Source organism: Spea bombifrons, chromosome 8 (assembly GCF_027358695.1).
Source record: "Spea bombifrons isolate aSpeBom1 chromosome 8, aSpeBom1.2.pri, whole genome shotgun sequence".
In the NCBI taxonomy this organism is placed as follows: Eukaryota; Metazoa; Chordata; class Amphibia; order Anura; family Pelobatidae; genus Spea; species Spea bombifrons.
Window position 1 is genome coordinate 7723843 of NC_071094.1, and position 144179 is coordinate 7868021.

The 144179-nt window shown below is 40.5% G+C and overlaps 1 protein-coding gene across 2 annotated transcripts; it reads right to left on the bottom strand.

The window, feature by feature from the left end:
* Nucleotides 1-5441: 5441 nt before the first annotated feature.
* Nucleotides 5442-78178, bottom strand: L1CAM (L1 cell adhesion molecule). 2 transcript variants are annotated; one of them, XM_053474230.1, is made up of 28 exons: nucleotides 77974-78178; nucleotides 34665-34809; nucleotides 25598-25703; nucleotides 24968-25161; nucleotides 23178-23300; nucleotides 22710-22880; nucleotides 22407-22518; nucleotides 21403-21587; nucleotides 20984-21115; nucleotides 20146-20289; nucleotides 19751-19862; nucleotides 19054-19220; nucleotides 18714-18873; nucleotides 18178-18305; nucleotides 17289-17390; nucleotides 16936-17133; nucleotides 16250-16320; nucleotides 15766-15988; nucleotides 15423-15538; nucleotides 14787-14970; nucleotides 14117-14233; nucleotides 13541-13720; nucleotides 12926-13045; nucleotides 11938-12096; nucleotides 11542-11673; nucleotides 10916-10988; nucleotides 8988-8999; nucleotides 5442-6327 (listed from the first exon to the last, which is right to left on the bottom strand). In XM_053474230.1, the coding sequence occupies exons 2-28, from the start codon at nucleotides 34753-34755 to the stop codon at nucleotides 6096-6098; spliced, it is 3744 nt and encodes a 1247-aa protein (XP_053330205.1). In that variant the 5' UTR covers nucleotides 34756-34809; nucleotides 77974-78178; the 3' UTR covers nucleotides 5442-6095. The 2 variants fall into 2 exon arrangements, with proteins under 2 accessions (XP_053330205.1, XP_053330207.1); XM_053474232.1 differs by lacking the exon at nucleotides 8988-8999 and having other exon boundaries at nucleotides 77974-78177.
* Nucleotides 78179-144179: the final 66001 nt, after the last annotated feature.

Consider the following 144179-nt stretch of genomic DNA (forward strand, 5'->3'; position numbering starts at 1 on the left):
GCATAAAATGTAAATACACTAAAATGTCAGTATTTTAACCATTTTTTTTTTTTACCATGTGCACAGATCACACAGATTTATTTTCCGCACAAGGTCTCACGCACGTCTCCGCGGGCATGTGATCTCAATTTGACCGCAGGCAGATTATTCATAGATCTGCAGTCCACCTAATTGTTATTGGAAAGTCATTTGTGTTTGCTGGTGCACAGCCTGACCCCGCACACATCCGGTTATTGGCAATCCCCGCACGGTCTTGGCTTGCGGACCATTGATACTTGTCTCATAATAAATGCCTAAAGGGTTAAACGGATTTGGCGTATTTCACATGCAGATAATCTCCGGGGTTAGTTTACATTAGTTACATCGATTAAGGCAACCCGTGATTATGAAAATTACATTCTGCAGTGCTGTGCAGCTTTCGATTTTTAACCCCTTAAGGACAATGGGCAGGCCCTAAACCCATTGAAAACAATGCATTTTGAGCCCGTACATGTACGGGCTTTGTCATGAAGCGGTTAATGTAAGGTGTACTTGCAGTTACCCAAGTGGCCACATAAAGTGTATTGCAACAAGATCAGGCATTATTTACGCACAGACTGGATTCTTTCTGGGTTCCTTGTTTGCAGTACCTTTTGGTACCTGTGTATTGGACTGTTTCCAGAATAGTTGATAGTCTTAGGTATGATGGCGGAGGTATGCAAGCGAGTTGGTTTGGGTTGGTTGCTGTCAAAGGACAGGAGTCACATTGAATCTTTGTAGTTAGGTGAACAAAGGGTTATTAAGAATTTTCGGAAACGTTTCGGTGCAGGAGAGAAATATGGATATTGTATGTTCTATCTCATTTACAAGCATGTCCTATCAGACTCGCTTGTTGACAGCGTTAGAGTGAAGATAGGGATGGCTGGAAAAAAGGTGTTAAATAAATACATTTCTAATGAGGCTGGATTGGTTTTCAGAGGTTCTGTCTTCTACATGCGAGTTACGCAGTCAATTCTTCAATACCCGCTGTGGCCATCTACTGGCCAGTCTGCAACATTACACCGACACGAGATTTGGTTTTAAAATCCCAGTTACACAAAGTAACCCCAAGAAAGATACCCCACCCAAGCCCCCACTCTAAAGAAAATGCTGTGGTAAAAAGTATTGGGTAAACTAGACATAGGCTGGTTTTGGAAAAAGGATACAATGAGACTAATGGGCAGACCAGATGGGCCAAATGGTTCTTATCTGCCATCATATTCTGTGTTTCCGTGTTAAGAATTTATATGGATGAATGCGTGCAGACGGTTTTCTTATTTGAGTAATAAACGCGCATGTTCTTTCTGCCTGGAGATGGCGCTGGCTACCAGGGTCACAGTTCTGGTGTCCATATTGTTTTGCATTCATCGGCTGGTGCATTGATGCGCCGTTGGCTGACTTACCTTCATGTAGGATTATCTTAGTCTTCACAGCTTGGCGGAGTTCATGTTTCGAACAAGGAAAAGGTAGATATCACAGGTCATGGGCCTCTCCTTGACATTTAATATGGCTAGATGTGTATTGACTGTAAATTTCCTTAGTTTAGATTATCACTATCATCAAATCAGAGCATTATTTGTGATAAACTATTAAAGAGTTATTTAAAAACAATCAGTTTCCCAGGTATTACCAGATGATTCTCATATGGGATAACCAAAGAGCATGCAACAGGTAGCTACTTATGGCCCCTGCTCCATATAGGAGTCTGGCATGGGTGGAGCCAGTTCAGAGGAGGTAGAGCTAGCAGTGACAAGGGGTGTGGTTAGCCACAAATGGGCGGGTCATGTTTGGGAATTGGAATATAATTCCCATGCACATCAAAGTTGAGGAGCTGTGCTCTTGCCGTCGTGTACTGGGAGCCTCGTTCACTAATCGTTCACTTGCTGTCAAGTATCTCAATCATTTCTTGAACTTAAGGCTGGAGGAGACTTCCCCCACTCAGCTGCCCGGGTATTTGGATAATCATTGGAAGGACCCAAGGATTACTTTCAGCTGGCCCTAAGTGAACTTTAGTAAATGCTTGAAGTATTTCTTAATTTATTTGACAATGAAAACAATTTTCAAGCTCAAGCTAATTACTAAAAATACTTAATGTACACATGTACGATGGTTAGGGCAAGCACAACTAAATGTATTCATACCTCCCCATATGTTCCCTCAACCAGAGCTCAGTTCCTGGGTCTTGGCTTTCTGCTGTTGGGAATCTGCATAATCTATACCTTCTTCTGCCTCATCTAACAGACCCTGCTGCCTGCCCTGACCACGACGCCCAACTCAACGCCGCTCTCTATTGCTCCAGTCTGCATGCACACTTTGTCACGCACTCTCATTCACACTTGAGATGACTCAACATTAGCACTCACTCCACCTGCTCCCATAACACCACAGTACACAGGCTGTGTTTATCATGATATATTTTGTATTTTTCTTTAACAATACCAAGCTATAGACAGGGACTTACAGAGGCCTATACACTACTGGCAGATACAAACTTCAGAAACACTATTTACATTCAAAAGTTTCATGGCGCACCATCCAGATGCTCTTTGAGTTCCCTTAAACCCTTTGCTATCAGAGGACCCTGCATCCCTAACCCCTGGCAGCAGAAAATGAACCTCTTCGTGGACGGGGGCATATACACCCATCTCTGCGCTTGCATACACCTTCTTGGTGTTGAACGTTGGCCGGTTAACAAGCCTCAGCTCCATATGGCCACAATATGACCCAAGACAGGCCAGCGTGCCCGGGCACTCTTAGGATCTTGCCTTGGGTCTATGAATTTTAAGTCTCGCGGTGGTGAATATGGGCACGTTCTCAGGGTCACATTTTACTTAAACCTCCTTGTAGGTGCGTTACGTTCCAAGTATATTACAGTTAAAACCCTGCTTGACCAAAGGTGACCAAAATAATCGCGTCTAAGCCTTGACATGGTATGTGACTACTTTAAGTATTCATGATGTGCTGATATAGGTTAACACACTGTATGAGTCCACTTAAGTTAAGAAAAAATCTGATGTGTTCTATACCATGCTAGAACTCTTAATACGGAATGCTGATCAGTTTAATACATTTCGTATACGATGTATAGACTATAGAGTATAGTCTATTTCACCTGACGTGCTTAAGAATTCAAGGCGGATTTATCAAATACTAAGTTCTTTTTAGACATTAATGAATCAACTACTCAGAAACATAAAAAAGGGGAGAAAAAACTAGATATGATGTCACCTGTTATATCAGCAGTAGCACCGATAACAGATAAGAGATTATAATGTATCCTATGCGATATGATGTAATAATGCGATTGCATAATGGATCTGCAAATGAGTATTAACCTTAAACTTCTCATTAGCGATCCTCATTTCCCCCCTGCAGTCTGTAGTACTCAAGGGGTTAAAAAAAAAGTTGCCTATGGTTATGTTGTTAATTTCCCTGGCATGGGGTATAACCTATTAATGAATTCTTAAAAAGTATGCCTTTTTTGCAATCTCTTTGCAACATTTCCAAAGAGTTTCCTCTTTCTTGTAAGTTTTAACCCCTTAATGACAAAGCCGGTACATGCACGGGCTCAAAATGCATTGTTTTCAATGGGTTTAGGGAGCGCCCATTGTCCTTAAGGGGTTAATGGTGTTTTGCGAAGAAAAAAGAATTTTCCTGATTCTTCCTCCTACTATCTCTGTGGTGTGTTGTGCACATTAAGGTTCTGAGCAGGACGTATTAACCTCTTCGCAGGTTGCAGGTCGTTGATGTCCTTCAACTGCACAACCTTGTCTTAGAAGAACCTGGGTAGTCAACTTGGGTTAATTGATAAGAGTTCGGTCCTCCAAGAAATGAGATATAGCAGATATTAAAGGACTGCACGGATCAGGAAGCAGCCGTTTCTCCCACCCTGCATGTTCAGTGAACCCGAGAATGCCAGAAAATTGTTCTGAGCAAATTGTGATAAATTCACCGAGGAATTATTTGTCTCCGTTACACAAGGATTATCGATCCTTCAAAAGTTAAATAGAAAGTTGAGTTTCCAAATGTTGATTTTATGATTGTGACACACAGATATATACATATTATGTGAAGAAACCATCTTACATTTATCTTAAAATAGCTAGATTAATACAGCTTTCCGTATCAACAACTTATGGTCAACCATATGATTATGAATAAATAAGCATGGATGAGAAACATGGACCTCGTACTTTGCTGTATGAGGCGTACTTACACTGACCTCGCACTTTGTTGTACGAGTCTCACTTTAGTTAGAAAACCAGATGGGTTTTAATGGGGGGGGGCATTTTTGAGGACCTAGGCCTTTGAAGCTCATCTTTTTTTTTTCCTGCCACCCCCACATATTTTTCCTTTCCCCTTCTGTGTACCCCCACCCCAAAAGAAAAAAAAAACGACAGCAATGGTGGATACCCAGTGGAAACATTTTGATATTCATCATACTGTAGCCTGCCAAGACCACAGAGCCGCCATGTTTGAGCTGGAAACCACCAGTGTCTCTTTGTGCCAGTCTGTCCCGCCGCAGTGAGCACTGGGGCATTGGGTAAGCACATTGGGTAAGCACAGGGAAATTGCTGACATACGGGTGATAAATCACCCAAAGTGGAGCTGACCAAACTTGGTTATTCCATGTAGGCACCTTAACCGCTAAACCACACTTGCCCCTGAGTTTAGACAACGGGAATAAATGAAGTTAGTCCTCCTTCGGTCCTTCTTATGGTATGAAACGATGCAGTACTTTAATATGTGAGGCCGTACAAAGCTAAGCCTCATTCCCTTACTAATTTCCGTACCTTTCCTTTACTAATCCCTGCAATTAACTCTCTCTGTGACAAGGAGAAACTGCAAAAAAATCAATCTTGCAGCATGGCATTGAGGATTTCACTTTCAATAATGGAATTAAATCAGCTTCTCCCCTGCGCAGGTCCTGAGAACAATACCTTCAGTTATATAGAACAGTAAGCAGCATAACTGCACGACAAAAACCCACCATGATGTGCCGCCAAAGGTCTTAAATTGTTATCGATTGTAAAGCCCATCTGTTGTTGATGGGAGCTAATGGTTTGCTCTAACGCAACAATGTGGATACTACAGATTTCAACTGATTCGATTAAAGTCATTGATGCCAGGGAGAGGGGGGCACGTTGCCAGTCTGGCAGCTGAAAAAGGGGTTAATGCCCAATGCCCCCCCATCCTGGTCAGATGAGAGGGCCCAAAGTATAGTGCATTCCTGCTAGTGTGACTTGGAACATATTGCAACCCTCCCCGATATGCAAGAACCCACACTGCGTAACCATGGACTATTTCAAGTCCTCCAAGAATCCACCCCATTGATTGACGGCTGGATGAGATGCAAAGTTAACGCTAGAAATGTCAGAGACTGCAGACGGTTTCTCTGTGTTCGCGAAGCACACATACACACATTGCTCATTTCCGTTGTATTTGGCAAGCTGCACTTGTATAATAAAACCCACAGAGCTGGTGGGTCCCTCGTTAAGGACCCTAACCAAATGGTAAGAACAGTACAAATAAAAGACACCATAGAAAATGAACACATGTCCTGTGTTGAGGGTGAATGCAAAACTTGGCGTGAAAGACATGATACTTTTTTTTTTTTGTCGTTTTTTTTCTCTTCCTTTGGTTTTTTTCTTTTTTTTTCTGTGTATTTTTTTTTCTAATTTCTTCAATGTTTGTTTCTTATTTTGTTCTTAAGATTCTTACCTTTTTTTTTTTTGTACATTAAAGTGAGAACACTGGAACAAATCTTCTGCAGAAGGTGTTTAAAACCCTCTGCCCATTACTTATCTTAGTCCTTTCATTTATTTATCTTAAGTTTTGCATGAAAGGCATGGAGTCGCAGTCCAAGAGAAGATACAGCTAGTCAACCCCTTTGGTTCAAGAGGCTTGCAATGTATTCGGCTACATTGCCCTCTGGCACCAAATAGGTTAGTTTTTTTTTTTTTTTTTTGCAAGCCAAAAAATAAATTCTCCATGTCCACCAAATTTTCCCCACCACCCCTTTGATGACGTTCAATCTAAATTTTCCCCTAGGACCCTCCTGCTCCTCAAATCAATCTTTATTCAATTACGATGTTGGTGTTGACTGGTGAGGTTGCTCCAGAGCTGTCATTGCCACCGGCTGCCTCTTTTTCCTTTTTACCGCTGTATTGGCCGATGAAGGAGCCATCCTCGTTGAACTGAACATCCACACTGCCGCCATAGTCAGCCAGGCTGTCATCGCTTCCCAAAGGCTTAATGTCCCCATTCAGAGAAGGTTGGCTGCTCGTAAAGGGCTTCTCATCATTGTCACTGGATGATAAAGATAAGAAAAATAAATGATGGGTGTTTGTGGGGTAGAAGTACTATCTGGTAGGCTTGTACCGTAGATCAATTAAGAGTACCCTATTAATAACAGTCAAACCAAAAAAGGGTCTCAAGATGGGAGAGGTGAGCTGGAAAAAAAACAGTATGCATTCTGAATTCGATTTTTGGTCTGGCCATCCAAAGTAATACCGGGCAACTGCTAATTCTTATCAGATTATCATCTGTTATTTTCTTAACACCTCAACATTTTTTTTTAGTTCCAGTCCGACCCTGGAGACTTTAAAATAAATGCAAAAAAAAAAAAGATAAAAAATATACTCAACCTGGGAAGAAAAATAATAATAATAATAATACAGCAAAATCAAAATAAATCAAAATAAATCAAAATAATAATAATAATAATAAAATAATATCAGAAATTCTCTTATGGATGCTGAAGCACCTGTCAAGTGAAAAGCATACCGTTCATGGTGCTGATCCTGCAATAAATATCCTACGTTTATGTCCAAAATGGTAAATGCAACATTTTTAATCATGCGGTATCCAGCATCTGGCCACTTTTAAGGATTAACCATTTGTTGGGGAGAGGAATGCATTGCAAAGCAATCTAGTTCCATGATATAAAAGGTATTGCTCTTAAGAGATGCAGGAGGGAGAAAGCCATGGAATCCAAAACATTAGCCTTGGCTAATTCAACTGGAAATGCAATCATAACGGCAGTGTGAGTGGCGAAGCATGCAGAAAGAGAGGGCATGCAGAATGAGAACGTCCATTGCTGACGGTGGGATCGGTATAATAAATCTAATCAGACAGATGTTGAAAATGTCATCTGGAGGCTAGGGAGAGGCAATAAAACTTAACATTTTTTGCACAAGAGGGCAACAGCCGTTGATGTTTTGTGTGTCATCTATTCCTTTTGACGTTAACTGAGCTAAATAAGATGTAACAAATAGAAATTAAGTCCATAGATTCTGAAACCACCCAGGTTCCCAGAGCCACATCATGTTGGTTCCATATGTTGTAGGCACGTTACCTCATATCCCACTAATATCACTGGGGATTTTCTTTCCTTGCCTAAGATTAAATTCTGGTTTTAAATGAATTCAGTATGGAAGAATATTAAATAACGCTATACAGTATTGTTGAGGGAAAGTGTTTATAAAGTGGCCATTTTTATCAATAAGCCTCTTGGTGAAGATTTCCTCGATAGAGATACGTCCCGTGGAAGAAAAGCTTTACGTGATGCCATGCATAACCATTATCTGCACGGGAAACTCAGCTGTGTCCTGTTTGGGAATCGGTCACAGATGGTAATGCACGTTGCCACATTGCTTTAATCCCTTCGGGAAATATCCCTGTTCTAAATCACATTTTGCCACTGAGCTGTACTTGAAGTGGGGCATGCCTTCTGATACATCATAAGCGCATGCAGAAGGGAGCAAGAAGGCCAGGGTTTGCATTTTCCCCCCTTTTTTTAAAGTTTACCTATTTCTAAGGAATGAGCTGCTGTTAAAAAGGAGACAAGAAGAGGATGACAATCACATGGACATTCACGAGCATGGACAACAAGAACACTTTACATATAGACAAGCGGCTTACAATGATGCAAGCAACCACACTACTAATAAAAGGTAAAACACATACACACACAGCTACACCAATCAAACAACAAAGGGCATATGAATGGTAAAAAAGAGATAAAATAACCTGGGAACCATAAAAAGTATACAAAGTATCTGTAAAGCTCTCTGATTTACGTATCTTGCTCAAATTCCATGTTGGCCGTGAGACTCCCAAACTGTGTGCGTGGTTGGCACTCTCTTGTTAATGTTTTACAACCAAGGTTCTTACCCAACATCATTGCAAGAACATAGGTTTACAGGCTTGTGTCGTGGGGTAGTTGGTTTCTGTATGATTAAAACTGTATAGTGTCTAGAGGGGTAGTTGGAGCCGAAACTGTGCAGAGTGCAGTCAAAATGTGTAGAGCTAGCATTAAACCATCCATAGTTTCTTATTCTGTTGTCTTAAAGAAAGTCTTGGGATGGTGTGTTTGTGGTCAGGGGTATGTACCAACATTGCTCATGGTGGACATGTACTTGGATCTGTGATGGACAACGTAATAAAGTTTTATGGACCTTCACAAACCTTGCCACGGACCTATGGTGTCCTTAATACCAGGAATCCGTTATCCACGAGCAGAAATAACATTGCATGGACTGAAATGGAACAATGTTCAATGAAATGCCACGTTGACATATGGCACGCTGCTCTTCACAGGTTTATTATAATACCAGAGAACATAGCAGCTCCCCGGCTTAGAATGAGGGGGGATTTTAAGATTCGCAAGGTTAACGATTGTGCCCCTATGTAAGGATTTCAGCAATCTGAGTCCCTTAAGTTGTAGTTTTACTGAAAACTTTAGCTTTTCAGTTAGCCTTTACTTTTGCAGTCCAACATCATCTTCAGGGTCTCAGAGTGCCTGTCCTTGCTTTTAACAATTGCCGAGGCATTTTAAATTTGATAAGGTTCCAGAAATGATTTGAGCCAAGGCTCCAAATAAGACTTTTTTTTTTAAATTAAAGCGGAGCACATTTCCCCCATAGTGCCACTGCCCCGAGGGACAGCGTAATGTGAGAGCAGCTTACCTTTCCAGAGACCTGATGGGCAGCATGGATAAAAGAGTGAAGAACAAATGCGTAAGGACTAGCACAGCAATGCAACCTGGACCGGTTCAGCATATTTCATGACCCCAGCCAACATTTTGTCGAACACAGAGGTGGTTTAATACATAACAAGTATTAGGTTTAGGTCGTGCAAAGTTTGCTAAGTGGTTTTATAACCATGGCAGCAAATGGGAAGGTCCTGCTTAGGCTTGAACTGGCCCAAGGGGAATGCTTGGCGCCCAACAGCACCTGCCCCCCATTGGCAAGTCCATTAGGATGGCCACTGTGCGGCTGTATTCTGGTGTATTCAAGCCCAGACCAACTAGGCCTAGGGTGGCAGGTGTGTGGGGGGGGCAACTTCTCTGCCGCATAACAGGGAACCAGATTACCCTTTTGGATGATCGGACTCCCTACCGCTACTACCCAATGGGCCGCTTAAAAGGGAGATCATTTATCTCTCCAACTGGGCTATTAACACTAAGGAGTAGGCACAACCTTCATAGTTCAGTTGCACCCCCCCCCAGCAGTTATAATCTCAGGTTATGACATCATATACCGTAAGGACAGTAGTGTGGAGCACCAAAGGTAAATATGGCCGTGGTCCTGCTAGCTGAAGAATTGATCTGTTTGCTATGGTGATAAAACCACTTTTTAACTTTGCACAAGATTATTTTTATACATAATTCGAAAGGGAAACATTTTCTGGATGCATCATCACAATCTACATCGGACATTACAGATCTGTCAGCCGTGTGTTATTTAACTAAATGTATGAGAACTCGCATTGACTTTATCTGTATAATCTTTAGCATGTCACATAAATCTACAATATTTAAAATATATAAAGTTCCTATGTATAGTGTTTCATCAGTCCCTCCAAAAGAAAGCTCTGGATAATCTAAATTGGATCTGACAGTATTCTGCGTTATGCAGGACAAAGTACGGTACCCCTTCGTTCCTTATTGCTCACTGTTTAGTGAATAAATCCCAAAGCAACCAAGTTTGACTCTAAACCCTAGTGTTCGTTTTTTGGCTATTAACGGATACATTTGTCATCTGTGCAATAATGGATTATTTTCAGCTCTTCATTCATCATTTCTTCATTCTGCCCTTTTTTTTTTTTTACTATTTGTATGCAAGCTTTGCCAGATTTGAAGCCGCAATTAATATTTGCATAATAATCTGCACCAGATGGAGTAACAGACTTCTTGCAAGGCCATAAAACAGAAAGCAAAGGCTTTACCGAAACACTTATTTCGCCCGATATTTTTACTAAGTCAGTAATGGTTTAATAAAAAAGATTATATCCTAAAAAATTGACTAGAACGAATCTTGCTCGAGGTAAGGAAGGACAAAAAGACTATTTTATTATGAAGACTGATATTACTGATATTGTTACTGCTCACGGCAGATGTTAATTACTTTTGCAGTTAATAAGCTTGCCCGGTTTGATCAGTCCAAAGACCATCGGGGTAAAATTACTATTATGCCTATAGGCTTCACAGAGAGAGCTGGTAAGATCAGGTCCCAAGCCCCGAGGGGACCCTGTGTGGCCCCTATCTGTGCATACAAGAGGTAGAACAGGAGATTTACCTCATTGGCCTTTAATGGATGATGATGATGATGACATGGAAGTATGGCATCATACGACTAGCAGAGGGGTCCAAGAGTGAGTAAGGAAGAAAGCTGCTTCACAAATGCACAGGGCTTTCTCCACTCGTATATTCTAACACATTTTAGTTAATTTTTTTAAATTTTATAAAGGATTTGTCATTCCGGTAGTTGTACACCTCTCTGTTTTATTGCCACAGTTTGTTGGCAGCCGATGTATACACTTTCAATATTGGCCCCCTTAGACATGGATAAGGTTTTATTTATTGGGGAGTACGATTTCCCGGGGTTCTACCTACCTGTATTCTCCAAAGGTTTCATCCTTCATTGGCCGAGCCTCAGAATCCACTTGAGTGTCTTCTTTATCTTTTACTGTATGGGCAGGTAAGATGCAGACATCATGTACACAATACACATTGGGCTCACATACTGCATTAGTGCTTATAGATGGATGCAAAGTAAGGGGAATGTAACTAAAAAGTTCTATCTATTGTAAGCTTCTGGGGAAAAAAATCTGAAGAAGTTTGGAGTTCATCAGCGTCCAGAGAAGCAAAAAAGTCCTACATGACCAAGCTTCTAGATTGTAAGCTCATTTGAGCAGAGCCTTCCTAACCTTTTGTTTCTGAACATCCAAATTGTTTTACACCTAGAACTTGCTCATTGTGCCACACTGCAGAATATAAAGGCCCAATATAAATGAAAACATTATTTTATCCACATGGTAGAAAAGAGAGGGCTTAGTAGTCCCAATGCTTCTTGCAAAGCATTTTGACCTTCTGGTGTTGTATCCTTGCGTCCCATGCCTGGTCAAATTATCTATGGGGCTTATTAAATAATGGTACCTAGGAAGTTTTGGGCATCCAGTGATGAGATGGGTGGTTTCCCTGATTAGACCTAAAGTACAGGGTGAAGGCTGTGAACTTACCAGAGTACTTGCCACCTTTGCTGCGTTTGATGAAGCATAGAATAACCAAGATTAGCAACAGCAGGACAATAGCACTTATTAGCCCGATGAACCATCCCTCGGAGGCAAATCCTCTGTGTTCCGTGATTAAAGCTAAAAGAGACAAGAATACGTAAAATAAGTACATAAGGTGTTTACTGAGTTTACTATAGAAGCATTTTTCGCCAAGGGGGAAACCCTCATTAAAAAAAATAACATTTGATGCATAGATCATGGACATCATGACGTATAATCATGTAACCTCATGAAAGAAACTTGAATAAGGCTGGACCTCATTATCATCCTAGGAATCAGAGATTTGGCTAACCCCCTCACCTGAAATGGAACCTGAAATGAGAATCTGAAGTATGCCCTCACCTGCTCCTTTTGTTAGCAATGTTGTATTCCAAATTTCCACCTCCCCAGTCGGAAGCATGGCCATCAGACGAATATCGTAAGTCGACCCAGGGTTTAATTCACTCAAGTCATAAAATAACCAGGAACTGTTGACGTTTCCATGAAGGAACCAGTGTTCACCTAAGCGAAGAAGAGAAATAAAATGTAAAGCACGTTGTGCTGTTTAGAGGGTAGGGTGGTGGGTTCCTTGGGTTTGGATCCCTTGGCTCAAGAGAACTTAGAAAATAGAAGAATTCCTTTCACACACTGAAATTACTACCCCATACGATCGTACTCCATACGCAACACCGGATGTATTCTCCCACACCCCTAACCTCCTTGACTCGAGGATTTTCCCACCAGACTAGGGCTTGACTCTCCTTATAGACACAACCTTGTGCCCCTGGAAGCCACCTTGACAAAGAATGCATGTTAAAGTACTACTTTCTAAGTACTTTAATAAGCATTTAAAAAAACATATTTGATAATCTTTTACCCAATACATTTGCAAACTCTTCCACTTCTTAGAAACAGTAGACCAATGACCCATACCTTAAGACACCTGGTATTTTTTAAAATGTAATTCTATTTTTAATTAATCCACTATTGAGCCTTATCATCTCAGCTGGAAGGACATTCACATCCTACTATGTTTTCTGTAAAGTAATTTTAAACAGTCCAGCTTGAAATTGTGATCTCGTGCTCTAACACCTAGTCAGCAGTAAGTAAATCCACCATGGAAATGGATATATCTTTCTGAGGATGTATGGTGGCCATTGAAGACTATGATAAAAAATATTACAATGGATCCATGTATAGGCCGAGGACCCACGAGGCCACCACCAATCATTCTAACCCGTAACTTCCTCTTCAGTGGCTGTAAATTATTTCTAGCTTTTGTGTAGATGCCAGTGCTGTGTGTTTCAATTTTTCGGCCCCCGTGCCACCCCATCCCACTGGTGGAACATACCACTTTTATTTCTGATTTGGACTTTGAGCTCCACGTTCTTTTTGCCATCAAGCGGTTTCCAGTTCAAAGTTACACGTCTTCCCTCAACAGTCGCCGAGATGTTCTGAATCGGAGGTATTTCTGAACACAAACAAACACACGGTGAGACGTATATGACTTTCCAGCATTGGAAACACATGTTTAGAAGAAATACACCTTAGACACCAAGTGGACCTCTTTAGAAGTTAGGATACGTAGTTAGCTACATTTTATTGTGTTTACATACAGAGTTATAATGTGTTGTCTTGAGACGTCATTTAACATCCTATTTCCCCCCTATGTGCTTGTACGATGGGTGGAATGGTGACCTTTCGGGTCATTGGTTTTGTGCATTCAGCCAGTAAGGCACAACTCTTACAAGTAAGGACTGTACTAGAAATACTGGGAAAGTTGGAATGAGTCACATTTCTCTAAATTCACATCAGGACAGTGAACGCAACGTCAAAAGGGTCCCTTAAGACTTGAGGCTTGGTTTCAGCTCCACCATATTGTATCGCCAAACTCAACAAGCATTTATAACCATTTATGGTCCGGTTAACCTAAACGCAGTTAATCTGTCCCCGACCAGAGCCTCACCAATCTCTTGTTTTGTGCTGCCTTCGATAATTTCATGATTGCTGAGCCCTGCAGAGGTGGTGGCATAGACGTAGAACTTGAAGTTGTCTTCAGGTCTGACTCTGGATAGCGTCCAGTTTTGCTGCCCAGGATCGTGAATTGTTTCCGAGGAAATCTTTTCCTCGCTGTGACTGAGGTTCACTGTAAGGGCAAACATGGGAAGTATTCTAAAAAATCTACTTTCTAAGCAGAAAGAGACGCTGTGCATTCAGATCACACGAGAGTAACGGCAACAAGGGAGCCGATACATTTATATGCATCAAATATTCATAGAACTGAAATGTCTATCATACCGGATGACCACAGGGGTTAGAGAGGGCACTTACCTCCTCCCATGGAGTACCCTTAACAAATTCAGGGGTATTACTTAATTATAAGAAGGCACTTCCATACCTGGGGCAGTTGCTTTCAACGGATTAGTTGTGACAGCAGTGCTTAGAGCTCCAAGTATTTGCTCTTTTTTGTAATGAAATTCACTGGGGCAAAATTGCCAGCAGAAATGAATCATTTTAAATAAATGTAAATAGAATCGCTTACCATAATTAATTACGTATCCTGTCAGGATTCCATTAGGAGTCTCAGGGGGTCCCCAAATTAACATCAGAGAGGTGTCAGAAAGGCGTTGCAATCGCAAGTTAGTAGGAGGGCTGGGTACTGCGGAAAAATATTGATAATCAATAACAAGAGAAATCAATAACAATAGAACTTTTCTTCTATGAAACTAATACACAACTTTACTTCATAAAGTGAGAAAAAGGAGCAAAGGAACAATACTCAAATACTCAAATACTCAGTACAAAACTACCCAAGGAAATCCTTTGAGAAACGACCTTATTACCCCAGTGAACTTCCAGGCGGCATTAAGTATCACCCTCTGTCTTGGAAAGCTATTACTGTTGCTATTACTCTATTACTGTTTCTATCTATGGGGTATTGACACTCTTATCCTCCTTGGTTGTCAGGTTGTCCCTTGAATTGCCAACTTGTGGTGACCCTGTCAAAATTACTACAATTCTTTCCCATCTTTACTTAATCTTATAAGATTGTACACTACTATTGATGAATGAACCCAAAGCGCATACACTCACTGGGAAAGATCCCTTTCATTCTGGTCTGCATTGTTCTACACCCAATCTGTCGGCTCCTCTGAGACTAAATGAACTGCCAATATCTACCAACGTAAAGTGAGCTCTCATCGGGATCTCACCTCCCTCGTCTGTGAGGAACGTCACAGACTCGCTTGCTGGCCCGTGTCCCTTCCCATTTAAGATGCTGACTGTGACCGAGTAGTTGCTGAAAGGTTTCAGTCCAGTGATGACCGCATGGGTGGTGTTGCCACGCACTTCTGTTCTCTTGGTTTGTCTGTGATGTCCATGGATGGTGTACTCCACCTGGGAAGTAGGATTGGAGTAGGTTAGGACTAACCTAGGCCTTTGATAGAGATCTGGCAATCTTTCGAATCAGAGGACCAAACAAGCTCATAATATAATGCTTTTCACACTAAAGAATGGTATTATTATTAATCTTTATGTATTAGGAACCAAGATAAAGGGACATTCTAGCCGTCATATGCACTTTAATGGTTCCCCCATGCTAAATACCCCCACATGCATTTGTGCCTCTTTCAGACCCCCAGGTTACATCTCCTGCCACCAGTGACTACCAGTCAGTTCCAGTTGCTAGCTTGAGATTATGTGAAATGTAAAATAGGTGCCACATATTTTCATGGTTTCAACATCCATGCTGTGCTATTTCTTTCACATCTTATTTCTACCAATAGGCTAAAAACGTCAGTGTTATAACAAGGTTATTGGCTATGTTATATGTTATAGCTGCTACTTACCCTGAATCCCTTCAAGTGCCCATTCAAGCCATCCTTCTGCACGGGCAGCCAGGCCACTTTGACCGTATTCTCGTTAATGGATTCTATCCCAACATCTTGAGGTACAGAGGTGGGAACTGCAAATGAGAGGAACATACTCGTCCTGACACCTTTCTTTCGGAATAAAGTCGGTGCACACAAGATTGTAGTTTGCTTAAAGTTAATGAGACTGTAAAGCGCTACAGTTCCTCTGTTATACTATAAACTATAATGCTGGAACACAAGAGATTGTGCTTGATTACGTGACGCATGTTAGGATAGTATGCCCAAGGAAAGGCTGTCTTGGGGTTGGGGCAATACTCACTGTCCTCTCCAGAATATCCGATGACAGAGTTGGGCTCAGGAGCTTTGCCGTATTCATTGACGGACTGAACTTTAATCTCGTACGGTTCAAACGTATTTGTGTCTTGCACGATAACAGGAGGGCTCTGAACCTTTCTTTCTTTCCATGTTTCATCCTGGCTATGGCGCCTCCATCGTACAATGTATTGAAAACCAGGACCGTTCCAGTCAATACCTTTCAGTGGCTATGAAGAGGACAGAATAGATGTAACAAGTATCTAAACAAACAGAAACACGGGTATAATGACGTTAAGAGTTGGCATATGTCTGTTATGCCTCTATGGTACAAAAATAAGGTGGGATCCAAACATAGTAATAAACCATACATGAAGATAGAACATATCTCCTGAATGCGGTCCTATAAGATTCACACATAAGACGGATAATTAAATATTATTGAGGACATTTTCCATCTAATATTCCAGTCCAGTTTATTGTTCACTTACCTTCCATGTGATATGCATGTTATCAGGTTCTGTCCCCTCACCTTTCACCTCGGTGGGATTCTTCGTAGGTGCTGAAAAAGTAATGATAAATCCAATGATCGACGATAGAACTACACTGTATGCTGGCTGCTATAGACAAGTGACAAGCTGTATGTCTGACACGAGAAATAGAACACGATAACCCTCTGTACATGGAGACGGGATAGACAGTGGGTTTGAATCTGTGGGAATATGCATTTGAGATGTGACAGGTCTGTTCGTACACCGAAACGGGACAGCTATGTGTGATGCATGGTGTGTGACTAGTATAGGATGTTTGTAGAAGGAACAAACAGTTTCTTTCTAGAGATGGGACGGTTCTGTTGAAGATAGTATAGATTCAAAGCCCAGATCTTTGTAAGAAACTAGAAACTCTCCTGGGTCAGGATGAGACTTTGTAGTAGTAGTCTAGAAATGGAATCTAGAAATGGAATGTTTGTTGTCTGGAACCTAGTAATGGCACTGGCTGTGGAACAAGGAGAATCGTTAACTACAGATGTATGATATAAGGTGTGTTTTTGTCTAGAACTCGGATTTTAGAGACAGGGCAAGGTGTTTCCCTCCTTTGAGTTTTAACATTTGACAGGACCACCAATCACCCGCTGTCCCTCCCGCCATCCTGTCCAATAACCTTTGCTATAGAGTACCTGCCGGAGGGGTTTCATATTGTTCTGATGGACTGCTTCCATTGCTTGGTCCAATCTCATTTACAGCTCTAACCCGGAAATGGTAGTTGACATAGGGTGAAAGCTCCAACTGGGCAGAGGTCTGATCGCTGTCAACTCGCATCAGCTCATGCCACACTCCGGACTCAAAGTTTTTGTCCTCAAACTCAATAATGAACTCTGTGGGATACAGAGAATAAAGAAAAATGACGTGTCAACCAGCTGAGTGTTTCACATGCAACAACGTGTTTAAAGTGCTAGCAGTGTAGAGTGCTTTAATTTAAACATTACAGCGGTGAACGCCACAAATATCTTCATAAAACAGAATATCGTACCCTCAGTTGGGCTGTTATTTTCATTGCCTGGGGTCCAGGAGAGAATTACAGATGTTTCTTGTTGGTCAGATAGCTCAAGGTCATAAGGAGGTTCAGGAAGGTCTAAAAATGAAGACAAGGAGGTAAATCTAGCATGATGCCATTAACATAGGTCAGCAAGTATTTCTATTTTACATGTTTGACTTTCCTGCAGGTAAGACGTACTAAGCTTGTGTGTGGCCTATGCCACTGGTGAGCCTGATGAATGGCGAATTACATGCTACAGACGGCATGTTTAATTGGAACCAAAGTCTGAAAACTCACAAAATGAAGAAGCGTACAGGTACTATTAAGTACTCAATGTAGTTAAAAAGTTAATCACATAGATCTCATTGTATTATTAGAGCAGCTGCTGTGTTGTGATTAACACATTAATGGCTATATGTAAATACCTCCAACATGAGCTGAGCCTTTTTTTAAAATTTTAACCAATGCACAACTCATCAGAAAGAGGTGACTTGGGTCAGTGGGTTCAGAACGTAATGGCGTTGACATATACAGTAATGAAATTCATCAAATTTAATATATAGATGTATTCTCAGCTTCTGACAAATCATGGTACTATGTTTGGTAAACAAGGGTCAGTGATGTTTTAAGCTCAGTGTTCGAATATAGATATCCTATCAACACTGGGCAAAAGTAACGAGTCACGTAATCTTCCTGATTAGGTCAAATTTTGATACTGAGCGTATGAAAAAGGGTACCCCAAAAATAAGAGACATTGGTTAGCCCCTTCCACACAGCTGGAGAAGCTTTTACCCCAAGTCCACCGCTTTCTAGCTTTATGGCTCTGATATTTTTACTTTCACTGAATGATTATAACGATGATGTGCTACTGCTGGGTACTCACCAATTACAACCAGCTCCGCTGATTGTTCCACCTCGTCCAAATCAGTGTAGGCAACACACGTGTAGATACCTTGATCATCCTCTTGGACATCGGCAATATACAGCGTGTTATTGGAATCAATGACATGTCTGGAGAGTCAGAAAAATAGGATTATCCTTCTGTATATATAATATACCATTCCATGGGGCAGTACTAGATCGTGCCATTAGGTAAATGTGGAAGAAAAGGGGTGTGGTTTAATTGTAGCCACACCCACTCCCATTTTTGCTTGCCCATTTATTTGCAATTTAATATGACCTGACCATTTTCACTGCTACATGCCTCAAATGATCAGCTGATTTATGAAGCGTCCCGTTTTGGGGCATAAATGTTTTAGTTAGCATTCTGCTTTCTGGAGTTGCTTTAGATGTTCTCTCCAAGCAACGTTTAACCTCAGATTATGATCAAAACCACTATTATCCTAACCATCTGGAGCAGATATAATCAGGGCACTCGTTTTCTATTTTCACAGCAAAGTTCTTCAGCTAGTCTCATACTTATCACTGTCGTCATCTTCTTCAATCTCCAAGCCGTCCTTTTTCCACTCCACCCTGCTCCTTTCCAATGTGGAGTCGAACAAAGCCTTGCAGTGGAAGGTTGCTTTCCAGCCCTTCCTTACCCGCTGCTCCTGAGGGGCAATTATAATCTGAGTCGCATCTGATAAAGAAAGACAGAGTGTGGTCAGGTCAATGCGATCAAGTAGACCACGTGTTGGTAATAGCAGGGTTTTGTCCCAAAAACTAATGAAATTATTTGCTGGTCTTAGCCACCAAAAGAAAAAAAATGGTGTTTACTATACTATCTACTATTCTTATCAGGCTGGAATTCCAGGCTCACTTTTGACATTTAGGACGGCAGAGATCCGGGCACTGCCTTTGCTGTTGGTTGCTATGCAATCGTAGATCCCTGCATCCTCCTTTTGAACTTCTTTGACTTTTAGCGTCCCGTTTGCGTACTGGGAAAACCGGTCGACTGTAAGAACATCAATCATCTGCTCATCCTGCCTGTGTGAAATAAAAAAAAAGTGAGAAAATCTGACGTTTCCATGAAATATATGATTATATACCTGCAAGCCCCTTCTTTACTGTTATGGACATAAAAAAAGCAGAATGTCTATTGATTTATTTTTGTTGTTATGCCCAAATTTCTTTTTAAATCAGCAAACATTTTTTGGGGTTTTGGTCCACTGATCCAGCAGCTGCCGGCTGATAACATTTACACAATATGTCATATTTATGGGGTTATATATTCCACTTTAATAAATTGGCATCAAATTTTAGGACCACTGCTGAAATCACATTAAAATCACCTTTTTTTGCAGAAAAAAAATGTGCACTATTAGAAAAATTAGCAGAGCACTGCCAGGAAGCACCGTCAAATACGAGCTTGTGGGTGGGCAGAGCTCCCTTAAAGCCACACCCACTTACCTCTGGTGGGGCAAAGTTCTGTAGGCATGTGCACCATCTGCCCCTTGCGGAATCGGTACTTATGTCTCTTCTTGGCTTTAAAGTTTTAATAAGTTTGAGGATCTTACCAAGTAATTGATGGTACCGGGGCGCCAAATGCTCTACAATCCATCAGAAGGTCTGTGTTTTCCACCACATTGTACTCCATGTCGTTGGGCGTTAGAATCTGCGGGGGTAACTCTGAAATAAGACACAGGCGGATAGTGAGGGAGGATCAGAAAAGTGGGTGATGATCGGAGTTAAATAGTTTTGGCCCCATTCAAATGCCCTTCTTTTACCAGTCCAACTAATTTGTCATCCTTGCGCCATCTTTTTTCTCTGTCCATTCCAGTTGGCCCTTATAGCTTTTCTAACGTCGTCAAACTGCCCTGCTAAATTCCTACAATGTCATATCCCAGCACTTCCCATTAGGTTGCCCGTAAAAGTGTATTGTTGCATCCTAGCCTTATCAGACAGGACTCACCGACAACAAAGACGTAGGCGTTTGCAAGGATGTTTCCGTGAGTGTTTTCTGCTTCACACTGAACAACAACGGTATCTCCGAGCTGTAAATTAAGAAGGATCAGGCTTCCCTCCTTCAACTTTCGGTTGTCATTCAGATCAGATTCTAAAGCACATGGAGAAAAAGAACATGAAGTAGTGGAGGAGGTGAATCTTAGGCAATAAAATAATAATTTCACCTTTCTATTGTAAAATTCAGTTACAGTAAGCAAGGAACCGGTGAAGGACAATAATGGCTCCTGGAAAGGCAAAGCACAAAGGACGATGTTTTGAGAGGACATTAAAATGGATCAGATTGGAGAAAAATTGTTGGATCAGACACAGTGCAGGCCAGGCAAGGGACCAGGGATGATGGGACTGAGGAAGGGCTGGAGGGTCATAATAGGATGAAGAGCGTTGAGGTGATTATGGATGACATTGGATGGATGGAAAGAGAATTATGGACATGGTGGGAGAGAATGATGTAAGACCATGGATTCTGAGCCAATTGGTGGAGAAAGGAAATGGTCAAAAGAATGGATGGAGAAGAGCTGTAGTTGAGCAAAGACACTAAAGGCATGGTTGAATAAGAGCCAGGATGGACACGTTTATGGAGTGGTCGATTAAACAGGTAAAGAATGATGGATTTAAGAATGTGAAGTAGGAAATGGATATAAGGAATTAAGGATTGGAAGAAGACATCAGTGCATACATACTGTATGTACATACATGTCCAATTTTATTTGCATAATATATGGGAACTCAGAGCCATAACTTTGTGGAAGGTCCTGCTAATCATACGAGAGAACATGAAGACACACCTTTCAATGGTTCTCCATTGATTTTCCATGTGACTGCTGGTTGAGGTTTCCCGGCCACATCACAGATTATCAATGCATTTTCTCCTGGTCCATAAACTGAATTTTCAGGCTTCTTAATCCAATAGGGGGCAGCTGTTACAAGGGGAAGGGAAATCTCTCTCAAAGAAGTAGAAACAGAAACATTCGCAAGAGACACAGACGCAAATAATACATAATAATAATAATAATGTAATAATAATACATTATACATAATAAATAATAGATAGAAACATTTGAACCAAACCTCAGTACAATCATGGTGAAGCCAACAACAAATGATATTCTATATATCTTTCTATATATATGTAGAAAAAATACAAAAAAATGCTTCAGACCTATATTTGTTGTTATTATTTAAATAAGGCATTTCAATGACTCACATTCTACAGTCACGGTGTAGGTGTGCTGAACTTTGCCCTCGGTATTTGTGGCGGTGCACTCATACTGGCCGTCATCCTCATACATGACGTTGTCGATACGCATGGTCTTCTTAAATTCATCAAAGTGAAAGCGATCTTTGGATATGGAACCAGTTAAGGCAGACCACTCAACATGTGGAGTAGGTCTGTGAATAAGAGAAGGAGGACCGTGATAGAGGCAAAAGAGATAGGGAAATAAAAAAAGAAAAACAGAATTAATATGAGAAAATAATAGGACCAGTAGGGCATGTGTGGGTCATTACAATGTCAAGGACACTGTGGGAGGATAGCTTTTTCATGTCTACCTATAGAACTGTAATGATGTAGTATTTTTGTGCTTAATTGCACATTGAATGTAAATGTGCTAAATGGTGCTAAATGAAGAAAAATGAAAGAGAGAACAGTAGACGTGTGATAGTAGATCAGAAGTAAGGAAAAGAGAGAGCAGGTAATGTGTGTGATAGAGGTAAGGAAATAAGATGTAGAAAGTGTGGAAACTGAATAGTGGAGACAGAAAGAAAGAGTAAATTGGGTCAGTGTGTTTGCATACCTAGAAAATACATGAAAATACTACAAAAGTGAGCAACGAAACAATTATCCTTATCACTGGCTTTTCTAAACCATCAACTTCAACCTCTAAAGGGAATCTTTTAATGCAAATTAGAGCGTAATATAAGGAGGAACTACTGCACAGACTGTGCCTATTCCCAGAATGATATTTTGGAATGGAAGACAAAGTATAATGTTGCCACAATATTCAAAAATGTTGCCCAAACTTCAACTTTATTTTTTTATGTGATTTTTACATCACCACCAGAAAGGAAACATATTGGGAATTGGCAAGCCCACTTTTAGGATTGTTGAGGTTTTTTTTATGCTTGTATGTTTGGCATACTGGCTTTTTTTTGGGAGGATTTTGTACATTATCACAGTAGCTGTATAGGAAAAGGAGTGTGTATACTTACAATCCCTGAGCAATGCAATCAAGTTGCAGGGAATCCCCTTTCAGTGCCAGGTAACTACTGCTGCTATCCTTGGGCATCATCATTTTAGGCTTTCGGAACTTCACCGAATTAGCTGCCAAGGAAAGAGACGATGAGTCAGACATGTTCCTATACCAATACAGAACCCCGCCAGAAAACATTGTTCCTAACAGAACCCCTACTGAGTATAAAACTCTAAAGAGACCTAAGGATATATTCTCTAGCCTGCAGATACACGCAGATCGTCAGAAATTACTCTGTCCTGCGTACACCTGGCGCACTCACTGGGAGTAATCTTGAGGGCAATGGGCTCCTTCTGCAGGATGGTGCGGGTGCCGGGAATTTGGGCATGGCAGATGTAGTCAGGATGCTCATCCGTGATCTTCACGTTTGAGAAGTAGAGGTCCCCATTCGTACTCATAGACACTCGATCATCCTGAGTGATATGCAGTAGAGCTGTAAAAAGAGCAAACCAAAAACAGTAATGAGAGTCGAGAGACATTCGGTAGCAGGAAGTAAATGAACATGAGCAAAATACTGAAAATATACACAAAACAGAGATGTAATAATAAATATTACATCACAACTGATATATCTGCACCTAAAGATTTCTACTAACCTAGAAACCAATATAACATGGAACTTTGGGCCCTGAGGCCCACGTGTTTAATCATGGTATCCAAGGACCAAATTGAAAACCATTGAGGTCTTCTTGAGTCTTCATAAGAGTTTTCCACTCAATTTTTTACTTACTGCTATTCATCCAGAAGACACGTGGGCGCACTGCACTTTTAGGTGGGTCACATGGCAATATGATGGATTCACCCTCTTCTACCTGGATTGGCTTGATGGTCTCCTTCTGCCATTTTGGAGTGCCTAAGAAAAGCCCAATAATATATTTTTAGCTGGTCTCTTCGCTACAACATCAGCCTATTTTGATGACACAGAACCCGTGGATTGAGGGTATAACTCTCATATTCAGAAAGTCTTTAAATAATTTTGATTTTAAAGTAGACATTTAACAAGTAGCATCTTTTCTAACAACCGTCCAGAAGGATGAGATTAGACACAGCAGAAGAGTTTATAAACGTTTCAGATTATATTTATTTCAATGCTTTTATATTGTTTCTTAAGTTTTAGGTGATGTTGTGCAGGGCCCAGTATGACTAAGAACTTCCACGCTGAAAAGGTGCTGGTGGATAGTGTAGTGTACGGTGCGGGAGAGAGGTTGTTGGATAGTGTTGTGTGCAAGGAGGGACTAAGGTTGAACGAGAGAAAGAGAGATCAGAAGAAGAAAATGTATGTATATCTATGTCATCTCAATAATCGGCACATAAGCTAGTGTTCTCTGTCCAGAAGTAAGTTATGTGCAACCTAACTTGTTTCTAGAGAGGGTGGTATTTAAAATTAAAAGATTCCCTCACTCCCGTCTAAAGATTTTAGTAATATAATATTTTTAGTCTTGTTTGTGTGTTGGAAAAAAATCCCACTGAGGTTTAATCAATCTGAACTACAACAATTTTGTTGATCTCGAGCAGATCTGTAGCTAGACTACAATCATGATCGCTATATGGCCTTCTAGAGACACAGGGTCCCCTGTAGGACAGACAATTCATTATGTGTCCTATAGTTTATTTCCAATCCCTGGATTCTTACTTCTGTTGTTTAGGAACTAGCAGGTTAAATAATGGATACACATATAAATTATTTCTTTTTTTGTTCTGAAGCTGAAAGAAAAGGGATCCAAAAAAAAATATCCACAGGATCCATTGTGGAAAAAATACCTTTCACAGTGGTGGTGGGGTAAGCGTGAATGTTCCTTCTCTTCTAAAACTCATTGTTTAGCGATGAAACCTCCCTGTCTGCAGGTACAGAATTAAACTCCTATAGAGATTTTTAAGTCCTATCACACTGGCTTTTTTTAACCTTATATTTAATACCCAATGTCTTATTATCTGGCCTTTTCTTATTTCAAACCCACTCCGCTGTTATCAACTATTTGGCTTTTTATTACCCATTAAATTATCAGCTTCCAAAAAAAACTACCCAGCGCCACTTCTTTATAAGCCTCGTAATCTTTTCTACACGTAGCCCGATGTATACCGTGATATATTCTCGCTCTTTGACCCTTTAAGAGTCAGTATTAGCTATATAATCACTAATGTAATAGACATGATTCATCTATCCATAAACCTTCCCTTTTTAAACTAATTCTCGTAAAGCATTTATTACGAGTAATGCCAAGAAATGGGTGAACGAGATACTGGAAGAGGGGGGGGGTGGGTACCCACGGTTTATACAATTTAAAATTCATTCTTTACATCATCTTCACTGTGGTTACCAAGGAAACTGTTACCAAGGAAACAGCGCACAGTAAGTACCAAAGCGAAAGGCACTTATGCTGCATGTTTCCACTCAAGGTCATAAAAAAAGGAAAGAGCACCCTCGATGTTAATGCCATAGAAGTGCAACTCTGGCAAGGATATATTAACCCATCGCTGCCAAGCCGGTATATACGGTATATGACTACACAGCAGACTTACTCTGAGTGATAACTTTAATCTCATGGCTAATCGCAGTGCCCAGTTCATTCGTGACAAAACAGCGGTATTTGCCCTTGAATTCCATCATGTTGCCATTGGGATTAATGATTGTCAATGTCCCAGAATCTGGTTTGCGGCTCACTCTGGGGTCGTTTATCGGGTCAAACGCCGCGCCATCTTTCTCCCATCTATACCTATAAAGAGGTAAATATATACATAACGAGGTTAAACTATGTACAGTGTGTAAGGAGGAGACATTCTAGGAAAGAGGACACTGTTTAGAATTCAAGAGGTTTAAAGGATCATCTACTTTTTTCATATATTTTTTTAATAAAATGTATATATTTTGTATCAAAATGCACACATTTTAGTAGCGGCTTCATTGAAACGTCAGGGCTGTGTAAGTCTACGAACTGGATTGATTATATAGTGCCGTCATATTCTGCAGCGAATCACACAACATATTGGATTTATCAAGGACCCTGGTTAGTTAGATAAATCAGCCCATGACCCAAAGAGCTTCCAGTCTAATTGCTAAATGTAGAAGATTAGGATGCTTTTAATAGGGGATCAGCATACTGTGTAAAAGTGAGGTTAATGATAGGTTACAGGGAAGAAGAAAAAACTTACGTTGCTTTGGCGTTTCTCTTGGCTTCACACTTGAGAATAATGTCCTCATTCGGGTAGATCACATAGGTCTGTGGCGCCTGGTCAATAATGACAGGTGGGTACACCACTGCAGAAAGAGAAGATAATGTCTTACGAAGTGGAAACAATGAGTTCGCAAAGCATGTTCTTAGTCACATTAGTTACGAAAAAAACAGTTGCCTATACCAAGTAAGATATCAGAGGGAAGTCTTAATACCAGTGAGGTACACCAGGGATCGATGCTAGGACTTATTCTTTTTAATAATTTTTATTACCGATATTACAAAAGATCTCAAAGGGTAAAGTTTGTTTTTTCGTAAGATGATGCAAAAGATGGCAACAGCGTAGCCATTCCTGGTGGAATAACCCAAGACCAATGATTTCACTACATCAGAGGAATGGTCCTGAAGGTGGGAACGGAAGTTCAGTGTTGATAAACGTGGAAAAAAGCAAGCAGGGTGCTGGGTTGTATAGCTAGAGGCATTATTAGTAGCAGAAACAGATGATTAGACCTCACTAGAGTAATTCTGGAGACCAGAAGGATTTAGACATTCTACAGAGAGTTCATAGAAGGGCTACTAAAATGGTCAATGGTTTGCAGGATAAAAATTATCAGGAACGACTAAAGGATCTCAGCATTTATAGCTTGGAGAAAGGAAAAGAAAGCGGGGATGTGACAGAAACATTTAAGTATATTAGCAAAGTATAGGAGGAAAGTTTGTTTCCAAGGAGGAGAAGTGTTAAGACAAGAGGTCATTGTGTAAGGAAGATTTACTGGCAGAGGTTTTACAGTTAGGGAATCCAAACGTGTGTAGATGAAGCACTAAGGGAAATAGGCAGTCTAGATGGGCTAAATGGTTCTTACCTATCATCAACCAGAACCATCTTTTATTATTATTATTACCGTATTTGCTCGATTATAAGACGAGTTTTTTTCCAGAGCAAATGCTCTGAAAAATACCCCTCGTCTTATAATCGGGGTCGTCTTCTAATCAGACCCCCAAAAAATGCTGGCGCCATGCTGCTTACCGGTCGCGAGCAGCGTCTCGTCTGTTAGAAGCAGGGCAGGAAGCTTGCAGCGTCCTCACAGAACTCTATCTCCCCCCTCCCTCCTCTGAGGGCGGGGCCAGAGAAGTTGCTACAGCCGGTCCCCTGCAGAAGTCTGCGAGTGGGAGATCTGCAGTTCAGGTGAGGGGGTGGGGGAGGGTTTTTGAGTATGTGTGAAGTGTGTGTGATTAAGGGAATGAATGAGTATTTAAATGTTTGTGAATGAGTGTGAGTGTGTGTGTGATAGCATGGATGTGTAAGGGGGGTGGGGGTTGTAGCATGGCATATGGAGGCTGTAATCCCACTGCTATCATCCCCAGGTTCCAGCATGTACTGGCTGCCTTGGCTTGATAGGAGTGTGATTGCTGTTAGCAGTTTGATATATATATATATATATCAAACTGCTAACAGCAATCACACTCCTATCAAGCCAAGGCAGCCAGTACATGCTGGGTTAAAAGGCATATCATGGGGCTGAGTGGCATATAGGGGGTTAAAATGCATTTCTGGACCTCCAGAAATGCATTTTAACCCCCTATATGCCTATATACCTCCAGAAATGCTTTATACCCCCCTATATGCCACTCAGCCCCATGATATGCCTTTTAACCCCCTATATGCCAGAGTGGCATACAGGGGTATAAGGCATATCATGGGGCAGAGTGGCAAATAGGGGGGTATAAAGCATTTCTGGGGGCAGAGTGGCATAACTGGGGGGGGCAGGTTGGCAAATAAAAGGAAATTTAAAAAATATATTTTTCTCAATCATAGCTTTTATTAAACATGAAAATAATTTACATTAATTAATATTTACTGGTAAAACTTTTTCCCTATAGGGTAGTCTTATATTCAGGCTTTTTGTTTTTTTCCTAAATTAATATTTTGATTTTGGGGGGTCGTCTTATAATCGGGGTCGTCTTATAATCGAGCAAATACGGTATTTTAGACGTAAAGGGGCCCATAGGCTTACTCATCCCAACTGTATGTGAGTGGAGGGCTATGCAGCTACAAGGTTTCTTTCATGGTCTGCGTACCACCTGCTGATCACCAACTGCAGGGGGCTTTACAGGACAGAGCAGAGAAATTCTTAGTAGAGAGGTCTGAACTGGTAGCTCCTGTTGAGGGGGCCCAAATGGCAGCTGCCGAGGGCCCCTATGGTAAGGGACAGCTATCCCTTTTGTCCTGCTCTAAAGTTGGCTCTGCATCAAATTCTGTCTTTGAAATAAGCAAAAAGTTGGATTTGGATTTGAATGTTAAAGATTTGATAGAATCTTCTCAATACTAAGACATTTTCTAAAATATTACGTTATAGAGTAGATATACTGATTAACAAAAAAAGTGATGTAACTTACTTTCTTCCCATTTATCTGCAGATTCCAGCAAGGACAGGAAAAAGAAAGAGAATGAGCCGTTAGGAGGATGTATAAAACAGCTGCTAAGAAAAGGAAACGGGATTTAGGCAATAAGGCATTAGTTATACATAGAGGTAATGCTTCTATGAAAGCAAGCAAAGAAAGTGCATAAAGGACCCTTTACTTCAACGTGCCAACATCAGAAAAACATGTGCATTATGTTTTTTAGATTTAGCTTTATTTAATCCAGACCTTGAGCTGTAGGCACATTGACACTGTCCCGAGTGTCTGTAAGAAAGAGCTAAATTAGTTGCTCCTTACCCTGAAAAGTGCAGAGAACCGAGTTAAGATATCATATCCCTTTTGTTCTGCAGTATACAGCCCCTAGAGGGAGCAAGATGTGGTCTTTTATTCTATAAGAGGCACAGATGCTGCCGTCACCCCACCGGACCGCCAGTGCTGTGCCTCTGCCACGGGAAAGTGGGAGGCTAAGACAGTTTATACTTTTTTTTAAGAGAGAGAGGTTAAACCTGAAAAGGGGTGAGCTATGTTTTCTAGTGTAATATACTCAGTGGCGTCTTAACAAATGGGCACACTGGGCAGCAATGTGATTCACCCCGGAGCCCCTAGAACAGCAGTGTATCTATAGGATGGAACAATGAGCCCCCAACTGGCCCTGCTCATCAGAATAGTGCATACTATATGTGTGTATAAGGGCAGTGTATGTGTATATGTGTGTTTATGTACAGGCGTGTTTGAGGGTTATCTATATGTTTGTATATATAGGCAGTGTATATGTGTGTGGGCAGTGCATTGTGTGTATATGGGAAGGCGTGTGTAAGGACAGTGTATGTGTATATTTGTGTATGGGCACCCACTGCCCGCCAGACTCAAAGCTGCTCTCCCTTACATGTACACACATATGCATACTTCTGTTGGTTAATCCTCACTTCCATTATGTTTTGTGTGTGTGTGTGTGGGGGGGGTTTGCATTGCTTTCAATGTGCAATGCTGTTAAGACGGCTCTAAATCTACTACATGCTGTGAAGGGCACTGCATCCTTTGTCTTTGACAAATATTAAAATTCGTTAATTAAGTAATTAAGTTGCTGAAAGAAGAGGAGGGCAAAAGTGGTTAATTAATGGTTATTTAGTTCTTGAAAGAATGTTAGAAAAAGATGAAAGCTCAAAGCAACAAAGAATATACTGGACGTTTAGTATGCTTCTCACACGACACAAATATTAAAATGCAGACAGAGGGGTGCTTACTGCACATTAGTGGAGAGCCTGACTGGCAGAGCCGGTGCGGGTTTGCGTGGGACCCATGCCTGACCTAGAAACGCACAAGGGTTAAATCAGAATTGGGTCAATATGCTCCTTCAACCTTAGGCAGCAGGCCTTGGCTTGGTGTGAGATCTGGGTCAGCTCATGCCCTGGCCAAGTTTGACCAGTTGAGGTGACATAGATAGTTTCTGTGATATGGGATTACCAGGGCCGCCCTCAGACATTTTTTTCCAGAATGGATCAACGACAAAATCTAAAAGGATAAATCCAAAGTGCTTTAAGCCGAGGCAGAACTATTTTTTTTCCCTACAGGATTTGAGAAATGAGGTTCACTCCACAGCAGGTAAAGCGCTTCCTGCTCGGGTAAAGATGGGCGCTGTCATGCGTGGAAATCCCGGGTGAATAAACACAATGCATATATAATACAGTAACCTGGGACAGCCTTAACCTTAAGGTCCAGCATTAAAAAAAAGCAAAGGTTGCTTATTCCAACTCTAGAATCCAGTACAGAAAGCGTGACATTTAAGTGATGGATACTGCTGTCCAGAAATTCTGTCTTTTGGACCAAGGAGGGTTGTTTTGTTTGAGAGCAGATTATCCAGTGATAGAAAGTCTAATCATTTGCGAATGGCAGGGGACTTTTAGAGTGAAGACTGAAAATTACTGTACAGCTCGACAACACATATTTTAATTCAGCTCTCGCATTGGGAAGGCAGCAGAAATCCACAAAGGAATACATTAAACCATCCCAGTGTTTTATAAAAGACACTTCAACTGCAATATAGTATTCTATCCGCCATGGATATAACGCGAGTTATTTATAAAAGGTGATTGTTGTGCAAAGTTTGAAAAGTGGGTCTATCACCATAGCGACCAATTGGTTGTTATAGTGATAAGATACTTTAATGACACCGTCTATAAGGGCATATGGTGTATATATCCAAAGCTATGGCCGTGTTTAATGTGCCCCAAACTCTCGTGCGGATGAATGCACTCCAAATCGAACAACCCCAAACTCCATTAATTAATAGGGTTGCAGTGAATACCAGCAATGAAAGGGTGTATAACTCACTCTAGACAAAGCAGCAAAGAAACAATCAATAACATTTTACAGGCAAATGAGAAAGGTATGAAAGGCCGGGCAGAGTAATTAAGACTTACTTAGACATTATTTCCACACAATTACACAAAGCAATAACAGATATACCTCCTAGATGTTTCCCCTCTCACGCTAACATTATCATTTGTTTTTTATGTGCTGTATAATATCTTCTCTCCCGACATTCTAATCAATGAATTCATTTTCTTCCGTTTGTTCTTCATCTGGCATTGCATACGACTCTACCATGTCAACCATTCCTCAGCCTACATGGTTATCCTGTCCTACCAGCTGATAGACTATCACAATAAGCACCAGCAGGTCAATGAAGACCTCCCCACCGTATTTATCTGCTACAATCAATAATAAAGACCCCGAAACCTCTCCCTTTTTCTCTGATACATGGCCCTTATCCATTTAAACCCTGACCCTTTCAATATGTGAGCTCAGTTGATCCGAGAGTGGGGTGGGGTGGGATGGAGAAGGGAGGTGATGACTTGAACCTGCTTTGGGATATTGATATTTGGATATTACAGGGAGGTCACAGTTCTACAAGATATATTGGCTGTCTTATTCCATGCACGACAAAGAAATCCCAACAGTATACAGAAGCGATATGTTGTTATCCCCTTTGACTCCTCATATATTGAATCTTAATAGTACGCACTCCGATACTGTAGAAAACAATTAAAGTGACATCGTAGGCACATTCCAAATGGATTTTATGCGGTGATTTCAATGTACGGCTCTTGCGAGCCTTGGGGAGTTTTCAGTGTCTCAGTGCAACACGCTCGCAGCGAAAACTAGGGCAAGCTAAACGTCTTGGAAATTATAGCAACATCCTCAATGAGTTATTATGACCTTGTCAGCGAGCGCTATGGAGTGCTCTTGAAACAAAACAACACAAAAGAAAGGTAGGCTTGGGAGTGAGTTACAAATAGAAATGATTATATGCAGAGGACTCTAATTATGTTTCAGTATCAGGCAGAACGCAGGGAGGGGAACTAATGTTATATTAAAGATGTAGGCAGTGCCTCAACTATAGATTCTGTAGGGTACAGTCACTTTGTATAAAGCTCTCATATAGACAGTTAATTAGAGCAGTGTCTGATTCAGGAGAAAGCACATCCCAATAACCAGGCCCAGACTGGCTACCTGCACCAAACACGTATCCAATATGTAGAGCGTGGCAGCCCACATCCAGCTATTGGCCACACGCAGTCCATCAGACGGCTGGTGGCCTTAAAGTGCCAGCCCATCATCGCCAGTCCAGCCGTGTCAAAAGCCCAGTAATAGTAAACTTACAGTTTGTCTAAAACAACAAACATTTTGGGATTGATTCACTAAATGGAGAGCTGTCAAGACAGTTCAACTCCCCGACTTCACTGTTCATTATGAAGGTCCGACCCCAGTGAGCTTCTGCTGCTGGAAGATCTTGGTGGCCCTGCATAATGCATTGTCAAATCAGCAAGATTTGTTCGAAGTCTCTTCACCCATCGCATTATGCATTACACAGAGCCAACTTGGGCCTTTTCCAGGAGAAACTTGCATGTGTTGGACATTCATAAAGTTGAAACTCACAAATCTCCTGCCAATTTTCCCTTTAATATAGCTAGAGACATTAAAAGCAGTAATAGAGAGATGGTTATGCACCTTATCGATCATTATACCTCACCTAGAGTATAATGTACAGCTCTGGAGAACCCATCTCCAGAAGCATATAGACATTCTACAGAGAGTTCAGAGAAGGGCTACAAAAATCCTAAATGGTTTGCAGGATAAAAATGATCAGGAACTCAAAATATATAGCTTCGAGGAAAGAAGAGAGAGAGAGAGAGAGGGGGGATGTGACAAAAACATTTAAATACATAAAGGGATTTTCCAATCTAGACACCCAAATGATTGAGAACTCAATGTTATCGTGAGAACTCAATGGACCTGACTCAATGGGCTCCTTTAAACTATAACATGCTTCTGAGAATTGGAAGGTTTGTTATTTAGCCATATCTAAAACCTGCCCACAGAAATAAATTCTCTGACCGAATCAATGGATTGGGCTATGTACTAAGAACAAACACAATCTAGGTCTATGATTATGGAGATCGCTCTAAACTGCACAGGTGTTAATCCCACAGCCTACTAGTAGACTAATGCCATGTAACCAGTTTGCTCTTTGGGTTCTTGTAGCTATTTACAACCACAAAACCAACATTAACATTGACATGATTACTCTGAGTGCCTTAAAGAACCCCATAAAAAGAATTGTGTTACATAAAATACACAGCGTACACGTTACCTTTTCATATTAGCTTGAACAACGCTTGTCTTTGTAGAAGACAATGCTGTAAATAATACATTTACCGGTATACACCATTAAAAAATAACGTAGTCTTTCACCTCCTGCTATTTTGGAATTTCAAAATTCTCTTATGTTATACTAAAACTTAAGAGCATTTATTATTATTACTCATGCCAAGCATACATAATATAACATGAGGATATGCAGGCCTGGACTGGGAATCTGGGAAACAGGGCCAATGCCTCGTGGCTTCTGACCAACAGCGCCCATTAGCCCTCCTAATGTGGAAACAATGTAAAAGAATAATTTATTCACTAAAATAGACTGGCTCAGCATCACATCCACCATTTTAGTCAATAAATTATAAATAAATATACTAGAATATTCTTTATATTATTAATTATTTATAGATGGCTTGTATACCCTGGATATATCTGGATGAATACGGTGTACTATATATATATATATATATATATATACTTGTGCATTAGGACTTATGCATTAGAGAGGTGCAGAAACGCTTCTCTTTCTCAGTGGATCCATCTGCGTTATTCTGGTCTCTTGAAGTACCTCCGCAAAGGGTGGAGCAACGGCACATCCCAGGGACTGCTTCTCCCCTGTTCCTCCAATCGGGAGAGGGTGTGTGTGCAGAGACTCTGTCCTGTTGCAGAAGCGCTCCGGGATAACACAGCGGAGAGCAAGGAGAAGCGAACCAAAATAAAATAGAGGAAAGAAGACAGAAGAAGCGAAGAACAAGAAGAGGCAAGAAGAGAAGTGGAGCTGCGGAGAAGTAGATGAGCACACGGAAGCGATTGGTGGAGAAAACGATGTTTTTTCCCGAAATAGACCAAAATCGAAATGAAAAATTTGTCCGAATTGTTTTTGGTCCATGTGCACAGGTCCAATATATATATATATATATATATATATATATATATATATATATATATATATATATATAGTACGAAAAACCTTTTTCTCCTTCTGTGTCAGTACTTTTCAAGATGTTTCAATGTTATTGTCATTTTTAATGTTATTGCTAATCTTTATATATATATATATATATATATATATATATATATACACATAGTTCAAGCAAAAGATCTCTGCTGTAAATCTTTGAATTCTGCTGATGTAGTTATATGCTATTCTGCATTAATCAATGTGCCTCTGAAATCACCGCATTATCTATATATCACATTACAAGATCCAACTTTTAGTCTGCATGCCAAGGAATTAAAGGCCTCTCCAGATGTCTCCAGTGAGACCCACAAAACCTGTACGTTATTTCTTAAGTACTTTTATTATTTAGTTATTAGTTTTATTTTTTTTTGTCAATTTTGTTTTTCCAGCCTTAGTCTCTCTAAGTGCATTAGATTATACTATTTAAATGTTAAAGGTGTGCATCTCGAAAGCATCACAAACATTAATTCAGATCCTCTAGATTGTAAGCTCGTTTGAGCAGGGACCTCCTTACCTGTTGTTTCTGTAAGTCAAATTGTTATGTTATGTACTATTTGTTATGTCCTGTCTACCCATTGTACAACGCTACAGAACATGATGGTGCTATATAAAACAATAAATAATAAATAACAATAAATGATAATAATAATGAATGCACTTGTAGTGTATGTTAAATCACTGATTGTAATACAGTAACAACTTTCTTGGATCCAAGGGTGTTCATCTACGTCGAGACCAAGGACTGATTAAAGCAGGAAGAATTCTATGTTTCCGTGTGATGTGAGCTGACCAAGGTGCTGATGTTGTGCTGTGCTTATCACATGGCTCCGGCTAATGTTGTTGATGAGTTGTCCCTGGTCTTGAAGTATGTAACATGCGGGTGTTTAAGTTATATTTTAAAGAACTGGATTTAACCATTATTATGATTATTTATCATGAATACGAAAGGCATCGAGATTAATGGAATTTGGAAGCTGGGTTGGGAAAATGTCAAGATCTTACTTACAATCTTTTGGTATGTCGATGGCATGGAGAGTGCTGCAGAGGAGGGAGAAGAGGACTGTCCCCAACAGACTGCTTCCTGATGTCACTGCCATGGCAGAGGAGCGGCTTCTTAATAAATCCACGAAGAAAGACAGAAGGGAATCTACCTTAAAGAGAGAGAGAGAGAGAAGAGATAAGATTGAGTGACAGCAATCAGACCCTGCACAAAAAAAAGAACCACCCTCCCTTTACAAGATCAGATATTGTGGGGGGAGGGGCCGGCTGATGGTGTCATATTTAGTGCTCATATTTAACTCTTTAACTGAGAATGAGGCTGGCTGGAATAATTATAAACATTAGTCTTTGTTTTTTAAATAATTGTATGTTGATTAATTTATTTATTTTATTTTATTAAATCCTTAAATTAACATATATCACTGAAAAATGAAAAATAAACATGAAGAAGAGACGGGCAGATGATCGACATAAAAAAAAAAATATATTGGACTTACACTGTCCTCATCATAGCAATATAATAAACAAATCTTACTTGATATTGTGTTCTTGCTAATATATATCAGGCGTGCAGAATAATTACAGCTGGAACATATCCATTGGCATTCTCATTATTTTCAACCCTTTTATTAATTATGTCATTTATGTTGAATAACCAATTTTTGTAAATTACATTTTGTTAAAAAACTTTGCAAACCCAAGGAATCTAGGAAAATAATTTCCAATAAATTAGTTGAAGGATCTTCTGTTGTGTAATGCAGTTAATACAGTTTAATGTATGTTATATTTTATATTAGATATATGTAATAGGTTCATTTGGTAATAGTGACGTCATTACAGTTTAATGCCTGGAAGGACGTACAGTACTGGTGTCGGTGTCAATGGGCTAGCAGGCAATGGTTTTCAGATGGAGACGCTCCTGGCACGTGGATAGATACATGAATTGGAGAATCACAATGTACTATGTGATAGCTACATAGGAGAAGCCGAAAGAGGGAAAAGAAAAGGAGGAGTGACCCGACTGCACTCTCACCCACCGCCTGCCTCCTTCCGACTATGTCTGCTATATACAAGCAGCTATGAAAGAAAACAGGTCTCTTTAATTATGGAACAAAAAGAGCTCCACTTCTCCGTAGAGACATGCGTCTGCCAGACAAAGCTGGTCTCCATGGGAGGTGGGGAAGAAGACAAGGGAGTAAGAGCCTGTGGAGCCAGCTGAGATCATACACTATTCTAGACTCCATATATCGTCCATAAAATTCTGCTTCATAACCGAGCCGGGATTTAAAGTCATTCGATCGGTAGGGAATAAGCTGTTGCTGATGTAGAACGTCTCTGGCAATGTACACAGGTACAACAGGTCCCCACCCTTAATATAATACGGCCTATTCCTTTGCCAAAACTAAGTCAAGATGGTGAATCACTTCGCCGATCTACACATCAAGCTAGGCTCTAGAATACGTGATGTAAGACGGTCAAAATTACATATGATTTTTAAATAGAAACTAATATAATTGTTAAATCACCTATGTTTATAGGCTAAATCATATGCACTATATAGTTATCTAAAGTGTTATATAAAGCTTATATTCTATCATAACCCACTATATTTCTATCAAGAGGTCATAGTTAGAGGTTTAGATGTAATGTGAGGATATTTTACTTTATAGAGAGGGTGGTAGATAGGTGGAACAGCCTCCCATCTGAGGTGGTAGAGGCTAATACGGTGAGGGTATTTAAACCTGCATGGGATACGCATACGGCTCCTGAATGAAGACAAGTCCAAGGACCGAGTGCATCAGGAAAAACGGGCAGACTAGATGGTTCTTATCTGCTGTCAGATTCCATGTTTCTATGCAATGCACGTTTCATGATTGTTAGAACAGAATTGTCTTTTTGCATATGATTTTACAATTTTATTATTCCAACTTAGAAATAATAACTGGAGTTACAAGACAAATAAAATGTGTGTTTTAGCAGAAAATATTCTATGTTTCTCTAGAGCAGAAGGGAAGAGGGGGGGAACAATCCATTTCTTTCAATGTCTCTTCTAAATTATACACACAATTACTTGCATTGTATTCATACTATTTAGGAAACTATCTTTTCTGGCACCTCTTTGCAACAAAATAACAACATTGCATTGTCTCAAATTGTTTGGTGTGCTGCATACAGAATAATAAACTCTCTGGATTGTGTCTATTCTTTTTCAAATCATTAATAGTTTCAGCATAGGCGATACAATAAATACAGAGGCAGCTCCTTGAAGCCCTACTCGTAGAGTATATGTGAGCCCTATGGTCTCAGGGGACCTATGAGTGGATCTTTAGGGGAGGTGTGACACCAGTTTTTCAAAATGCGAAATTATTACATCATATAACACTTTAAAAACTCTTATGTGTTGATGACTGGCCTCTTACACTGCATTAGAGACTATTTTACACCAGAAGAGTTAAATCCCAGTGGTATAGAAACGTAGAATTTGACGGCAGATAGGAACCACCTGGTCCATCTAGCCTGTTATTCTAAATCCAGGGTAGCTTTATGCCCAGCCCATGCATATTTAAGTTTTCTCACCTCTACCTGCTAGGATGCTCTTCCACTTATCTACTACCTTCTCAGTAAATTGAGCCAAACCCTGCATAGCTAATTACTTCTCTTCCTTGACCTCCTCACCCGTCCTACTTAAGCTGCCAGAACCCATCCGCTTTTAGTAAATGGGAGGAAATCTGATGTAAACCTGGGACAAAGTAATAAGATAGCTGCTCTGAACGGCATACAGATAAGGTGCATCAGTGTTGCTTTAATATGTAAAAGTGTAACATAGGGTTCTCGGCATAATGTATTCACACTTCCCCTAATATTGGATATCAACACAACTAATGTATTTGCTTGGAAGCCCAGAGTGTGCTATCAATATCTGTGCCACACTTATTATTTGACATCATAGGTGATTGAGGCTCTAACCCTTTTTTTGGAACTTTCAGTACTTGCACACATGTCCTAAAATATTAAAAAAAGTAACTCACAACTCAAAATGAATAATTTCTACATATGGAAAATGCCACTTCTATGGTGCCACTATTGGAATTCTTATCAATTGAGCTCATCGCCATTTATTCCTTCCTCTGTCCGCGCCTAGTGTTCTCTCTAAAAACCTGTCCTTGGTATTCCCTTGAATGTAGACGCCGGGTCCTTTAGTATGATTCATTTAATCTACATCTATCCTTTGGATGTCACGCAGGGAAGCACTATTAATTCATAGATCCACACCATAGAACGCACACACACACAAAAATTGCTAAAATCCAAGCAAAGTACTGCTAAGTGCTGACAATTCACATCATCACCTTGACATAAGCTGTGAGCGAGGGGACGTTAAATAAACAAGAAATAACTAAAGCCTGGGTTGTCCTTATTGATAGATTCTGTCTAGGACATCAAGGTTTCTGGCACAGCCATCGATTTTGATGAGTTTTGAGGTTCAGGGTAGTGAAGTTTGTGCCACCACGGAGACAAGTGCTTTCTTGTATGCAAGCAAAATATTTAATTCTTTATTGACTCTTCTAAAAGAAAGAAATATAAAGAATATAAAGAAATATAACACCAGCTCATCTGCCATGTCAAGATACTCCATGAGAGGTAAGAAAAACCAGTGGGGACCAGACCAAGAACACGCATGTGATAAGAAAGTGGAAAAGCCTTTGGTAGAGGACCCGAGGTTGAGGAAGACACATATCACCCATAGGAGTGAGAAGGGAATTTCTTCTTTTTTTTGGTTTTTATTGTTTTATAAGTTTTCACGCCATTGCCATAAATCAGGGTCGAGCGTGTCCCCGTTCTTAATTGGAGATTCAGCCCATTCCAGCACCTATAAAGACCCTAATTGTGCCCCATATGTAAAACTGGCAGTGAAAAGGAGCTCCATGAGAAGCTGATTTAAGAGATGTTGATGGAAATGAGAGGAGCGAAGAAAGAGGGTCACAGACAGAGTATATACGTGAAACATAGAGAGCTGTACCAGAAGCTGAGAAATATTGGAAGAGTATGATATCAAAAAATAACATTACACACCCAGGAAGAAAAAGGCAGCTGTCCTGATAAATCTCTGCTCTCAACCATATGTCTCTCTGCAACTAACTTTTAAAAATTAATGAGGTCTTGGACCGATAATTGCTAATGGCTTTCAAATTGTCTTTGGAACAGCATAGCGGCCGCCATAAGAAAATAGAACTTCTTGTAAACTATACACATAAAAAGATTTGGTGTTTAAAGTCAAACATGAAATAATAGATTTTAAGTACCTATTAATCATAGGAACTTTAATGTAGATCCATAATATATAAGGCCCTATGTATAGATTAGCTCTCTTGGGAAAAACAACTTGTAAAACTGTATAATGGTATATATATTTCTTTTTTTTTTTTGCGACTAGGTACTTCCAGTTCATGACATCTGTGGATTTCATTGCGAACCAAGGTTGCTTCGGGAACTCCTTATCTATCAATGCAGGAAATGGATTAGTAGAGAATTGATTTAAAAGGAGGAGTCGGAGAAAGAGAGTAAAATCTTTAACACCTCTGTTGTTCCCACTGTTAAGTTAAATAATTGAATAAATGGACAGAAATAGCTTCTAGCCATAGACCAAGACCCAGTGGACATCTGCTGGTCTAAATAATTCAGCGGGGGTGGGGGAGGTTGGCATTTAAGATACATGTTCTTATTTCTCTGCTCGTCCACAGTTCTCCACTCTGTATACCAAGGAGAAGCATGAGACAATGATGCCTTCAGACTGGGGCTTGGATGGTCCTACAAAATTGGCAAGAAACATGAACAAATGTGGTTCTTGTAGGCATCTTGAATGCATGCCTTTCAATATTTAAAACAGCCAATGAGAGACATGTTTGCTTTAGGGGGTGTGGATAGAAGCGTGGTCAGAGCCGGGGTATGATTGTATGCTTCTAGACTTTGAAAAGTGGTGAGGGTATATCATCGATATATAGACATATCTGGTATATGTTCCAATACATCCTAGAAACAAAAGGATTATGTGCGTCTTTTGTGTTTCATCCACTCTTGTATAAAAGAAGCTAGTCTCATAAAGAGCCATTTGGGTCGTTGTTTCACCCTGAACACTTTAAAGACTTGTATTGTATTTCGAAGACTAGATTATAATAAAATGTAACAAATATATCAACAATTTTTTTAAGGTTCTCCGAAGAGTACTTTTTCAACATTGACCATTACAAACGGATACTCCGAAATACATCCGAAGAGTGTTTTTATCTTAATGCTAATTTTTCTTAAGGTTTCCCTCCCACTTTCAGTCGGTCCGCAGTCGGTGGATTGTATTTTTATTATCAGACAATATGCTTTACATATATCTGTATTGTTAACAAATATGCCACAATGCTAGTTTCTGTGTGGGCAGCATAGCTGCTGTACGCCATCTAGTGTTGAATGTGAGTAAGTGCGCTTACCATAGCCCATGTCATATAAAAAAAGTAGCAAACCAGGCTTCACTTTAATTATGGGATATGGTGAATTTATTTAACATATCTTCTAATAAAGTACTGATTTTCATTTTAATGAATGTGAGACCAATGAATTAAAAACGAACAAGGTGCGTGGGAGACAATATGACTCACACCTATTTAGCTAGGGTTGTGAAAAGAAAAAATTTGATCAGAAAAAAACATTATTCCATCTATTCTAATACATTCATACTAAAAAATGATAGACCTTGATGATCCTAACCAACTCAACGGGTTTTATGTAAGAAAAGCCATTGTGATGCAACTGTGGTCTTGTTACCATAGCAACCAAAGACACGTTACTGCTGATTGAGTCCATATGGTTTAGAATGGTATAGATTTTTATATACACCTGGATATAGTATAAATATATCAAAGCAGAGTTACAGCAATTAAAAGACACGCAGCAGCCATCTTTGCCTTGAATTCTTATAAACGTCAGATCTTCACCCTGCAAATGATTGAAGGAATGGAGCAAAGTGAGCCGACATTTGCAAATCAAATTGCAATAAGTGGACCTGAAGCAGCTTTTAACGATAATGCAACCCTTCAACATGTCATGTGTAGCGTCGCCCTGCAAAATGCCTGTGAATGCATTAGATTAGTGCACTTGACAAGCGCCTGGGATGCACATCGGCATCGCGGCTCTTCACAATCTGCGTGTACTCGCCATGGAACCAAGGCTTACGCCGTGTTCATTGAATTATTTATGTAACTTATGCCCTCTTTCTGTTACAAGAAGAAAGGAATTTAGCTTACGCGTATAATGTGTTGTATATATTTTTTACTGTTTTTTTTTTTTATTAATATATGCATTCACCACTGAAAAGGGGATGAAAACAGTTATGTTATTCTAGAAGTTATTGGTGAAGTTGTGTAATCTCCATAGCAACCAAAATAATGTTATTTCTTGGAACTTTATACATAATTTTTAATATATATATATATGTACATGGTGAATACATTGTGATAAAGTTTTTGTTTTCTTCAAATGGTTAGCAGAGAATGCTGACCGTATATCGCACTGTATTAGAAAACAGGAGTCGGTAGATTATAATGTAAATTGGCCTAATAGCTCCTACTTTCATGGGATTTACAGCAAAGCCCCCTATAGATCCAATTTTGCCTCTAATCCTCCAGGCTAACCATGTACTTAGAAGGGATTGTTAAACCAGAGGGAAGGCGCGCGGGTACGGCTGAATTCAGGGACGCCAGATTGCTGATACAATGCTACCACTGCGCCGGCACCCGCCTGGCTCTGTACAAAAGGAATGCCCTTCACATGGCAGTTTTTTTTTGTTTGTTTTTTTTGAGAATAGTAATTTTATTTGCACAAAAAAAAGAGAGATGACTATCTTCTGCCAATAACATCTGAAGGGCACTGCTCTTGTTTGAAAGAACAAATACGTACAATCAGCAGCTGGGTGTTCCCTACGGTGTACAACAAGCTAAGGCAACAGCTAAAAGGAGACTTTCAAGACGGACTTTATAGATTTTGAGAGTCTTCTTGGATGCAAAGTGTAAATGGGTCCTCAGCAGAGGTTTAAAAAATAATGTTAGGGTTGAGAAACCAGGTTTATGTGTTCAAGAACCAATCCTATGTTCATAGATCCATAGAGCTATCCTCAAATAGAACTAGGTTGTATTTTAGGAGCCATGGCTCTCTGGATGTTTAGTTTTGCCAAGCTACCATCGTACAACATCTAAAACTCCTTCGTAATGGTCCAGTGGAAGAAGTAGTCTGTTGGCACTGGTGTTCTACGCCGCAGGTGCCATTGGGCGTACGATGATAAAAGGATCAAAATCAGATTCGTACACATTTTTATTTCATTCATAATATCATAAATCATGGTGGGTACTGGTTACTGTGGCCCATGGCATGTCCACTCTTTTGCCTCGTTTTCCTTATGATTTGTTCCACCAAACCAAGCTTGAGCCAGATTCCTGGCTTGGCTTGGAGTCTATGATTGAAATGAAAAAAGCACCCAATACGTAAGTACTTAATATACTCGGAATGTAGAAGACCACTTCATTCTGATGTGAAAATCATACTTGCGTCTGAAATGCCAAATCAATAAATAATTTTTTTGCTGTTATTCATACTTATTTCTGAATTTTATCTGAAATGCCTTCAATGTGCAGTCCTGTTTTATCCCGCCTTATCTTCATTTCTGTTACTCTAGCTATAATTTTATACATATTTTTATATAAATATCGATTTTTTTTTTAAATATGATACTCTTTCTCACCCGTCCATGGTAACTTTAGAAGATGGAGTCCCAGGTGACCTTCAGAAGTGTGAGGGTTCTGCTCCCCTATTGTTTGGTGTATTTAACCCCTTAAAACTATCATTCTGAAGGGGGTTAACTTTACGCAAACTGTAAATTTACACATCTTAGTTTGATAACACACCTGCCACAATACGGCGGGCTTATAAATTACATTCTGACTTCAATGAACTATCCTCGAGTCAGCACTTACTGGGGTCTCCTCAATCAGCACATTCTAGGCATGCGGCGGTGACACCAACATTAAAAACACTTCTGAATAAGGAGTCCGGAGATAGACAGGGAGGCTTTATCAGCAAGAGGGTGTAATGAGGCAGATGACAGCTCGTAGCTATCAAATCAGCTTATTAGGTCCGAAAGTGAAAAGATGAACAAGAGGCAGGGAAGATAGACAAGGGACGGCGACAGGGGGGGGGCAGGGGACTCGCGAGAGAGAGGGGACCGGGCCAGCGTCACGCTTCTGGAGTTAACATGCGGTGATGCATGTCATAAATTTCTCTGTGAATTGTCACCAAGATGGCTTTCATTAGTCCGACAACCAGGGCAGCTTACATGTTTTCTCCCTGTATGTAATATGACAGCACTGGCGGTGCACATAGACGGACAGGATGCTCCTGGCACTTTGCGTTAAATCAGGAGCAGCCGCGGTACACGGAGTATAATACAGTCCAGCGCCATTTATTTTGCATCTTTTATTACAATCTCTAATAGACCTGAGAAGCCTATATCCGCTGACGGCCATAAAAATAAAGCGTGCATGGATGGGGTGAAATGTAGAAGAGCTTAACCCTTTCCCGGCTAGCTGGCGCAGATGGGGTAGGGAGGCAGATCGACACACATGGGCAGAATTCTCACCAGTGGCGCTAGTAGGGTTGCCATCTAATCAAGGGATTATTCGGGGCACATACACATTCGGCTGGTAAATTACTAGCAAGCTGGCGAACCTAGGTGCCAAAAGGGAGGTCGTTTTTGCATTCCAAAAAGAGAGGTTTACCAGGGTAAAAGAGGACGGGAAGTGTGATCGGACCCCCAGTCTGAAACCTGTAGAATTATTTGACGTTCTGCCAACTTCCTGGTGGCATTATCCCTTTTTGTTAATAAATTACGATTTGATAAGCAGACAGATCCCATTGCTTTAAATATTGTGTTTGCTTTCACGAATCGCCCCCAGAGAGCGAGGGGAAGCACCAGGCCAGGCAAAGAAACAGGAAATCCTTAAATCTTCACAGCGGGGCATCTATTCACTCAATGCCAACCGAGCTCGAGCTGTCACGATGCCATTGCTTTGACGCCGGTGTAATTAGGGTCCCTAATGTTGTAGCTATTTCTGACCCTGAGAAGTTTGGGTGCTTTTATTTACCATTATGATGGCAGAAGAGGTATTTTGACCGACGCCATGAGGCGGTATGTGACACCTGCAGCTTCTCCCGTAGCTGAGCATTTCCCTGTATCTCTACCCCCCCCAGCTGATGCTTTCAGGGCTTTCCCTCCTCTCATCTTACCATCCCTGGGGAAACCTAACAGACTGGTTGCTGCTGGCTGGTCCCTAGTTTCCATGGCAACCGCATGGCAGAAAGCTGATGATGCTTAAAATATAATGTTTAACCACTTCTGAGGAAAACTATGCACGGATTAAAACAACATATGTGTGAAGACAGGCTGCTCTATGTATATAATTGCTTTATAACCGAATATAGCTTTATAAATGCTGTGCTAGTGTGTAAATAAACATACATGTGTGTGCGTGCACATGCACATACTTACATATAAGTCAATAAACGTATCTATAAATATATTTTCGCAGGCAATTTATCATTAAGTCCATTAATCAATGTTATCCCCGCACCCTTTCCTTACCACTAGCTCTGAAGTACAGGCACTCACCCCTCCCCCACTTCACCTCCCCCACAGCTCTCCCAGCCTTCCAGATCATGATGTAATATAGAATATGCCCCGGGGTGGAACCAGGAGAACATTCATCCCTTTGTAAATGGACTTAAATGCTGATCCAGTTTTTAATGAATGTATTTTGGGATAACCAATGTAAGTTTTCCTTTTCCCGACATAATATGATGTCATATTGATAATGAACTGTTCTAAATATACAGATTTTGACATGAAAACTAAAGGATCGTTCCTGTTAATTAACACTACATACAGCAATGTGGCCCAAGATTTCTGTGCCTGTCCAACGCAATGTCCGTCTCTTACCCCATGTTGCATGTGCTTTTGAGGGGAACACCAGGATATGATGTCATACCCCGCACTGAGTATAGAGAATTCAGGGTACTAATAAGTGACCCCTATATACACCCCTGTACTATGGCCTATAGGGTCATTGGCCATGATAGCCAGTGAACACTAAAAAAGCCAAGCTCTCCCAATCAAGCCGACAATTAGTGACTATGATTCTAAATCCTTTCCATCATGTTCATGACAAATATTGTGTGGTTCCTATACTTCACAATATTAAATCATTGATGTCGTAAAGGTACAAATAGCTCATAAAATATAAAATTATCATCATAATTCATTAGTGGAAACGGATGTCTAGCTATTCTTGGACTACAACTCCAATGAACCAACCAGAAGGACCGCAGTGGACTGGCGGAGGATTATGTGAATTGCAGTCCCACGACGGCTGGAGGCCAATGCCAACCTTTTTCTTCTGGCCTTAAATGAATGACATGGATACTCAGCGTGGCTTCATTTCCTCCCTGGTCTTTCGTTAGCCCTCCTATTAAATATAATACCCACATCGCCAAACCGCATCAGTCCGACTCATCAAGCTTATTAGATGTTCTCCTGCGGGGGCAGCCAGATATCTTCTTACATCTTATTTTCACTTTGTTCTCCATCTCTGTGTCGAGGGGAACGCTGCTGCCGACGTCACCATAGAAACACGTCGTGCCTTATTATCCTACACAAGGCTACGGCTTCCAACCTTCCCCGGGCTGAGGGGCTACTGACGCATTGCAGAGTAAAGAGATCTAGCTTATACTTTTCCACAGACAAAAAGAAACAACAGGTTTGTTGTTTTGCTTTCATTCCTTTGTTTTTGTTGATAAACAAGTCAGTGTTGGTAAACAGAAACATCTGTGCGGCAAATCGAACGGGTACAAAAGTTTGAACGTGGCGGATGTACATTTCCCATCTGTGTTCCGTTTGTTCCAAATTTTAAACCTCTTTTCAGGTTAAAGTGCGGACATTTTCACTCCAAGAATCCTGGATTCTTGCCCCGTATGCATTTGCTGAGAAACTACATTCTTGAGCAAAAATCTCAATTTTGAGCTGTTTTTATATGAATTTGGATTTTTTTTTTTTTAAATCAGAGATTCAATAAAAAAAAACGTAATCACTACTGTAAGGAAATGATACTGCTTTTTTTATCAGTTGGAAGTCCTTCTTACTTCGCTGCACATTGAATATTGGCCCATTGTGGTCTCCTTTTATCTATTATGGTTCTTGCTTTCTGTCACACAACAGCAATTAACTTTAAGGCACAACAGCGCAACGAGCGAACTCATTATACCATACCCACGGAACGGAAAAACTACAACTGGATCATCTGCGCATGGTCGACCGAGGGATTTGCTACAATTGCCCTCCGACTGTGACTTTTACTGGAAGACTCAGGAAAATTAGCATGGTGAATTCAAAGTGGGAAGCTGGGAGTAATTGGGCACTGATCCAAAGCCCGGTCATATATTTTTTAATCTCTCCTCTGCCGTCCACCTTCTCGTTGAGTAATCCATTACTTTGGCCGTTTGCCATCCAACTGCCGAACGCCGTATATATGGTCAAGACCACAGGGATTAAATTATCGAGATTTATCTCTGCTGTAACTGGGAACATATGCACATTCCACTAGTGGAGAGGGAGCTATGGGAGAGACCGAAAGAAGACACATTTACAGCGAATCTTTAGAAATGTCAGATAGCAAAGCATTGTGCTTAGACAAAAAAAGGGGAATTTTTATATATATATATATATATAATATAGCCTTTTTTTAACAATTTCACTACCGTAAACACATTTAAAGGGGGCAGTTAGAAAAGAAAGGAGAGAAAAGAGAGAAAAGAAAGGAAAATAAGAAAAGAAAAGAGCAACAGAGGAAAATAATGGGAGCACGCAATTTATTTCATACAATGAATCTGCTCTGACAATTTCCTATCTAGGTCAGGTAAAGCACCTCTATCAAAATTTAAATTAAAGCTAACCCATGCCTCCACCGCCTGGAAGAGACTTCTGTAGGAGTCATAAGAAAATCACATCACGTATGTAACAGTAGGCTTAATTTGTTTAACAGTAGGAAGCTTATGAGAGCGTTTGGTCGGGTTTTCTTACCAACGCAGAATTCTTTTTGCAGCTAGCTAAAGAAAAGATAACTGAGATAAGCGTTGTGTAGGCAGCGGAGATCTTAGGCCGTTTTATGGAGGTCATCTGATATCTCCTGACCAGCCCAGAGAGCTTCAAAATCAATTGAGCCAGTAAGGAATTACTATGTGAACCATAAGAAATGTTTACGTCGATGACAGAAAACCTATGGAATAAACTGTCAATAAAGTTTAAAAAAAAAGTTAATTTCATAACAATTTTCTATTTTTTCATACAAAAAACTACTGTCTTTGTTCTGTTAGGTTTACTAAAAAAAAAAAAAAACTAATATGGGAGCGTTGGAAGAATTGACGAGCTTGTATTTTTCAGCCTAATTCATTATGTAGCTATGGAAACAAAAAATGTTATTGAAAATGAACGTCTTGCCTAGCTCAAGAATGCGTCTTGCTGCAGCCGGCATTTCAGAGGGATTCCGTAAAGACTATACCAGGGCAGAGAAAATGCCGCAGGCTCTGAAGATGTATTATAACCTATGCAGGCCTCCTATTGGCTGATGATGATGTCATGATTTATAGCGGATCGTGGCTGTTTCTACCTGGAGCTGTATCTAGGAGGCATGATAGTGAGCCCCCATGGTTCACATTTCTCTTTCACCCATTTATCCTCCAAATTAATTTATAACTAATTTTATTTTTCTTATTTATTTATGTGCCTCGTTTAATATGGACCAGGAGAGTGATGTGTGGTGGGTGAGGGTAAGGGAGATTGATTGAGTCACTTTAGTAAAGTACGTACTTGGAGTTTAACCTGGAGTCTCCCGGTGAAGCTGCTTCCCAGGATCTCCAGATCGCTCTCCTTTATCTTTGGGACAGGGGTTAGGGGTTTAGCCACGCCTTGACTTGGGAACAGCACTGGTTTAGCGGCATAATGTCAAGTTGAAGTCCTGGTACCTTTTACAGTTAGAAGTTTATAGGAACAGCAGTAGTTATAGTGATGGACCTCAGGGTGTAGGACATAATTACTAAATTAAACATGTCACAGAGTTCTTCCCAGATGTCCCTATATATTTATATATGTATATATATATATATATATATATATATATAGATCCCTATAGATGTACTATAGATGATTCGGTGTTTGGTGTTATTCACTGGTTGTTGTATAAAGAAAAGGTTAATAACGCTGTTGCCCTTATTCACAATTCTGGTATCTCTGTCAGTATTTGGGTTGGAGGAAAGGCTGGACTGAAGCTGACGAGTGGACCCTGGCACTTTAAGGCTGGCAACTGTCAATTACATGAGTGCGGCTGACAACCGCGTGCGGAAAGGGCATATCCAGCCAGCGGGCACATGCTGTAGCACCCAGATCGGGTGTGTGTAAAGTGATGTTGGCCTTTATGAAAATAAGGTCCTTGATAGAGCTGGAGGTCATATGCAAGTGTGGTTACATGGAATGACCTTCAAGTAGAGGCGAAAGTGATCAAAGGGATGGCTCCTAAATTCCCAGGATGTCCCAAAAGAATGGGTAGCTTAGATAGGCCTGATGGCGTAAATAGTGATTGCGGTTTGTACCGCCATCACTATTGATCTAGAACTAATAACTCCTATGGACTTGCACGAGAAAAGTTGGGTAAAATATGATTAAAAATATGTATCAAACTAACGAAAATCCAGAAAGCATGTTGAAAACTGTCAAAAAAAAAAAAGGCTGGTGAAGGTTGGACTACAATGAATCCCACCAGAACCATTAGTTAAATGCTAGGGAAAGGGGCTCCAGCCCAACTAATTTTAGGTCTAACTATACCTTTCCTGCAGGCAATGTACGCCACATTCCTCTTAAGGTTACAGGGTTAAAAAAAAAATAAAGACATAACCGCATATTGATAAAACCATTACCCCGGCCGCAATGCTCAGTGGCTACATTGATCAACTGTAGTCATAGCCCCAGAGCAGCAAAATCTGTATTGTCTGCTAGGAAAACAGTATATACAGTGTCACCGAAACTATTCATACTACTTACATTAAAGTGGACCTGTCACCTAGAAAATCTATAGAACATAAAAATGGTCTGCGTTTCGCGCCAACACTTTTTTTTTTAAAGTAATTCTTAAAGGGGCATTCACATTCTTAAATGCAGATTGGAGTGCACCTTGCATTTATATATATATATATATATATATATATATATATAGCAAAACATTTCCATATGGTTTTCTGATCACAATCTAGTTCAGTGCAATGACGAATGATCTTATCTCAAAGAACAGTTATATTTAAGTCATTTTTTATGAGGGATATGATTAGGAGGGCCATAAAAATATAAAAAAATAATAAATTGGAGAACACAAAATTGCCATATAGAACGGCATCGTTTAAAGCAGTAGTCAGTGATTTGGGCGTTCTGTAAGTAATTATTTATGCGATTTAATTTATTTTACTGGTTATCCAGCATTAATGTAAAGAGGTATATGACTGGTTAATTGTTTATTGCAGGATGATAACAAGCATTGCCTTCCCTGTGGATAGGGATTACGGATTAGGGATTACTAATTTTTCATCTCATTAATTAAACCTCTAGGAAACAAACGACATGCCGGTAAGTGTTTAATAAAACTCCAAAGCAAGCAATAAAAGATTATTTCCGCTTCATGCTATTAACATCAATTCAGTTTGTGGTCTGATCCGTGCTATGTACATTTGTGTGATTATAAATATACACATTTAAACGGAAATTGTATTTTGGAACTATAAAGGGCTGAATGAATCTGCGAGTCTAATATATTTATTTAATATATTGATATATTATTTATAAGCGGCAGCCACGCTTATCTTATATATATATTATATATATTATATTAGACTCTATTTATATAATATTTAATAGTCCATCAAAAATATAGTATATATAAAATATGAATCTAGAAAGTGGTGATCACAATGAGGTTTATATATCATCAATGAAACAGATTGGGTGTGAACATCTGACTATATTCACTTAATGCATGGGTGCAAAGGACATATGTTTTGTATAGGACAGAATTGTCAGATGGATCTATGGAATGCTGTGGTTGCCTTAACTAGAACTTTCAAGCCTAAGCAATTTATTTTTGGTCTTGTGTTAACAATAATGAATTTGGTCAACTGTATCGAGTCATGTGAAATATAGTAGAGCAGAACCAGCTTAAAGTCCCATTTTTCATCTCTTTAGGGCCATTCATGGTTCGTGCCACACAAAAGCCAGTCAACCCACCTGTGAGGAATAGGTTATGGTAGGGGGACCAGACTTCCATTGTAACCAGTTGAAAGGTCACCCTAGCTTAAACATCCTCTGAATCAATACACTCCGGTCTCCATAATACCCTGGTCTGATCAGTGTGTAGAGGCCATGGGTAGTCCGTAAAACCCATCGGCTCCACATTACACTTGTGTTTTATGATAGGGATGGCTGGGCAGCAATTATTAAACTTCACTGTGGTGTTCTTGCACCATGGTGATCTGCTGATTAGTGGTCCACATGGTGACTGGGGTCACGCTGTTAATGTGGCTCTGAGCCACGTATGTGCTGTTACATATTGGATCCACATTGAGCCACAGCAAGGAGCAGAAATATGTCACGTTGACAGAAAACAGATCAAAAGAGCAAAGTTGATAGGAAACATGGAATTTTACACTCGTTTCTGGGTGAATGCACACGCATTCTGGACATAATTCTTTCACACTAAGCGGTGGTGAGGTGTTTGAACTCCCAAACTGGAATAGTATGTTATATCAGAAATCCCTGCGTGAACGCCAGAGAATCACTCCAGAACAATTTAGGTTTTGTTTTTACAAAAAGTGTCAAGCCAGCTTGTTACCACTATTGGTAGGATACTATGTAGAATCTAAATGATGGGCTGTGACGGGGTTAATATTAGAAGCACCTATTTAGAAAGGAATTAGCTGTGGTCATTCGGATGGAAGTCTATCAGATTCCTGTCCGCTGTCATTTTCAATCTTCCACCTTAGGCCTGTATAGGCTAGGTCTAAAAACTGCAGGTGAGTTTCTGTAGGTGGATCTTCCTGGATGGCGGATGTTTGGCCACTACCAACCCCATCCTCATCTCCCAGCACAGGAGCCACTACGTGGACACCTGAAATGTTGGGGAAAATCAGACCATAGGAACACATTTATCACCATGACTACTGTAGTGTGCATTGTGTCATGTGTGACTTCCCCTAAAATATCTTGGGATACTCTCATAGCCACATAGAGCCCTATGTGGGTGCCAGCAGTCCCAATAAATAGAACATTTCAAGACTGTCTGTGAAAAATTGGGATTCTTGGCACTCTGATGAACATTGGTAATTACTATTTTACATGAAGAAAATTTGTATTGAACTAATTACTTCTGAGGACAGAATTTCTATTTCTGGGTTTTCTATAAAACACACAACTGCGTTTATCTCAATCAAGTCGCAGCGTTTTATTAAATAGAAGATGTGCCAGGGCAGCGAGGCCGATGTCTTCTATAATGGGTGTTGTAATACACATAATATATTAATTACAATTTCCAGTACATGCTTTAACTGCAGAAAACCAGCTGTTGGTTCTTTGGAGACGTAACAGTCCTATGGCTTCTGTTAACCCATGTATGAAGAACAGACCCTACCAATAAAACAATGACTCTAAATATTATATCTTGTTAATCTGTCACCATAACATGCAAGGCGACTCTTCCCGCACCTGCTTCCTTCTATAAACTCAAGCATTGTAATTGAGGGATGCCTTAATGAGTTAGAGGGCGCATGCATTGCCATTGAACCTTGAAGAAAGCCACAGGGATGTCACAATATGTTGTGGTGCGTTCGCAGCCAATGATGTCATCGGCACCTGCGCACTCCATAATCAATGCCAATTAACGGACAAACTGGGGCAGCCGAGCTACATTTCTGTAGGGCAGCGCCGATGTATCTTTGTTTGCCCTTTATTGTTTATGAGATTACAAATGACAAGAATGAACTGAAATTCAACTGGAAAAAAAGCATGGAAGGACCTCGGGGCAGAGAAAGGAGCCTGACAGACGTTGTGTGCAGTGGAATCGAGACAGATACGTTCATTCGACTGCTTGTTTGAATTGTAAATTGGGTGGGGTTGAAGCTCGCGGAAGCACTTTTAAAAATGCAATTTCCCCCAGCAATTACGATTTCCATTATGGCTGCACTTACAGGTAACACAGCCCTTGAAAGCTCTGCTAATATCAGTGGCACACAATTACCATTCTTCTCAGCAATCCATTGTTAGTTTTCGATACAAACCCTAGGATGGATTCGGGAACGGAATGATTGCATGGGACGTCTGTTCTAAGAAAGACAATCCTACATCATTCCCGAGCGCATAAGGAATGTCAATTTCATAGTCGAAAGGATTTTCCTAGTCGTTACTAATGCTTATTTGGGTTTATTGCCAACTGTAAGAAAGGGCAAAAGACTTATAAAAACACTAGTTGGTCAACAAAATAATACATGTTTCCAAATAAATCTGTTTGTCTGCTAGCAAGCTGAATAAAGCAGGTATTGACAAGCCTGGAATGGCCATCTGGCACAACGGGCTCCATATGCACCCGACCTAATGTGCGGCCACCAGCTGGATATGCCCGGCTGCACGCTATGGGAGCATAAAGACATAACGTGTGGCCTGTCTGAGGATGACGAGACAGCCCTGGCACCTTAAGACCGGTGGCCACGTTTATATCACTAGGTAGCCACCAGGCTTAAAGTGCCAGGGCCACGTCGTCATCCCCAGTCCAGCCCTGGGTATAACTATTAAGAGTCAAATCTTCCTTAATTGTCTTCTTATCATTATTCATTTCATGAAATTTTAGTTTCGGCAAAGGCAGCTGTTATTGGCTTACCAAGGAATGACTGAGAAGGATAAGATTAAACAGCAGATGGAGAGCAACCCATCGGGTAATATTTATCTAGAGCACTTTGAGCTCCTGAAAGTTTAATGACATCAGATTAACATATAATCTAATTTTTATAAATTAGTTAGGACCGGGAAAGGAAACTAATGGTTACAGTTTTATAAATAACCCATCTGGAGTCAGGTGCATTTTCTAACTTATCTGTCTTAGAGCTAAGCAAGGAAACAATGTTTTCCTCGATTGTCTTCCGTGATCCTAATCGTTTCTGATCACTCAATATATTTGCACGAAAGCAATGATCAAAGTGTAACTGAACTCCGGGGACATCTGGCACAGGGCAGAGTAAAGAGTGCGGAGAATTTAAGTGCAGGGATCAAAATACAATATCCCCCAGAGATATTTATTTAGAATTGTGAAGTCCATCCTTAATGTATTTTTCCTTGTCCTGCTACACAGTATCTCATTAAAACAGAGCGTTGGGTTATCTGCCCCAGACATATTTCTTGTGACCCTGGAACTCAAGTATGAATCCAGGTCGAATATGACACTAATGAATCTCAAAAATTAGAACATAATACCATAATCTCACTCTTATTCTTATGCCATAGGTCTTTCAATATATAACTATTATAGTGGATTTGTCACTATTGCCAATTCCTATATGTACACGCAACCCACCTCATGTATATTTTATTGGGAAAGGTAGCTTTAATTCATCTTTTTTCAGGATCTTCCCCCAATACTCTGTTCTATTGTTATTTTGCTGATTGTTGTTGATTGGTTCAGACAGCTTTTGTAAGCAGCAACGTATTCTGGCCTAGGCCCATGCCTATGGTGGCAGGTCCAGTAGTCCTTCCATGCCTCAAGACTGGGAGCCAGTCTTGTGCTTCTGCTTAATGGGTTGGTTAAAAGGGAGATCTTCCCAACCTGCCACCGGATACGATATAGAGGACTGAGCAGAGCTGGCACAGCCTCCATTGGACGCTAAGGAAAGCAAGGTGTGCTATGCACTGTGGATGGCACCTGCGTAGGGGTGGCTTGGGGTTTTGCTCTGGTGGGGCCTAGGGCAGCGCCCAAGATAAATACGCCAGTGGGGTGGGCTAGACAGAATAACCTCAGGACATGAAACTGATTACATGATGCTGGCTATGCTGCTCCAGACCATGGATTCCAGTTTCCATAAGGTAAAACCAAAAATGTTGACCAAGCAGCTAGCCCCCAGCCGGGCATTTGTCCGGTGTGTCAGATTCCAAGCCTAGGCCTGCTGACAACCATAGATAAAGAAGAAACTAGAAGAACTGTTGATGTACCCACTGTTGATGTACCCACTGACATAGATCTTTCTTGTTCTGCTCCCTGTACCGTACTGTACGGGATTTTATGTAAAAGACCCACGTATTGACAACCAGTATAAAGCAAACACACCAAAAATATAGTTATAGCTACATTGCACATTAATTGTATTAGGCGTCTCTGTCAGTAGAATTTATTGTTACATGTCAACTGTTTTCAGAAAGCATAAGAGAAAAACAGGATTCCAAAGAAGAGGAAATGAGTAGGGGTTTTGTCCTCTCCTGACAACACAAGAGTGGGCTTTGTACTTCTGGTAAACAAAGTGCTGGAAAAGGGAATTCCAAGCTCATGAGAACAAATACTGGCATAGAGGAGAGGAAAAGTACCCCCCCCCACCCCTGAACATGAGTGTCCCGGCAAGACTTTATCCTGGAAGTCGCAGAACTGATTTGGGTTAATGCTAAGCTAGCGATTTTATTTTACACAGATTTCTTTCTCCTCGTAACTGGATCTTTGGTCATAAAATGTATTATTTTGGATCCATATGAAAAAAATATGACTTTGGCTGTAAATAAAAAAAAAAAGAGCTGATCGCATAGTTAGGATATCCAAGTCATAAAGCGAATTTTATAAATTATTTTTATTTATTTTCCTACTTTTATCTTTCTTCTCATATGGTTTGAGTAAAGTGAATTTAATTTTCTATATCATCCAAATAGACTTGTATGTTGTGCCAGGGAGCACATCTTCATTTTATATGTTATACGCTATGAGATCGTTATATTAGCAAAAACATTCTGTTCTTACATTTGAAAAAATATATTTGTGTTCTTCCTATACAAAGCTGACACTCAAAGCCGCCTTGACACCCAGCTCCCATTAGCTATGACGCATCCATCCAAGGAAATGGATGAATCAGTCCGAACCCAAGTCACAAGGCTTAAAAAGAAACCAACACTCAACAAAGAATCAGTATTGGTTTTGTTGTGATTCTTGTCCGAAAGAATCTGTCACCACTCTCCGTGGGGGTATAACCCAGCCAGCCACCAGCCGACCCCCTCCATGCTGAGCATCGGCATATGACGCCATGTCTGGTGGTCAGCCTTTTAAGGATTCATGCACGGAGAGGAAGACCGTTCCGACTCCATTAATCGCTGTATTCTAAGTGTGAAAGAAAATGGTGTTTCCACTAGGGACTTCAGTAGAAAGATTTTTTAATGTGTTATTTCTAGTTAAAAAGTTACATCCTGTTGAAAGTGAGACATTGTGCTTTTTATAAAGAAGTAAAAGAAAGAGAGAGCGATAGGGAGAAGTGAGGATGTGACAAGGGCAGCAATGACAAAGTACTCCAAAGAGGCGAGAACATCAAAAAGATTTCACAATGTGACAGATGTAAAGTCCTTGGGGGAGGACAAAGGTTTCAAAACTGTTTTCTATCAAATAAAAAAAACAAAAGATTTTGAACACAAATCATTATGAAAGCATTAGCAAACAATGTTTATGTTTCTTTTTTGACCATTGGGAATAAATAGCAAATCCAATGGTTGTTGACTACAATTAGAAGATAAAACATTTTGTGTTTCTAGCTCCTGTTGTGTCTTATGGGTAAACCTGGGAGATTCTTAGGTATATCTGCCCCAAAGGTCTCCCTCTGCTCTCCTCATGGAAGCAAGAAGAAGCCATGCTACAGCTGTGGTTAGCTAATGGTGGGACCCAAACTGGGCAGAAGGTGGCACTTCCGGGAAAGTTGGAAGCAGATTAAGAGCTTTGAGGACAAATCCAGGTATCTTCTGGGGGAATCACACCCTGTAACTGGTAAAATACAAAAAAAAAAAACATTAAGCCCCTTCTATTTTACTTTCCAGAGTTCCCCTGGATCTTAATGGCTTGAGATCTTAACTCAACTTAAAAACAAGCATATTGGGTTCATAGCATAGGGACTACAGGATTAACCCCTTAATGACAAAGCACGTACATGTACGGGCTCAAAATGCATTGTTTTCAATGGGTTTAGAAACCGCCCATTGTCCTTAAGGGGTTAAAACAGTCAAACAGGTGGATACAGAGCCTCTGCGGCACAAGTTTATAACTTTCTGATTCCATGAATGGAAAAGTGCCTATTTTGAATTTTATTTAAATATCCTGGCAGGGAGGGCATGCAATAATGCAGTAATGTAATAATGTTAAAATGTATCCACAACAAGACCTAATTTAGTTTATATTATTTAAAAAAAAAGTTTTGTTTTTCATTTTGATTTATATTCAGATAAAAGTATATCTTTCTTAATATTCTGGCTATAACAGCAGGCGGTATTTTGGTTTGCAAGGCTCAACTAGAATGATGGGAAAGCTTGTCGGCCACAATGTTTTTTTCTTCTCTTTTCTGATATTAACCCCTTAATGACAAAGCCCGTACATGTACAGGCTCAAAATGCATTGTTTTCAATGGGTTTAGGGACCGCCCATTGTCCTTAAGGGGTTAAATGTTGCAGTTTTGAAATTGTAAACTTTTCTTAGACCATAGTGATTATAATCCTTTTTTATGAAAATTGATGCCTTCTTTCTGCTTGAATGCAATAAAAAAAAGAGACAGCAATGGTCGCTGCATTAGAATTCTTACAGAAAGTGGAGGAAAAAGTTTACTTTTTAATAGTTTTTTTTCCAACTATCTTAATAAAACAATGGCTATGATTTTGAGAAAGGGGAAAAAAATGACCTTTACCTATCATTAAATAGATCCGAATCAATTAAAGAAGCAGATAATTAGCGTTTTTTCAAAGTTACGAACACACACAAACAAATACATTTCCGCAGTCAGTTTAGCTCAATTACAAGATTATAGGCATTGTCACAAGATCTATGAATAGCTGTACTATGAGCCGCTAACCTTTGGGGATAGGAAGTCGCAACAACAACTGTTCTGTCTCTTTTATACGCTTCTCTCGTACATTCTTCTCTCCCCAAAATAACGCGAATCATTTTCTTCCATGACACTAACAGGGAACTCACTGTACGATCTATGATTTTTTTTTTTTTTTTCTGCACAAAACTATCCGGACTCATTTATAGGAAAATGGATCACCAACAACTTGTTGGAATATTAAATGATTTCACAACTATTATTTACTAAAAAAGGAGGGGGGAAGCCAAGATAAGCAGTTCTCGGGTCAAAAATCTTGGAACACACACTTCGAAATGCTCTGAATTCAAACTATTATTTTTTTTTAATGTAGAATCAACTTAGTAGAAGCCTGAAATGGTATTGCAGACCCCATAGTTTCAGAGCAAAATAAGTTAATGAAATGCTTCATTTGGGCTGTGATATCATTAGTTTCAGTATGTATTCTAGTATATATAGTCCACTGCAATCGCTTTATGTATCTGTTATCCCAATCTAGCACCCAAGCATTCCAAGCTCTGGTCTTACTGTCTGTTACGTATAGAATGCCTCAGTCTTAATTTCCCAAGGGACTATATTATTAATGTAGGTCTATTGGTAATGCCATAAAGCAGCCAGTACAGTGTGGTAAACCAAATGACCAAATGATTTAAAACAAAATCCAGGTCTGCAGATAGACTTGGTTAAATTGAAATGTATTTTTCTACAAAACACAAAGATTTTAAAGGCCATGTTATGCTAGTCTTCATACGTTTTAACCCCTTAATGACAAATCCTGTACATGTACGGGCTCAAAATGCATTGTTTTCAATGGGTTTAGGGGCCGCCCATTGTCCTTAAGGGGTTAAGCATAATCGACTCTGTATATGTTACATATGTCCTTGTTTGACCCTTTCAGAGCTGGAGAGACATGTATCATAGTGCGGCAAAGAGAGGCTTTATGAAATATAACAGTAACAGATACACAAGGGTCCCTGGTTAGTAATTTGCAAGTCCGAGATCATTCCTACCATATGTTAAGGACCAAATTCTGCACGGTCTGTGCTCCGAGATATGCAGATTTGTCTTATTAGGGATTGTGGGAAATGATGGCTCAATGTGCTAGCAGTGAAAACATGTATCACACTCCTGCAATGTGTGACTGGGGTTTCCCCTGGAAACCGGCAGCAGGCAATTACATTGCTACCTTGATATAGCCAGAAAACCAGCTGGGGATCTGTATCCTCTATCAGACGGAGCCAGATGGATTTCTCGCTCGCAACATGGCTTCTGCCTCCTCCGGTATTAAATGCGCAAGTCTACAGAAATGTTTTAAAAAAATCATTTTCAGAGAGAAAATCTATCTCCTTATGACTCTCCAGAATTTCAAATGGATTATCAACTGCCAAGTTACTGAACTAGTTATCAGTCTATTTTTTGATGGATTTTGATTTTTCCCGTATTTTTCAGATTCCACATATAGCTGAAGAATATAATAATGAGATCTAGGCTTCAGAAGAGAGATCTTACAAGTACTTCTTCCATGCCTCCCAAAGGTCCCTCATTAGGACAAGTCTACTAAATCTCCCTTTAATTATTTCCTCCCGATGTTCCTCTTTTCTAGGAGCTCAGAATGTTTGTCGAGTATGAGGGTATCGCAGGGTTCTACAACTCTAAATCACCATAGGTCAATATTGGAAAATGTGCATCTTCTATCTATGTAACAAAGATGTGTATAAAAAAACTAGAAAACTGATCATGAGAACTATCAAGTTAATTAATACAAAAAAATAGCTTCCTGGAGGTCTAGCAAAGTCAATTTAGACCTTGGATAATAGACCTCTCAATCCACCACTGTGTTCCTGGTGCTTTTGAAGGCAGTTTCCATCTTAATTTGCGTTCACCATCAATTTATTTTGACACTTCGTTATTTAATCATATTACCAGAATAGCTGCAAGGTAAATAGTTCTATAGAGAAAAATGTTTAAATTGAGTACCCGCTAGCTTATTCTATCAATAATCAGGTCTCATGTATGTCAATGGATTGTCATGGTGGATAATTAAACTTCTGATTAGATTGGGTTAAATCAGTTAATTCTAGTTGATTTCAAAAAATATTTTTTTCTGGATCTCATTTGTAATTTTGTTCTAAACATACACTCATCATCATTCATGGTCATTCATGGTCATTGTAGCAGAGAGATAGTGCCTTCTTCTCAAAGATGTCACTCGTACAATGTTGGTCAATAGTCCCAAAGTGAATGAGGGAGTTCCAAATTGATGAGTTTGACATCTGGATTTAAGTACCTATTGTACAGCGCTGCATACTATGAACTATGAACTATGAACACCATATAAAACAGAGGTGGAGATTGGGTGTTCCGTGTGTGACACATGCTATGATATCACACTACAATACACATAATATTTATGTACCATGTTGTGGTGTCAAGCTTCTTCTCATGTAATAGCAGCAGACCCTCATGCGAAGACCCCAAACATATGCACGTAGGTGACACATGAAGTGGGTGCTCTAGTATGCTAAGAAAGAGTTAAGATAAGTTAAGTAGACTTCCAATTCTTTATTTCCTCAAGAAAAACAGCACAACAGTTTTAAAAGGCCTTTGGCTGCTATGGCAACTTTTCAATATATCAGTGTTCTCTCTCTCTGTGTGTTACATGACATTTGATGATAAAGGAATTATTTTGGCATTCAATATAGGAATACTTTTCAAACACCACATTTATCTAGTTCTAAAAAGTCTTGTGCCTTCAAAGCGTTATGGATTTCTGAAGGACATACATCATTCATTTAGTGAGGCCAAGCATTTCCTATTGAATAGCTCTATCCTTTTTTCATGATGGATACAGGTATGTAAACAGATGTATGGAAACAGGGTAAAGAACACGCGGCTAAAAAGGGGGCAACATCATATCAAAAAGATACATCTGAGGTCACTGAGGTTGCTTCTGTGAAGATTCATAGAGATCATAAAATAACATTATCTACGTAATGCCTTGGAGCTTATGTCTTCCAGTTGAACCCCAACTGGCCACTAATAACAAACTATATTTAATGAACACATTACCACTGTGCTACCTTCTGCTAATTAGCTTTAGTGACAATGTAACGTGAGAGCAATTTGTATGATATTATTACATTATTATTATTTTATCACATTTATGAACAAATATGTTCAATCTGGCACCATATGAATAAAGGTTGATGTAACCGTAAGAGAGATAATTAACGACTAGGAAGGGAACCAAAGGAGGCTCTAGGTTGACAACAAAATGGTTAAAGACATCAAAAGATAAATAACACCACCGCCACCTAATAATGGCCTATTTATAACTCTCACAGGATGGAATTAATGAGGTCACTAAGTGCATCTCCCATCATACATTGCTAAAGAGTAATTATTGATAAAGTAACAAGGCCACATATAGAAGGCCACATTGAGCCAAACAGCATCTCCTAGCTTTCTGGGAAGTTGTATTTGTGAACCCGCTAAACCTGAAACATTAAAGATTATCTGGTGGTCTCGTTATTTCAATCATAGATGTGCCAAGCCAACTTTGTGGTAAATTATAGAAAAGCTAGTACAATTGACATAGCAAGTAAAAACCAGTGGTGTGCCAACCTGTAGGCGTTTAGGTTTTGATGGTTTTCATCCCCTCAAGACTAAGAAAAAGAGGCTAGGGTATTAACAAGTCCTAATCTAGGCTACACAGATGAAGCCAGTCTCCTGATCTGTCCTAAAATATTGGAATGCACCCCAAGGCAAATTCTTTATATGAGAGAGGAAATGCAAAATAACCAAACAGGAACCAAGGAAAGAGGTCCTCGTGGACCGTTGGCCTTAGGAGCAATGCAACTCCGGCCACAGTAGTAACTATTTACAGAATTGTATGCAACACAAGAGTTTTTTTCTTCCCTGTTATATGTTTTCAGCTATAGGACGTCAAAAGGTCATCAAATGAGTTGAGTGGGTCAGTGCCTATTTTCCTGACAGATCCACTTGAACTCTTGATGGCATCCCTAGTGCCTATCTCAGAAGACCAGGAAACAGGCACTGACCATTGTCTTTGAGAGTCAGTGCTATACATCAAGGTTCGCCCACATTCTCTTGGACCATAGTTTTTAAAGATGCCTATGCTTGAGCAAATGGCACCGAAGTATATATTTTTCCACCAAACATCTTAATTAAAGGGAAATTTAGTCACTATACCCTGGGAATTCCAATGGAAAATAATTTTGCCAGCTACAACTAGCCTGCAATCCTCAAGTAGCATACATGAACTGCATTATTTATTAACGTGTAAATTAATGGTGGAAAAGAAGCTGTTTACGCCTTTCATCCAGAATAGTAAAAATACATTAATAAAGACTATTAACATGAAGATGAACACTGCAGACCACAGCAAGGTTACCCTTGGTCCTAGCAGGACGGATGCAATTAGCAGTATTATTAAAGTAAAGCCAAAGCCGCTGGGAGGGAGGAATCCCCACAATTTATTACCGATAACTTATGGGTTTCTCAAGGCTACATTGATCGGCCCAGGTCCAGGGGGAGGCTAGGCGGAAAAAAAACGAAGCTGTCTGCACACAGCGACACAAAAAGCTGTTCCTGAACAGTACCTATAATCAATAACTACTGCTATAAGGAGATCTGGTGGAAACCAAGTATGTTATCCGATAAATCATTGAATGGAAACTAGAACTGTGAATTTTGATCTTTTTAAACATGTTCTAGAGTCATATAAATTATTAATTATTATTTTTTCTTATAAAATAACATATACCATTGTGTAATATCGGGCGAAGATATACCATGATATCCCTGTTTTTACTATAGTAGCGCTGCATGCATTTTTTTTTAACCCTTTTAACATTTACACAGTTTCCCTTTAATCCCACCACTTGGCTTGCACAGAATCCCTGATCAATATCCCGTGAGTGGGTGTAAAGTCTTGATGAATACTAAATGCAATTACATTTAAAGGGGGTGGGGGTCTTAGACTCTGCTGATATAATTGGGAATATGAGCCAGCAAAAGCATTAAACAGATTATCTCACCTCCCCGCACTGCTTTTTGTAATAGCTGATATAGTCCTTTCTGGCTGCCCTGACCTTTTTGCGTTATATAAAAAAGGTGGGGGGTAAGCGCACTGCATTGTTACTATTTACTGATTTTTTTAGCTATTTTTTGGGGGATGATAGTGTAGTCCTGTATTTTTTCAATTTTTAAGTGATGTTCTAACTAGACATTTTTACGTTCTATGGCAACAACCTATCGGTGCTTCTGTGTCATATGAACAACACAACATTTATTGTACTGCATCAACAGTCCAAGCAAAGTTGTTTATAAAGCTACATTGAGCAACAAAGTGCTAAATGAAACAGCAATGAAAAACAACATTAGCCGACTGAGAATTGGTTTCAAGTTATTTTTCTTCTTATAAAAGGTTAATAATTGAAAACAATGATTAATATCACCTCTTAGTCTTGTTTAGTAATTGAAAATGTGGCGCTCATCCATCTCTCATTTTCTGTTTTTACATCCTTTAGAAATCATTTTCTCTTAAGTTACAAGACAAGCAGCCGATCATGAAGACAAGGTCAAGTGGATCTATGAAGATGCAGGGAATTTGAAGGGACAGTTTACTTTAGCTGACAGCCCCACTAAAGAATAATACATATTAAAGGGTTATAATGCATAGCCCTAAACCTCTGAGTACTGGGAGAAAAATAAAGCACTTATATGATGTAGAAACTGCAGCTCTGCAGCTGCTGCTGTCTCCATCCTCCATGTTCTTGCCATTGATTGGCTGCTTGAAGCAAGCAATCAGCAGCAGGGAAGCACTTCCATTGAAGCCCATGCGAGGGCTTTTTGTGCATGTGTACGGGGGTCTGAAGAGACCCTCGCTGCAGCCCTGCCCGAGCCAGCACTGGAGATAACTGGACATGCCAAACACACCTTCTGGATGTAAAATAGCTGGGGAGTGGGGAAAGGTGCACATGCTTATAAGGGGGATTCTAGAGAACACATATGATGTCTGGCCTGTCCAACATTTAAGGGGGGGCAGAGGGTCCTAAATAATGTCTTTTGTTAAGAGAAACACTTAAGATATTTAAAAAATAGCTGAACCATTAAGCATTTTAAACAATGTTCTAGGATAAGGTGAATTAGGCTTGTACAGGTGGCATTATTTATTCATTCAAAATGAATTAACCCCTTGCAAAGAATGCCTTTATAAAAACACATATACACCAGACAAATAGAGACCATAACTCGTGTAAAAAATGTCAAAGAAAATTCCGCTTTTCACCACAGCCAAGGAATGAAACAAGACAAGTCAAATGAAGCCGCTTTAGAAAAAGAGGTCTGTTGTGAGTGAGCTGGGTAGGCAAGGGGGGGAAAAGGCCTTTTCTGTATGTCGCAAATCAAAGAACAGCTTCTGTAGAACAAAAGACAGACTGTTCACATCGGGGAGAGTCCAGAACAGTCACTGGAGAGCAACGGACAAGGAGGGTCTTATTCGTTGAATTAAAAGTCTCTCCAGGTGACAAATTGCCCCATTTTGTTGTCTTTTATTTAAATTCACGATTGTTATATCAGCTTGTAGCACATTCGTTTAAATAATAGTTTAATTTAAATGATCTTTTAAGAGGGGACAATTAGCATGGTTCTTATTTTTCAGATTTTTATTGATGTCAGGAAGATATTGTCACCGGAAAGCAAGGGAGGGAAAGAGGGACTTCATAAAGGTAAAAGAAACACCAGCATTTTGCCTTTTCTGTGTATTTTTTAGTCTTTCTTTTTTCAGACAATAGTTTATTTTCCCCAAAAATAACAAGGAGTGATTATAATAGCCATTAACCTTCGAAATTCTTCGAAATTTTTTGCCCCTTTTTGCACCTAATACATGGTGTTCTAGGCAGATAAATACGCATGTAGAACAATGGACACCTAGGGGACTTCTATATCAAATACTTTTATGAGACTGTTAATGGGATCAGCGAATCCTTTTTTAATGGTATTTTATATTGGTTTTAATAATTTTTATTTATTTATTGAATCCATTGAACTCTCATAGGAACCACATTTTAAACTCCAAATGTGATCAGCAATCAAAAGGTTACATTTCAGCCAGCCTGCCGCTCCACCCTTCTGCTCCATCTCCATAATCTCTGAAAGACCCGCATCTGATCCCGCCACCTTCCTGGAACTGACCTCATCCCCTTATTATGTAGCCTCGCTCTCTTTGTCTAAATATCTGTCAATTTTACCTCCTTATCGCAACATGCCCATGAAACGGGAGACAGACAGGTCACCTGAGATAAACCAATACAGTTGGAATAATACAATTCCCAGTGACTCTGACTGCTGACCTTTCCTCATGGGCGTCTGGAGATGAATACTGCTTGGTTTAACATTTAACCCAAGGAAAGAAAGCTTGCGTGGATTATCAGATAGGATGAAACTCCTGGGTTATGTCCTCAAAGTACACGTGATCATTTGCTTAATAACATTATTCCATATGCACTGAGGTTCCATCCAGCACTGTACATAAAATCACAGATGACAATCACTCTCTTTCTTCTGCTTCTGCCTCGAGGTACTCGCAAGAGTCCATCTGCTCCTACAAATTACTGGAGAATAAGGCTTGAATCTCCAGAAAAAGGGGTTTGTCACCCTTCCCACCCATCCATCCCCTCTGCTGCACCAGGAACTTGACTTTCCACCAGATTTCATGAAAAGGCCAGGCAAGCGTGCTCCAGTTACATGCAATATGGCTAATTGAAATGGCCCATCAATTACAAATTGCCATCAGGAGATGCTTCATGAAATATGGAAAGAAAATTAGCTAGCAAAAACCAGGGCAAATAAGGCACAAGGAAATTAAAATAAATACCATTTCACAGAAGATCTGCAAAATGTTAGGCAGCTGATGCATAAACAATATAGAAGAGATTTCAAATATGTAGAATAATATCAATATACAACATAAAATCAAGTGAAAAGGAAAAAAGTAGATGGGTGTAATAGATGAATTACAGTTGAATAAAATGCATTTTTCTATTTATTTTGGCTTCAAGACCCACAAAGCTTTATTTTTACGTATTTCTCTTTTTACGGGTATTTATGAAACAATAAATAATATAATAATATTATATAATAATATATAAACATTTTATATATTTAACACAGTAATGATTATATTTGTAAACATATGTTTTAACTCTGTATGTTGGGCCTTGCAGTTCCAGGAGGCAGCCTACTGGAAAATTCACCTCATTGCCTCTAGGTTGACGTGGAACCTAAATACCTCTTTCTTGTGTTTAACTTCCAAGCCAGCACCTAGAACCTCTGAACTTCCTACTGCCATGTTTTATGTGATCATGTTTAAAGGCGCAATACCATCTTGTTGTAGACTAGACCATCCAGCCGTACAATAGGACTGATTGCATCATTGGGTGGTGAGCCTCCCCAGTGTTCTACAGCTCAATGGGCCTTCAGAGGTGGCATCATATCCTGACTTTCAGTACAAAATACTTTGGGGCTGAGGAACAGGAGACATTGGTATTTAGGTTCTGAGGAGCTGCTGGAGGTGGTGTCCTTGGCCAGGCCTGCTGACTACTACTGCCGACACAAGTAGGGGAGGGCCTGACTAAATTCCTGCACTACATAGTGAATATAACACAACTACTGCTCTCCGGCCAGTTAAACACCATCAAACGGAGCCCTGCACGGTCTGTCACAGTGACCTTATAGCGGTGAATAATCAGCATGCAAGGGCGCGCCAAGCCCACAGTGCTAAAAAATATTCAACAACTGGAACTCCATGGAAAAGAGCATCTCCCAACATAAGTCCATCTTTATTATAAATGCTCAAAGGGGGGTGGGGGGGGTGGGTACAAAAGTCTGACAAACATAGCCACCTTACGTGTCGACTGCAATCACAGATCATCACCCTTAGCCCACTTGGTAACTGGCACACATCGTTTCACACACTCTTACATTCGTACAAACTTACACACTCAAGCTAACACACATACACCTTCAGGCTTGAACATACTCAATAACACATACTTACACTCTCATATTAACATACTCCCTCTCACACACAATTAAACACACACATCCATGCTCACAAACACACATACACATCCATGCTCACACGCAAACACTTACACATACACATCCATGCTCACACGCAAATACTTACACATACACATTCATGCTCAAAACACACACTTAAACATACACATTCATTTACACACTTATGTTAAGATATACTCCCTCTCACACACAATTACACAAATACATTTATAGTAAGGTTGTAAAACAACATAAGTACATGGTGGTATAGTACGTTCAAAATATTCGTTACCTAAGAGTGTGGGAACTGAGGGGTGAGTGAGAGATCAGTTAAGTGGTATGAGGAAAAAATATATAGGGGGGACTAAATGATGGAAGAAATAGGAAGAAAGGGAGTAAGAGTTGAGGGAGAGCATACAAGAGGGGAAATAAATTTCTCATCATTTTGTTTTTATTTACCTTTTTTACCCTGTAAAATGTTTATTTGATGCACATAGTGTGTAGAATGGAAGCTAGAATTGTTTTCCTTTCCAAAATACCAATGTATGTTTGCATTTCAGGCTCCAAGGGGGTAGTCTTAACATTTTTGACAACAACAGCGTTTGATACAACTGGTAGTTCAAACATAGTCATATTATCTCAAGTGAGGTAAGTGTGAGGAAATTAAAGCAAAGTGTCGTATCATTGCGCGATTGTTTATATCACTCCCTTGTTGATGCTCTACTCGTGATCATGGTATCATTTATTTATGAAAGGGAAAGGCAGGAGTATCCTGGGGTAGGTGAAAACAAAATGGCTTCCCATGAGCATTGTGTTGGCAATACCTTATAATAAAGACACAACAGAAGAGACTAACTGCAAATAATGAAAAGAATAGTGTCAGGAGGGACTTCACATGTCCGTGAATGCTTTGATGTGTAGATGGAAGAGCAATTTTGTTAGTATTCTCTCCACACATATCTTTAGTTTCCATAGACACTGCTGAATACCTACAGAAATGATGGTTCCTATTCATTTCTTAACTATTACAGCAAATAAGCTCCCAGTAGCTTTCATTCTTAAACCAACAAGACAGAAATGAACACCAAAACGATCAGGGAGAAGTGTCCCCAGACAAGGAAATGTTTACTAGGCTTTCATAGTCTAATAATAACTTTCAAAAAGCCTTTGAATACATTGAGTCCACCTAAGCATGGAAAGGCCCAAACTCATCATCTAATGAGGTTGAGTGTCTCCTTCTCTTAAAATTTGGATTACATCAGGTAACCAACACAAAAGCACCCGGGAAAAACATGCCATTTTACAAGAGAAATATCTCCATGGCTCATTCAACGGCTCATATCTCTCTCTTTTTTTGGAGAGTCAAATGAAAGGTGGACTAACTCACTGGACAGGGATTTGTCTCAGAAAATATTCCCGTTAATCAAATAGGCGTTCTCTATAAGACTGGCCAGTTGAGCGTCAGAGGAGTCAGCAATATAGCGTAGAACCTTAGAACTCTAATTGTTATCGCTAAATCTGACTGGTTCCATGTTTTAACCCCTTAATGACAAAGCCCGTACATGTATCATGTTATATGGGTAATTTAGTGGTAAGATTAACTAAAAATATTATTATAGAAGACCTCTTTCCTGAAAATCTCAACTGATTAACCCTTCCAACCATCCCAACTGGGGTTTTCTTTTCCAGGGCGGCTTATTTATGTAACCTTAAAAAGAAATATACTATCCGACGCAACTGGATTTTAAGATCCTTGTTGCTAAGCCAATTACAATAGGTCCTTTATCTGGATCTTTCAAGACAAATTGTGCGTCTTACGCAAACTATACCAAGCAATAAGAGGGTGGAAAAGAGACGGCTCCGCTTCTAATCTGGAAAAATCGATACACGTCCGGGAGCAGGGTGTAATGGGAGTCTTGTTGCCGAGCAACAAACTGTTGCTCCATCTCTAGTTTACGGCTTCCTGTATTATACGCTACAGGCAGTGGATACCGAACGTACCCTCGCTGATTGATTCCTGCTGTCACTGTACAATGGGGGAACATGATTGGATTTATACTAAGGCAATTTAAAGCCACTTCTCCTGTTTACTTTACACCTTAGTCCGTCCAACAGCTACAATATCCATTTACCAAGACAAGGCAGTCTGTGGGTCACCTGCTTATTGGATCACTACTTAATAGATTGTAAGCTTGCAAGACCGGAGCATGTCTCCTTCTCTACCTACGTGCGTTAACGTTATCATTAGATTTGTATCTGGTCAGTTTTTATATTGTTCATTTTTCATGATCTTCTAGTTATATTGCTGCATAATCAGCTGGCGCTCTAACAATAAAACCCTTAATTTGTCAAATTTTGCATGGATTTTAGTACATTTTACTGCATGCAAAGTGGTGCCTGCGTTTCCTTATTTATAGGCATCTGATTGTCCTCCTTTATTGGCTGCCTTTACCGAAGCAAGCGCCATAGGCTGCCGAAGGATGTGTAGTAGCCAATGATAGCTCAGATTGTATAGGTGCAGTTGAACTTCCAATGAAATCAAAGGGTACTCAGCTTATATATTTGTGAATCGAACAGCAGCTGCTTGCAAGTATGCAACATTAAATCAAAGCCATTGGGCGGCTGTAAGTCAACCCACAAGAGTACGAGTAGAACTCTCTTTGCTTTTAATAGGAACGCACCTGCGGGTATGCCAGTTGACCCATTGTGAGCTGCTGCACATGCTAAAGGAGGAATTCTGCCTACTACTGCGCATGCTCTGGCAGCATACATTGCTTGCTTAGTAGAACAAGGCAGGCAAGGAGGAAATTGAGAAGGCAAAAAATGTTCTACATAGATAGATAAAGAATGTGTTTTCTTGGTTTCATATACAACCAATGCTTTGATGTGTATTAAAGGTCTTCAATACTAGAATCTTTTTGGAGAATTCTATTTTTCCATGGAAAGAGCTAAAGATTTACATATTTTCCTCGGCATGTCGCAAAATTAAGAGCAGCTGAAAGGGGAGCCAAAGCTTATGCAACAGTGACGGTCCAGAACTAGGTCGCCTAGGGCCTTTTGTTTTAGTACGCCAAATTCTATAGATTGTAAGCTTGTAAGAGCAGAAAGCTCTACTTTTTCATACAAATACCCCCTTATCCATTTGTACTCAAGTAACACGTTTGGACTATTGCTAGTACCCTGGCCTAAACGGGTAAACTATAAAAAATGCATAACATCTAAAACGACTTTTTCAGAATAAAATTAGTTAAATACATAAAGGGTTAAAGAGCACATGATCAAATTATATTTCAGGAGGAGAAGTTCTAACACAAAACACCATTGTGTGTAATTGGAGGGTCAGAGTCATAGCGGTAGAAAGCATTGCTTCACTCAGAGGACAATGGAACGGCCTTCCAGCAGAAGTGGTAGAGGTTAATACACTGCTGGAATGTATGCATGCATTGTATGGATATAAGGCTGTTCTGAAGATCAAGGACCATGAATGTATTAAGGTCTTAAAGAAAACATGGGAGGTCTAGATGGGCCAAATGGGTCTTAACTGTTGTTAAATGTTATGTTCCAAAAAGTCCTCGGATCCTTAGTGGTTTTTACAAATGTATCAAGAATTTGGATGCACTCTTATTACATTTCATGAGAAATCTACACAAAAAACTGTGTATATGTGCTAACAGTATTTATGTAAATCAAACAAAAAAATAATTTAAACAAAACTATGTTTACAGCTTAGATTATTATATACAGTTAGTAACATTATGTATTTGTCAGGAAATCAAGCCATGTATTGTAAACTCTATTGTACACTCAACTCCCATCATCCTCTACCAATCAAAGATCAACTGATGGGTCTTGCGGTTCCCACAGCGAGAGATTACCTATTTCAAGAACTGATCTTGCACACGGTGCATATGTAATTCGGAAATGACTATACTGGCTACTTATCTACTTATGCGTTCTTGATTATTGGAAATATTGATAAAGGACCAGGCTTTGGCTTTTTCCCCCTTCTGCACAATACACGGCGGTTCGACATTATACGTACATAAAATCAGTGAGCAGAAAGGGCTACGAGAAAGTCCTGATCATTAAGTACTCACACAACGTGCATGAAGGTAGCTAGACATCAGTTAGAATTTCAATAGGTAGGCGACGGAGCGGACGCAGTGACTCAACTGGTCCTTTGATGTCATCAGGCTGCCCTTGAGCCGTTCTCTATCGTTTCTGTAGGGTTTCTGCTCGTACACATGGACATAGTGCCCCCACCTCCAACAGCCACCGCCCTTTGGAAGCATTGAGCTGTGTAATAATCACAGAACGCTAGCAGCTGCTTCTCTCCAGAGACCCTACATAGACAACACCTCTTTATTGTGCTCGCCAGCCGGCTTTTCCACCTGTGCCCCTTCTGGGACTATCTCCCGGCTGTACTGTCTCATCCTGCTAAGGAAAGTTACCCAACAGACATCATCAAACCCATGTTTCTGGGTACCATTTATTTGTTACAGAAGCTGAGCAAGTGATTCGTCCACAGAAATCTCTCCGTTACATGTGTAATAAACTATAGGCAAAGATCACATTACCAATAAATCAGGGTTTGGAGAAGTTCTTTCTATACTGAGGAACGCACTTCGGAGACATGGTATCATGTTCCCAGAACCACTCTCTTGCTAAGAGATTAGTCAGCAATTAGCTCACTGCTTCCAGTACTTAATGATTTCATCCATCTATGCAGGACTATTTTTAAAGCAGGACAAAAGGAGTTGCTGCCCAAGCTTACCTTAGGACCAAAAGCAGCTGTCCCTTGAGCCCCGAACTAGATCATAGACAAAGCACCTACAGGTGACTAAACATGAAGGGGTGGACAGCCATGGCGAGCACTAGCCAACCTCCTAATGTGAAATGCTCCCCCTTCACATATGAAAATTAGCATTATTACCTGTAGAATCCTTGTGTTTGTTGTTGAATGCCCCAGGCTTCTCCATTGAGTGCTGGAAGCCTCCTGACGCAAGCAACGGAGCAAAAGCTGCCGTGCTGCCCAAAGTAGGATTGGCAGCCGAGAAGAGGCTACGGTTCACTGACAGGAGGGTAATGGGATCCCAGTCCATAGATAAACCATTGCACCCCAACTCTGACACTCTCAGCCATAATCTGTGCCAGGGGTGCAAGCTGCCGCTCCACTTCATAATCCTCTGGAGAGGAGCTAGCTAGGACACCCATTCTCTCAAGCTTCTTCCAGCCCAGCAACTGTCAGCTCTAAAGCATGGCTACAGAGCTCTCTATGTGGAGCTTCATAGAGAGAATAAGTGGAGGCTAGAACCTCAATGAGAGGCTTCTGCAACTGGAGAATGACTACCTGTCCCAGCTGGTACTGTGACCTGTGAAAGGGTCCAAAATCAGATGTCTTATCTGTTCATCAGGTAGAGCTTTGTTGCCCACTGGGTATATCCGCTGTGGAAATTTGTCTAGGGCCCCATTATCATTGAAGATGGCCCTGCGTGGCAGGAACAGGTTCAACTCTATACAGGCCTAGGGCAAAATGCTTTTTTGGGGGCACCTGTGTGAGAACTTTTGTTCTTTTTATTTTTTATATCATTAACCAAGAGGCCATGTGTAATTAAGATAAGACTAGTCACCTTAATGACCTATTTTTTCATTGAGATATATTAATTGATGAATAATCCCTATTTTAACAATGTTATTATCTTTATTGTTAAAATTATACATATTTTCAGAGAAGCACTTCCAAAATCGCCATGGTTTGTAAATTCTAATAACTACAATTTTATTTAATATCCAGTCTTGATTGTTATGTTTCAGGTTAAATGCACTAAAAGCGTTTATGTCCTAGAATGCTCATATCCAAGCCAAGAAATTACCTCTAAAAAAAAAAAGTCTAATTAAAAATAGTGATAAGTGAAGAATTATGATCCTTCCCAGCACCCTTCCACTGGGAGTCACAGGTTACAGCATTTCATCAATATTCCAACAAGCACCTTGCTGCACCATAAACCTCCAATGACATAAATTTGCTCTTACGACTGGAAAAAGGAGCTGCCTGAAGATGTCTTTCAAGTGTCTTTGTGGTGGGATTTGAGCTACTGGTGAAGTCATAGGACAAGTCACCCATTATTTCACGCAACACACAGATTTTTTTTTAAAGAGAAGCTAAAGGAAATATATGCTCTTTGAATATTGTTTTAAATAAAATAAAATTTTTCGCACATTAGCGATATTATCTGCTTAGAACAGGGGTGCTCTAACTGCGGCCCTCCAGCTGCTGCAGGACTACATCTCCCATACTCCTCAGCCAGCCCCTTAGCTGAAGGAGCATTATGGGAGATGTAGTCCTGCAGCAGCTGGAGGGCTGCAGTTTGAGCACCCCTGGCTTGGAGCTTGGGATTCTTGTAGGGAGGTTTCCTGGACAACTCTCTAAAAAGACCTGTGTATTAAATGGTAAATTGTGTAATTGGATACACTACCGAAAGGTTTATCCATTCAAAAAAAAAACATAAAAAACAAAACAAAAAAAATACTATTTTAGTACTATTTTAGTGATAATACTACATAATAAGATTATTTTTTTTAAAAAAAAAAGATAATAAACAAGACCACTAAGCTTTGGCAAATACATTGTGACAAAGAAATAGAAGAGAAAAAAGTCACAAAACCAAAACACCATGATAAAAAAAACCAACTTGTGTACAGACAAAAACACACCATTAACCCTGTGAGAACCGGAGCAATATAGAATTGCCAAGTATCTCGTTCTATTAGTATGATCGGTGCTGACCTGAAATAAATATTACAATGACTCCCAACAATTCAACTTGGAAAAGAAGGACGTTTTTGTTTTAGGATGTGTTTGGCGATGAGGCAGTGGTTTTATGAGCTATTTATATAGGAAGAATGTTTCATTTATGCCTTTTAATATATAGATACATTTCCTGTGGTTTATATGCATTATAGTTAATTTTAGGGCTGTGTGAAGCTTGGTTCAATTTGGGGCAATAGCTTGAATTCTAAACTCTGGCCTACCCTGTGTTACATTAGAACTAAGGAGCAGGTAAAACCTTGGGACGCTGGAGGACACTGCTTCATCATCTGTTGTTATGAATCCTTCATGATCCATATTGGTGAAGAATATTGAAATTTTGCTATGTACGGTGAGTTATCCATAATTCCATTCACACAAGGAGTTAAGATGACACATGCTGAATATCCCTCTTTATGATCTAGAATCCCTGAATGGGAACAAAATTCCTCAGTGTCTCCTTTCTAGCAGTTCGGGATTTTGGGTATGAATGTATAACAGTGTGCCACAGCCCTACATATGGAACATATAAACAGAAGATGATATGTTCCTAAATTCAAGGAACAGTCAAGTCCCCAAAATTGTAGTTTTCTTTTTTACTGCATGTATTTTGGAGTTAGAAGATGAGACCTCTGAAGATGAGACCTCTGAAGATGAGACCTCTGAAGATGAGACCTCTGTCCTACCCTGGCTGGCTCTACTGAGACCATGAGGCTCTACTGAGGCTCTACACTCCCAATGAAGTTACTGAAGCAGCAGATAATTGTATATATGCTAGCAAAACATCAGTGTTCAGATAGCAAATATGTGAATGGCAGCTGCTACTCCCAATAGTTTCAACTGGAGATCAGCTCCCTTTGACTATAACGGTCGTTCTGCTGAGCATAAGCAAGGAGCATTCTGTGGTTCCAATAGAGGCAACTAGAGGATGAGACAGAAGAACTCCAATACCTATAGAATGCATGCGGTTAGAGTGCTCTTTTAAATTGTGTAATTGTGTAAATCTGTTAAACAATTAAAAAGCTATCAAAAGGTCATTCCAAACAATAATTCCAAATGTTGGGACTTATGGTTACACATGGTTAATAAAGTGGGCAAATCACGAGTGCAAAGAGAAAAGACAGGCAGGGAAATTGCAAACCATACATGGAAATTTCAAGAAGGCAGGCGTGCATGTTGGAAGCTGCGTGAGGGTAACGGTGGTGCAGACAGGGACAGTAAAGCGGTGAGGCAGACAGTTGTGATGTCATTTAACTGTATACTTGCACAATAGTTAACGTCCAAACTTTTGTGCGAATACAAAGTTTGTTAAGTTTGGATTTGGCAGCATGAAGTTGTGTAGCAATTGGTGGATATACAGAACAGTTTAAGTCAAATAAACTTGGTTGGTGGGGAAGAACTGATCATTGGGCAGACAAGTAAAATGTCCAGTAAACCTCTGGTCAGATTCCTCGCCGTGTGATGACATATGAGCACATAAACATGTAAAGGTAGCTATGGGGTAGATGGCTTTGAATGTCGAAATTATATGATTAGAACTTAATTAAGTGTGCTATACGGGGCATGTTCCTCATTAGTGTTCATATCTGTTTAAACCATGGGTCAGATGGAGCATCAAGACCTTTGGTGGAATGGCTGATAGAACCATCTGCTGGCTCGTGTATTTAAAAGGGAAATATTGTAGGCAAAAAAATTATACATTATTCTGGACCAATAACATAAAACCAGGTTACAATTTTTAGCAATTCTATTTTTTCCTATAATTTTTGTAACTCCAGCTGGGATTTCCAATTAAAAATAACAAATTCTGGGATACAAGCTCAGTTTAGTCACATGTGGGTGACAATTTATACAGTAAATTAAAAGTGATTCTTTTCTCTAACGGGTATCTGATACAGTTGTGTATTAAGCAGTGCGGAGGATACAGATAACATCTTCGTTCGGGATTCGGTGTACTGACAGCTTACATTTTAATCAGATACAGAATCATTTCCATGAGCATGCTTGATTACATCTGAATTTAATATATTCCAACGCCTCCTCTCTCGTCCCTAATCCTATCTTTTTCCCCAAAAAATAAACGTCTAATTCTAATACAATCGCTGCTCCCCCGCTTGCTACTGGTTCTCTCTTTGCATTTTATGGAAGGATGGAGGATGTATTCTGAGACAACGTTATCAAACCACAGCCTAGAACTCATGCCAAACTGGGGAATATGCATGTCTCCCATTTGCTTCCAGTCAGTGAAATTTAAATGTCATTTTTTAACATTATAGATGCAAACTGCCAGTTCCAAATGTGTTTTGCGATCTATATGGTACCCGTGAATTCACCAACGATAACCCTGTTGCACGTTTTTTTGTCCATTCATAGAGGGTGGTGGATACATGGAGCAGCCTCCCATCAGAAGTGGTAGAGGATAATACAGTAAGGGAATTTACACTGAAAAATTGACCGTCAGGGCATTTCAATTGCAAGCTCACGTGGCTTTAGAAAATAAAATCACCATGTCCGCCATAGTAAATACATGGGTGTGTCCAGCCATCGAACATCAGTCCTTATGCGTTAGGACATTCAGAACAAGGCCAATTCTCATCAATACGTTAAAAATATGAATGATAGATTTGCCTGTTATAGTTGACTTTCGAGCAGGAAGAGACGTTAGTCCTTTGAGTGTAGCTATGGGATTTTAAGACATTAGGGGCCTCCGTCTATAGTGTAAATGGTGAAAAGAATAATCACACAGATCTTTTATATACATTAAAATGTAGATATAGTCATGTGTCACCCTCCCATATCATCTGATGGTTGCCCATAGACCGGTGGGTAGTTTATTTGGCTTAGTTCTTTAACTTTTCAGCATGGGTCAAAGGCTTCGAACCACAAACGGTGCCAATTTCCATGTATAGGCTTCTCTAATGATGGTTGCTTAATGCTAAAGCATAATTCTAATTTCTTTTAGCATTGTAACTGTCCAAACGTGTTAAAGAGATCCAGGGATACACCCAGTTGAAGACAATAATGGCCTCCGCAGCCACTTCTACCGACATTCCTGCATTATTTCAGAAAGGCAGGGGTTAATACAATAATCAATTCACACCAAACACCACACCATGAGACCTCAGAATAATGATGCAGTATGTCAAGGCTCTAGAATGTCAGAGAATTCCCTACACTGGTCTCTGCTACTAGAAATTGCTGTGACATTTTGCTGTTCAATTCAATAGGCTCTTGGCCGAAAGGGGTTAAAACATTAGATCATTTGCAATGACGCCCTGAATATAAAGCTTCACGTTATAGCCCTATAGTCTGCATCAACTCTTGGGTTCTAATTGAAAGCATCAAATACCAAATGCTTTCTCCTGCTGGATTAGATAGACCATCTTTGTACCTCCAGTAGTTCCATATGACCCCCCCCCAATTTCCAGCTTCCACCCCTTGTAATAAGGTTCAACCAATCTCCGTGGTAACAAGCCATAGCACAACACTCAATGAGTTTCACTCACAAGACCAAGAACTGCCCAACGGAGGCCATGACTGGTGGTTGAGAGCCAGCCTCGCCCATTTCAAGGTAGTCACTGGGAACAGCCATGTCCAGATCCAGGTTTATTTTCTACCAGACATAAAAGTCATTAAAAAAGCCATTTTGATTGACTGGTAAAACTGGAGAAACAGGGACCTTCCAGTGGTTATATAGAAACATAGACTTTTCCGGCAGATCAGACGCATTTGGTCCATCTAGTCCGCCCATGGAGAGAACCAGACCTTAATCAGCAGTTGGTCTCGCCCAAGATGCCATATGCCTAGTCCATGGATATTTAAGTTCCATCACTGTACTAGCCTTCTAATGGAAGGTAGTTCTATTATTTACCACCGTATCGTTGCTATGGAGACTGCACCACATCTAACACTTTACACAAGAACACACAATCTCTATCAAGACTAGTCATCAGAGCCCATTCTATAAAATTACTAAGGAGTGCCTATGTTTCGAGAAACATTTGACTTTATTGCAAATATAGTTTCACAAACTTTTTTCTACCTAAAAAGACGAGATCTTTGTGTATTAAGGGACGCCTTTCAGAGCCCATCCGTGCATCGCTGGGATGTATTAGATGAGCATGAGGCTGTCTGTATTCTTGGACACTGAAGGTTACGCTCACTCAGTGAATTAAGGCTCCACCTAACTTGCAGGTAGTCCCACTAGCCGACTGGCAACTTCATTCGCTTAAATACTATCTCCCAGAGTCTTCCTTATAATAACAAACGATGTGCCTGCATAGTAGGAAAACCGGGATTCATAGGGAGGGATCCTAACTATGAAAATGGATTTAAGGCTTAATTTGCATACAATATCTCAAAACATGGGCATCAGCACTCTTGGGTTAAATATATATAATATATATATATATATATATATGGGCCACTCTTGGTTTATACAGCTATTGAAATCTACAGGCCCATCCCCCGCCCAATCTCAGCATCTGGTGACGTCAATAAGTGCACCTTTCACCATTTTCCGATAATCATGGTTTTTCGTTTCTTTTCTAGGTGCCTAATTGTATAAATATGTGAATAAAGGAAACCGCTTGCAGAATATATCATCATTAATTACAATAGAACAATGTAGATCTACAGCTTGGGGAAAAAAAGCCATTCACTGCTATTACGTTAACTGTTTAAAAGCATATAATAACATCTTCTATGCAAATTTGTATCCGATAACATAGCTATTTTCCAATTTCCATTGCGTAACATTCTATATATTTCATATACATTGTAGCAGCCCACTGTCTCGCATGGTTTGCTGTAAAGCCTACGAGTCGTATGCTTCTTTTTATGGAAGCATGTGTGATATTATACGATTAGCTGTGTGATCGTGCATTCGTAACCTTATCAGCCAGCCATAGACAGATCGGTAGACTGTCATCCACTATCAAGGCTCTTCCATTCAGCTATACCTAATTTCTAAAGCAGGATCTGGCAGATAAAGGGAATGACAATGAGGCAGACATTAAAACAGCAGCCAGCATGCAAATCAGATGGTGCCAGTTCATTCATTAACATGCGCCGTCCATGCAAAATCTCAGCATACTATAGTATGTTTGCTCAGCTCTTTCTATAGGCGTGAGGACAGCTGGTAGAAGGGTGCAAAAGAGCCTACCTGGTGCGGGAAGGAACAAAAGGGGCTTGAGCGATGTGCTTCTCCTCCTTGTTCTGGGTGTGCTGCCTCTGAATACAGCAGAGGGGAGAAGCAGCAGGGTTGCAGCTGTGTATTTGCGAGAGGAACAGAACCTACACAGTGATATCATCAGCTGAGCCTAGTCTTCTTCTTCTCCGCTCCTCCTCTCCCTGATGCTGCAGGGCACTGACTAGGAATCTCAAATCACAAATCACTCACATCCTACAACGGGGAGGAAAAAAAAACCCGGCTGGCAGAACAGACACGATGCCGTACCTGCCAAGCTTTGGGCACTTGCATTTTGGAGAGAAAGAGAGTGAGGGGTATTTAATGGTCCAACGCTCAATACATTTATCTAATGACTCTTATCCATTATTTAGCGTGTGCTGGTGATATCAGAGCGTCCGTTTTGATGGTTCGGTAAAAAAAAAAACACACTGTGATTATGTGCATTATTTATAGGTTGGATAATGCACCTTGAATCAGTCACGGGCTTCCTTATAATAACATTAGGTGTTCTTTTTTTTGCTCTGTGAGTAGCGGTCAGTACATTTAAAAGTGGTCATGGAGTATCTTGTGTTTTCAGTCCTACATTTTTAATCCTACATGGATTTTGGCCCAAACGAGCAGCATTGCCTCTTGCCCCACTTCTGTATTGGATGCCAACCAATAAAAGCCAACCAGTGATGTACCTATAACGTTGCCATTGAGCCCCCAGTCACAACAGGTCAGCGTGTCTAGAACCCTAACCCTTTGGACTGCTGAGAGGGAATAGTAGATCTGTACCTTCAATTACGTTGGGAGAATTGGGGGGCTCTGGAGTCATACTTCCAGATTTAAGGGATACAGTAAAGAGAAGTCTGAACCATGACCATGTCCACCCTTCCACTCGTACTTGAAAGCACAGAAACCAAACTACCTACACATAAAAGGTTGCAAAATGTGTTACCTACTGCATTTGAGGGTCTCAAACCTATTCATCTACAGGACCCCCGTGATCATATCTCACTTGCAGGAGATATCTTAAAGGCTTTTAATACATTATTTTAAGCTACCATTATGGCATGATATCTTTGTCCATCAGAAACCAATGTTCCTTTTTAGCTGCCCCATTTATTCAGATCACCTCGACTCTACATTGCCATAAGGAAACCATCAGAATCATCATATATCTTAAGATCATCTGGTAACGTAAAGAATGTTGCAAAGGAAAAAGAGAAGTGTACTGTATGTGTCGCCTTATTGATCACTAGTGAGAGCTCACCATCAACACTAGTTATTGAGATCAAAGACATGGCTTAGACAAGAAACCAATTATTCACAATGAAGGGAAAATAAAATATAACATGACTAAATAACAATGTGTCGGGCATCACTTTTATAGATTATAACAGTAAAGAGAAAGAATGTATGAAGAAACATTGGAAAATATCATAGGATCACCAGAAGTATAGAAGATACACATGGTCTACAGAATGTTCAAGTTTTGGGATCCTCAAATGCTTGGTTTGCAGTTCTCTTTTTTTTTTAAAAGCCTTCATTTGTGCATAAAAAAAGTTCTCTCACTAAAATGCGTAGGGTGATGCTCTAGATAAATATGACTTTTCACGTAGGTAGGAGGGTGGGCAGACAAGATGAACTATTTGCCTCCTACCCGCCTTCATCATCTATCTTTGAATACTCGGTGGTTAAGGGGCAGGCAGGAAGCTGAGGCTACCAAAGGGTCATTGCCCTAAATTCAATTGTAAGCACAAGGACGCTATTCAGTCCACAACGCGCCTCTCTTTTATTGGACACTCTCATTTGGACACTCACATTTGTTCCTCTTGCTTTTTGTAGTTCACTCGTGTGATCAGAGACAGATTGGGCACTTTTACAACGAGGAAAGGCATTGTATTTTCTTCCCATTCTGGGAAATTAAAATGGACACTGGTAGCTTTGTCTTGGCAAATCAATACAAGCAGAGGCAATCAATATTATTAATGATCACGAACGCTTGCAATTTGGCACAATATAAATTGTCATATTTCATACCCTCCGGCGTAATAATACGCAGCGTGTGAAAAGATGACATCGCATCCAGTGAAGACCCAATCCCTCAATCACGCCGGGGTCTTTGCATAAGGAAATATAATGGGCGACTAAGGGCAGTGACCAAAAAAAAAACAGGGGTATTCATCAAATCATCTTAATTTATCAGACAACAAGCAATACAACCACAGAGCTCATTCAATCTCTGCTAATAGCTTGCAAACATAAGAGATAATAAAAGACCGTTAAGGGAAGAGAGGCAGGAAGAGAAATATGATTGATGCCGTCCCTTGTAAAATGGCACTCAAGAAATTAACCGCTTGGACTCTCGTTAGAAAAGAGAAGGCTTGATTTATATAAAACAAAAAGGATACAGCCAACCCATGCTATCAATCAAAGTAAAAGTTATTATTAACCTCTTATAAGGCATGGTGGTAACCGGGACATTAATGTTCTGGTGTAAATTCTCAAAAGTGATCTTATCACCGTAGCAACAAACGATTGTTCTTGCTGATTAGATCATCTCATTCCATTGGTTGCTATGGCAATAAAACCCCTTTTAATATTTGCACCAGACTTACTTTTTATGCGTAACATCTCCTATTTCGCATTGTGTTGCACACGTTTGACTGTGTCTATATAATTTTATGCTGCGATTAAAGTGTCTAAAGTGAGTTCCATTTTTAGTATTCCATTGGTGCGTGTAAAAGGTGCCCTTCAGGTAGCGCTAACAACCCTTGAGACCCAAAGGCCCGATTGCAGGCCTCTACGTGGCTTTTCCAGGTGGGTAAAATGAGGTAAGTAGGTACATCTGGAAACTCTCAGGGTTTCACCCTGAGTCTCTGGGTTTTTACCCCAATCTCAGAGTGAAGGGGCAAATTCTCAGGGTCACTGACTCCTTCCTATTCTACCCTGCTGTGATCATATACAAGACTCCCAGATGGTGCTTTGGCTCCCTGTATGAATGCTTCATCTCTCTGCTTGAATGCCGGTGACTCAATTAAGTGTATCGTTAAATAATGGCAAGTAAGGGTTTCCATGGTGGCCAGTATTAAGAGTCATTTGACTAACACGTTTGGAGAGTCACTACGTAGAATCTTCCAGTTGGCTATTTAAGGGTTAATATTTCAAGAGTCACAGGGCCATCTCATTTAGAAAGTCCCCAGGCATGTAGGTAGGTGAGGTGACCCCCTTTAGTATGCTCAGGGCAACAAAGTATCTTCTCACATACCATGCCAGTGTATCACTCCTGTGAAGAGACTTCATAAACACTCAAGAAGGCACTTTACTTCAACCAAATGCTTTAGAGGTTACAGCTCTGCTGTAAACACACGTTATAGTTTTATTTTTCCATATACATATACATTTCACTGTTCTTGCAGATAAAATAATTCCCAAATATATCTTGACTTAAGGTTACAGAATTTGCCTGTCATGCAAACAAATGTAAATATGCAAGGGAGCATTAGGAACGCACCTGCTGCATGGCCAGCTACGAGGAGGTGAGGGTTAACAACATCACTAACATAAGCAGTGGAATGTACACTGCGAGGCAAGAGGTGAGCAGGCAGGTAGACGGTTAATTTTATGATGATTCACTACTAACTACTTTGCATAACAGGATACATTGTGGGAACTATCTTAGTGAGCCATTCCATCATCAAGATGGTTCTAATAATCATACCTTGGAACGCTCTTGGTTTGGCCCGGAGTCTCTGGATGAAGAACTGCTTCCCAGAGTCTCTGTGTCACTTTCCTCTTTTTTTCAGGCAGGAGAGCAGCATTTAGCCACGCCCATTCCCCGCCCACTTCCCCTCCTACTCCCAGATGATCTGGGGCTAGCCCCGCCTCCACATGAAACCACTCACCTAGAAGAGGGAGGTTAATAATTAGTTAAAAATGATGTGTTATGAGGTAAAAATATTCTGAAATATGTCACCCATTTCCAAGCATGGAATTCACATGCCCGGAATGCTTTGATACCATTAGAACATGAAGTAATCAGTTCCAGACTGTCCTACCCTCTACTCACTGCATGGATCAAGCTGTGAAGGTCTGTGTTGCCTCCTCTACTAAGGCAGGGCCGGACTGGCCCACCGGGATACCGGGAAATAGGGGTATAAGGCATTTCTGGAGCCAGAGTGGCGTATAGGGGGGTATAAGGCATTTCCGGAGGCAGAGTGGCATATAGGGGGTTAAAAGGCATATCAGGGAGGCAGAGTGGCATATAGGGGGGTATAAGGCATTTCTGGGGGCAGAGTGGCAAGCCTGGGCGCAGATGTGCATAACTGGGAGGGGGGCAGGTTGGAAAATAAAAGGAAATAAAAACAAAAAATATATATTTTTCTCAATCATAGCTTTTATTAAATATGAAAAAATAGTTTACATAAATTAATAAGGAAATAAAAGTTTCTTACAAGAATATCGTGAAGAATAATGTGATCGCTGTTTTGTTCCACTGAATAAAATGGAACTTTTTCATCTAAAAATGTTTGCAGTAGTAAATGTTTTGATTCCATTATGTGTAATGTGTTTCATTTATTAGGGCCTTTTAACAGAAATGCCTTTCTGGCATTTTAATACAAATAATGTGATAAAAAGAATGTTTTATAGTTATTTGTATGGCAAATAGTGTGACTCGGGTATGTATAAGGGGTGCGTGTGGGTACAAGAGCTCCAAATGTTTCCAGGGCTGCTTTTCATTCCCAGTCCGGCCCTGGACTAGGGTATATATATATTTCCTTTTTTTTTTGGGGGGGGGGGGTGCCCTTGATCATAATTAACTACTTCACTCTCTTCTTCCCATGACCAAAGTTGCTAAGTTGACACCTCTGTACCCTAAAAATTATCCTTCGTACCAGCAATACAAATAAAATGTAATTGAAACAGGACTAAAGTAACAAAATATTCTCTCCCTTATTGAATTTAAAGAGTTAAATTTTAATAGCAGAGACTTGCTGGGTGCCAATGTTGTATTTCAACAGCACTTAGCCTCAGTCAATGAATGTCTTAGTAACAATTAATACAATCCTTTAAGTGCTTTTATTTTCCTAACCGTATCTCACCATCTTTCACTAAAAGATATCCGCCCGTGGCACGAATTATATATTAGCTCCAATGCTGCGATGTTACAGGTGGAACATCACACTATAAGAAAATGATGTCATGAGACTTTGAAAATCGTGCTTAAGGACAATAGACGGTCTCATGTTAGTAAATCTGGACCTGGAGGAGTCCTAGAAGTAGAAAGAAGAGTTGGTGCTCCATCGTCATGGGTATCTGCGAAAAACTTTGACTCCTGTCAATACTTTTTTAATGGAATTAGGCATGGCTCTAAAATAGAATGCAACCAGGTCGTATTGTATCACAGATTGGACTGAAATGATGTGATGTCACCGCCCAGATCAGTGATGTCACAGACTGGAGGTGGGGCAAGCTATGATTATTTTAGTCAGGTTTGACATTAGCTTAAGGACTATCTCTTGTAAGTCCATTGATATGCCTCCTTTCCACACCCATGCTCCATTTATTTTGATATAAATTATTCAACTAAGATTGAGTTTCTTTCTTTTGGGTTTGGGTTGGGTTTCCTCCACATAGGAAAGATGGACATATACCGTATATGCAGCATTTCTCCGTCACATTGAAAGGGCAAACCTTAGATGATCTTGAACCTCTCTGACATGCTTAAAACGATCCTTGTGGGGTTAACAATTACTACTAATAATTCATTTATATATAGTAATAGTAATAACCGTCATCGTCAGTGGTACTGTGTATGTGCTGCCAGCATTCACCAGCACTCGCTTCCCAGCTGTGCATCCTTAGCCGTACTCGGGAGCTCTGCATATCCCCGGGAGCGGAGAGACAGAAAGTGTCAGCCCTATAACTGTGATATTTAAGAAGCGTCTGCCTCCTTTAGCAGCGTTTGTGCGCTTCCTGAGCTCAGACGCCCGTGTAATGGAATCCCTGGCCTGCAGCTGCAATGTGGAATGGAAGATTTCTTCATGCGCGATGCAGAGAGAAGATGACAGGCCGGCTGTCTGCAGGCAGAGAGGCTGAGATGTGTGCGAGACGGAAGATGAAGTTACTCACAGACAGGTGCTATAGCCTGCAGGAAAGAGTACGGCGTGTGTATTTATTTAAAATAATAATAACAATAATAATGAAAATAATAATTACAAAAACACATACATTTCTACAAACGGAAATAAAAATCTGGTGTTTCTGATAAGGTCCTCAGTTTGATGGTGAAGTGGTGGTCTACTTTTGATTAGTTTCCATCCCATTTGTATCCTGAAGAATACCAGGGGGCTGAAATGTTTACTCTGTCCAATATGTAATAATAACATTTTTTATCATCCACTATAATTAGACTTGGGTGGTAATACTTTCATGTTACTAATTGTTTCTACAATTTTCTTATTGAAGCTAAAAGCTCCTATTTTGGTTTCTAACTTTACTTCCGTTAATTCTTTGTTCATTCCAGGTAATAACATCTATGCAGGAGAAAAATAACTTTAAGAAAAAGATGAGTGTGAGTGTGTGCTGGAGTAACAGATAAAGTAAGGCATTTGCTTAATATTTAATATAGAAAATAAATGGCTAATTTTGAGATCCTGGTCCTCAGGGGAGGGCTGGCAGCCTACGGCCTGGGGGGCAAGTCAAGTGAAGTGGCTCCGCCCCCTCGCACTCACCTTTCACCCCTCACGCTGCTCCCATCACTATGCGGCCATCAGACTGCTGGAAAACTTATCTAAACGGCCGCTGGGTGCTGGTGCCACCGGCCGGAGCTACTTTAATCCTTTTTTTTATTTATTTAATACTCCGGATCGGCTTGCCATATTAAAGATAAATAAATAAAGTATTAAAGTAGCGCCGGCCGGCAGCATCAGCACCCAGCGGCCGTTTAGATAAATTTTCCAGCAGTCTGATGGCCGCATAGTGATGGGAGCAGCGTGAGGGGTGAAAGGTGAGGGGGCGGAGCTTTCACCCCTCACGCTGCTCCCATCACTTGGCGGCCATCGCATACGGCCGCTGGGTGCTGATGCCGCCGGCCGGCGATGCTTCACTATAGTGCTTCTTCATAAAGCTACGCTAATAATGGACTACATTCTATCTGCCCCCTAATTTGATAGAGATGGAATTGTCCCAGTGGTCTCTTCTATCTGTTCTTCTGGTAAAATTATAGAAGTTCAAGTGCTATATTCAACGTATCTAATAACATAACCTCAACCCAGTAAGGTCAGGCAATCAGGGAAATTATTTCAGTCTGTGTGTAATTAAAGTGGGTTTTACATGGAGCTCTAGAACATTATAATGGTCCAAAAGACAAACATGAAGATTGAGTGTCTTTTGAGACAATAAAGCAATAGAGTCGCAGAGCATGAGAAGGGTACGGGGAGATATAACATGTGCTGATTATCCCTCTGAGTACAATACATTGAACAATAAAGGAAATCATTGGGAAGCACAAAATACAGTATAACGCCCTTACAGTAACGAGAGCAGCTGATATGAGCTTGATTCGCCTTCTGAAGTCATGTACAGTTTTGGAAGATGAAGAATTTTAAGTCTCTCCATATATATTTATAGATAGTAATAAAGTAATCCCACAAAAGCCTTACTTATGTGGACTGATGCTGTAAAACAGTTTCGGCGAGGTAGTGACAGTTTGTTCATGGGACTGAAAATCTTTGGGCCAACCTTGATTCAAAATTTTACGTCAAAATGGATGTTTATAACAAATGCAAATAATACTGGGAATGGATCTGACTGTCACGCAAGGCAGACTTTAACATTCTACATGACATGCATTCAAAATCATCATATCTGTCAAACTTTGAGGTTCCAGCATCGTGTCACGAGTCATGAGAGGGGCCGCTAGACACTGTAAAGCCATACTATCAGGAGAATAATGTCATATTTCCCCCATCAAAAGGACACTACAGTAGGCAAGTAAAATCACGAGATGAGGAATTCTGTATGCACCAGAAGGGGAAAAGAAGAAAAAGGAACCAGAAAAAATAAGAGAAATACTGTAGCTGCTACCAATAGAAGAAAGAACTTTCTTCTGAGCATATGTACAATAGTGGCGTGTTGGCATGAGCGCTAGTTTAACAAATGGACAGAGGTAGTATAAATGCAAAGATTGTAATATTCAATTTTGTTATAAAAATAACATTATATATAAAAAAACAAGCATATGGAAATTAAGAATTGTACAATTTTGTTAAAATATATGACAGCTTCTCTCGGAATGTATGTACTGACACCACAAAACGGTGTTGTGGAGAACCTGGCATGCTTCACCAATGCTGGCTTCTTCAGAAGTTTGAACTTGAAGAGACTGTCTTGTTTAATAGATAAGATGTATATCGCTGTGTGGGTACACAACAAGTGCTGACCCAGAAGGCTCCCAATATGATTAAAAATATTCAGCTGGCTAAGGGAAGCAAGCCTGGAATAGCAAGACTGAGAAGCCACAATCATTGTGTAACAGAAATCGCACCAGTTTACCAGCCTTTCCAGTTATCCCTAAGTTGACTTAAGAGAAGGTCTTCTCAAGGCAATGATCTACTGAGTAAAAAAAACCCGACACAGAATTAAACTAGTTCGTAATGATACACTGCGTCAAGTGAAATCGCTACCATTTTGTCAGAATAACATACACATTCGGTAGTTTCTATAGTGCTTAAATTGAGGGCCCCCATCAGTCTGGGATATCGCTCTAATGTAGGCTAGAACTCAAGTGTGGCTACTTGCCAATAAGTCTGATCATTCATCTTGATGAGTCTCACGTTACCAGTTTGTGAATCAGTTTTGAAATCTGATATCCCTCCCTTGGTAATTACCGTCAGCTTCCCAGTGTGTTAAGCAGTTTACCAGACTGGGAATCCCATATTGCCAATGAGTGTTGGATTTCCAGCGTATTTGACAATCTGTGAAGTAATTCTTTATAATAATAAGCCACGATTGGAACCTCTAGTTAAGGGAAACTTCTTTATGTGAACCAACCTCTCCAACTGTCACACTTCCCCTTCAACCACCGAACAGATTGTAAGCTCACAAGAGAAAGGCCTTCTCCTGCTGTAATGGTATGTTTGAATGGGTGTTCAATTGTCAATTATTTTCACTGTTCCATATTGTAGTCATCAGCAAACTTAACGTACCTGTCTGAGGAGCATACTTGGGTTTAATCAGGTGACTCAGGGTGAAGCGACACTTCTCTGGGTCATTGCGGGGGAGCGGGGTAGCCCACTTCCCCTCCAAAAATAAAGTGTGCCCTGCGACATCAGTGGGACCTACCCTCATCCCTTAAGGGGGGCTCCTGGTAGCCGGAGCCAGAGAGTTTCCAGGTATGCTGAGGAGTGAACAGATGTTAACACTAAAATGTGACTTCATGTTTAGCTATGCCATCTATATGCGTATTCATAATAAAATAAGTGATTAAATGCAATAAATAATCTTGCAATACACCCTACACAAGCATTAATTAAGCAGGGGTTGTATATATGTAGAATAACATGAAATAAGGATTGTTTTTTATTCAATGAGACGGTCTGTCTAAAGAGGAAATGTCTCCATCACAGTTTTTCCATCAGTAAATGAATTTAATGATTTTTTTGTGATCGGTATAATTGTTTTTAAGATGTTTGAGATTAGCGGCAGCCTGTGTCAGAGCCAGAGGCAGAGTGGCGTTTAGGGGGTTAAAATGAGTATCAGGGAGACAGAGTGGCATATAGGGGGTTAAAAGGCATATCAGGGAGGCAGAGTGGCATATAGGGGGTTAAAAGGAATATCAGGGAGGCAGAGTGGCATATAGTGGGTATAAGGCATATCTGGTGGCAGAGTGGCATATAAGGGGGTGTAAGGCATATCTGGGGGGGCAGGTTTGCAAATAAAAGGAAATACTTTTTTTAAATATGAAAAAATAGTTTACATGTGAATTTATGTTTACTAGTAGATTTTTTTTCTTATAGGGTAGTCTTACATTCAGGCTTTTTCTTTTTTTCCCTAAATTAATATTCAAATTTTGGGGGGTCGTCTTATACTCAGGGTCGTCTTTTAATCGAGCAAATACGGTGTGTGTATATCTATATATATATAAAATTTCAACATGTCAGCACCATACCCTACAGAACCTTAAAATGTAGGATCTGGGAAAAGTGACAGACCGGCTTAAAAGCCTATTTTTCTAAAGAACGTCTAATGGCTTTTTTGTAAGCCAGTCCTTCTTATTGAGAGCTTCTCAGATGCTCAGTAAAATGTGAGATAATTCCTCCCCATATCCTTGGCTTGCAGTAACACAGAGTGCCAGTGAATACACTCTTTCTCTGAATGGGTATCCGCTGTCCAGCACTTGAGGTTCTTTCCAGTATGTGAGACGTTTCCGGCTCGTTCTTGTGTTCTACAAGTGCCTGTCTGGACCGAAGCATCTTGACGTTTAGAGACTGCACACTCAGCTTTTTGTGAGTAGATATGTCTTCTGCGTTCTCTGCTGACAATTAAAAACTATAAAAGCAAATAAAATCAATAGCAACAAAATATATCTTATCAAAAAAGCTTTTTTCATTTTAAGAGGGCAGCAGTTCATCAAAGGTTGCCTAACTTTTTTTTTAAATAACAAGGTTAATGTGACGGCTGCTCTGCAAATGGAACATATCATTATACATTGGACTTTGATGGTAGGAGAACACAGCATCTCTACAATAAGCACATGTATCTTTTCTTGTAACCACTGAAAAACAAAGCAGCACTTTTGTTATCTTAACCCCTACAGTCCCTTATAGACGTACCGGTACGTCCAAAAAACGCATGCCAAGAATCCCCTAAGGACGTACCGGTACGTCCTGCCCTTCTTGCAGCAGCAGGGATACATCCCTGCCACTGCACAGGAGATCAGGCTGTTGTTTGACAGCCTGGACTCCCCCCTGACAGCAGGAGCCAGCATCGCTGGCTTTCTGCTGTCCGATCTGATGTAACAGCTTCCGGCACGAAGCTGTCTGGGATCCAAAGAAATAGAGGAGTACCAATGTCACTACAAGGCTTGCTGGAAATATCAAGAGAGGCCTAGGGCACGTTTAGACGCCAGGTGCACTTAGACTACTGGTGATATATTAAATATATAGCTAAGTAGGAGGAGAGATGGACAGAGCACTGGCTTAATACCAGAGTATGGTCAAGTATGTGTGAAGGTGAAGGGTTAGTACGGCTTAAATTAAGCCACAGGCACTAGTTTCCCATGGTGGCGCTTTAGAGAAACCAGAAACGCTGATGTTGACATTGCTTGTTGAATCTGCTCCTGGTCCTAAAATAAATTCCTGCATTAAATTCTGATTTCAGTTGGAGTTCTTTCCGGCCAGTTGTTGCGGATGATGTAAGGGGTGGTACACTAAAGCATTTTACTAAAATAGAACATTAAATCACTTACTTTAATATGTATTCATCGTTGGTAGAGTATTAAACTGTTCCTTTAAAGAAGAGTTCACCCATATCCATAACCCCCAATTTAAAGCTTTACCCCCTTTATTTAAAGCTCTTCCACCCGATCTGTTACATACCGCTGAATAAAATGAAGGAAATGTTTATAGCCATGTGACACAAAAGCAGAGAAATGAAAAATCTTAACAGGTTCTGTATTGTTTTTATGTCATTTAACCTTAAAATAAATGACGCATCTGCTAAGCTTTTTTGAGTATCCTCCTAAAACATTATTATTTTATCTAAATGGAACGGCACCTTTAAACATCTTAATAGATTATTTTTAGGGCATTTTGTTACATATATTTTTTTTTTTATAGTTTACAGAAATAATGCTGCCAGCTCTGTTTTTCACATAAAAACCTTTTCTTCATGTTTGTGGCTATGAAAAAGCAACGGTCGGTTTAAAAGCAGTCTATAGATCCCAGGAGCTCATAATATAAATGATTTAAATCCCACCAGGACCCTGTAACTGGTGCCGTTTGAACCAACAAGGGACTCCGAACCACACTTCCAGCTTTCGGACCAAAAAGTAAAATTAAATTGTTTTTTAAAAAATAGCTTTTTTCCCCCTATTTTTTATCACACTAAAGCTAACAATGGCCATTTGTGATGCTGTGTGTGCGTCTTTGTTAGGGGACTGTCTCGTTATCTTGGTATTGCACTCCAGCCCCTGAGGGCCAGGATTTCAGAATGATGCTTTCAACAGGACTGCAAGGGGAGGAAAAACAATTTGGCTATAAAGGGTGATGTCAAAAGAATGGTCGTTGGGGAACAGAAGGGGTAATACAGAAAAAAGTTAGCGATGGGGGTTGCTATAGTGGAGTAAAAATAGGCTAAAACTTGGGGTGGGGGGGCACACCAAGGGGGTGGCGGGCCGATGATGGATTCAAATTTCAAAAAGGTGAATGGGATGAGTTTTTGGGACAAAAATACCCCTGCTCTACGGCCCCCGCTATCGTGTCCCCTAAATGTGCCTGTGTGCTTGTGCCTTACAGGGGCATGATGTCATAGATCCATGCCGTGTCATTCATTAGTGGTCTAATCACCATAGCAACTATGGAAAAATTAAACCATCCCATTGGTTGCTATGGTAATAAGCACTTTCTATACTTTTTTTTTTTTTTACCAGAGTTGCTCTTTGTAAAGAACCCCATGGGCTTTCTGTATAAAAATGAGTTATTAAGGTAATTGCCCCAGAATAGCTCTGCGTATGTAACCCCCAAAGTGTACTTAAGTCTGCAGGACCATAGTGTTTTCCTGTGTCACGGTTTGTGTTTATTGGAGACAAACGCACTAGCCATTTAAAGGCGCTGCATTATCGTCATATATATATATATTTTTTTTTTTAGATTTTTGATGATTTTTTCCTGGCGGTTCAGACACAGTAACCAAATGGAGATACATAATTAGGTGTTATTTTCATTCGTCTGCATTGCTGCCCCCCCCCTTCCCCTGCCATCCAGAGAACTTGCTGATTCGTCATTTTATCTGCTGCTTCAACTAATTGAACAAAATACCTCCGCGTGAAGCCGGTTTCTGAGTCTCGTTACATTACACTTCAGTGATTCTAAAAAATAAAAAAAAAATGTAAAAAAAAAAATGAAAAAAAAGACAGCTTTAGAGATTTAGGGTTTAATCATTTTATTTGTTAGTTTTTCTTATGTTTTAAATAATTTTTTTATGTTTTATTTTTTTCTAGGAGGTGAGTTGTATTTCAAATACTGTAAATAGACCCCCCCCCTCCATACATCAAGTGTACCAGTCAGTGGGTGGCTACAGAGTATCAAGAGCTAGTCGTCCGAAGCCTGCGAGCCACTTGTTAAAAGCCACCGGGGTATGCAGATAACGAACGTGTTTGAATAAAGATAACCATGTGACTTTAACTTCAATGCATGTTTTATGCATCGCCTTCTCTCTACCAGTAATAGTTCTTTCTTGATTATTATTATCTTTTATTTTTATACCATTAACAAGACGAGAATTGACAGACTAAGACAAACCGATACATCAGGTGGAGAGAGCCCGGGATGACACTACTCTTCTACAGTACTTTTAGTTTTAATCTTCTTCTTGTTTTCAATGTCTCACTTTCATGCGTTACGTTACCCTTTATGGTCACAATATATTGTTTTCTAAACAATCTTTTATCTTGCATTTGTTCAGTTTTTGCTTGTTCTGCCCAAATATCTAAAAGCTGCATCAACTAAACATGGCAGCTTCTTTTAAGGTTAGAATGAATTTGTCATGTTTCCCAAGCTCCACTCCGGGCAAATCGGGATGCCAGGGGGCAGGGGCTTTGGAGGTAGAGCGTCACCTGCGCTACTGTGCATGGGCACAATTCTTCCCCATTCTTCCGCGTCCCAGGCACCTTAGAATTAAATAGGAACCCTAGGATTGTGTTCATGAATCCCGTTGTCCTGCCAGCTCCACTTCAGTCCTGAAAAGCAGGGCGAAGGAAGAACTCGGCAGGACACCGGGACAGAGTGGTAAAATCAGGACTGTCCTATGCAAAGCAGGGCAGCTGGAAGGCATGCTTTGTTGTAAGGCGGCTATCACCCTCCCCTACTCCTGGGCCTACATGCACTGGGCCTTGGGAGAAAGCTCACAATAACATACCTAGATAATATTCTATTTGGTCCTCCTTTTTGTGTTGTAAAACCTAGAATTCTAGACTTTAGAATGTATTTAACTTTGTAACTTTTTCTGCGCATAAAGTGTATGGGATCCTGGGATCCTGAGACTTAATATCAGGGCTCAATAAGTTGACTTTCAGACTCGGGGCAGGTGTTGCTATGGATAAAACAGATATATTAGGACACAACAGATGTTGTAAATATTAGACAAAAGTAAGGACCTTTATTGAGAAAATCAGGAGATAACAAGATACCACACAGTGTGTGTGGGTGTCATATCACACCATGTTGTCAATCAGCATCTGGGCTCTGCCTAGTGAACGGCAGACGGTAACAATACGGCCTACTATTAGGAATGTGAAAAGGTGGCGTCATGGGAAACAACGTACCAGGAATAATCATAAACTTTTAAATGTATCTGTCTAAAACCAGAGCAAAATCTACTCGAATAATGTTTTTATACAGTTATAATGGTTTATGTACTTGAATGTATATTATTTAAACCTACAGATGCAAGAAGAATGACCATATTACAGAAACATGATGTAAAAACAGGTTAAAATATGTGGTGTATTTACACTTTTATTTCTAATTTCTTCCAAAATGACTTCGGTTTGTGTTTTCCATCAGCACTCATGCAAGTACCATTAATTGTGTGAATAAAACATTATGCTGGGACTCATTAAAAATGAATAGCAAGCGAGGTCTGTAAATAAGGAGTAACGGTTGAAATTGTGTCCTGGCGTCTCAGTCGCAGAGGGAGAGTTCTGATGTAAATAATGTGTGACAGATCCCTGTCCTGTCACCTTCCCTGCAGCCATCATCAGCCAGGCCGCGCGGATCCGGTGGCCGTAATGTGCCATGTCCTAGAAAGGAGGGAGCGGCGGGTGTTCGCTTTCCCCGTGAGAAATGTGAGATTATCCTTGCTCCCCGACCACAGCCACCAGCTGAGGGTGAGAGGTCCCTGTCTGTAGCTGATGCCTACGGGCAGTGTTCAAGCAAACGTTCTGATGTCACCTACATACCCCAGCAGATCCGCTCAAAGCATCACAACTAGAAGATTTCAATTAGACTGTAAATCAGAGCAGAATTGTAGCAGAACCCAAATATCTTTTTTTTCTGGTTCTGGGCTGACAGATAATGAACTAGTTTGTAGGTTTTGTATCGGAGAGACCCCAAGCTGAAGACTTATGTCTTAGCGGTCTTGACAGCGATTCAGGGGACTATACTGTCTGTGAATGTCAGGTCTTTCACTTTTAGTACATTCCTGGAACATTTCAAGAGCTTCGTCTATCTCTAGAGCATTAGAAACAGACAAATTCATCAGCATCCATCTAAGTGGAAAGATGTGCAAGGTATTTATTTAAGTCTGAATTTATTTTGAAAATAGTCTTCGCCAGGGTATGTGGTTAATGCTCCTCATACTTGGACCTTTACACCCGTTACCTCCTATGCCCAGAGATGGGCCCACTGTCATTGCCTGGTGCCAGAGATAGCAGCCTAGCTTTCCTTGTGGATCTAAACGTATCCTAAAGGCATTTTCAAGTACAGGTGGAGGTCATGGAGGCCATGAGGCCCATGTTGGACATCACTGACAAGGACAACGTATGGTTTTGTTGTGTATGGAAAAAACAAAAGGCCCGTCATCTGAATCACAGACTATCCTCCAAGAGAGAAGGACTGTAAATGTCCATTGGAGGGGTTGTTTGATCCCTTGTGTTTCTGGCACAGTATTCAAACCTGTAAGCACCTGACTGGTTGTTCTGTGTCTTCCCAAACTGCTCCTGCACCTTGTGTTCCAGAATTTCTTTCTATAGTTCCTGACTGATTTGCTGTTTGCTGCCTGCCCTGACCTTTTTGGCTATCCTGACATCTACCTCTCCGATTTGATGCCTGTGGGACTTTGACCTTGGCTCGTCTGTTTTTTCTCCATATATAAATGATTTTTTATATTTTTTTACCAGGACTCTGCCTAACTGCCCATGAGTTCTATTCCTGCTCAGAGTCTTGGATAATCACCCTATAGTTGGAAAAAGGATGTGGGGAAGAAAAAAAAGAAACTTGAGCACTAAACATGCCCCAGCACAGTGCCCTGCACCCAGGGTTGGACTGGTAATGATAAGCCTGCCTTGGCACTTTAAGGCCAGCAGGCTCCTGATGATGTAAGCGTTGCTAACGGCTGGACATGCAGCAGCACATTACATTCTCATGCTCACATAGTGTGCAGCTAGACATATCCAGCCGGCGGCTCTACTCTGCTGCACCCAGTCTTCTGCCGGAGTGGCAAATTGAGTGAGTACAGGGCACTGCCGGCCAGCATCCCACAGGGCATGTGCCCAGTGTGCCAGGTGGCTGGTCCGGGGCCGGCCTGTATCTATATCTCTTGTACAATGATAAATTCATGTCAATTATATTCTTGTTCACAAAGCTCTGCCAACCTTGAGGGAGAATCATGCGCCACACAGCATGTTGTAAACAATTCTAAGCAGAGATCGGTAATGGACCCGATGTCACTCTGTCCATGTTCTGTATTGGCAGTTTCCCATACTCTGCCTCTCTGCTGGAAACATAAAAGCGATACGCTAATTTGTAAGCAATTAGCTGGCTCTTACATCTGTCTGTAAGTCACACGGTCAGAGATTAGCCCTTAGCGGCAAGAGAACAGCACCAATAAAAAGGGGCCACCCAGGGCCTGCTACATTTTGTCCACAGAGGTTCTGCTCATAAATGTTATGATTGAAATATGTTACGTGTGAAAGAGTTAAGTGTTTTGTTTTGCCCTACTTTGCGTACGCCATCATGTCGGCAAATGTGGTATGGTGGACGCCGTATATCACAAAATATTAAAAAAAATAAACAAAAATGTTCACATTTTTAAAATATTGCATGTCTAAACAGGATAAACTGGGCTTGTAAATTTAATTCTGAAAATAAAATAATGTCACCGGTAAAGCCAGCCTCTAACTACTTCTCCTAAAACAAAATTGCCCCTTTTGGCTATCAGAAATATTGGAAGTGTATTAATAAAAACGTATATGAGTGTAACAGCAATACTCCTTTAAAACAAAGCGTATCAAAAATGTACCCAGGCTGACTATAGAACCATAATATTTAGAGCTGCTGATCGGTTCCCATCTGTACCACGTTCAGTTCCAACTTGCCCTTTTAGCTGATGCCCTGTTGGCCCTTATGTCTAGAACCCATATCTTGCATTATACCCTATGACAGGGGTGTCCAACCTGTGGCCCTCCAGCTGCTGCAGGACTACATCTCCCATACTCCTCAGCCGGCATCTTAGCTGAAAGAGCATTATGGGAGATGTAGTCCTGCAGCAGCTGGAGGGCCGCGGGTTTGACACCCCTGCCCTATGACATTAGACGTACATTTAGCCGCCGGACGCATTGGTGTTTAAATGTATGCCTTACCGTCTGTTTCTATGGTACTGAGACGTACAGCTTCGGCAATAAAGAATACATACAGTTTAGACGTTTCAGCGAGTGCCCTGGGTGGGCTCTGGCACCCAAGGGGTTACTGGGCAGCGGGCACTCCCCATCAATCTACAGCCATAATACCAGGCAGAAGACGCTCATGGCAGCTCTGTCTCTAATGATACGAGGGCGGAGAGGGAAAGACTCTTAACCAGCAATTATCAGCAAGTCGAGGAGAACCGGGAGCTTCACGCAGACTGGCAGACTGAATAAAGACTGGCGGGGATATGATACAGAACATTAGAACTCTGCGTGACCTGCTTCACCGCATAATCAGACGGCACAATAACATCACGTCGCAGCTTTATTTATCGATGTACCCTCCCATGAAACTGGCTCGCTTCTTAGCTATCATCATTATACTTACTGACATATAATTGTGTGTTGCCTATGCATGTGGAACCGCACAGTCACAAGAGAAGCTCGCAATTTGGTAGAAGAAAGCAGCAGAGTGGACCAGTCAGGGTACTGGTCGTGGCACTTTAAGGCCAGTGGCTACCTAATGACATAAGTACAGCTGACGCTTGATATGACAGGCCCCATGTTAAATTTTTATGCTCATGTAGCATATGTCCGGGCATATACTGTCAGTGAGTATACACCGGAGCACACACTCTGGTGAAGCAGATCAGGTGAGTGTGGGGTGCCGTTGGCCAGTGCCCCACCAGGCATTTGCTCGCTGTGACAGATGGCCAGTTTGGGCTCGAAGTACAGTACTGATTGGATACATATAGATACAAGGGAAAGGACTCCTCAACGCAGGTTTCATGGGGCCCTGAACTTTGTGTTACACCCCTGAGTAGAGATGGGATAGGAGAGGTGTAATTGAAGCGGGGGCATGGGTGCCCAGCTGGAAACATCTCCATGACCAGCATCAGGTGGATATATACAATAAACGTTAATCCAGGCTGCCCGTGCCAATGCCCATAGAATAACGAAACAAAAGTAGACTCTCCTTTGATTCGCCACCCTTCCCCTAGAATAAGATGGAGACGGTAAGTGTGCTCTCATTGGTCGCAGGGAAAGTAGAGGCTTTTCCCATTGGTTGTTTCTCATGAATGGTTGTTGTCCACTGGTTAGTTTCCATATTTGAGTATCCACTGTCTGCGAGACTTAGTACTGGCAGTGGTCTGCTTTAGTATGTGGGAAATGTCGGGAACTTGCATCGACAAAGGAGTTATAGTACTCGGGCGAAACGCTTTTGTAATGGGGATGCAGAACAGGAGAGCCAGACTCCCCAGAGCTGAGGTAGCAAAGCTTGTAGAAGGCAGTTCCCAGAGGACCTGAGATAGGTATCCACAGAAAATATACCCTAAAATAGTACGATGAAACATTTTCATATTAATGTATTAACATGGCTTTTTTGTAACCTGAAACTCATGTCTCTTCATGGTTACTCTAACCAGGAACGATTCTTTATTGTACCCCCATATGCATTTAGGATCTTGGTGGGATCCAATCACTCCAGAGTACAAACTACTAATCCTCACGCTTCTACTTAAAAAGACCATCTAAAAGTTACAATGTATGTGTATGTCCCTATTTTGACCTGGACACAGGGACCACTGGTGGACACCAGCAAGGTGACTTCTCTGGCCTGCTGAAGTCTATCCATGGCCAAGTGGGGAAGATCAGAACTTCTCCTCTCCTTCACAGAACCCATTGAACTCACCCTTGGAGTTTGATCCACCTCTAAACAGAGTGCGTTGGTTGGCACATGGCATGTACCCTGATGTTCCTCATCATTACAAAAAAAGTTAACCCCTTAAGGACAATGGGCGGTCCCTAAACCCATTGAAGACAATGCATTTTGAGCCCGTACATGTACAGGCTTTGTCATTAAGGGGTTAATTGCTGATGGTTGTAACTAGCAACACACAATGCCTAGGCATGTTACAAAATGCTTGATTTATACACTTTGCACACATCTATAATTTAGCGCACATAAACATTATCCTCCATGGAATCTAATGCATAGATATTTATATATTATGATGTTTTAATAAAAAATAACTATTCGCTAACAATTAAGAGCTATTAATACCTTCTTTATAAATAAATTAGCATTGCAGATAGAACTTTCTATAAACCCATTATATCCAAGGCTGTGTGAGCTCAATTTATGTTAACCATTAAAAGACTAAAGTGAGCCGCAGCAGCGAATGTTCGAGTTGGTCTGTGTCGCTGTCACAATTAATGAGTTTTGACATTTTCTCCAAGTGCCCCCTATCTCGGTGCAAATGAGATTTTATCGGGCGGGTACGCTGAAGGTGTGCGCGGTGGCGGTGTCACAAGGCTGACCTTTCGCAGACACAAGAAGTTGGGACAGATAACATGGAGGAGAAAAGGGCATTTTATTATTCACAGGGTGATTAAATGTCCTCACAATGGAAATGCGTTCTCCAGAAGGGATAGATCGTCTGATAACAGATAATGCCATAATGATTATGCCTTTAATGCAGCTGATTAAAAAACATAACTGCCTCTTTTTTATAGCCCTCCCCAGGATGATTCAATAAACTTTAAGTAAGCAAATATATATATATATATATATATATATATATATAATTTATTTTCTCAGAACAAGTGAAGCTTTTTATAGTGTTTTTAATGAGTTTAGGGGAAACTTAACTAAGCACGATGTCTACGGCCCTAAAAGTCAAAACGATTTTAAGTAAACATCATACGGTTATGCATTACAAGGTGTAAATATATTCTTCTCCGCCCATAGGCAGTTGGATAAATAACTATCAAACTGGTAAAAGTCCTAATAAAAGTCTTGTTTTATTCTCTTGTGTGAGACCAAGTTGAGAGATATTTCTCAGGTGAAGGCGTTATGATTCGGTAAATAAGTGGATATGAGGAGCAAAGTAGAAAAAGCGGAGTCCCCAAGACATTGAACTAGGGCATAAAGTGAGGAGTGCAGTGCAATAATTGAAGTCATATAATTGTGTTAACAAACTAAACAGAGATAGGTACATATCAGAAATGGACTGTACGCTAAATATTCAGGATAATTCCGCCCTAATAAGTTATCTCTGCTGTTAATTTGCTGGCTGTTGTTGATTGGTTTAGGTAGCCAATAGTACGGGTAGGGTGAGGAGAAGGAAGTGACCTCAAGACAGGAAATGGATTAGGTATCTTAGATTTGACCCCCCAAAAATAAAATATATTGACTACAATTATACTGATTGACAAACAAAAGGTATAGATACATTCATTCTAAATAAAGAAAAAAATATGTTGAAGGCAGACTTACAGAACCGCTTCCTCTCACTTTATTTATTATTCATTTATAGGTTGTGATATTTATGGCAATGCCTTGTGGCTGGGATAGTTAATTAACAGGTGAAAGTTCTGGCTGGATATAGGCTGTGCTTGGAATATACTTTCCTGAGGCCAATCTTGATACCCAGAACCCAGACGTCGTGGCGATTCTTTCAGCGCCATTCCAGGAAAATTAAAAAGTATCGAGAAAATAGAAAATGTTCTCTTTTCTTCCTCGATGTCTATAGCCCTAAGAGTCACAGTGATTGTATATAAAGAATTATGTCCATACTGTCCATACTAGGCAGCATTTAGTATCAAATAAATATTGGAATGGTAGAACTGGTAGGCAATAAAAATACAACTATAATTAAAACGTAAACATTTTTAAAAATGTCTTTTAGAAAACTGTCCTTGAACCGCTCTTGAAGGAATCCTCGCCTGACCCTAGGTGGCATTGAGTCTGGATCAATGGGCATAGTTATTGTCTGGCGCTAAGCTGCAAGACACTGTGCGATCTGCTCAATAGAATATGTACAGAGCCATCTGGCTTAGCTCTGATCTGTAATTACCTTCTCCCTGTGTTTTTGGCACAATGTACTGCAGCTCGATACTGCCCTCCAGTGGATTTTAGTGGCATTTCTTTTTTTCTACAATAGGTTTAGGAAAAGTTGAAATTAATCACATGTACTTTTTTGCTTTTTTGGTTGCTATCCTTAATGTAATATATAGAATTTGCATTTCAAGATATAACAAAAAACAACATGAATGGTATTTTATAAAAATTCCTTTGAGATAAATCCCTCCAAGCTGCATATTTACCTAGGAACTCTGTGTGTGGGACCCTGAGGCTCAGGATTAATTGGTGGATTTTCAGTTCAAAGAGAACATATGCCTAATGGTATCCAAGCATGACCCTGTAACATCTGTAATATAATCTCAATTTCACTAGAATATTAATTTGAATGCAGATAATAACCATTTGGCCCATCTAGTCTCAAACCTAAACAGGCATACCTGCTAACCCCATACAACAATACACATACACTTTAACACTACATGTGGATATACACACTCATGCTAATGCCATAAATTAACACACACACACAAAACCACACACACACGTGCTCCCACTACACTCTGTGTGTATAACACTTTATATACATACTGACATTCTAACATACTTCCACACACAGTAAAATACTTACACACACTAACGTGCCTACACACAAACTAAAAAATGTACTTCCACACACAGTAACATACTTACACACATACAGTAACATATTTACACACACACACTAACTTACACATACAGTAACATACAAACATACTTAAACATACTTACACACACAGTGATATACACACACTCATACAGTATGTTTGGGGTGGTTGGGGAGCTGGTGATAGGGGCCTGTGGGGGCCTTGATCCCCTGGGGTACCAGTTGTACCCCCCTGAAGCTCTCTGCTTCATTTTAGTTTGTATCAGTGGGGTTCCTCCTTGTTTCTAACAATTTGAAACAAAAGGAATATTCTTCTGTAAATTAACCAACACATTTTAAAAATACACATAATCAGGCTAACATACACATAACAACATTATAATATACAAAAACATAGTATTTGTGTTATAAACACTACACATATGTAAATTTTGACACAACTTCTTCAGCGGTTTTTGACAGCATTCAGTCTTTCTGGCAGAGCCCCAAGATCCCCTACCAACCTCCCTACATGCTATTTATCAAAGTTGAGACCTCTTTAATCTTGATGTCATCTTCTTCTAGCCAATACAGAGGTATCCATTTACTTTATTACACTATAGAACACACATTGATTTTATGTAAATGTATTTAAGACGTGTAATTCTATATCTTGCCACAAGATGTCACTCAAGTGCACCATACAACTCTAACCTCAGGCCACTTAATAAGGAAATCCTTAGATTAAATAATAAAAAAAAATGCTAGAACAGAATTTCTCCCTTAGGGAGAGGAGCGTGAAAAACTTCACGTATGAATATTTCTCTTCCAGAGAGTTCTTAATTTCTGTATCCTGTAAGAGGATACAGAGATTGTTTTTTTCCCTGACAGCCGCAGTAAAGAAAAAAAAAGAATGTACTTTATGAGTACTTTATTATACTTTATTATGCAAACTAAGAATGCATATAATTATATATATATACATTATCACTTTACCTGAGTAACAAGCTGAACTCACCTTCTTTGTGGTCCAATTATTTTTAATACAGAAATCAATGGAAGTGCTGGTCCTGGTTGAAACTATACAATTAAAACATTTAAAAAAAAATAAAAAATTAAAAAAAGATTTCCTTTCTTACAATAGAAAAATTCTGTTTATCCTTACCCTATTCCCTCAAGTGTAGTTAGTACTTGAAAGTTGTTTTAGTACCAGAAAGTTGCTCAATGCACCTTTCATGTATAAATCAGTTTCTGTGCATTCCATATAATACCGGTTAATACTGAAAGCCAACTATAGATGTTTCCTTAATGCCGGTGCCCTCGTGATCCCATTTCCTCAAAGGGATGATGCTGTGATAAAGAACATGTGGAGACCATGGACACAAATGTCACATTATGTGATAAATGTGATAAAAGATCATCCAGGTGGTAATACTTAACAAAGTTAATACAAACAGAAAAAAAAAAGCGCTCTATCCTAGAGTAATGAAGCCATTGGAGCAAGCGCAGCTTAGCGGAGGAGGCCCTGACAGTGCTAGGAGGTGGGCCTATAGGGTTTTGATTTCATTTTATTGGTTAGTTAAGGTTAGGGGCTGGGTTATATAAATAGGTAGTAGCCATTTTGGTTACCACAGTTATAATCTGCTTGTCAGACCTGTTGTCGTCCCTCCCTATTTATGGTTTTAGGGGGGGGTTCCCGTTTTGTCACAGCGGCGGGGTGGAGGGGCAAGTTTGGAGAGTTTTGAATGGGGGTTTTCGTGGAAAAAGTTAATGAAAGGTTGTTGGTTGTTATCTTTTGTAGGTTTCGAGCTGGTCTGTGACTCAGAACCTGGGGGTGTAGGGGTATCTGGGTATACCCCTATTTAGGAGTTGGAAATGTAAATTATTGGCACTTTATTGTTATGTTTTTGGTCACTGTTAATTTATTGTTTGGGTCATTGTCATGGTGTGGGTGGTGTCGGGCTATTTGTATTTTATTGTTTTTGTATGACAATGACTTTTGTACGCTGTTTTTTCAAGCTGTGGACTTATAAATAATTTTCCACTACATTTCTGGTGTCTGTGTTTTATTTGGGGGATGGGTATTCTGGTGGGATTTTTTACCGGGGGGCCCACATTTCGACTATGCGCCTGTCAAGCAAATTATTATTATTATTATTATGAAATGTGTACACCACAAAGCAATCAATTAATAAAAAGTACTGATTTTTCTTATCATACGCAATGCATAGTATTCCGTTAGAGCAGGTCCTGTCGTTAAAGGCTTCTGGTATCAGACTGTAACCTACCCCTAATGTTTCAGGTGTGCAAATCAGGACACCTGTGTTGGGGGTGTGGCTAGAGACAAGAGTAGGTGGGGTTAGAGTTGTGACCACCCAGTGAGGAACCATAGACACGCCAGTTGTGAGGATCAGGAGGACCTGGGGCAGCCAGTTTAATGCCTCCCAGACAGGATATCTACAGGGGATCCCAGAATTAGGGACTGGAGGTTAATTGGATTAAAAAAGGTTATTGTATACTATCCTGAGTCAAGGGAAGGACCAGATGGGGAACAGTGTTTGAGTTTTGTGTGTCTGATAAAAGGGGGTGCTTTCCCCCTACACTGAGTCTTGGCTAGTGATTGGGGCAATCGCGCTATAATGATTGCTCCTGCTTAACCCTATTCATCTGTGGATTCTGCTGTTCCCGAGTTCCGGTTTGGCGGTAGTGCCCGTTACAGAGATCACATGACCTATCTACCTGATGATCAGAAGATCCCCCAACTGGCCCATGATCCCCATTGCCTGCAAAAGAGGGGAATATTGGGGAACTACGCAAGACAGCATTCTGGGTACTCAAGTGAAGACTAGGACACTTGCACATGCTATAAGGTTCTGAAAAGTCATTATGGAAGGGTGTCGAAAAACCTTCACCTGGAACCTTTCTAAAAAGCTGAAATGGTCAAATATTAACCCTTTGATAACCCATGACAAAGATTCTATCTTCTTCTGTGGTGTCTGGCATTGTCCTACTAATGGTCCTTGTGAAAACCACGACATGTCAAAAGAACCTGTGTTAATGATAAAGAAATTGACTTGGGACAAAGCATAAGGGCTACTCTTAATTGCCAACTGTCCCAATTTGGCCAGAATATCCCAGTGTGACCAGTGTGCAAACTTTCAGGAACGCCTGGAAACTGTGAACGCGCATAGTGTCCAAGCTGGTCCATAACATGGGTGGAACATGGCATGACACCATGACGCTTCTCACTTAATGTAGGAAAAGTAGTTGGTGATCTGATACCCGGTGGTTATTCCAGCGAAAAAGAACGGAAATGTGCCAAGAAACAGTCCAAATCTCTACGGTTACTCCCTTGAAAAGGAAAGGGGCACTTGATTAAATAAATATAGGTTGGAGCTGGCAGGGCTACTAACCCCACTTGGCTAAATCGGACTGGTTATTTATGTCATCGTTGTTATGTTATTATGAATATTTCCAGCATCCCTTTCCGTCCATGTCCCTTTTTTGCTTCGTGCCCAGCTAATAATCACGGCCCTTTTGTTGCTGGTGTGTGACCTTTTCTAGCAGACATCGTAGAAATCAAGGAAGGCAGGAAATGTTTAATAAATGACGGTATAACAAGCTTCCGAGGGACTCGGTGACAGCTGTACTGTGAATGTACTATGAATGATTAAGCTCCTTTCCTGTAACGTTATTGCGTGGATAGGGTTAAGCGTCATGGAGGAGACCGCGCAAGGATTGTATGCCAGGAGGAAATATAAGCTGAAAAAAATACTTCCATACCACCAAACAAGGTAAAATCATCCTTTTAACTCATTCACCACCTTGGACTCCAAACAGTAACCTCAGGCTTAAGGTCAGGGCTGGACTGGCCATCTGGAACACAAGGCAAATGCCAAGTGGGCCGCTGGCCATTGGCGCCCTATACTCACTCAATCTAGAACTCCAGTGGCCGGCGGCTGGATACGCCCGACCGCATACTCCACAAGCAAAAAAAAAAAGGCAAATCAAGCCATTGACCGAACTTTGTCATCAGGCGGCCATTATTTCTGCACTATTTCTAAGTTTTTCCACACTGGCCCAAAACAGGAAGAAAAAGCAAAAATGAGGTGACCGAACCTGGCCCATGAAGAAGTAATAAAAGATCCTCATTTTCATTCTTTTCCGCACGTCTCGGTCTTTAGTAAGATATTAATTAATTTATGTGACCAGTCTTGCAACTGTTTTTAAATATTGGGGTTTGTTCACGAAAATGATGAGTTTGCAGGAGAGTTGCAGTTTTATTTTACTATGTATTATGAAGGGCCAACCCCAGTCAGTGCTTCTTGCACAAAGAGTTTGGTAGGCCCTGTATAATGGATAGTTAAATTTCTGCCCCGTCACTGGTTAAACGATCCTTTTACAGGGCAGCTTGGCCTCTCTTGCAGTAGAAAGGGTTGGCCCTTTATAATGTATGACTAAGTCGGTAAGTTGGAAGAAGAAACTATCCGGCAAACTCCTACTTTAGTGAATAAACCCTTTAGACATGCAAGCCCAGGTTCCTTTAGGTGATGCTACACCCCACATGCATTGTATCAGTGTTTCAAAAATGTATTAGACATAACACACCGAGGTGGGAAAGCAAGATGGATTATTCCGACATGTGAAAGGTTAGGGGCAAAATTAAACTTTGGTTCAGCAATGAAAGAGAAAGAAATAAAAAAAAAAATATATAGCATGTGACATATGTATAGGTATTTGTCTCCTAAAGAATGGTCCCTTGAGAAATAAAGGGACCTCATCCATTGGCCACGGATATGGGTTACAAATGTGATGTTACCCATTCCGTCTTTTAAAAGGTTAACATAAGAAAAAAAACAGTAATAATTGAAAAAAAAACTATCAAAAATTCATCAAGCTTACCGCATCGCGTTCTGTGGGTCCCTGCCCAGAGTTTGGTTACTTAATGTAGAATCTCAATGTTCTGTGTCAAAATGAGCGTTTTCCAGATGAATATCTTTATTCTGTATCTGGCGTTGCCCAACTTTATTATCAGGAAAGAAATTATGAGAGTAATTTCAGCCTCTGGCGAAACAGGAGCATTGACTGGAAATATCATATACTGGAAACGAATCAAGAGTAATATCAAAGGCGGGAAAGAGGAAACTGCATTAAAGGCGCAGGGACGCGCTCCTATTCTGTTATACAGGGAGACAGAAATATACAAAAAAAAGATGCTGGTCAAATAAAGTGAGCCCCGTTTAAATGATGTCATAGATCTTAGAGCGCATACCATGGCCAATACCGAGAAAGTGTCCATTTTTGGATTTAAATCCTTCTGTCATTCTTTCTACACCTGTTCTTCATTGGTTGATGGCAGACGAGCCCCCTGCTGGCAACCAATAGAGTCGCTCGTAAAGACTTTTAAAATCCTGGTGCCACAACTTGGCCGGGAGAGACCACTGGTCTGCTCCAAGAGTTAAAGGTCCGTACGAACCATCAATAAAGTCGCTTGTACGGACATTTAACTCTGGGAACGGGGAGACCATGGTCTCCTCAGGCCAAGTTGCGCCGTCCCGCGGGCCGTGCGAGCGAGTCTATTGGTTGCCTGCAGGGGTCTCCTCTGGCATCAACCAATTGGTTGATGCCAGAGGAGGCCCCTGTAGGTGACCAATAGAGTGGTTCACACGGCACTTTAACTCCTGACGGCGAACTTACGCATTTCCGCTTCCGTAGATAAGGTAGCCTAGATAGGGAAGGGGCCAGGGAGATTAGTAGACGACCACGAAGATTCTTCGTGTTGTGTGTCTTTGTCTACGTTTTGCCGCCGCCATGTTCGTATGTTCGGTATTCGGGCTGAACAACGAAAACGCACACTTCCTGTTTTTCATGTTTGCCCGAATACAAATGCACAAGTCTAGTTGTCACGCATATTCAGCCAGCGGTGGCACATGGTAGGATTGTGGCGTGTGGCTCTGTTGGCCACCTTCCCAATGGACATTTCTCCGATTTACCAGATGGCCAGTCCTTCTTCTAAATATCTCACTCAGTAGATTAAGTAACCATTTAAAGGTCACAGAGTCATAAACAAGTCAAGTTCTGCCTCTAGCCACTAAGAATACATGCATTTCTAAACACGTGGATATTTTCTTCTGTTTCTATAGCCATTATTGTGGTTTTTAGGGATGTGGAACATTGTTATACCCTCATAACCCAACAAACATTCTGATTTCCTGGAAAAGGCCACGAGGGGCTGAAAAAGAGATTTAGGTCCCAAAAAGAGACCGTTTATACATATCCATTTATCATGACCAGGTGGACAACACCAAAGAAAAAAAGTTAGTTTTTATATCTCATTGGTCTTATTATTATTATTATAAATATTTTATTTATATTTCATATTTATTTTATATTTTTTTATTTAATTGGGTTTTTATATACTATATTTTTATTATATAGAATACCATCAATATATTGTCTTTAGTCGAACACCTTTTATTGGGCCAGCATAGAAAAAGATCTAAAGTTACAAAAGTTTTCGGGACCTCAGAGGTCTCTTCTTCAGAAATGTACTTAAAAATGTTGCTGGTTCACTTTCCTGGCAGCTCCTGCCCTCGGGGGGTACAAGGTTCAGGATCGGGATGCAGTGAACGTTACTGGGAGGTCGTACACCCTGCATATCTCGCTGTCCTCCCTCTCTGTTCTCTGTTATTATATACGCAGGTAGCTCCGAAGGTTTTCTACACTCAGGAAATTGTTTCTCAGAAGTGTCACCTAATACTTAGCAATGAGTTATTTTGTGTTATGGATATTTTAAGGTACAGCTAAATTTAGACGTGCTTTCCTGAGGTCCTCCTAGAAAAATTATGTGTCCTAGATCACCACGGTGTCAAAAACTCTAATAAATCACGTTAGCAGTAGTGATGGTGCGCAAGATGCTAAAGTAATTGCTCATATATATATATATATATACAGTATATACACACTAACATACAAAAGTGTTTCTAACGATCTATTAATCTTTTAAACTTAAACTTGGATTATCGAACACACCGTGCCATTGGAACACAGGAGTGATGGGAGTGATAAAGGGCCATTGGAACACAGGAGTGATGGGAGTGATAAAGGGCCTGTGTACGCCTATGAAGATATTCCATTAAAAATCAGCCATTCTCAGCTGCAATAGTCATTTACAACATTAACCCCGTCTGCGCTGGATTTCGGATCCATTTCATGTTATTTTCATGGACAAAATATGATTTTCTTTCAAAAACAAAGACATTTCTAAGTGACCCCAAACTTTTGAACAGTAGCGTATCTACTGTATATATATAGATACATATATATGTAAGCTCTCCGCGGCCGATCCGGTGACATTAGTCTGGTTCGGGTCCCTGGCGAGCCTGCAATGAACTCACGGTGAATGTGTTCATATGTAGGGACAATTTGGGACAGGCCATAGTGAATCTGTCCCAGGCACTGGCTGTGATATTTTGGCAAGGTATCCGCGTTGGACTCCAGCAAGGCAGGGATTAGACTTTACTGGACCTCCCAAGTGGTTGATATGATGCAAATGACCCATCGACAGCTCTGATTGAAGCCTGTGCTGCTCCGTCTTACGTCACCATCAGATGGAGATCAGTCTGTCGCATTCCTCCACGCCACGATCAGCAGGTCTCGTTATGATCACAGGTTACTAAAGGGACAACTGGGATCTTTCAACCCAAGAGGGAAAACCCAACTAAATGACCCAGAACTGGCAGACAATATGTTCTATCCATCCTCATCATCATCATCATTCGTCTATCCATCACATTCAATTCTGTATAGCTCTGAAAGACACCCTATAGGCAAAATTAGCATATCCCATAGAGGGATATACCATGGACAGAAGAAAGCAGGAGGGTAGATTAACAGTAGATTAACAAATTTATCACATAAAATCAACAGGCTCACATATAAAAACGGCAAGAGAGTTTACCTGTTACGAAATCCTTGCACAGATGGTATTTGCGGATAAGGGCCAACGTCCCAGGAACCGGCCCTCACCAGCAAGACAACCAACTCCCAGTACACTCTTCCAGGTTGGACGCAGGTGTTCTTATTCAGGTTTACGGTCCACTAATAAATCAATCAAATATACGCTGATCAGCCATAACATTGTGAGGGCTGTGGTGGGGGGGGTATATTAGGCAGCAAGTGAATATTTCGTCCTCAAAGTTGATGGGTTAGAAGCAGGAAAAATGGGCAGCATAAGGATCTGAGCGAGTTTGACACGGGCCAAATTGTGATGGCGAGACGACTGGGTCAGAGCATCTCCAAAACTGCAGCTCTTGTCGGGTGTCCCCGGTCTGCAGTGATCGGTACCCATCAAAAGGGGTCCAAGGAAGGAAAAGCGGTGAACCGGCGACAGGGTCATGGGCCAACAAGGCTCATTGATGCACGTGAGGGGCTAAGGCTGGTCCGTGTGGTCACATCCAACAGACGAGCTGCGGTAACTCAAATTGCTGAAAAAAGTTACTGCTGGCTCTAATAGAAAGATGGCAGATCACACACTACATCGCAGTATGTTGCGTATGGGGATTGCGTAGCCGCAGATCAGTCAAGGTGCCCATGTTGACCCCTGTCCACTGCAGAAAGCGCCTACAATGAACATGTGAGCATAAGAACCGGACAAGAAGAAGAATTTCAGGGCAGAGCGTCATTTGGACTTGGTCTTGTTTTAGATTTAGGATAACTTTATGCATATCCCAAAATTCCATTACTGTATTAGTCTCTACCGCTTCTCATGGAAGGTTGTTCTATTTATCTAACACCATCCCTTGCATTCCATTAATCCTCTGATCGTCAAATACTTAGACAATGTATTTCCACAAGCCACTAGTTTAAACGCATCCTGAATAGGTGGCTGGGCTGAGCAAAACCATTACGGCCAATATCTGCACCGCTGCTGCTGTATAAATTGTGCTCAAGAAGTGAATCAGCCTTCCCGTCCCATGTGCCTGCACTGAGATGGATGGGCTCGGTATCTAGAGCAGCCTTTGGGTACATTGTGATCTTGTTCCTCGGCATATTTATCATGATAAATACATAGAGGGAGGGTGTGTCCCCCACCCAGAACAAGGGCGAGCTGTCCCACGCCTCTAGGACTATGAGACGAGCACGGGGGATATGTGCCAGAACAGTCAATGGGGACTACAACACCCATCAGCCCAACCACGTCATATCTGTTGCAGTCCACAACCATAAATAGATTTGGAGCGCATGGTCAGGGGGGCAAAAAACCCTATCCAAGGGGCAGGGCACAGGCAGAATAAGAAAGATGATGCCCCAATAGTGGGAGATGAGAGACAGAGAGGCACGGTTCAGAGTAATCTGTTCTGTAACAGAGTATGGCTCTAGGATATCCAGTGGCCCTAGGCAAACTATATCTCTGGGGGCCCTCCTGTATGCTACCTTAGGAGAGCCGGCTGCCCAAATAGTCTATACTGTAGGGTTGGTGCTGCCTTTAGTGAGCTGGGCATTCTTTTATGTGCCAGGGAATAACAGACCGCAGAGTGGCTGATCTCTTCTATAATCCGCTGTGGCCACCCCCAACATCGGCCCTGATGGAGGCCTGCAGAGCACTGCTATATCACTGATTATCCGCACGAGCTCTGACTTAAGAGAAAATGTTATAAAGGTTTCCTTTTTTCATGCTGGTATCCGAGTCACCGTGCGTGTATCTCAGAGCCTTACTGTGTAGTTTTATCCGACGCAGCGCTGATACATTCAATGACAGCATTCTTCCGAGGGGGATTGTTGGCTGTGGGAGGATATCCCCTTTCAGTGCCAGATTAAGAGCGCTCCTGTGCCCCAAGGAGCGCAAACACACTCACACACACACACACATACATAGACACACACATACCTACATACACACACACACACATACATAGAGACACACACATACCTACATACACACACACACACACACACATACATAGACATCACATACCTACATACACACAAAAAGCTCATCTTAATGGTTCGTCTTACTCGTGCCAAGGTGTCCGGCTACAATAACCTGCAGATTATCCATTAGAGCACCAGGGTCCTCCAGATCTTGGGGGCCACTGATGACATGCCTAGTGTGTCTAACGGAGAGTCCACCAAAGTCCCCTTTAACTATCATGGAATGTGGGGGGGGCACATACATTTAAAGGGACCTCTAAGCTATCATATGCATTAAAGTACATAAAATGGCTGTAGTGTTCCTTTATTTTTTCTTTCCTGAGATCTGCACAATTTTCCCAACCCATTGTAACAAAAGCTCTGAGGGCAATAGTTTCCCTTTAAACACACTTTTGTAATGAGTGGCCTTCTAATCCGTTGCTTTCCAGTATACGTGACCACTCTGACACTGAGTACGCTCGTATAATTAGCACTTGCGCAAAAATAAATCATAACGTGAAATCCCAGTAGTGTGCAAGCTCATTGACACATTCCTGGAATACCCCATGCGGGGGCAGGTGACACATATCCAAATGTCTGCCATCCGTCAATCCGCCCTGCAGAGCATCATGGGAACTGTAGTTCCGAGTAACCGTAACTCTTTTATAACCAGAATCCCCTTCTAGTTTTCTGCAGATCCACAACAGAGATAATATCCACTGCCCTACTGAGTGGGGTCCTGGATACAATGTACCCGCTCTCCGTGTGGACACTATTATTGGTGCAATTGATCCATTGGTTTGTCCTCATACCTTAAACCCCTTAACAAGCACATATATATCAGTGTTTTAAGGAATGCTGTAGTGTCTCATGCAGCCTCACGAACGAAGAAGGCATATTGAAGTACCCTATCCCACTGTCCCACCAAACTCTACCCCTGTTCCACTTTTCTGGGCAGAGGTAGAGCTCGGCAGGACAGCGAATGCATACTGAGCGCATGCAGAATTCTGCTCAGTAGCGCTGTCGGTTTGAGTGACACTCTACTTATGTGTGCAGGGCAACACCTCCTCCGTGATCTTTTTTTCATGCCACTGGTTGGCTGCTCAATGGGAGCACGTTCTGCTCATGGTGGGTCTCCTTAGATCTTCCACCTGGGTGCAGGCAGCAAGAGATGTGTTCAACTAAACAAATATCCTTCAAGCTAAGGAGTTAGGGAAAGTGGAGTCTCAATGCATTTACAAGGGGAACACATGAAAATTTAAGGGAACCAGCTAGCTATCAGATGTATTAATTTGTATATGATTTAGAAGTGTCACATATCTAATTTTGACAAGAAGCCCTATTGTGACCCTACAGCACCGTTCTGTTAAAAAAAAACTACCATAAAACATAAAATGTAAGTTATGCAGAGTGAGTCAAAGTTGTGTACATGGACTGAAGCTCCCACAGGGGCAGGCTGGCTCAGGAGGCAGAAGGACATTTTTCCCCCAGGCAGGTCCTCATTCTCCAAGGTGGGTCTCATCAGGACCATGTTACACGGAGTCAGAAGGTGCCAGCCCTCCTCTGAGCTCGCAATGGCCAGTCCATGCCTGGTGTGAATGGTGACTCATATATTGTTCTAAAAATCCTCTTTGAATGCCTTTTATATCAGTCGTCAAGTCTTCTGTTTGTTATGTTAATGAAGTTCATAACCCTTTTCAACTTACACTGCAGATGGTAGTTTGAAGTCTGAGAAAACAGCAACATAAAATTCGGTACCATCTAAAAATATTTGCTCTTCTAGAAACATGAATATACGGTATATATAATGAAATCTTATCCAATGAGCTAGAAATTAAAAAGAATGGAAAAGGTGATGGAGTTTGAACATGTCATATTGTCATTTAAGGCAAACATGATGAACATGGAGATAAAAGTAGATGAGCATGACAGTCACAAAAAAGAGATTTGGTAAGTAGTGCATTTATGAAGCTGTCCTTTGATAAAAGCAGAGTTGGAAAAGAAAAGGAAAAAAGGAGAGAAAAAACAAGAGACCGGGGAAGAGAACACTAGAGGGATGCAGTTGACATAAAATAGGGAAGGTTGTAAAAAGCATATATTTATGAGTACAATAATGTGATCCTTGTTGGAATTTAAATCGCTCGTTTCCTGTGCATATACTATACATGTAGGTATTTCTTAGCTTTTCTGGAAATTACATGAACACAAGAACATAATTGGATGCGTTAGATCTGGATTCGAGATTAGGCAATCATTCTGTTCATCTACTCCTTTTTTAATTAATCTTGTGGCCAAACCCAATTTATCGGTATGGTGTATCAAGTGTTTGGGCTGCTAGGTTCTCATCCTACTACTAAATGCCCCATTCAGCATTTCTTTAAAATCTTAAAGCCCCCAAATAAAATTGCCTTTGCTTATTTTCCACCTTTCTTACCTGTCCTAAGAATTCCTCTGTTCTCAAGGTTAAGACTGGCAGAAGGCATCAGATGATTAGGTAAAGAGATAAAAGAGATAAAAGGCTAGATTGGTGCTCTTTAGAGTAGTTGCTTACTGGGGGGTCTATTATTTAGTCTACACTAACTCATACCCTACAACCCACCCTGCGTGGGGGGTGTGTGGCTAGATGCCATAGGGGCATGACTAGACCCAGAAGAAGGTTTGGTCATGGTTGGACCACAGTCCACAAAACCTTAAAAACCACCTCGCGATGATCAACTTAAGAGCATCGCAAGGTTACCACTTGTAAGCAGCAGAGACCCCCATTGGTTTTGTTCCTCCATTGGCCAATCAGGGGAGATCAGAGGATGTCCCTTTTGAGCCCAAGCCACAAATGCAGGACAGTGGGGCAGCTACACTGGACAGTAGACCAGTGCCCAACAATTGAGACCCTTGGGCGGTATGGTGGCCAGCTATCAGACAATGGCATAAACCTAAAGGCAATCCTTGATGTCAACTTTGCTGTAGTTAACAATACATCTCAAGCTCAACTTTTTAGGATCAACAGGAAAGGGAAAAGATATAACCACCCATCTTCCATTTCCCTATTTCAACAAAGAATTCCACAAAGCAATTATATTTAAACACCAAACATTAATATTTTTTTTATGTTACCAGGGTTTCCACTCGAATCACTCGACACGTGAATCATTAAATTTTATTAACCATCGTTTCAGAACTCTGCCGTGCTGGAAGGAACAGAGAAATAACCAAGCACGGGATGGGATATTTGTACAGATGAAGAAGGAGAGATCAAAGCGATTAGAGGACAAAGTGGGGGGAAAGTGAGAATACAGCACAGAAAATAATGAATTGCGGCAAAAAAACCCAGAGGAACATTTATTACCGGGAACAAATCCGTTCTCTTTCATTGAAATGAGTTCCTTAGATCAGACTTAGCGAGTCTTATACTTTAATATCAGTCTTTTATATTGTTTTTGATATTTGGATCACTGAGAGGCAGACAGATACACACAGAGACATACACAACGTTTGAAAAGTGGGTGTATCCATATATCAACCAATTTAATGGTCATGTAGGAAGAATGGTTACTGGGTTGAAAGATTTTATGGTGATATATGACTTATGGGTCTACTCCTTAAATCAGCATCATGGGTATTCCCATGATTCAGGGGTCTATTACAAGCCAAACATGAGGTCACATTGATGTCACTCACACCTCAGCTCAATTGCTATAAATTGTCTGCTTCTTGTAGCAGCTGTCAATCAGGTTTCCACTCCACTGACCTTAGTAATGTCCCAAAGTATAAAGGCCCTGAAGGTATATCAAGTGGTCATTTTCTTCCAGTACAACCTGGGCTGGTTCAGCTTATCGCATAAAATTCATGAAAATACGTGAAATGCATCAAACATTCTCAGTCTAAGAAAATAGTTTTGTTTGTCTAAAACACATAAAATACATGATACCATGATGCACACTGATAATGTAATGAATAACTAGAAATCTGCAAAACAGAGTGTTTTAATACCAAAAAGGGACATTTAAATTGTATGTACACATCCCACCGGAGTATGATAAAAAATAGCAGGCAACTATGCTTTTTAAATATGGTGGCCCTTTCCTACCATCATCTGGTGAACACATTTCTACCTATCCCAATGCAGAATGTTATTAGGGTTTATGCACTAAAATGTGAATAGTATATTAATGTTGTTGATGAAACATTGCATCTTACGAACAAATTTCCATTGTGAAGGACAAACAATAATGGGTTACTCCTACAAGAGTGGCAAAGATGGATCCCCACATACATTGACTGCCATGAACTGTTATGACTTTATATAATGTACTCTACATCAATGGTAGATCCCATGATCTGAGATGATTAGGGAAGGAGTAAGGACTAGGACGAAGGTTTTCAGATTGTCCAAAACCTAAGGGCAAAGCTAAATCAGTGTTAAAGAACAGGTTAGAGGGTTGAGACAGGCTAAGTACAAGTTCAGAGAACAAGCCAAAGTCAAATACTGGACTCAATACAAAGGAAGGAAGAATGGCAGAGTCAGGTTTATGTGAGGGAAGAGGCGAGAATATTCAAAAGCAAACAAGCCACGCATAAAATGATGCATGAAGACTCTGTCTTCATTGTTCTTCTGCTTTTCCTCATATGTTCTTTCTTCATCCGCTTCTTTGTGAACCAGGCCTCCCAGAGCACTTAAAAAGGATGTAGCCTTCAGGTACCCCCAATTGGGGAAGAGGGTATGCCCGGAGGCTCCGTCCTTTTGCAGAAGTGCTCCAAAGGCCTGGTTCATGGAGAAGCGGACACAGAAAGAAGACACAAGGAACAGTGGAAAAAGACTAGAAGAGGCAAGAGAAGAAGCGCGATGTGGGAAAGGAGAGAAGTGACATAGAGGTGTCGGAAAAGAAAGTAGGGAGACTGAGGGAATTTTTTGGAGAGTTGAGACTTCTGTGTGCCAGAGTAGCACCCCCCTGAGGCGTATTAAGGCACGAATGAGTACCCTACAGCTTTTCCATGAACAGAGGATCCAGTGACCAGCAGTAAGGTTCTGACACTTATAAACAATTATAGCAGGAGAGACTCGCTAGCCCTTAATAGTGCAGAGTTAATCTAATGAGAGTTGACGTTCTACTTACCCCAGATCACCTACAATTTTCTCAGTGGTGTATCGACTTCAGACCAGTCAAAGATAACTGTTTCTGTATGCAACAATACAACAGGTATATGTTCCTTTTAATCTAATTTACAGATAATGTCCCAGGTAGTTTGAACATTGTGTCTAATAGGCAGAGCACACCAGGGCATCTCGTCATCTGTGGTGGCAAAGTGGCTATCCACTTTCCTGGCATTCTGCGCCTTGTAATTGTGATACAGTTGCAAATTCTATTGGCATAATCCCCAGATTGTTACAATTGTAACAACAGGCTGGATTCCATTAATGGAACAAATTAAGGTTAAATACCTAAGAAATATATGGGCCTGGGTGAGTTTTAAATTCATGGGAAATCCCATATTATATCAAAGTAAATAACACGAAGTAACAATTTTGACAATACATCTTGTTCTATAAAAATGATGCACCAATTAAATGGTTTCCTGCCCTAGGAAAGATGCTGTTGTGTAACCCATATGAAAATATATGTTTTCTATTAATTTATATGTGAGTGATCAAGCTCTGTGAGGGTAAGGAAGTTGCCAGATGACACCTAAATGCAGGCCTGTACTGGCCATCTGGCGCAGCAGACAAATTGCCTGGCGGGCTGCCGCCTGACAAAACCACACACTCTCCCAGTGGCATAACTAGAAACCACAGGGCCCTGAGGTGAAAATTGCCCTGTGGCCATCAACTTCACCAAGCAACATGTCCTACAGTGCCACCTTTGCTTCAAACATCTCGCCTGTGCCATCTTTTCCTCCAGCTAGTCAGTGGCCCCAAACAATGTCCCTGTGCCACCAGTGTTCCTCAACAGCTTGTCTTTGCCCCCCCATCATTCACTCTGGCACACCTACAGTATGTAAACACAATTACACAAATGGACACATACCTACATACACACACGCTTACACATACACACCAACACACTCATTCTAACACACACTTCCTCTCCCACCACTTATATGTGCATCCATACAAACACAATACACACATCCATGCTAACACATAAACACTTACACACTTATGCCAACACACACTCCGTATCACACATACATGCTCACACACAAACACATCTATGCTGACACACACTTGCTAACAAACACACACACACACATTCATGCTCATACATACACACACCTATACATACACATTCATGCTTATATATACTTATACACAGACATCCATGCTCACATACACCTCAGGCTCACATACACCTCAGGCTCACATACACTTACACACACACAGAAAAAATGGTTTGGTAACACTAATTCCTGCTTTACATTTTTCCACTAAACAAAGCAGAATATAATGTGCAGAAATATTAAAACCATCCCAATGTATTCTCTCTGGGGGGTGCAAAAAAAGAATCCTATAAAAGGCCGTGGTCTTTACTTTATGACCTTGTGTATTGTAATGCAACTCCTAGAATAGATTTGCATTTGTAACTAAAGACACTCAGCAAAAGTATTTCAGAAACAGTCATTCTTCTCAAAACATGATTTAAAGGAACTGTTACTACAAGTTCAAGTGTATTCTCAGAGAGTTTAGTTACAAGTGTTTGTTTTCCAAAAAGGACCCATACACAGTCCGTCTTTCTACCCTGGACTTACCCTCCACTACGCCATTAGAAGATAATGCTTTGGGTTGATCAGTGGCATCTTCTTGCCTAAGACTCCCAGGGCACCAAGCCCAGGGGACATCAGCGTCTTTGCCACATTATCGGTGGTATATCGGGTAATTAGGCTTCCCTGTGGGTCACTTGTAACCAGCTCATTTACAGTATATTGTATTACCATGTAGGTGGTTGGGGGTGCTGCATGCCACATAAACACAACACTAGTATGAACACGTCATCTAAACACCTTTTCATGTAGCTGATACGATCCAGCTGCCTGACTAAAGAGATAAGTTTCAGCCTCTCTGAAAGACTAGAATCAATGACACAAATTCAGATTGCTTCAGAAAATATCATCCCACAAAGATGCAACTGTATTTGTAGAACACTGTGAAACTTGACATCCCAGTGTAACAGCTTTAATGATCAGAACAGCATGCCCTGTTTCTTAATCCTAATACCCCGCTATGGAAATCTGAACCAACGGCAGGAAACATCTGAGCCCTTGCAAATGAGGACAAAAAGATCGTCTTTCGCCAGTTTGGAGGGATAAATTGATAGCACCTTTTTATTACTAGCTATTCTGCTCTCTTTACATGTGTTTTACAGTATTGGAGGAAGTCAAGAATGGTCACACCTGCTTCTGAAAATTTTAAACATTGAAGACCACATCAAAAATTCAATGGGGTCCTCATGAGGAACCAAAAGCCATTACCGGCCATTGTAACTGTCTATTGTTGCTGCCTGTCCATGTTAAGGAACATGAAATTGTGCTTCTGCAACTTCACAGATCTCTGGTCAGGCCTCACGTAGAGTATTGTGTCCAGTTCTGGAGACCTCATCTCTAGAAGGATATTGACATTTTGGTGAGAGATCAGAAGAGGGCTACCAAGATGATAAAGGTTATCAGGAAAGACTAAGGAAACTCCATATGTATGGCTTGCAGGAGAGAAGAGAAAGAGGAGGTGTGAGAGAATCATGTAAATACTTAGGAGATCCAGGAGGGAAGATTATTTCAAAGGAGGAAAAAAGTTGGAACAAGACGTCATAGTCTAAAAGCTATCCTGAATCTAAGGCAAGATCAAGGACTGATTAAGACCTGAGTCTTACATCAGGAAAAATGGGCAGAGTAGATGGGCCAAATAGTTTGTATCTGTTGACAAATTGTATGTTTATGTTTCTATCTTTAACCCAATAAGGAAAAAGGATGAAAACATATTGGTCCAAGAGACGATGGAGTCTCTATTCAAAGGTCATAACCCTTTATTAGGTCACCATAGTAAAAAATGTAGAGACATATAAGTTTCCAGGACTTCAGAGGTATCTAGTTTAGATGGACAATTTTTATCCCAAGAAGAAGCCTCAAAGGCAGGACCGGACTAGACATATGGCACACCAGGCAATGGCTGGTGGCCACTAGCACCATATACTTACCCTTACTTTCTCTCCAGTTGCAGATTGGGTCCTGCAGTTTTTGGCTGAAGGCTAAACCGGGGGGCTCATCCCCGGTGCGGCCCTGCTCAGAAGTCCTAAAAGCATATGACACTGCATTTCTTTCTGTGTTGACCCTGTAACATGTATTACTTTCAAATTAGACCCCAGCGTTCATCCCAACAAAGACACTACTATCAATAGAGTTATGTTATATCAGTAACCCAGCTAGTTTGTTCATTTTTTTATGCTGTAAAAACATCAGGAATAAATGGGGAGACCAGATGGGCCCAATCTCTGTTTCAATGCAAAACTGGTCTATAACCTTTATTATAATTACTATACAGTAATTGGTATGCTACGGATATTATGACTCATTGTAATCAGTGCAATTAACAAGTTCTTCATTGTTGCTGATGGGGATTTTCTTTTTAATGTTCCTTTGAATGTCCTGGTTGCAAAATGATTGCACGTTCTTAGAATAATAACATGCCAAGTGGTGTAAAAATGCTTCATAAGCAAGACGTGGTTGGCATAATTCACAGCTATCCATTCTTTTTTATTGAGGTCAGGAAGGTCAGGCTACCAAGGGGTACAAACCAGGACTGGTGGGTCTCAGGGCTAGATTAACATAGGGGCTCGATGGAGCTGAAGCTCAGTGTCTCCTTAATAAGCCCATCAGCCGTGGCCGAGTGTGTTGGGAACTTGCCATCCTTTTTTCTTACAATGTGTGACACTACAGTTGCACGAGAAGTAGAGGGAAACACTTGCGGCCATGTAATTGTCAGCTCCAGAAGTCCCTTAAATCAGTGCCGACCGGTCTCATTTGATCAAAGAAAATCATTATAGAAAGCATTACGTTGCCCACAAATTGGTGTCGATTAATTGTCGAATCCAGAGCCTCCGCGTGTAGAATGGCTCCGATGATTTAAAAAGCAGGAACACACACCAGCAATCAAAATGCTAATCGGTAACAAGAGCCAGGTTGTAGCGTTAGAAAGTATTGTTGGCTCCACCGGCTCAAAGCATTGCCAGAGGCTGGACTAAGTACACAGAACTGTGAAACTCGATACCCGCAAAAAATTTATGTTCCTTGGTCATGGATTGAGACCAGTAAATCTCATTTTCTAATCCCTTGAGTGCTGGTTGGGACTCCTAGTAGATCGCACATTAAATGTAGGCTTCATCCACTAATGTCATACGGAGGAAGTGACTTTTTGAACTCAATCGCTTGTCTTCCAAGTACTGGCGATGCTTGGCCTCTGACAGTCCAGGGATTCAAACCTCTCACTATAAAAAAAAACCACAAGGATCTTCTGGTTCAACAGAGGTTTCCAGGAGACTTTCGAGGACTTCTAGCATAGTAATCAATCGCTACATTTTCCCGTCTTCCTGCAAGTCACGTATTGCTAGTATTGTACATTTTTTTCTGCAAAAAATGTTTTTTATAATATGTTTATTTTTTGGTTAGGTTTTTTTTTTTAACGTCCAAATAAAAATTCGACCTGTCAATAAAATGTGACCAACAAAGTTGTTTTTTTTTTTTGCAAGTTGTCTGGGTTTTTACTTAAAGTCGCATGCGCCGGATGCATTTTCTGCATTGAAGTTGTTTTTTTTATTTTTAGTGAATAGACGTCCCCGTATTTCTCATCTAACACTGGCTCAGCCGACAGCCAACAGCCGACAGCCGACAGCCGATTTTGATCGTCAACATCAGATGCCAGACCACAGTTATGAGAACCAAAACTAGACACAGAATTAAATACATACAGTACATGCAGACTGTTTTATAGTACATTTTTTCTTACACACATGTTCCTATTTTCCTAGGATCTTAATATACAGAAAAAACAAGTGATGGGTTCAATTGAACTTACTCTGTCTTTATAAATTCAGTTAAACATATGGCGCCAAGAGAATAGCAATTAAAATACCTTGCAATACTATTTTTTACGTAGCTTCCGAATTATTAGCTTCCGAATTGTTCTAAAAAAATGTTTAGTGGGGGGATCACAATTGCAATAAACACCAATATAAAATTTGTAAGCGGAGTATTTAAAAAAAATGTTTTTTTTGTTGTTTTAAATTGCAATTGGACCAATATTAATCAATTTTTTGTGTATATTGACAGTAGGGGAGTCACATAACGTTATCATATTTTTTTCCCTAAATAAAAGTTAAGCGCAATCCAATAAAATACATTTTTTGTAGAATCGTTCTGTTAAACGGGGGTGCCAAGCTCAGCTGGCTCACAGGCAGTGATTAGCCAACTGTGCATGCGCAGTAATAGTTTTTGTTTTACGCAAAAAAACAGCATTTTTCGATAAAGACGCTATTGCACTCATATGAATAATTAGTCACATATATGAGTATGTACGGTTTTAAAAAAAAACACGACTTTCCAATATATCCATAAATTCCATTGATCCAGATCAAGGGGGAAATATTTTGGAGCGCGTGCCCTAGGGGGAAAAAAAAGTTCATTTTTGACTTCAAGGGCAGACGGAGTAATCTCCCCCGCTAACATATTCCTCATGCTGCAAGTTGCCTGCGTTTGGTAGGAAATGGGTGAAAAAAAAAAAATATAAAAATACCAAGGCATTCCCTTTTATCCCATAAGTTCTTTTTTATGGTCAGTATGCACATGGAAGTCTTTAAATAGGATTAGAAAACCAGCTGACATTGATACTGCTGATCTTTTCTTGGGGTTAATAGAAAACAAACATTCCTAATCCCAGAAGGTTATAAAAGGAAGAGACTTTTTTAAAGAAGTGTAATGGGTTAGGTGAGCCGAGTGTCTTTTTTTAATCACAGCACATCCAAAACGACTGAACTTGGCCTGTCTACATATGATCCATGTGCAGAGACGTCCTCTGCTAACCACATGTGAACATAAAGAAAGATGACTGAGGGTTGCTCTTTAACGGTCTATACCCAGTAGGCAAACTAACTGCATAATTAACTGCTTCTCCTTTACAGACTCCTGCGCTGCAGGAAACTCATATAAAGGGGTACGTTCCAAAATGCTTTAAAATTGCCATGTCTAACCTTTTTTTTCTCAGCGCGGGGATGCAGTTTCTTTAGGATTCCCATCTCGGGGGGCACTGTCATGAAATACACAAGCCAGGAAATGTTCAAACCTCAAAGTCAGTATAGAATATGAAAGGGTAAGCACGAGATTTGTGTATTTGGATTCGGAGTTTTGTACGGAGCTCCGAAAACGAGGCCAGACGCCCGTGAATCAGATGAAAAGTGAAGAAAAAAGCTCTGATCTTTCATCCGAAATTTATGGGCCCACATTCGCTCACACTCTCACTCACTCTCTCACACTCTTATTCTCTGAGTCTCTCTCTCACGTCCTCTAAATGTTTCCCTACCGTCTCTGCCAACCACTTCCGCTTCTGCCGACCACTTCCGCATCTTCTATGTTCTTTTATCTTCTCCCTTCTCGTCTCTTCAATCTGCTATCTTCTATCTTTGTCCGCATCTCTGATTGGAGGATCAGGGAGAGAACGTCACCGGACGCGCCGTCATGTTTCCCCAAGTTCAAGTAAGTGCAAAGTAGTAGCACTTTCGGTTGTAGGATCGAGGAGAGGACGTCACCGCAAGTGCCGCCATTTTGACGGAAGTCATTGCCACGTTATTTCTGTGGAAATGCGGACAAAGATTAAAGATAGAAGAGAAGATGCGGAAGCGGTCATCAAAGAAGGTAGGGGACATTTAGAGAGCATGAGAGAGAGTGAGAGTTTGAGCATGACAGAGGGCGTGAGAGTGAATGTAGGTACCAGGCAAAATAATTTTGTTCCTGAATTAAAAACGCCCTCGAATTTTCGGCCGAACCAAATGGCCAAGGAACAGAATTTGTTGCCTGAAAAAGAATGTCCCAGAAACCGAAAAATTAGTCTGCTTCATTTTTGGACCATTTGTCTAGTAAGCACAAGAAGGAGTCCGTGGTGGTGTCAGAAAGACAACCCAGTTAATTTTAGGGGCAAACTGCCAAGAGTTGCAGTTGATGTACCAGACCTTGCTTGGTATTGGACATCATGAAGAACATGACCCTACACAAAGCTAGGTGATGGACCAAAATGAGATGACCTGGTACTTCAGGAGTACCACCATGGAAATTGTGGCCCTGACAATACAGGGCTTTAGATAATAAAAAACATCTGCTATAACCATCTGTTATTTTTGAAGCAGCACTACACCAGGAAGCACATTTTCTTCCAAACAATTAAAGAACCCGGAGTCCTCCATTTCTCCATTCACCCTGAGATTATAAGCTTCTTATAAAACCCTGAGTGCCTCTTATATCCCAGGGAAACTGGTCCCTTAGGAGACTGTGAAGGCCATATCAACCTAATACCAAATGCGGTAGAACAATTTAATTTGCAAATCCGTATTATATCCAAGGATTCCATAGACAACTGTTTAAAATCAGAACGTTCACCACATAGGACCATAACAGGAAAACACATTTATCATATTATCATGTTCAAAACGATATCAAGAAAGGCAAAAGACTTCTTTAATAGCCCTCCTGGTTCCAATCTACAAACAAAAGAAAAGTGTGCTATCCTAATGGTGCCAGGTTAGGTTGCGAAACTTTTCATAAGCGCTTTAGCGATTTTCAGCCAATGTCTTTTCCAAGACTTGCCTGTTCTAGAAAGAATGTTCTCCATAGTACCTGGAATGTTTCAACTGGTAGTAGAAATAGATTGAGCCATCCATTCTTTTCAAGAAGAAGTCATCTCCTAGAAGGATGTGTCATAAAAGGTCATCCAGGGCTAAGCCTTGGGAGGGCAGAGACACCATCAGACATTTTTTTCGATTAGGCAATATACATTTCCTTGAACAACGTAGGGTGTGTATTTAAGGCTTTAATTATGTGTATAAATTACTGTTCTGATCCTTAATAGCAAAGCCTTAAATAGAACAAACATTTAACTAAACACATTATCAGTGTAATTGGTTTTCCAAAACAGTTCTACAATGATACCTGGCACGCTATTAGGCAACATACATCATTGCTAACTCTATAATTAGTTCCTTGTAAGTAAATAGTGTCCTAACCCATCATAGATTTGAGGAAATCTATAGAGCACCTGGTAATTTGCTGAACTGATAATATATGTGTTAATATAATGTATATTTAAATATTATATACTAGAAAATGTGTTGTTTCTGCTGCTGCTTGCTGGGGGAAGTCTTTTTCCATGGCACTATTTACTTCCTGTCACAATAGAAGCTTCATAGTTAAGTGGTCTTGAGAGCAAGAGCAACTGATAAATGTTTCCCCCAGTTATAAAAATAATATGAAGATATACTCATACACTATATAAAAAATAATAACCATGCAGTTCTCCGGGTTACGCCCAGAGACTTTGGGCGAAGCTCCGCTTCTCCAGGCCTCCTGGTCAAGAAAACATTGGGGCAAGGGAGCGCCGTGTCCCACAATGTCGACAGGACCACTCAGGGCTGTGGCAATGCTTTCCACCAAAACGGGTCAAGGTTCTTCCACGTATCACACCGTCTCAGGAACATAGTCAGGGTGTAAAGGTTCCTATAAGGACTGGAGATTGCAGCTGCTGAAAACGCATACCTTCCAAGTGTCCCTATTTAAGAGGAACAGTCCCATCTGTCCCTCTTTCTTCCCCTGGTCTCTGTCTTTTCTAGGAGCTCAGAATATTTGAGTGTATCCCAGTGCTCTACAGCCCTTAAAGCCACAATAATGTGTATGGAAACTGCAGAAAATGGGTCTACGGCATCAGCCTCTACGAACGCTCTTACATAACACGGAAAGTAAAGAAATTACACAATTTCCTAAAAATGAGTATCCTCCATATGTTTTTACATTTCACGTATCTGGCTCTGTCATATGAGAGACTGTACTGAAATGTACAATGTAGATTGCTGTTGATAATGGAGGGATGACCGGGTTACTATTATATAATTCCCCCTGGTACAAAAGTGGAGGTGTCATATTCTAGATTCCTGAAACTGACCCCTCGTGGCTTGCATGAATGCCAAGATCCAGGCTCCTCATATCACATAAAAGATGGACCTGAAGTTCCATATAAACAGTCTTTGCCTGGCTGTAAAAGGCTGCACGTGTTTGGAATTAAAGCGCATGTGGATGTCCATCTGAGCGAGAAGCTTAGTTCTCTACGATGATTTCGCATGTAAAAGAACGGTCAAATCCAAAGTAACTAAAACTAGTATATGTCTCTGGCAAGGAAGGGACTATCTAGTTGCCCGACGGCTTATTGCATCTGCGTTAACTCTTTGAGTGTTGGGATGAGGACACATGTTTCCTTGGTGGCACCCAGGGCCGGCCTTAGGGGTGTGCGACCTGTGCGACCGCACAGGGCGCCATGGTAGCAGGGCCCCCTGCCCGGGACTTAACTTAAAACATCGTTTTTTTTTGTTGTTGTTTTTTTAAAAAACTTTATTTAACATCATTCATGTTAAATAAAGTTTAAAAAAAAACAAAAAAAAACGCTTTAATCTAAGTCCCGGGCAGGGGTGCCGAGCGGTTACTCGTGAAGTTCTCAGCAACCGCTCAGCGCCCCTTACTCTCCGTGACTCCGTCGCGGTGCGATGCCGGCATCTCATGTTGAGCGCCGGACTATTCCGGCGCTCAACATGAAATGCCGGCACCGCGGCAGAGCGAGAAGACGGATGCCTCCTGCTCTCACCGCAGGACTCCGGCAACAAGGTAAGTGTGTGTGGGGGTGTAGTTTGAAGGGGCAGGGGGGGGGTAGTTTGAAGGGGCAGAGGGGGGGTAGTTTGAAGGGGCAGAGGGGGGGTAGCTTGAAGGGGCAGAGAGGGGGGTAGTGGGGGGCGCCAGAGGAGTAGTCCGCACAGGGCGCCACAACGCCTAAGGCCGGCTCTGGTGGCACCCATATAAACAGTTGGCACTATAGCCGGGGAACCTATATGTTTTTTTTTGGTTATTTTTTTATAACCCAAATATGTCAAAGCAAATAGTAAAAATAACATTAAAATAAAATAATATTCTTACATGTAGATTGCGCACAAAGCCCGTGTAGATGGTAGAACACAATATATCACATAGAAAAGGGTTAAATCCATTCTTACTTTAGAAAATAACCCCTGTGGATCATCGTTTTGCTTCTTATACCTACAATACTTTTGACTTTAGTTGGGCACCGAAATTCAATTATAGACTATAATAGAAATGCCAGAAAAAAATAAGGAAATCTTTTTCACGGTGATCAGTAGCCTCCACGAGCCCCGACGCAGCGTATAAAGACAGTTACCCTTCCATAAGAAAAATAAACTTCCACCAAACTTTGGGAGCGAAGCTAGTATATGAATCTGTCTTATTCTCTATAATATTCTCCATCCCTCCAACATTAAACTGCCCCGCTCACGGCTTTTACTATAAATTCAATTAAAACTACCTACAGCTTGTCCTGTTTATTTTGCGATCAGAGTAATTGTTGCGAAGATATTTGTTTAACCCATTCAGCCCCAGGGATTTGGAGTGAGTTCATTCCCACACACAGTGGCGCCAGTCGCTGGTTAAAAGGGAAATCACTGATCTGCCCATCCGGCCAATTAACACCATGAAGGACTGTGGAGTGTCGGCACAATCTCCATGAGACACTTCCACTTGGTGTAGAGTCAAGATATGATGTCATATTCATACATGGGAACTTTGTGGCTCCGCCTACTTGGAGCACCCCCTTACGGCGTGCGCTACGATCTCCCGCTGATGTCAATGGGCGGTCCTGGTGATGTCAGTGGGCAGTTCCACTGATGTCACAGGACACACCCAATTGTTGGAGGGGAAGTAGGCGGGGAGCTTGGTATGCTGCAACCCACAACCCATGGTTTCCCACCTGAAGTCTCTGGGCAAAACCTGAAGAGTTCCCAGCTATGGTCATATTCCGGTGGACAGCAGCATATATGGCGGCCCGCAGGTGATTGGGCCTAGGGCAGAGCCTAAGGTAAATAAGGCACTGCCTACACACATGTAAGGTTGCACTTTCCATATATTTGTACTTTTATTTGTTCCATTTTCTTTTCTACTGAATAAAATTATTGTATTATTCAGTCCAGAGGTTCCAGATGTGAAACCGTAGCGGTGTGACATGGTATAACGGTTAGCAGTCTTGATATTCTAACGTCTCAAATTTTTGGGGGTATCCAGTTTTGTGTTAAGCTACCCAAAAGATCAAAACTGTTTTGGGCTGTTTTCCTTTAAGTGAAGATCAAAGAGGGGTTATAAGATGTGAATGGCATTTTGAAGGATCTGTTTAGGAAAAGATAAAACCAGAGAGTGTGTGGAGCGAATCTCATGAGAAACTCAACAAACCAGCTCCATATAGTATATTATTATATCAGGCTGTTCTGTGATCAGCCAACAGGTGCTCTCCAGCTTTTGGGAAAACATGAAGCCCAACCAGAGCTTTAAAGTAAGCCAGTGGATCTATGGCTGGCACAGGATTATGGGAGTTATCAGCAGGTGGAGAACTACTTATTAGAAACATTAGTAACCTAACCTCTATTTCGGAAATAATACAATTGTTCTCGGAAGTTATGGTTACTCACCCAGTAGTAAACCAGCCCAAGACATATGTGTCAAACAATGTTGACAAGAACTATAAAGAAAGCTGCATAGGAAGCACAAAAAGGATCTGGTCACTCCAGGCACCCTAGTGGCCGAATGGAGAAATGCAATTTCAGTCTATAAAAAAAAAAAAAGCTAAGGTAACGGCCTAAAATCTTTAATACGGACCATCTTAGGAGGTGATTGCTCCTGTTCCTTTTGGTACCCTTCTCCCGGTGTAAATGCCGCTTAAACATGCAAAATGTTCTTCGTTTTTAACCATAATCAATTGTAGATAATGAATAATGAAGGGGACACGCTTTTTTTTATATATCACGTGTTTCCTTAATACACCCTTAAACACTGGATACAATTCGATTCCTTTAATTTGCTTCTATGACATTAGTTCTGTTTAATTCTCCATGTAGAAGCCCAGAAGAGGGTTTAATCATGAATTTCTATAGCACCAAATTACAAGGAAATATAAATGCACGTAAAATAATATGATCGTTTCATTGATCCCATTTAAGCCTGGGGCTGTTCATGGTCATGATTGATTTCTGAAAAACCAGCGGGCAATCAATGCTATTAGAGATATTGTATCGTTCAAAGGCTGATCTACACATGTGACGCTATGTCACTGTGTGATCTGATGAAATAACCCAACAAAAGTACTCAAAAATACTGGGATATCATACTGATACAAATAATTACCAGATGTGATAGTTCATCCATATAAGTCTCCAACAGCATGCCATGCTGAGAGAGATGTAAATTATTTAGTGCCAAAAAAAATCACATTAAAAATGATCTTTTTTTTTTAAGTCTTCATAATTATTTGGCTCATTGACTACGGCGTGATTTCTCTTTTTAGTGGTTTGTAGTCTGGTTCCCTTTCTTGGATCAGCAGATGGGAGATGTTTTTTGGAATATTTTTTTAGTATATTGTGTGTTGTTTTATTATTATTTTTAAGCATTTTTTTATTTGCGTTTTATTTATCTTCAGAGCATTTTTTGTCACAGCGACTCATCGGGATTCTGTAGGAGGAGAATTACATTAGATTTATTCATAAAGCGTCAGCAGATTCCGTAGAACTGTTATAATAGAAGGACAGTGAATATTAACAATAATATTAAAGCTGACTATGTACAAAACCGACGATAACGTTGAGCCCTTAAGGCTCTGCTTTTGGGTGGGAAAGGTGGGTTGGTTATTTGGCCACCATGTACCTTTGAAGGTGTCGTGAGTTATTTGGATAGAAACTGAGAAGATACGGCCTTCCAGTTGGCCATTTGGCTAGGAAGGGAAAAAGTAATCCAACATTACGCCGAGGAGGAGCTCCAGAAGATGCTTCAATTAAAGCACTGCACCTCATTCTTAAAAAAGAGTAGCTCAGTCAATCAAAGTCATCACCTTCTTCTGTCTGGTAAGACGGAAGAGGAGTTCTTGTCTAGGCCAAGCTGGTGGGCAGCAGAATGTTTGCAGCAGATCAAAGTTAAAATGGTGGGGTGGCCATAGAATATGAGTAGAGGGCATTAAAACAACATAACGTATACATATAATATATACATATAGTGAAGGTTCTGTTCTACATGCCCATTGTAAGCTTCCATAAGCACATGAGTTTCTATATGAGTGACGAGGCAGATCCGATGCTTTTAGATGTTGTTGGCTAAACATATCTGGTCTAGATGACATAAAATAATGTATTTTTTCATATGGTTTATAAATTAAGCAGATTGAACACAATTATACTCGTGGCATAGCTCTTCACTTCGTGAAGCAGATACCACGAGCATGAGGTGAAACATGGTATGAAGCAGCACTGCATGGCCCTTGTAAGTGCACGAGAGCCACGGTTACTCATGCTTAAGGGAGGCCCAGGTGAACCTCAACGACACTTCAGCACCAAGAAGTCTATCCTCCATTTTATGAGGTTTTCATTATTGTCTACGTTTCTACATGTTCGTATGTATTTGAAATGGAAATGACCCCTCTGGTATGAAAGCCTCTGCATTGAATAGTTTTTATAACAATCCTTTTTTATCCAGGAGTAATATTGACCCCTCACCAGAGGAAGGACATTACTGTTGAGCCCTTCCTATTATACCCTGCCTAAAACATTAAGGAACAGTGGGGATGTAAGAAGAAAAAAATGAAGCGTCTGTGTCTGCATATCAACTACCGAAAAATGCAGGAGCTTCAGACATTTTTTGTATCTGCAGTAAGAAACTGGCTTCTATTGGGCTCCAGAGGATGAAAAAAAAGTGCTGTGTATAGAATATAAATCTTAAACACATTGTAACAAAAAAGACAAAAAGTCGACATACTTCTGCTTATAAATAGTGTGAACTTGGTTTCCTTTTGTCTTTGTACATTTATGTTTTGTTTAGATGCTTTGTAGATTTACTGTTAATTGACCCAGTTTCTCTGCCTCGGGCCAATGATCCCGCCAACATTTCCAAAACGTCTACAAAATGTACTTTAAAGAATACAAGTTTAAGACTAAATATAAAGAGACAACATTCTCTAGTAAAGATTTGTCCTATGCAAATTTTGCATTTGGTAGGCAAGCCCCTAAATGCTCTCAGTACTCAGAAACATAACATTGCCGGTATAGAGCAACTGAAAATGGCATGTAAACTCAGCACTGAAGGTATAGATCAAATAAATAATGCATAGAAACAATAAATTGCAGACAGAGATCACAGGTTGCTACAGGCGAATTGTTTGTCTAGTAGGTCTTAGTAGGGCTCAGATAACACAACTAGAACACATACGACTTGCTAATACACAGCTGTCTGAAAACATTATGAAAAAGACTAGTAAAAAAGGGAAAAGGACTAGGAAAAAAATAAACAAAATATATATATTTTTTTAAATATTTTTAATCTGATACTAATAATTAAAAAATGGTGGCATTTTTTTTCTTTAACAGCTTGTAATAATTTTGGCAATAACTGACAGCTGGATTGTGTAAAAAGAAAATAATTGCCATTCTAGCATACAGAAGCTCCTTTTCCCGTTTTACAGCCAGTGTATGAAGGAGAACGGCTAAAAACATATTGCTCCAAGATGTGGAGTCTGCTGGTAACTTACACGTAAATGAATAAATATTGCATTCCACGCTTACTGATAATTGAGGACGAAACATTATTTCTTTATTAGCAGTATGATATTGTAGGTTATTTTACCTGCATTACCATTTCCAGTTTAATATTTGCAACCCAGACATTTTAATCCCCAAAAGATAAAAAGCTAAATACTGAAAATACCAAAATACATGTTCAAATGTGTTATACTAATAAAAATAGATAGCAAAGTTTTATTAATATTAAAAAACCCTTTTTTTGTACCACTTTTCCTGAACATGGTTACCACAACTGTTTTTTTACGCTTAAAATGAAAATAAACGGTATCACCAGATTAGTAAATATTAGACTGCAGTATTGATTAGTCACTGATCAAAAATGTTAATAATGAAAAATAAATCGTTTTTTTATTACATGGGGTCAACGACTTTCAATGGAATTCTGGAGAATGAGAGGCCTTGTTTTCCTGTTGTGCTTTGGGCTGAGGGGCCCAGGAATATTTTTCTCTTGAGAATACAATGTGCATAACCAGGTCCAGATGTAAGGAACCTGCCCTCCCAGCATGGAGGCATGCATAAAAACTCCAATGTTATTCCAACTGTATTTTAAGCTTGATAACATTATTCAGTAAACACCTTAATATTTTATTTTTATTTTAATATAATTTATGTTTTTTTTTTAATATATAAAAATATAATAATTAAAAAAATATTTTTTTTATTTATATATAATTAATATAATATTTTTTACGTATAATTGAGTGTATCTGGTATTTTGTTTACATATGCTCATGACACCATTAGTCACTGACATTATGTCATATTAGAAGAAAAGGAGATCACGAGACAAGGGTAAAATAAATTTATTGATGGAACAGATATTGTGGTCTCCTTGCAAGGGCTGCAATTAGATGCCTGGTGTGCCGATGCCCACCATTTCTCCATATGCATACGATATTCCTCTCTAGCCGCACTCTACAAGAGCATAAGAAAGTAATGTTTAGCCAGCCATACTCAGCTGCGCTTATGTCATTAGGCGGCTGCTGGCCTTAAAGTGCCAGGGCCACCTCATTATCCCTAGTCCAGCCCACCAGTTGTTATGGATAAGTAGATGGGGGATAATTTGGCCCAGTTTTGCTGTAGAATTCCTCCCCTTCGTCTTCCTTTGAAGACACAGAAACACCACGGGGTGGAACAGTGATGAGCAGAATTAGTGACGGGAATAAGCAATTTCATAAGTGGTAGTGGGTGGAAGTTTGTGGAGAATGGATGGAAATAGTGACCTATCCCTGTTCTCTGATATCAGTAGGGCAAGAACCAGAAAGCAATCTCACATACTTTTACTACGTGCTTTATTTGGGAATTCTAACTTAAAAAAAATACTACCCCATGATTTTAATTGCCGATATTCAGCACATCTGCACTATTGTTTTTTGTTTCTTTATTAAGATTTATATTTTGGCTTCAACGCTATTTATTTCATACCAACATAAACATGTTTTTTTTTAAAAAAACACAAAAATGGAAAGCTTTACATTAAAATAGAAACAATAAATCCCAGATATGTATTTAGCACTAAACATGCAACAATCCCAGCTTTTAAACAAAGTGGGCGCAAAAGCTTTTTAAGTAAAATTCTTTAGCACGTGCAAAAAAATTCTAAGATGAGACAGTAGATATATATATATATATATATATATCAGACAAAGTATCTGCCACTGACATATCACCTTGGGCTAAATTGTTCTAATGTTCTATATGGGGTGAATTGCTACCCCTTTGCAGGGTAACTCCCTGGCACCTCAGTTTTAATTAGACATGTTGAAGGGTCAAGACCATAGATCTACAAGAGGCAGTATAGCCCCTTAAGGACAATCGGCGGTCCCTAAAACCATTGAAAACAATGCATTTTGAGCCCGTACATGTATGGGCTTTGTCATTTAGGGGTTAAGAGTAAAAGGTGCTATTATTACATAGGTTGCCCTATTGTAACTGGCCTGCCAGATGCAGCTATACCCTACTGTCCAGCTGTCCTCGCCATCATCTTCTTTCACGTGTGTTGCAACTATTGCAAATCTGCCTCTCTAGAATAACCGCTGGCGTTGAGGGGTTGTCTGGCAGAGGCTCAGCACATTGTGGGTGATAAAAATGTATAAAATTTGGACAAGTATCCCTGCTATGGGGTGATCAAAGCTATCATTTCTTACATTCTTCATGTGGGACTTCAAAAGCCTTTGAACTTTCACAGACCATGTTGTAGATCATGAGTCCACAGCAGGAGCGGTTCGCATTTTTTTTTCTTCTACTTGATTAATTGGGTATTCTATCTCTTTATTTCTATGAACTTTGCTTCCCCGACTGCCCTTGCTGCTCCATGTTGGTTCCTGAGCGGATTCTTTTTCATTCGGCCAACTTTAATGAATAGAAGAAACCATGGAATTCGTTAACATCGACAATGAGCATTGAACTGCAATGTGCATTATCTACTAAGTGCAGTTTCTCTATGGTCTCTTTTTTAAGGAATCACAGTACCTGAAATTAACACCAAATCATTTAGTTTAGATTCAACAAAATCAAACCCAATCATTGCTCCAAATATATATTGCTTTCAATGAGAAAGATGAAATTAAATAGCTGACCACGGATACACAAATAACATAATTATATTGTATGAGACCCAATGTTTGCGTTGAAGTTAAATTGATTAACAAAAGACAAGCATTGTTACTACACAAAATAAATACACAATTAAATGTTTTCCATTCTCAAACATGATTATTTTTATCATTTATTTATAAAGAGACAAATATTATCTGGATTTTGTACACTAAGTATTCAGAATGTCTCAATAGAACAAATTCGATTTCCCAAAAGCCAGTGGAGCGTAAAATGACAGTAATAATAGAAAGAAGAAACCGACGATGGTTCCCAAGCTGTGGTTTAACTTTAGATTCTATCAATCACACCCAGTAGACTGCTGGACAACTGCGACTGGAGCGGGGAAGGAAAAAGAAATGGGACATCATAAAAAATCCCCATAACATGAATAATATTAAAACCAAGTTTTATTATTCCATCGCTGTACAATGAATAAAAAAATAGAGGCTACAGCTACTATTTCCACCCAACAAGAGTCGTTTTTGGTCCACATCTGAAAAGTTTGGTAGCGAGTGGACCTTATTTTGCTTGGGGATCCTGGTCATCATGTTGATGTTCCTGCCTGGTAGTCACATGTCACACGTCACACGTCACACATGTAACACACAGAAACATAGAATTGGATGGCAGATAAGAACCCATCTAGTCTGCCCATTTTTACTGATGTACTGATAGTATACAGCTACATAGTAAGTACAAGCTACATAATAAGCGAGCTGCACTGTGGATGGGAGAGAGGGAAAGGGTGAGAGAGGAAGAGGAAAAGCAGAGGAGGAGAAGGTGTGAGTGAGGAAGAAGAGGAGAAGGTGTGGGTGAGGAAGAAGAGGAGAAGGTGTAAGTGGGAAAGAAACAGATGGAGAGGAAGAGAGGGTGGGTGTGAGAGAGATAGTGAATGTGTATACATATGGTGTTAGTGTCTGTTAGTGTATGCTGCTGTTACCCTTAGCGTGTGTCAGCATATGGTGTCAGAGATGAGTCTAGGGTTCGTGGCCCACACACAGTGAGCGTGCGTGTTAATGAAGGCTCACGCCTGGTGTTAGCCATCTAGATGCATCAGACAAATAATTAGGATATAAAAACATCTTGGAAAATGCGATGTAGTAAGGAGAAATACCAAACCATCAAATAACGGGATGGTCATTCTTCAATGTTACCCTGATTTAACATGCGTTATTTGGTTAGCTCGATAATGGCAACTATGAATGTTACCCAGGGGCATAACTTGAAACCACAGGGCACTTGGGCAAAAAATTACCCAGGGTCCCCCAACTTCAACAGCTGGTCTGTGCCATCTTTGCCCTTTGCCTTTAAGGCACTACACTAGGACAACAAATGCAGCGGATCTTCTCATTCGGTTACCGCGGCGGTATATTAAGCAATGAAAGCTGTATTTGGTTTGGAACAGAATAGGAAATTGAGCCTTTGAAACCACCGTCATTCGTTTTATTTGCTGGCAAAGCCCCATTCAATTGTGTTTTGTTTTTTTTCTTCCTTAAAACATTATAGGATTTGTAGTCCTTTTGTGTTGTTAAGAACTCTACAAATTGCCCCACCTCCAGCGTTTGAATGGGGTGATTGTGAGCGAGGGCTCGCGGTCTCTGCATGAGTAACGATATTGTATAACATTACTTAGATGTGTTTACTATGTGCCCGTTGTTCATGTAATCTATTTATTCTATCAAATAGGTTGTATGTCCAACCGAACCGACGCGGCGAGTGACTACATATCAGTGAGCCTAAAGGAGCATAAACAGCTCGGAGAATACTTTTAACCCCTTAAGGACAATGGGTGGTCCAATACATTTTGAGCCCGTACATGTACGGGCTTTGTCAGTAAGGGGTTAAAAACTAGATAAATAGGAACTGGGCTTCACACAAATCACCCTATTTTTAAACCAGATTTTTTTAAGAACTTTAACAAGTTAATGTTACACATATACATCTGAAGAAGCTGCTAGGCGAAACGCGTTGGGTTATCTGCAATCAGCGCGTACAAACCTGAATTGAAAAAATATCACGTTTTATTTTATAACAATTGTACTATTTATGTTTCAGTAATCAATTATTATTTTAAACATATACATTGTATAGATATCCTGTTTTTGGCGCTGCCATCTACTACAAACTATATAGATTATTTTTCCCCATATAATTGTCATAAATGTTATTAAGACAATTAAATATTGTTATTTATAGCTCATATGCATATGGATTGATCAGTAATAAAATAATACATTCTGAATCAAAATTTTTATACAAATTGTTAGTGTTTAGCTATATTCTACTTACTTTTGCTCTGTTAATAAAATAATTCATATTTTATATGAATACATTAATCTAAACAATTGAAAACCAAAAACAATCTATTGAGACAAATTGTGACCTCTGTGTGAAGCATCTGAAGAAGCAGAGCCATAAAGTGTGATTAAACAGTAGACATGCGTGAGGAACAAAATTAATATTTTATTTATATTTCTGTATCCGCCCCTTTCAGTCGAGATGAAATTCGGAATAGTTTTAATTCAGAAACTAAATAAATTACACACAGAGCGTCTCCCTCTCTCTCTCATTTAAAAACACGTTACAATGGATATTGGGAGCTTTCTCTTTCGTTTTTGTTCAGCATCCATCTCCATTTTCATCACATTTGACACAAATGCATGAATTTGCCAAAAAATCATTAAAATTATAATTCGTACGAATCTGAATCCACAGGTCTACTAAGCAGTAGTTTTAAGCAAGGATAGCATAAACCCCAGTATATTATAAACATAATTGACGAAAAAGTGCATTTTCTACACAAATAAAATACTCTACCCTGCACAGCATAGAGGAACCGTTTTTCGTTTCTTGGTATGATGAGACCAAGTTGTGCGTGCCAGAGCTCGTGGCAGTGAGCGTGGTACGTTTGCGCTAAAAGATGGGAATTCCCACATTAGAATGACAGCCAGCCTCCCAGGGTTGCAATACATTTCTGGTCACTTTGTAACATCTGTTTTTATGATTGGAATCGTCGTTCCCATCCTCCCTGTACGACATTGAAATCTTGCTGCCGAGATTCCAACCCAGATGTTAGCGAGTCATCTGACATGTAATACGCTCATGGCTACTGAAAGCAGACGGCGCTCTCCAAATAATTTGTATTGTAGCAGTGCGGCCGACCTGCCGAATTCAGACGAGGGCAATGGGAGCCCAGCCGAGACCTTCTCTCTGAGGACACTGAGTAATGAAAATGGGAATAACGTCTAAATACTTAGAATATAATTCAATGGCAAACAAGTGTTTGCAAAGCCGGCCTTAAGTGTTCTGGCGCCATGTGAGGACACTCCTCTGGTGCCCCCTTCTCACTACCCCCTCTGCCTCTTCTCACTACCTCTCCCTTCTCACTACCTCCCCTCTTCCCCTTCTCACTACCTCCCCTCTGCCCCTTCTCACTACCTCCCCCCTCTGCCCCTTCTCACTACCCCCCTCTGCCCCTTCTCACTATCCCCCTCTGCCCCTTCTTACTATCCCCCCTCTGCCCCTTCTCACTATCCCCCCTCTGCCCCTTCTCACTATCCCCCCTGCCCCTTCTCACTACCCCCCCTCCGCCCCTATCTACTCCCTCTCCCTACTTCTCATTATCCTTACTTACCTTGTTGCCGGAGTCCTTCTGTGGGAGCGGCACCACTCAGCGCCCCTGCCTGGGACTTAAATTAAAGCATCGTTAGGATGTTAAATAAAGTTTTTAAAAAAATATATGTTTTAATTTAAGTCCCGGGCAGGCGCCCCTGCTGCCATGGCGCCCTGTGCGGCTGCACAGGTCGCACACCCCTAAGGCCGGCCCTGAGTGTTTGCCATAAATAATATTCCATATCCCTAAACGATGTGTGCAGGGACCTAAAGAGCTATTTAGTGTTCATGCAGACCTATAATACTGTAAGATACTATAGGGGAAATCAGACCGAGGACCTGTAAAGTTGCATGACTTCTTACCGCCTATTACTAATGCGTCTCCGAGGCATGTGCATGATTGTATGATTTGCCTACAACTTTTGGACTTAAAATAAACCATTCATAAATCTTCTTACACTCCATGACTCTGTCAAAATGATCATCAATAGTAAGCCTGTTGCATTTTGTATCAAAAACAGTGTTCTCTGTCTGTACATTGAGAGACGGAATTCATTGTTTATCTGTTAGCGTGGGCAGCTAACATATCATCTGAGCCTTTCCACTCCCCACTTCACTGGCGGAGCAGACCATGCATTTCCATGTCTATATAAGTATAGAAAACAGACAGCAGATGTGTGTCAGGCATCTGATGTGTGCAGTTCAGCCCGTGCCAAGGTTTGCACTACTCACCCTGGCACACTCTGCCCTCTCTCACTCCAAAAACCCGTAAGAGCCAAATAGAGAAACACAGACAAGCTGCGCCGTACTGGTCCCGGCCGCCTCAAGCAGCAAAAGTCCTTTCACTCCAACTCTTAATACCCCCAGGTAGCTTGGGTTCTGTTACAGAACATTGAGAATAAGTGAAATACTTAACTTTGTTATTGTAACCTCATATAATATTGCGAATAAGCGAAATATTTAGCTTGTAGTGTCCTAAGAGATTTTTATGTGTCATTTACATCCCTGAGGGGACTGAGCCAATCAAGACAGTACCGTTGCAACAAGGAAATATCGGATACCGTTTAAAAAAGAAGAAGAAAGAAATATTGGCGAGAAGAAATAGTTCATCATTTAACGTCAAACTTGTGTAAACCAATGTAGAAACATAAGACTCCAAATAAAGCCAGCCATAAATAAAAGAGTTTTATGAGTAGAGACGTTACTTATTACTTTTCATTTGTATAGCGTCAACAATTTCGGCGGCGTTTCTTACAGTCCATACATTTAAAGGGTGCCAAACTGCAATGGACAGGCTAAGATGGACTAGCATTAGGGTCCTGCTTGTGAGCTTAGAGGATTACTTGATACCAGCTTTACTCATCTGGCCGGTCACTCTGACTAATAAAAGTCTATGGAGCCCAATAGGGAAAGTCACCCAAAATAAATAATCGCTGCCTCCAGGTCTACAGTTAAAGGGAGGTTATTGGAACAAAATGAGATAAAACCTGTTGTTTGCCAATATTGACCTTTGTTACTGTTTTCCATGCCCCTTGTTATGTTTTCCATGCCCCTTATGGCTTAACAGCATGTTAGCATGAGTAGTGAAGCTAGTAGGGCTGTATTTTGAACCGTGTCACTGGGCTAGAAAGTTACTTCGCTTAAATAATGAACAATGGTTGCCTCACTGACGCCTGCGAGAACAATTGTGGTCATTAAGCCCCCTTGTAGACTACCTCTGTCCTGCTTGGCGCACTCTAAATAGATGTCTCTGTCTGAATTAGGTTATAATCGCCCAAATCCAGAAGAGTTAATCAGTTTGCAGTGATGGACAAAAATCCAGTTAAACTCAAAAGGATCATGGGGAGGGAAACCCATACACAAAGAATTCAGAATGATCGATCAAAAAGGTATTTGAAATATGTGGAACACAATCTCAAAAAACAAGGCTTACCTGAGATGAAAGGACATTGCGGCATTTGTCACCACACCCTACCTTTACATACCGTGTCTAGAACCGGGCACATTCCAGAGAAAGTCTTTGAAGGACACACGATACACACAGAAAGATGATTTTTTCAAGATGTGAAATTATTCACTAATGGCAATATAGCCCTACACAGATATATGGGTACCAAGCAGAGGCACTTTAATACCTTTGTTATCAAAAATGTTATTTTGTTAACCCAAATGGATGCGCCAAAAATCTATACATCAATTGGTCCACCTTTGTTGCATGAACATACCTGGGAACTCTCCAGGTCGGACCTTTGCTTCTTCAGCAGATCCACCCCACTACCTACGTCCTGGCAACATCCACTTTCCTTTCACTCTCCATTCACTAAAGGTTCCTATGAGCAGCTAGTCCTGTCCCATGTGTGGCTAGCACAGCCCAACACTAAATTCCTTTCACCAGAAGAAGGAAAGCTCCAGGTAGCCTACCGTGGGAAGTTCTCAAGTATGCCCATAAGAAGATCCTAAAAAAATGAGCTGCCAGATGCGGGATGATGGGGGATGTTCAGAAACCATGCTTTATAGGCAAGGGTTGGAAAAATCATGGCGGCCGTTTTGGTAAATGGCCATAGACACCAGTGGTGTCAGGGACTGGATGATTTTCTTGTCCTTGGCTATAGGGTTAAAATCTTAGTAGATGAACAGGTGCAAATGTGGGGACACCAGAACACTGTAGTAAAGAATTAAACCGGAGACTGTCGTCTGCAGAAAATGACCGGACCAATTCACTGTCTAAAATTACAATAGAAAGGATCTCCAAGCACAGTATAATGGACAGAAAGCTCAATTAGCGGCATGGCGGCGTGTTAACGGGGCCTTCTGTGTAAACAGAGCACATTTAATGGAATTAAGCTTCTCTGCTGCCAGAGGTAGTAATATTGATGTATTGGCTTGGTTCTAGCCGGTACAGAAACAGATGGAATATAAAACGAGAGTGACAATAAATTATAAACTGGAGATAAGTAAATGCATTGATACTGGAGGTGACGTCACTTGTCCGTAAGTGGGTTTTAATGAGATTACTTATTAATCGGACTGGCACGGCTTTGCCATGCATCTTTGGCATCTGACTGCACAGATATGGAAAATGGGGTTAAAAAACAACCAAGGAATGCAGTGTGAATGGGGACAGAACAAACAGAGAGGAACAAAGTATCCACACTACTGACAATGCCTCTCGATTGCCAGAAATTGCTGTAAAATTTAGATTCATAGAAACTGTGGGATCTACAACATGCAAGAATAAAAAAATAATAAAGCAGATCACACATCAAATATTTTATCAACTAAAATAGTCTGATATGGACATTTGGTTAAATTACCTCACTATCAATTGTTAGCCTTGGGTTACTGGCATCTGGGGGCACTATTTTCCTTTTTGCCCCCCCCAAACAAAATCATAATTTTCAGAGTTATAGGTCCGTACGAATGCTCAATAGAGTCAGACGGGAGCGGAAATACGTAGGTTCGCCACAAGGAGTTAACGGGCTATAAGAACGACTTTATTGGTCGCCAGCAGGGGCCAATTGGTTGATGCCAGAGGAGGCCCCTGCAGGCGACCAATAGAGTGTGTCTTCTTCTTTTTGTATACGTTTTGCCGCCGCCATGTCTGTTAACCTCTAGCACTTCTGCTTAGAGACTGTAACACTCATCTACCAGCATCTTGGTAAAGTAAAGTATATTTATAGTAATACACATAGAGATAAATACAGTCAGCTGTGATTGTAAAAAAAAACAACCAATATTTGCACTATAATCGTTTCCTGTAGTCATTTGTGAAAGTTAAAGCGGCATTTATGCCCTTTCCAGAAATAAGTGAAACAAGCTGCTCACCGTGCCTGTATCCCAGTAATTTGTTGTTCCTTTAGCACCGCAGCAGTCCCAGATGTCTGCACGTACCCAGAAGTTCACACATACCCAATGCTTTATCTCCTGGGGTCATGAGTGAACCCAGCTGTAACCTTCCTATGCTATTGCCATGCCACCCGCTAGATAGACTGGCATCCGTGGCTCAGAAATGGAAGGGCCACAAGCATACCTGGGAACTTGGCTCTTTCTACCCATAGCTTACCCTTGCGGGACGCGGCCAGGGCTGACCACTGGTGTCAGTGGCCGTTCCCGCTGGCGTCAGTGGCCATTGAAAAGCCCCAATTTAAAGGGGAAATGGGCAGAGAGCGGGGGTTGTCAAGGTTTCAAGATTCGGGTGTTGACCAGGAGATCCAGAGAAGCTGAGCTTCTCCCAGAGTTGTCCGGGCCAAAACCGGAGAGTGACCACAAGGCTTTCAGGGCACAATAAGGTGGAGGGCTTCAATAATTATGTAAAAGAACCCATTCTGCCAAAATCACACAATTAATTGACGTTTTCTTTAAGGATACGGTGTTCCAAGACAAATTGACAAATACTGCAGACAGCAAATTCTTAGTCGATTAACGGCACTTTTGTCACTAAATAAAATCAATCATATTACACAGAATGATCCAAAGTATTTAACTCGGAGGCCACCATAGCATTTAGTAGCATAGACCGGGGGGGGGGGTTGAAAACCATGAAATGAATTATTACGTACAACAGAACTGATTATTTTTTTTTATGGTTATTGTGGGCGAAACAAAAAGAGAGTTCTGCCAGTTGGCCCATTATTTACTAGAAGAAGAAAAAACAATACATCCTTAAAAGCACAAATAACCAAATTTGGCCCTAAACCACAGATTTATCAATTTTTCCAGATGTTAGTAAAAAGCATTACAATGTGTTTTTTTGTAAAGCAAGGTTTTATGACATTATAAAGTGCAGTGTTATATGTTTGCGTGTCCTTTCTACTTTTCAACAGCTATATCATTGATGGAAAGGGGAAATTAAAGGGCAAGGAAAACATTTTTTTCATTGAACATTAGATAAGGTTTCTTTATACGATAATGTAATGTAACACTGAGGTTCTATCACGTTGTTCCAATGCAGACCTGGAGACAGCGCTGTATTTATCCTAACCCAGGCCAACACCACCGCTGTGCCGCCATTCTGACTTTAACGGACCGGTTAGGGAGATCAGTGGTCTCCATTTGAACCGGTCCATTGAGGAGTCATGCTACAAGTGCCCAAAAGGTCAACTGGCCACCCTGTTATGCGGCAGAGGGGTAGCCACCATAGGGCCTAGGTTAGAACACACCACCGCCTGGAGGTCACCACTATAGGACGGATTACGATAGAAAGGTGATGTCACAGGGTTACTCTGAGTCTTTTCTTTCACATATGGCAGTATATTAAGGACTTAGTAGGGGGCTTTCACGTAAAAATAACTATTTTGTTTTTTAAATAAAGTTTTCTGTTCCTATAATCAATTGTTAAAGGATGCTAGAATTTATAAAGTAAGCTCATATTTTCTTACTTGGTAGATATGTATTAGGCATAAAAGGGTTAAATTGCTTTTCAGCCGAAAAAACCGGCCGTGAAATGTTTAAAATGGCCATATCTACATTTTATGTACAGAGATTTTGGCTTCTTATGAGCTTGATAGCGGCTCCCATGTTATAAACACGCGTCTTCTCATGCTCTGCCAGCCTCTCATGTTCTGCCAAATTTCAGTAGTCTGATGGAAACATGTATTCATCCGTAAACTGTGTGGGACTTTGTACTTAAAAGGATACTCCAGCCATCGTATGCACTAATGAATACCACAGCTGTGTGGCCCCTTTAAATTTTTGTGATGTCCCCCTTGTAAATGCATGTGCGGATATCGCTGAATCCCCCTCTTTTTCCACCCCAACACATTTCCCGCCAGGTGACGTAATTACCGCCAGCTCCAGCGCTGGCTCAGCAAGAGTTCTGGGGCTCTAAGGGTCTAAGAAGATATCCCAGAAGATAGCGGTCCCATCGATTTCAAAAGAAGTGCTTTCCTCTCAGTGATTTGCTGGCACTTGAGACGTCAGACCACAGAGGGGACATTTTTCTGCAGCTTTGAAGCTGCAGATTTGAAGCTGCAGCTTTGAACCTGTAGCTTCTCCCCAAAGTATCATTTTTTATTGATATTTTCAGGTTAAAGGTGTTACCGAGTACTTATATCCATTCATTGTTCAGGGGGCTCCCTCGGACACGTTAGCGTCCCTTTAAGAATCTGAGCTTTGTCTTTTAGTAAGAAAAACACGCAATCTGGTTTCCTGGAAAGTTTCTCCCTAGACAGTGATAGCAAATTGTAATACAATGAAAGGTCATAGGGGTGCCAATTAAAATACTTCCTTAATTACTGATTACAATAACAGGAGACAGCAATGATATTAAACACGGAATTATTTTAACAGGTGTGGTCAATCCAGGTCTTGACCTCACTTTACAATCGGGAAATGGCCTGCATAATACGTCTTTATCTTGAGAATACTAATTGGTTACCGACTGAAGTTGCTATAGAAACTTCAAATGTATCATTATCTTTAAATTGTCCCCGTTATAGTATTCTCAAATGCATGACTAGGTATATCAGTACTTAATAGGGCCTATATTTTTGCCTATACATTAGACTCACATGAATTAGATGTAAAAGAAGTCCACATTCACTCACACTATCACTCACTTTCTCACACTCTCATTCACTCTCTCCTTCACCCTCTTTCCCTACCTTCTCTGCCGACTACTTCCGCGTCTACAGACCGCTTCCGCATCTTCTTTCCCATCTTCTTCTTCTATCTCCTCCCTTCCCTTCTCTCTTCTATCTTCTGAAGAAAAAGAAGATGCACAAGAAGATCCAGAAGTGGTCGACCCGATGTTTTTTGACTTCCCATGTAAAGGTGGCCCGGGGGGCTTATTTGCAGACAATATACTGGCTGCGCTCACTATGCCTGAGTCTTCTCTTCCCTTATTATTGGCTCTCTTTAAACAGTTTGCAGAACTATCACAAAATAAACTCAATCTATGGGTCTTAACGTTAGTCGTGAAGAACAAACCACATTGGCCAACCTGTACGAGTTTCAAAGGAGACGAGATATGCTCATGCACTTAGGCATCAGATTCTAAATTCACTTAATTTTGAAACAATCTGGAAAATTAAGGAAGATATAGCTTATTGGAAAGAGCACCATTGTTAATTGGTTAATTGCATTTATTTGATTTAGTGGAGAGGGTTGTGCTCGAGGATGAAGCTGCACTCGGCGAGATTTCTTTCCTTGTTTACTTTCATTCCCAGATTGTCTTTATATTTTGCATTATGCGTGAAACATTCTATATTTTACTTGAGTTGCTTATTTGAATATCATTTTTCATCTTGGTTACGGAGTATTATTTTTGGTATTATGTTTAGTTGATTTTTGTTTGTTATTTTCTTTTCTTTTATTACTGATTTCCATATCACAGGGAAATTCTATTTCTACAATGGATCATATTGCACTAGAACTGTTGTATTTAGATGTGATCTGTGCTTATTACGGATGTTCTAGTGGTACAGAACCAAATCGGAATAAACGTTAATAAAAATATACATGGGAAGAGTCTCAGGGTGATGTTTTTTTCATATTTCAGATACGTCATTTAAGAATCATATAACCATAAAGTATTATTTCACTTTATGATTTATAAAGTATCGCTCAGTCATGAAGTTATTTTTTCCTAGAATATTCAGTAGCAGAGAAGAGCCATTATTGGCAAATACGCACATTCAGTTAAGTTAAAATTATATTCTTGGCTTGTGCGAAGTCTCCATATATCTAAGAGACAAGGAGGCGCTTTTTTTCTTGGCGTTAAACTGAGAAATATGTTTGGTCTGTGTTTAGAAAGCATGTCCTGGGATCCCAGTTTAGTCTGTTCCCTAACAGCGCTACTGGATCATCCATGTTCTGGAATTTGAGGATATTATGAGACGGAATGATGATATGTTTCCATTGTGAGAACAGGAGAATATTTTCATAGGAACCTAGAACCTAGTATTTATCCTAAGAAATACTATGCTTTTTCAAGATGTCTTCTAGTTCCCCTGTTTCAGCAAGTTTTAATCGTCTAGTGGTTGAATTCTTCCATAATAAATAGACATGGTGGAACATTTCTTCCTAGAAGCTTGGATGTTGTAGCTCTGGGTTTCC

Coding starts and splice junctions, on each gene's coding strand:
- L1CAM (XM_053474230.1), bottom strand. CDS start 34,755: ATGGCAGTGACATCAGGAAGCAGTCTGTTGGGGACAGTCCTCTTCTCC. Junction 17,391..18,177: donor AGCGGAGCTGGTTGTAATTG/GTGAGTACCCAG, acceptor CTTCATTTTTAG/ACCTTCCTGAACCTCCTTAT. Junction 17,134..17,288: donor AAATAACAGCCCAACTGAGG/GTACGATATTCT, acceptor TGTATCCCACAG/AGTTCATTATTGAGTTTGAG.